Source organism: Cibotium barometz, chromosome 32 (genome assembly GCF_041138505.1).
Source record: "Cibotium barometz isolate CiBa-2024 chromosome 32, ASM4113850v1, whole genome shotgun sequence".
In the NCBI taxonomy this organism is placed as follows: domain Eukaryota; kingdom Viridiplantae; phylum Streptophyta; class Polypodiopsida; order Cyatheales; family Cibotiaceae; genus Cibotium; species Cibotium barometz.
The window spans coordinates 48,465,779-48,609,957 of record NC_141077.1 but is presented as its reverse complement, the minus strand read 5'-3'; the positions used below and the strand labels follow the sequence as shown (position 1 = coordinate 48,609,957).

The window sequence follows — 144,179 nt, the reverse complement described above, 5'->3', positions numbered from 1 at the left end:
AGGCAAATATCGGTTGAGAAATTGAAATAGTTTCACTTAGAATTGAACCAAATGATTTTGGACAATGAATCAATAGCAAGTGAGGAAGAGACTAAACCAGTATTAAGCTTATTAATAATTGGATTAAGTGGCTTATCAAAATTTACCCAAATGATAACGTGAAGAGTTAAATTGAAAGTTTGGTTGGATCATTTGCAAATCTGACTTCACAGCTACATTCGTACGCATTGAAAACCCCTAGGGCTTAATGGAATTGCGTCGTCTTCAAGCAAACTTGTTGATATGCTGATTTCTCCCAAAAATATGGCATCACTTTGCAGATGCAATTGCGCTTAGCTTTGATGATGAGTCCTTATAATTGGTTTTAGCTACACCTTCACCCCAGAGTCCTCCATGTGCCCCTTGAAGCATTTTGCAAATGGTTGAGCACATTGTTGCTGTGGGAGCTCCTCCACTAGAGATTATTTTTCTACTATAGCCTTTTGTGGATAAAATGATGAGTGGGTAATTAAAAAAGTAATTAATGCTAATTTATCTACTAAAATTAGATGCTGATTGAGATGGTTAGATGGTGTATTAGCTCTGATACCATGTTGAAATATGAGCATTATGCAATTAGAATGAGCAAGAAAGAAAAGCTATGGTGGATAAAAATTGGGAAGACACATGATTAGAGCATATGATGAACACTACTTAAAATACTAATGATGCCAATTAGTGCTAATTATAAATCCAAAAATTTCATTAGTGAAATGAGATTGTTACATCAATTTTATAACTCATCAAGAGAGCATCCAGATCCATAAATCTCTCCTTGATTCTCTCCATCAGCCTACCATGAATTTCTCTACCCTTTTCCTAGAATATCTCCATTGTCCTTGATTCTCTCAATCATTCCATGTGCTATATGCTTTACATCATTACATACATCATTTGGGTATCTACCCTTTCACCCTTTTCACTGCATCAGTTACACTAATTTTCTAAAATTTTGTGAAATAAGTTTCATCTTTTATTATTCTAAAAGAATAATCCCTATCGTTTGTGTATTCTAAAAGTGTCATTTTCATTCTATCCATAGAAAAATGCATAGTAGAAAATGTTTTTATTATAAAAGAGTGATTTTCATTAGATATAAATTCTATGCATAGAAAGATGCATATTGGTTATTTTTTTATTATAAAAGAGTGATTTTCATTAGATATAAATTCTATGCATAAAAAGATGCATATTGGTTATTTTTTTATTATAAAAGAGTGATTTTCATTAGATATCAATTCTATGCATAGAAAAATGCATATTGGTTATTTTTTATTATAAAAGAGTGATTTTCATTAGATATAAACTCTATGCATAAAAAGATGCATATTGGTTATTTTTTTATTATAAAAGAGTGATTTTCATTAGATATAAACTCTATGCATAGAAAGATGCATATTGGTTATTTTTTATTATTATAAAGGAGTGATTTTCATTAGATATAAATTCTATGCATAGAAAGATGCATATTGGTTATTTTCTTATTATAAAAGAGTGATTTTCATTAGATATAAATTCTATGCATAGAAAGATGCATATTGGTTATTTTTTTAATCTAAAAGAGTGATTTTCATTAGATATAAAGTCTATGCATAGAAAGATGCATATTGGTTATTTTTTTATCATAAAAGAGTGATTTTTATTAGATATAAATTCTATGCATAGAAAGATGCATATTGGTTATTTTTTTATCATAAAAGAGTGATTTTCATTAGATATAAATTCTATGCATAGAAAGATGCATATTGGTTATTTTTATTATTATAAAAGAGTGATTTTTATTAGATATAAATTCTATGCATAGAAAGATGCATATTGGTTATTTTTTTTATTATAAAAGAGTGATTTTCATTAGATATAAATTCTATGCATAGAAAGATGCATATTGGTTATTTTTTAATTATAAAAGAGTGATTTTAAATAGATATAAATTCTATGAATAGAAAGATGCCATGCATCCACCATAGCCCCATTCTCCAAAAGCAACCAAAGCACATTAGGTTGGCCATGGGAAGCTGCATGGTGGAGAGGAGAGAGGGGGGTGGCATGAGTGAGAGAGCGGGTGGCGAGGGGTGCACAGGGGAGAGAGAGAAGGAGAGGGGGGTTGGTGTTAACCACTCCGGTTAACATGATTTTCCAAGCGTGGCTACACTCATTATAACTTATCTTCTTGTAACCGCACAAAGCACTTAATGATAAAAGAGACATGGGATGACCGAGCTTATGGCTTATGTAATACTGGTCATAGGAAAGAGTTGTACATAGACCTAGGAAGACTAGTTTTGGGCCCCCAATTGTAAATGGGCGGCCAGCCATTGTAAACTAAGAGCTCTTGTATATAAGACATTTTATGAAACATGAAAAGGGACAATCCCATTAGTCTCATTTGAGTTTTTCCTCTCTCTCTCTCTCTCTCTCTCTCACTCTCATAAACTTGTGGATGCATGCTTGCTTTGTTGTTGCTTGCATGCTTAATTGTTGTTGTGTATTCTTGTAGGGATGGTGATGATCTACCTTCTCCTCTCCTCTCCCCTCTCTTTTCTCTCTACCAATGTCTCTCTTATATGCATGTGGCATGGAGTGAAGGTTGAGCTTTCCATAGCTCCCTCCTTTCTCTCTACCTAGCTCTTAAATTTCCACTTGGGTGACATAGGTGGAGGTGGAGTGATCCCCTAGCAGCCTTACAAAGGGGAGTTAACCCTCATTAGGGTTGGCTAAGTGCACGACCCTTGCATGGTCGTTCTTCTCTTCTTCTTTCCCTCTCTTGTGTGTGCAAGGTAGTATGTTAGGATTAACATCTTTAGCACTTAGCTTAGGGTTCTCCACTTATTTTATTTGCTAGAGTCCTCATTTGGCCCAGTTTGAGTGCAAATCCATCGGTTGTTTACTTGTGTTTAAGTTTGTTTTTTGATGGTATTCAATGGAGCAATGGAGGTCAACCAGAGCATTGGAGCATTGAGGTCTTGACCAAGTGTTCAATCTTTTTCCTTGACATTCATGCAAATTTTGATTTTTTGGTCTTCTTTCATTAAGTTTGCACCATAGCTTAATTATAAAATTAACCTTAACTTATTAGGCTTCTTTAAGCATTCTAGGCATCAATAGGTAGCTTGAGATTATCTCTAGCTCCTTTTCAAATCAAAAATCCCAAAAAAACACTAGGAAGATCCCTGAAATTGCAAAAATTAGAGGAGGAAACAAGGCAAAAATCCCATTCTAGATGCTTTTTTGAGAAGTGAATGGACATTTGATTCACAAGACATGCTCGCGGAAAATGTGCCATGCCCGTACCATTCCCTCTGGGTAAACCTTGGGAAATCTTCAGCCTTCAATGTGGCAATTTACATTAAAAATAGAATATTTGCATAAATTTCATTTAATTTCATTTAACCAAGGGGGTACAATTGCACTGTCAGAAAATATTTTAGGTGGTAGTCAAAACTGCAGCCTTAAATTATGTTAAAAATATCTAAAATATGATAGTACCATGGTCGTTCCAATTATGCCACGACCGTTCCATCATCAGCGTACAGCCGTACACCAAGTGTTCCTCTTACTTGCCACATCCGTGTTAGTTTCGCCATGCCTGTGTCATTCTCTTTTGTCCCGGATCCAACAAGCATACGTCTATGCCATTTGTGCCATGCCCATACCAATTGTCTTGTCTAAAGCATGCACCCGTGGGCAAACTCGCCATGCCCATACCATTTGCTTGCCACGCCTGTAACTTCTCCATCCAAAAGCCACTCTCGTACCATCTACTTGCCACACCCATTCCTTCTTGAAGCCACACCTGTGTCTTTCAGGAAGTGTATGCCCATGCCATCTTCTTCCTGAGAAGTGTACACTCGTTCCCTTCTTAAGCGTATGCCTGTACCATATCTCAAAGCATACGGCCATACCATTTCCAAAAAAAAAGATTGTTCACAGAGGGGTTTTGCACACAATATTTCCTCACATTCATGCATCTACGTTCAGGTAAATTGGTGTGAAACAACCCCCTCTTTGATGACATAAAGTCTCCCCAAGATCTCTCGCTCATAAGGTGTTAGACCCCTCGATCAATACCATGTGGAGCCAAACAGTGCTCGTCTTTGACAGCACCAGTGCGAGAGGAGACCATCCCAGCATGGGACGACAGACTCCTAACCTGAAAAAAAGAGAATTGGAAGCTCAGTGTATGGACAGACCACCTGTCCTGGTGGAGAAAGACCCTACCTCTCCCACACATTCACAGAGAAGCCTTGCTTCGAGGCTTTGCAACTTTATCCTGGGAAACACACAGTCAAAAGAGCCATAGCTCAAGGTGAGAGGTATGGAACATCAACAAAAGAAAGGGAGCCCACATTGTCTCTAGATCCCAGAGTGGAAATAGGCCAGAGAGCAAGAGCCATCAGATCCAGACTCAACCCACCAGTTTGGAGAGCCATGCCTATCTCAGTGGTGGCCGATTTATTTAGGGCCCAAAGACCCATATTAAACCCAAGGCTAGATCCATCTTCCCAAGGGCCGGAAACCTTGTACCAAAGAGAAAGGGCCTACCCAAACCTTGTACCAAAGAGAAAGGGCCTACCCAACCCCATCACATCACAGCCCAGTCCACCTGTTTATCAACAATACCCCCACCAAAGGGAGCATACCCAAGATACCATATGGGGCCACATGGGGCACAACCCAACCCACCCATGAGACAAGGGCCTCCAATGGTCTGGCCCCACTCCTCCACCAACCAGCACCCACTCTATCCATGGTAGCAATAACACCAAAAATGTTAAGATTAGCCATGGAAATAGGGAGGGGGTGGTTGTGGGCATCACGCCCCCAGCTTAACCAGCACTAGCACCCAGATTAGAGTGGAACAAACCCACAAACATCTCCAAGCTAATCATTGAATTCAATGGGACTGGAGACCCCATCTCACACTTATAGATGTTCAACCAATTATGTGAAGCCTTTGGCCACGTGGAAGAAGGTGAGTGCCTTTGGCCATGTGGAAGAAGGTGAGTGCCTCGGCCTCACCCTAGACGGTAAAGCTGGCCAATGGTTTAGGTCCTTGAAAAACGAGGACAAGACCACCTTAGAAGCCTTGAAAGAGGCCTTCAAGGTAGGATATTCTCATCAAGGGACCAGATGGAGTCCTGTAGAGCAGTTGTACAATGTTAGACAAAAGGATGGTGAAACCATCCGAGATTATATCAATAGAGTCAGATATTGCCACTCCCATTGCTATGCTAGAGGAAAGGGATTTCTGGAAGACTAGAATCAACAAAGGCAAGAGCAGCGCAGCCCCACCGACACCCTCTGTCCCGTCCTCCCAGTGCCACAGATAGGAAGGTGGATGCCCTCATGGACACTACAACGGAGCTCCCCGACCTCACCATCCCTCCCCAAAACTCGTTCCAGATGCTCAACCTCCACTACCGCACAGTCCAACCCAACCTGCTATAGCATAATATCTTTCTTGAGGAGCCCATCTCCCATACCACCTATGCCTACATTCTCACCAAACTCCCCCTCCATAGCATCACCCTCCTCACACCCAATTCTATTTCCATGGCCTCATCTTCTTTACCCAGCCCCAAATTTTCTTTGACCATCCTCCACCCCCTTCAGGATAACCTTATGAGCTGGTCACATCTACTCTGGTTTGGGTTGCACAGGGACCCCAATGACATCATTGATCTCTACATCCTAGAAGGCTTGTGTATGTGCCCTACCCCTCCCAAAAGACCGCGCAGCCCTTTGCTACCTCAACGTAAGGGTTGGGAGATCATGTATCGTGCCTACTGCTCCCTCCGCAGAGACGACCTCCATGCTAACTCTAGAGCTGGCCTACTCATCCCTTACAAAAGATGCCATATGTAGATGGAGGTGATGGAAGCCATGAGCATCATGCAGTTTGATGACTCGTACATGGTGTTCCTAATGGATTTTACCCCAAGGGAAGCTATGAAGGCAAAGGCCTTTTTCAGATCGCATGGCCCTAGAAACTCTGATGACAAAGACAATGCTAGCAACCACCACGACGGAGGAGATGACGCCCAAGGAGGGGCACAACCCCATCAACCACCACCATCTTCGTCTCCCCCCCATCAACCCCCACCCCCCAACCCCTCTCACCCAAGCACTAGCACAAAACATCATCCCCACCCCCACCTGGCACCTCAACCCTTCCCCTCTTCGCCTCCTAATCATCTACACCAATCTGTTTTCCCACCCCCCTCCATCACCAACCCACCTCCATCCTTGACTTTGAATTTAGGCAAGAACACTACCCTAAAATATTTACCTTCAACATCATCCAAGCCTCCCCCCGTGCTTCATGCTAGCCTTAAAGAGAATGAGGGGGAGAGGGAGAGCTTCAAACCCTAGCAAGCAAACATGCACACAAAAGAGAGAGCAAGACACAAGAGAGAGATGGATAGTTGAATTTTCTTCTATCTTCTTCTTCTCTACTCAACCAACATAACATAAAGATGAGAGTACACTATATGGGTTAGTACTCAGCTACTACAGCATACAAGGGTCGGTCCATAATGTGAACCTGACTAAAATGAGCTGGCGCTATAACTATGCTAGCCCCTCGTAATCCAAAATGGCTATCACCACACAGCCTGTCATCCCACTAGCTACATATCACCACCCATAATCTCACTAGCCATGCCAGTGGTGTAGATGCAGAAGCTATCACACCCAGGCGGGTCATCAATGTCTGCCGTAGCATTAATTGAGCTCGATATCTCAACAAGCCTTGCCCCACGGGTACCTCTTCATCACCTACCCCTCCAACCTCGTCACCGTTACCACCCAAACACCCCTCCCCCCGTAGAAGGCAAAATTCTACCGCCGCCACCACTTGAGTGTGAGGAAGTTGACCCTCCCCTTAACCTTCTCAACTGGCAGGACCCTCCCCTTAACCTTCTCAACTGGCAGGACCCCCTTGATAAAATGAAGTTCGAGCATGCAATACAAATCCTACTCTGTCAACAACTCCAGGAAACACTAATCACATGCATCACGGATCTCATGGACATCCATGTCTCACATCCATACATCGATGCAAAGCATCGCAACTTGCAGGCGAGAGAACCCCCCTGACAACGAGGAGGCTGCCATCAGCCACCCCCACTGCCGCTCGACCCATAACGTTCAATCTCATGGGTGAGCAGCCAGCCCTTTTTAACTAAATATCATACCTTTTTTTTTAATAAACTTGAAATCCCTCTTTTTCTCATTTTAATGAGTGCAATCCAATTATCATGGGAATTTCTCTTTTACCATAAATTAAATCTATTTAAAATTCTTCTTAAAAATTACATAAAAATCTCCATTAATTTCATTAAATTCCACTTTTCTCATTTAAATATTTGAATTCCAATATGGTGGAAATTCCTCTTTCATCATTTAAACTTATCTATGCAAAAAGATAAATTTAACTAAATTTTCTCTTAAAATTTAAATAAAAATCTCCATTAATTCCTTTACACTAGGAATTACACCTTCCTCATTTAAATATTTGAATTCCAATATGGTGGGAATTCCTTTTTCATCATTTAAACTTATCTATGCAAAAAGATAAATTTAACTAAATTTTCTCTTAAAATTTATATTGTTCCTAGGTTCAGCTCTTTCACCTCCTCGTGGTGTGGTAAGTGGTGGGTAGAAGAGGAGCGGTGCCTAGTGTTGCTTGATGGAGAGACAAGGGGTCATGGGCTGGGGTGATGTCTAAAAGGAAGTCGTCAATGTGTTCTTCCAGCCACTCAGCGAGTATCTCTTCTATTGGTAAGGCTTCCTCCCTAGTCTTGATGTGCTCTGCCTGCCTCTCCTTGCGAGTGCAGCTTATCAGTGCCTTAATGAATCCTTTGGAGAGACCTTCTTTCTAGGTTGTCTAGAAAACTCTGGTTCCCCTAGACCTATGACCTCTATTGCTTCCTGTTGAGACACTGGTTCCCCTAGACCTATGACCTCTATTGCTTCCTATTGAGACACTGGTTCAGAGGAGGAGGCCAGAGTGAGCAAGAATTCTGTCCAATCCCGTACTACTATTTCTTCTGAGACCTCTTCTTCTTTGGACACCTCTTGAATGGGGTCTGAGTCCAACTCCACTATGTCCACCATATTGCACTTGAACCCCTTATAGGAATGTAACCAATTCCATATAGGATCTGCCACATCTCCTGTTGAGCCGAATGGATCCCAGGCCTCATCCAATGGTAATCCTTGCCATTCCTCCTACTCTTCCTCATCATTGGTTCCTCCCTCCCAAATGGGAATCATGTCATGTAGGGCAGTGCCCCTTGCACTCTCATTAGGGTCTTTTTCCAAGGGCAAGGTCACTGTCCCATCCAAGTTAGGGATATGCAAATTGTCCAGGTCCCAATCATGGATCACCTAAGCTACCCTCAACCAAGGTCTTCCAATGAGCAAGCTATAGGCCCCTCTAGCTGGTGGGAGGTCTAACACCACAAAATTCATTTCAAATAATAATCCCTGAACATTGATTGGAACTTTCCTGACTAGTCCCAAGGGCATCACTTTCCTCTCGTCGTCTGCCACTCTAATGGTGAAGGCAAATGGCTCAATAATTCGGAGACCCAAGCCTTTCCTAGTAGCTTCCGATAGCATAATGTTAACAAGAGAACCACCATCCAAAATGGCCCCTGTAATTTGAGTTCCTCCCACGGAGACTCTCACCCTTGGGCTTTGGTGATGATTAGACACTCCTGGGGGGGGGGGCGATGAGGCATACCCTTGCCTACTGCATTGGTCGTCGCCCACTACTACTAGATGTGGCTTCACCCCTGATTGCCTTCAAATCCACCTAATGTGGGACCAAGCCTAGCAGTTGCTCTCCTATTTCTTGGCTCAAACCACATAATTGAGGAAGGGTGATTTCCACCTTTGCCCTTGCCAACACTACCTCCCAACGTAAATTACTAACCTTGGTGGGTTGACTCCTCACTTGCCTTTGTAGGTGTGGTGGTTGGAGGAATGACCAAGGTAGGCGACGCTTCTTCTCCATGGGTGGTGTTTGAGTGAATTCCTCCATGGCCTCCTTATAATCTTGTTCCACATTGGATGGGTAGACTACACCATCAAGTGGAGGAGTTGGTGTCTTTGGGGAGCCTTGGGACCGGGTGACAACCACCACTATTGGAGTGTCAACCTTGGGATATGGCACCACTGCTTCCACCATGTTAACCAGTGGGGTTTTAGGACAATCCCGCATGGAGTGGTCTTGGCTCTCCGGAAAATGTAGGCATGGGGGCAAGCCCTCTGGTATAGTGCTTTGAGCTTGGATGTGGCTGCTCCCCCCACAACCGTAACATATAAGAGGCCGAGTGGGGTTGTTGGGAGGACGTTGATTGGGGAGCCTTTGGTTAGGCTGAGCCCCATACGTGTTGTTAGTAGTGGTCAGAGGTACTGGAGGAGCTACCGTATAGAAAATTGGAGATGGGTTTTAATAGGTTGGGGGTGTTTGTGGGACTGGCACAAGTGGGAGGTATGGCTGATAGGTTGGGAGAGTGCCTGCTTGATATGGGATTTGCATAGGCAGGGGGTTGTGTGTGAGGGTTGCTCCCCAGGATGAGGTGTATTGGTGTATGCTACCGTGGCTACTTGAGCTCCCTCCTGAGATGAAGTGGCCTGGGACGGTTGAGGGGTTGGTCCATAAGTAACCATGTGGGAGGGAAGGGTATGTGGGGAAGCTAAGTAGGAGGAGGCAGTGGTGACAAGGTTAATATAAGCTTGGGATTGGGGGGGTAGCTACTCCTAATGATTGATGGTTCAAGAAGGATATTGGGTTTGGTTGGTGGTTAGGGACCTGGGTGGAAGTTGAAGCACTACTGGTTTGGGGTTACCATGTAGTCTTTGACAAAGGGATTAAGCGGGGTGGCACCTTGCTTAATTTATTATTGCATAAGTCAAAGTCCGTTAAGGTAGTAACACTCCTTGTTCTCATGGCCTGCCTTTGAGCAAAATGAGAAATATTTTTTTGGTGGGACAATCACTTGGAAGATGGCCTTGGGAACTACATACTAGGCACCATGGACTTGTCTTGGAATCTTTGGCCTTGAGCTGCTCAATTTCCTTCCTCAGCGTTGCCATGACCGCACCCTCTGCGACTTTTTGAAATCTTCAAGCTACTCCTTCTTGAGATTGGCGAGCTTGTCCATTGAAGTGGATGTAGAAGCTACAGTCGGGGGCTATAGGAACTATTGGAGGAGCCGAATACATGCCAGGGATAAGTGGGGACCAAGAGGTACTAAGCTCTGCCATGAGGCAAGCATTCTCTAGTTGTGTTGCTCTATCTTGGAAGTCTTGGAGGGTGCCTTGGGGTGGGGTCTCGCTCATCTTCATCGCCATTTGAGTAGGGAGTGATCGAAGCACCCAGTGTTGTAGCATGTAGTTTCGAGGATCTTGGGGTAGCCAAACAACCAAAACTTTAGCTCTTGAACAGCAATTCGAGCCACTGGCTCCCCCACCTTCATGGAAAATTGGTTGAGTTCTTGAGTAATAAAGTCGAAGTAGTTCCGAGGCCAAAAGGTAGCCAAGAATTGTATCCTGTTGAGTGACCCAATCTGGGAAGTGGTTGGCAGGGAGAATTGATTGTACCACCGGTTTGCACTTTCTTCCAGTGTTGTCAGGAACAAGACTAAGCATGCATCATCTCGATTGAACCCTCTTGTGTCACACATAGTGAGGAATCATTACACATGGTCTTCTGCATCATCAGTGATGGTACCTTTGAAGGTTGGTAGTTTAACTTGCACAAGGTTAAGGACAGTAGCCAATGGCTCCGGTCCTGGTGGAGCTACCATAGAGTTAGAAGAGGAAGATGCTAAGGGAAGAGTAAGGGAACGAGGAAGAACCCCACGACAACTAGTTCAAAGAGGAGAACGAAGGGGTGAATTACCTCGAGAAGCTTTAGTCTTCGGGCTTGTGTGCATTCTCTCTCCATATTCCTCTCACTCTCACTAGTTAGATATCTCTTATCCTCACCCTCTTGTAAGGCATTTGTAGTCAGGGGATTGTGCTCTTCCACAGCTTTCTCCTTTGCTCTCTACTCATTTTAATGTAAAGGCACCATTGGTCTCCACAAGACATGGTGGTTGTCTAATGTAGGTGTCTAGAAGCCCATCTTGGTATTGACCCTTACATTATCACTTCTTCCCCTCATGCAAGGTGAGCTTGTTTAGATTTAGATGGCTAAAACCACATCCTTGTCTTACATTATGATTTCTTCCCCTCATGCAAAGCCATATTGTTTGGATTTGGTGAATAATGGTGCAAACCCAATGAAAAGGGTGTTGTTGAAATTAAAGAGGTGTTGTAGATCTTAGAGAGGCCTTAGATGAGGGTCGGACGTATAGCTAAGAGAGGCTTCTCTACACACCTCAAAAAGGTGGTGCAGAGGGGTGGTGTTGAGATTAAAGAGATGCAAGGGTGGGATGAAAAAGCTTAGAAGGTTGTTGTAGATCTCAAGAGATGGTTGTGGGATGTAGAGCTTAAAAGGGTGTTAATAGAGGCCAAAGATTTGTTAGAGAGTAGGAATTAGAACTTAAAGGGGTGTTATAGAGATCAAAGATGTGTTAGAGAGGAGACGTTAGATCTTAGAGAGGTGTTGCAAACCTCATATAGGTGCTGCAAACCAAGGAGAGGAGTTGCAAATATCAGTGGTACTGAAGATCTCTCAAAGAAGTTCTACAAACCACAGAACAGTGTAGCAAGAGTTTAGAAGTGTACAGCATAAGCATGGAGGGAAGAAGGGGGAATCGGGAGGGAGGAAGAGGGGTCGATGAGAAGGAAGGAGTAGGAGCAGGGTTAGGTAAAAAATGTGCAGCATAAGCGTGGAGGGAAGGCGGGGGAAGTGGGAGGAAATAAGAGGGGTGGAGGAGAAGGAAGGAGTACGAGGAGGGCTAGGTAAAAAAAATTAAAATTTTAAATATTTGCATTCACTTTTTACTAGATCTTGTCGCTCTTAGTATGAATAAAATATGCTTAAGAGAATGAATAGTCAAAGTAAATTTATCTCTTAAATATATACATATATATCTCTCTCTATATGTATCTATTGGTTAACTTTACTAATGTATTCCCTTAAAGGGCCCCCTAGGATTTTGCATCCTCTTGTTGCTGATGATAAAATAGGATTACAAATTGTATTGTAATTAAAGTGTTATAAGTAAAATCATAGCAAAGAGCTAAATTTTAGAGAACAACTATCCTTAAAGTTTAGATATGCCTCAATTAAAGTTTAGGGTAAAGAGCTTCCTAGATAGTGAGGAGCTATGGATATTATTAGTCACATAATAGGAGCCATATTCAAAGGAGACAAATATAAATATAAAGTCTTGGAATAAAAATGCGAGCCAAGTGATAAGGATATTATTAGTCACATAATAGGAGCCATATTCAAAGGAGACAAATGTAAATATAAATATAAAGTCTTGGAATAAAAATGCAAGCCAAGTGATAAGGATTTCTAGGTCTTGCTCAACGATAGGACACATACATGACTACAAGAACCCAAGGAGGCTAGGGACACTCTAAAATATGTCTCAAAGGCTAAGACAGTTCAACTTGATACATGGAGTTTATAAGAAGAACCCAAGGAGCCTAGGGACACAATTTCAAATATGTCTCAAATATCCACCACAAAGGCCAAGACAATTCAGCTTGATACATGGGGTTTATAAGAAGACCACTAGCATTAGTGATTACATTTTGAAGATCATAGGTGTTATGGAAGAACTTGGATGGGGTTTATAAGAAGACCACTAGCATTAGTGATTACATTTTGAAGACAAGTATTATGGAAGAACTTGTATAGGGTTTATAAAAATACCACTAGCATTAGTGATTATATTTTTAAGATAAGACTTATTATGGAAGAACTTGGATCCAATAGATTGAAGGATGAAAATTATGACCTCATTTAAGTAACCTCCAAAGTGTAGGCAAATACTACAAGCCATTTAAGACCTCATTTAAGTAACCTCCAAAGTGTAGGCAAATACTACAAGCCATTTAAGACCTTCTAAAGAAGAGATAATTATCTCACATTCTAGGAGCTCAAAATACTAATCATCAATGTTGCAATTAGATAAAAATATGATTCCTTTCCATTAAGACTCTTAAAGCATCCTTTAGAGTAAGAAAGGGGAAAGGCAATGCGAGAGGTGGAAGAGGATAGAGAGGTAGCTTTAGGAAACAAAATGCTTGAGGCATCCATGGTCCATCTAACAAGGGAATGGTTATCAAAGTTAAAACTAAAGTCAATAATATTGCAAACAAAAATCCAAGAGAAATCAAGGGGACTATGGTAGAAGAAGATGTGAATTTTTTCAAGTTAACAAAGACATGAAGTTGTAACTTTTGTAGTGTTGTAATTAGGTGCATTGGGTAAACAAGTCTAGAAAGAAGCAAGAATACGTCAAATCTAGGTAGCTATGTCATTTTTATGAGGCATGTGCATCTCAAAACAATTCTAGGAAGGATGAACACTTGATTGACATGACACATGTAGCTATGGGTAGCATGTTCAACACATGGCAAGATGAATGGTACATTGATTAAAAATCCTCTAGCCATCTGATCAATCATGGGAATGGTTCTTGATATTGAAAGTGATTAAGAGTCCATGCGTGATCATCACTAGTCATGGTACTCATCTTATTAAATTTTAAATCTTGGAAGAGTGCACTTTAGATTGCATAATGGGTAGACCAAGGGCTTGTATGATGTGTTGTATGTGCCAAGAATTACCAAGAATTCTCATTTTTGTGGGACAAATGGTTAAGCAAGCTTTTGATATAAGGTTCAATTAAGAATACAAGGCTGTCATCATAGGCATAAGGGTGGAAGGACATTCTAACTAGACACAAGCATTCCTAAGACCAACGAAGGTATGCACGCTTAAGAGGAAAGAAAGTTTTTAATTTGGAAATTTGGCTTAAGAGGACTAATAATTAAAGCATTAAAAGGCTATAACATAGGGATGAGAATGGCCTATAGTTACTAGGTTGCCAAGTTCAAGGTTGGATGTATGTGAGGCATGCTAGCTAGGCAAGCAAGAAAGGTAGTGTTTTCGAAAGGATGTCAAGAGATCTAAGCCTATTGGGACTACTACTTAGAAATGTATGTGCCTTATGTGTGTCATTACTAATGTATTGTTTAGAAATGACTTCTCCAAAAAGATATGGATTTACTTACTAAAGGCAAAGTTACAGGTATTTGAAAAGTTCACCAATATCAAATCCAATGTTGAGAAGAAAAGGGATATACATATTCAAACTTATAGGGTTGAAAAGGGGGGTTTAATATATTTCAAAGGGGTTTGATGCCTAGTTGAGAAAGAAAAGCATCTATAGGGACACTACATATAGGTATACTACTCAATAAAATTGAGTTGATAAGAGAAAGAATAGGTCATTGGACAAGTGTTAAAGAGAAAAATATGCTTCATTAAAGTGTTAATTAAGTCTTAAAGAATAGGTCATTGAACAAGTGTTAAAGACAAAAAATATGCTTCATTAGGTAAAGGTAAGTGAAGCAAAGCATCTAGAGGCACACTACTATACTCAATAAGATGGAGTTAATAAGAGAAAGAATAGGGTCATTGGACAAGTGTTAATGCATAGGTGTTAAAGAGAAAATTATGCTTAATTAGGTAAGAATATGCATCTAAAGGCACACTCCATGTAGGTACACTTCTCAATGAAATGGAGTTGATAAGAGAATTAAGAATAGGTTCATTGATAAGTATTGAAGAGAAAAATATGCTTCATAAGGTAAAGGTAGTTACATACTTCATAATTGGTGGATCCTCACTACACCTCTGTATGGGATGACCCATGACCAAGCATACAATATGGGCATAAGAAAATGTTTTATTTTTTGAAGATATTTAAATGTATATGCTATGTGCACGTTCCAAGAAGTGAGATAAGGTTTGAATTGACGTCCAAATCTAAGAAAATGTTTTATATTTGAAGATATTTAAATGTATATGCTATGTGCACATTCCAAATGAGATAAGGATTGAATTGATGTCCAATTCCAAGAACTGTATCTTGGGTATACTCTCAAGAAAATGTCAAAAATTGAAGTAATATTATTAATAGCTTACATTTCCATGGACCTAAAACCACCACACACAAATCCACCATGCCCATCTAGATCCTATGCCAAATCTTGGTACACTACTAGTTCCTTGTAGCTTTCCACATTGAGATGTTTTCCATCATATATGTCACTGCTTAGACTTGCTCTTCTTAGCTTCCTCAAATCTTGTCAATATAGTCAATTTCAAAATAATTAGCCTCCATGCAAGAGAGCTGCTAGATCTCCAAGTCATCCTCACACAAAAATGATGCTAGGTTGGCATTTGCCACCTATAGCTACATTCTAATCTTGCAATTTCTTATTTTCCCATTGGGACTCATACTTACAAAGTCTTATTTCAAATTCTGGATCCTTACACTTACTCAAGCTGGTTTCTCAATGTACCCTCTATTGTGGTCTACTATAGTCTCGCACAACTCCTTATAGAACTATTAGACTCCCACCATCCAAGCTTTCCTTACACTCAATGCCAGGATCTAAAGAAAGAGGGTTGTCCCTTAGCTCAAGGAGAAGCTCTCTCTATGCTTCTCACACATAGCATAGACTTTACTCCCAAACTACTACAGAGAGCTCTCTATCATCGAATTCAAATAGCAAAAGACTCCTAGGAGAGGTTAAAGACTCCTAGAAAATGAATCCTAGGAGAGGTTGAAGACTCGCAACTCCATAGCACTTACAAATCAGTAAATCAGTGAGAGAGCTACCATGAGCAACAAGAATCAACAATAAAAGGAAAAGAGGGAGGTGAGATCTCAAAAATAGTAAATTTTTGATTGAACGTAGAGAGATTGCTGTAACATCATAACCCTTCTGCTAGCATCGGTCCTCCCAAAAATACCGCAGCTCACCCAAATCCTTCATCTCAAACTTTTGCTTCAAAAACTTCCTGACATCATGTATGTCAACATCACTATCACCCGTGAGATAATCAAGTCATTCACATAGATGACTAATAGCATGATCCCTATATCTGTCTTTTTCACATAAAGTGAAAAATATGCATTGGATATCTAAAATCCAATGGTAACAAGATACTCCTTGATCTTGTTTAACCATGCTCTAGGTGCCTGCTTCAAGTCATACAAGGCTTTGCATAACCTGCACAAAAAATCTAGGTGTGCATCACTCTGCATCATGTAAACTTCTTCTTGCAAATCACCATGCAAGAAGGCATCCTTTACATCCATCTGATGTAAAGACCAACCCTTTGCTATAGCCATAGTAATGACAGCTCTCACAGTTGCCATTCTTGCAACCGTGCTGAATGTCTCTTCATAGTCAATGACATAAGTTTGCGCATAGCCTTTGGCCACCAATCTTCCCTTAGGGCCTACTCATTAGGGCCTACTCATTAGGGCCTACTCATTGAACCATCAGCATTATGCTTAACTTTATACACCCACTTACATCCAATTGCCTTCTTTTACTTAGGCAAAGGCACTAACTTCCACGTTGCATTTGTATCCGATGATGCCATCTCCTCATTCATGGCATCTTCCCATTTCTTATTTCTAAGTGCCTGCTCAAAACAAGTGGGCTCTAACTCCTGTATTGCTTTAACCATGTAAGCATAATGATGGGCTATATATCTATCATATCTCAACCCATCAATAAGGTACCTAACCCTCGTAGACCTGCGTACACGTGGATCACTGCCAAGTGTACTCAAAATAGTCATCGTTCTCCTTACACCAAAAGTAACCATAGATAGAATGCCAAGCTCCTTAGCAAGGCTATGCTTAGAGTTGCTAGAGTCACCACCCCACATATGAGTGACCAACTGACAGATCACGCACAAAAGGTTAATCTACCTTTTTCTTCCCTTTGCGTGATACATATGTACCTACATTTGTTCTTAACCTACCTGTTGACCTTGGGCTAACATTGGATCCACTTTTAGAGGACTCTCAAAATCCACTAAGCACTTATGATTGCTGCTCTACATGTGTGCAACATCAGCACTTCTTACATTTGCATCTTCTATTATCTTCACTGGTTGTACATACCAACTACTCATCTCATCAAAGATAACATCTCCGCTTACTCGCATCTCACGAGTGGTAGGGTTATAACATCTATAACCTTTTTGCTCCATAGCATAACCAATAAAGATGCATTTCTCTGTCTTTGGATCCAACTTTGTTCTCACTTCATCAAGAACATGCACATATGCAATACACCCAAACACTTTCAAGTGAGACGGATCCGGTCTTATTCTTGTAAACTTCTATTTAGGTGTCATACCATGAACAGCTGCAGTGGGCGCCCTATTCATAATATACATAGCAGTTGCTATTGCTTCTGTCCAAAAATAATGTGGCATATTCTTTTCAGCCATCACTTCTACAATGTGCTTGTTTTTTCTTTCTGCAACACCATTCTGTTGCGAAGTGTACCTACATATAAATTGCCTCTTAATTCCCTGCTTCCTCAAGAAATCATTGAACTCATTGGAGAAATATTCTCCCTCGTCATCGGATCTCAGGCATTTTATTTACATGCATTTTTTCTTCTCGATCGAGGCTTTAAATCTTTGAAAGTGAGCAAACACCTCACTTTTCTCCTTCATGAAGTAAACCCACACTTTCGTATAGTGTGGTCATATCAATGAATGCAACATAGTACTTGCAACCTCCAATTGTTTGCAGTCTTGGTCAGTCCCCATACATCTGAATGTATGACATCTAATGGCCTTGCATTGATATGCTTTTCATATGGGAAAGCATGTTTGGCCTGCTTACCAAGCTGCATGCTTCACATACTTTGTTCATACCATCAACCTTAAACTTTGGCAAACCTGCAACAATAAGTTGGGCCTACATAGCTTCAGTTATTGTACACTCATATAACCAATGCGCTTGTGCCATATGTCAATATCTGCAATGACACATGTTCCATACGCAAACATGGTTGCCTTTACTTCAAGCATGTTCACATCCAAAGTAATATCTTGCCATTTCTATTACCCTTTGCAACCAAGCGACACTGATTTTTAAAGTCTTCCATAAAACATCCTTGAGGATTAAACCTCACTTACAGACCCTACTTAACCATCTATCCAACAGAAACTAGGTTCTTTGTAATATTTAGAACATGAAGTACGTAATTCATTTTTCCATCTTACATAGACAATGACATTTTACCAACATGCGCAATAAAATGGGATGTGTAGTATCATCACATGTTTCCACATAACCTAGTTTTTTCATTTTTTGCATATCTCTAAACCACTCAGCATGACTGGTCATGTGGTTAGAGGCACTAGAATCCACATATGATGCATGTGTCTTGAGACTTTGACACATCTCCTATTATGGAATTGAGTATGTGCTACATAACACACAGTTGCTCAATTCTGTCATCGCCTCCTTGTTTACTAAATGATGTATAGTTACCTTGCGACAACTTTCTACTTTTAATGTCATTCTGCTTTTTATAACAGTCCTTTGCCATGTGCCCTACAATAATAGCACTCTATACTATTTGGATTTTGATTTCTTTGCCAACCGCCTCAACCTTTTTGGCTCCCCCTGCCTCTAGACTGGCCTCTTCTACCTGTATATGATTGTTGTTGTGAATCATTGGACTATTGTCTAGAATTCTGATTTCCTTGTTGGCCACCACCTTGGCCTCGACCACGGCCTCTACCTCTGCCTCTACTTGAATTGGAGTAAAAGGCATGTTCTAATGTGTTCTTACTTGTGTTCTTGCTTTGTGAATAAGAGTCCTCACCTAAAGCCTTTTCTTCTATGATCAACATAGACACCAAGTCCCAAAAGTTGGGAATATTCTCCCTGACTACAATGGAGGTCTTGAATGGCTTGTATTCTTTGCTAAGCCCATTCAAATAGACACTTACCAATCTTTAAAGCATACTCATTGCATAACATGCTTTTCTTTTCCACAGTATGTAGCTCTTGCTTTAGCTACAATTTCCTTGCCTTTGTGTTGGTTTAGAACATCTGCACTAGATTTTGCCATGCAACTGCTGAAGTGTTGGCATCCTGTATGTGTCCTATCATCATGTCTGTGACATTAATGGAAAGCCAATACATGACTTTCCTTGCGCCCTGGTTCCAATCCTTGAATGCCTTTATGTCTTCTGGAACAGTATTCTCTTCAGATAACTCTGGAGGCTCCTCATTGTCTCCTTTGACATAGTCCTAAAATCCTTTACCCACCTAAGAAAATTGGACATTCTGAACTCCCAAGTATGGAAGTTTTTCTTGTCCAGCTTCTCACTGACAATCCAATTGATTCCGTCACACCAGACATGTTTTCCTGCAACAATAAAAAAATTACAATAGACAATTTCTGTATGTAACCTGTAACACAGCAATATCTTATGTGACTACTGTAGCGGTACTTCAACATAACCTGTAGGTGTGAAGGGGTAAATTAAAACCCCCATTAGCTACGAGTTTTTGTAATATAGTCACACCCAATTTGCAAATTTTTGAGATGATCAAAGTACCTTTTTGTATGGAATTTAAATTTAATCTTGTATGTATGCAAGGTCTTTATGACCTCACAAAAAAAGGGGGGAGGAACCCTTGTGTTGAATGCACGTGCATGTTTTTCAATAACGTCCCCAACTTTGAAAGCAAGAAGCACTATATATATTTAGACAAATTATTTGATATATATATATATATATATATATATTTTAAACAAATTATTTGATGTGTATTAATTACTCCATATTGAGGAGGGTTGGGTGTGAGGAGAATGCAAGATGTGCTTGCTCTTGAAGGAGGCAAAAAATGCATGGAAGAGAATAAAAGTGTGCTCCTCTCTCTCTCTCTCTCTCTCTCTCTCTCTCTGTGTGTGTGTGTGCTGGGGTGGTCCTTCAAATGAGGACTCATTTACACCACAAAATCTTCGAATTCGGAAGGAAACAACGTATTCGAGCACCTTCGACCATCACGTCTTCTGTCTTTCGCCATTAGCCACCCCAAAGGTTAAGCTTCTTGCCGTCCTCCTTTCCACATGTTTCTGCCCATTTCTTCTTGATCGCCTACCCCTCCCACCTTCCATCTTCCTCAGAAAATTTGCAACCAGAAAGAGGCGCTCCAGTACACCTGCTGTTGGACACCGTTCCTGCGAAATCATTCCACCTTCGACAAGACGAGAACGATCTTTTATCGACAGACAGGTGCCGTTTAGGGTTTCCTCATCTCCATCGCCTTTCTTTTTTCTTTTCAAGGTCTTGCCTTCATTTGTCGTGGGGCGAGGAGTTCCCCCTTTCTGTTGAGCAAGGCCTAGGGTCGGGGTTTCTGTAGTAGGGTTTGGGCTTTTTTGGCAAGAAACTCTGCGAGAAGACGTTTTCTTTCGGTCATCCCAGCTATGGCGGGCCTTGAAGGTCTGAATTAGGAACGTTCATGCAGCTTCTCTCTACACAGAAACAAGCGTGCATGTTGCTTTTACCTATCTCTGAGCCTCTTGATAGTCTCAACGGGAAATCTGCATGTGGTTCTTGACCTACTTTTGATGCTCTTTGATGCAACAGGAAAATTGAATGTTGGGAAATGTGGATGGTTCTGTTCTTACTTTAATTCTGATTCTTTCCATTGCTGCTGTGCAAACAAGCTCATTTTTTGCGTCTCAGAACTGCACTGGCATATAAGCCTAGTGTTTTTGTTGAGGCTCAGCCATGGCCGAGGAGCAGCAGACCGTCGAGCAAGGTGGTGGAGGCAGCAAGTTTTTAGAGTCAGTTAGGTCGAACGAAGAGCAGCAAAGCTCAGATCGACACTCAACCTCAAAAGAAGATTCTCCGCGGGAGCCTCAAGAGCTTCCACGCAATGAATGCCCACCTGCACTGGATTCCTCCAAGGCCTTAATTAGCCTCATCAGTAAGTTAGTGCCATGCTTTGCATAAGAGATTTTCAATTCCAGATCAACTTTTGGGCATCATGTAAGAACAAAGGCATTTTCACGAAAGTACACGTGTTTTAGTGACATTGGAAGAACATATGGAGTTTTTGCATTTATCGAAAGGGCATGTGCTTTTGAACATATGTTTTTTTGGGCACCATTGAAGAGCCCATGTTGCTTGGGCGTCAAGGAAAAACATAATGCTTTTAAGTGTCCACCCCAAAAAAAAAAACTGTTTTTAGGCATTATATGTTTTTGGGGCAGCATCCCACTGCTGATGTTGCTTGATTTGAGCAATTTTGGTGCTCGTTTCATTAGTGTGGGAAACCAATGGCACATGGATTCAATTAATGGAAGTATCATGTTAACCTTTGCAGAGGATGCGGAGGGCGAGAATGATGCTTCTCCACGCAGCGTAGGATCTATGGGGGGAGGCTCACTGAACCGAGGTCTGCATCTCATCTTCCCACCCACCTATTATCATGTGGAGAAGGGATGAAGACTCCTTGACTGTGCATGTAGCAATAATGTGTTTCACTGGTACAATCATGTTATTTTGACTCCCACAATTCTTTTGGTGGCAGACGTGGTTTTGGCAAAACTGAATCAGGAAAGGACACTTTCATTGATAAAAGCTTGGGAGGAGAACATGAAAGCAAAGTCTCTCCACAGGTAAGCATCAGCTTTCACTTTCTGCTTCTTTATTTAGCCCTTTCAGGCTTGTCCTGATAGGAGCAACTGCCACCATTGCTTGAAAACAGGCAGCCTGACAAGTTTCACAATAGATTGATTCCTCTTCCAAGGGAGAGTGTTGGGCCATGACAAATCGGCTTCCTAAGGAATTGCATCTCCAGAAGACTGGCGGGCTGATGTCCTCCTAAATGGGCCTTGTCCTGAGAGATCCTTTCTTGAAAGACACCCCAGCTCCCCCACTCCTCCTAAATTGGCCTTCTCTTGACAGGGCCTTAGTTTAAACACAACTTATGGGCTGCACCTCTCTTGAATGTTGTCTCAATCCCTCCTGCAATAATCAAAGCACACATTTTCCAGCTGCTGTTACATGCTTATGGGACTCTGGGATGGGCGAATTCTACTGATCAGAAAATCTTCTCTTTAATCAGGAAGTTTGGAAATCCCAAAAGAAGAGTTTTTTTAATTGATGATGCCTAAGGAGGAGATCTCATTTGTTTCACAGGTACAACAAGAAAGTTTCAAAGATTTCAGCATGGGAGAGAGCCAAGAAGGCAAAAGCTGAATCAGATTTGAGAGCACTAGAGGCAAGTTCTCCCTTACTGTTAGTGTAAAAGTGGATTTAGAAGATAGCTACCCATCAGCACCCATCGCAGCGGCCCTCAATAGTTTTCTGACTGGTACAGAAGGTAGGTCACAGCTTGAATACTTGGACTAACTGGAAGGGTGATCCTTGATTACAGGAGAAGTTGGAGAAGAAAAAGGCGGAATATGTCGAGAAAATGAAGAATGAGATAGCTGCGGTTCACATGAGAGCGGAAGAAGAAAGAGCGCTTGCCGATGCACATCATGGAGAGGAGCTGCTCAAAGCAGAAGAGCTGGCTGCCAAGTACAGGGCTTCTGGAAGGATACCCAAAAGATACCCTTTTTGTTTTGCATGCTGACCTGCACATGGATGGAACACGTGGGTCTCTTTGATCCTATGTTTAGTCCCACTACTCAACCAAGCCCTCTGAAGAAGCAGAAAGGAATCGTCAGTCAGCTTTTGTACATAAGGGTTTGGCTTTCTTTTCCCAGACCTTATGGATTTGCTCACTACATACAGATTTTTTAGGCTAGAAAGCTAGAAATAAATGGAGGTCATGAATGTGAGATGAGGGGCTGGCCTATCTTAGGCTTCTTTTCACCATACATAAGAGTGAGTCTGGATGCTGGGATATCCACAATGATGTGGAGTTTCACTCAGGCTGTTACTACAACCAGAAGCTTGGAAATGCTCATTCTCTCATCCATGAACGAAATGATGTCAGTATATACAATAAGGGTGTCCAGTTAGTTTTATGCTTATTGAATTTCAGTTTGATACCAATGATACCAATGATAAAGCTTTCCATCTAAGGTTTCAATCCTTACAATACCATGGAGAGTTATTTCAGTTACTCCAAAAAGGGACCTAGGCCTCAATACTTCAGTTTTATTTTGTTGTTTTTTATTGTACATGAGTAACATGTCTCCTTTATGTACGTCTTTTATCTTTAAGCTCATTATCAAACCTTTTTATATCTTAGTTTTTTTCAACATTTATTCTATAGACTACATGGGAGTCTTTTCTCATCTAGCTTTTCAAGGGCAATCAATCTTTCACTAAGGGGAATTCTCATAAGGGACAAATTAGTTTACACTGGAATGCCACAAAGCAGTGTCAATGGTGAGCCACATGCTATCTATGATGGCCTCGCCAAGGTAAGCCTTTGTGGTCTAGAAAAAAATCCAAAGCTAGTTTAAATAGCCAAGGACCTAAGTCATGACTAAGAAAGTGACTTGATCATCTTGCTAGTTCAAAGACATCTTTGCATGGAAGTACATGGACATGAAGGGAATCCCACAAAGTCATAAAGCAATCCTTATCATGGATAGTGGCAGATCATACAAGCAAAGATCTTGCAATCTGAAACCCAAGTATGAACAAATAGTCGAAAATGAGTGGATGCAGTATTCATCTACGAGATTGAACATATATATATATATATATTGTGTCTCGTCCATTGTGATCATTTCAAAAAAGGATGGAAAACAAACGGTATGTGCTACCTAAAAAAGGTTAGTGTCTCTCGTGTTCACAATTAGTTGACTTACACGATTATAGAGTATAAGAAGCTTACAACTTCTTGGATAAATTCTTTGAATATAACCATACTATAGACCAATACAAGGCATCATTTGTTACTGAGAGGAGATTGTCTATGCTTATAGAGTTATGCTATTCAACCTAACCAATGCCCTTGGCACTTTTGAAACAATTTTGTGCACAATGTACATGAATTATTTTTGAGATTTTCTTGAAGTGTGTATGGATAAGCTGTGTATTGATTCCAATTGGAAAGAGGTTTTAGCTTGTCTAAGGAAAGTCTTCGAAAGATGGGACACACTATATTGTATCTCATTGAACCCTCTTAAATGTCAGTTTTGAGTCGAACATTGTGTGATCTTGCAGCATATTGTCTCCAATCAATCTTAGCAAAATCCGATTTATTAGGAAATTATCACCACCAAAAAGAACCTAGGTACGCTATACCATAACTGTCACAAACCATTGTACTAAATGGGTCAAGGCCAAAGCTACAAGAAAGGTAGACACACGTTCAATTGCAAGTTTCTATATGAGAATGTGCTCTCATTTCCATTAGAAATACTAAGCAACCAAGGTTCACATTTCATAAATGGGATGAAGCCATATCCTACTGAGCGACCAAGGTTCATATTTCATAAATACGAGATTGTGAATTCCTTGTGGTTCATCCAATGGCCAAGGTGAAAATACTAATAAAATCTTGTGTTCAATACTAACCAACATGGTTGACGCTAGTAGAAAGATTCGGAGGAAAAGTTGCTGTCAACATTGTGGTCTTCAAGGTGGCTTTTAACAGCACACCTTTTAAGCTTACATTTGAGCTCAACACAATGATGCATGCCAATGGAACATCTGCTCCCAAGACTTTGACTTATAGCTTGAGACATCCCTTATGTTGTTGAACTCCAAACATTTATGCACTTACCTAAGATCTTTTTTTTTTTTTTTTGCATCTACAAGCTCCTCTAGCTTTTCTTCCCTCGGCATTTGCTTTTGTTTTATTAAGCTTCTCCCTTGCTAAACAAGTGTTGGTTTGTCCAAAGAAGGACCCTCTCTCTCTCTCTTTTAATAACCACTAAAAAATTAGACAAAATTAAAGTCAACCCCCTAGTGTTAGATGTAGGTTTCATGCAAATCCACAACCTCAATGTATCGTACCCAATGGAGTTTGGATTCCATCAAAATACTAGCTCTTTCTTTGGCTTACATTTGAGGCGCAAAGCGCGTCTATGTAAAGTGGAATTAATGGTCAAAAGATCCTCGAAAGAAGAATCAAGTAAAGAGATTAGGTGTATCTTTGGGTTGCACCCTACATGTACTCCATTCATCGTAAATTTCAAGTGTTTTACTTTTCTAAACACAACCATTGCAACTCACAACTACATTAGACTTACAATAATACTAGTTATTTTGAACATTTTTTGTCCCAAAAACAAGATCCTTCTATTAGTTAACAAAAAACAACCTCGAAGGACTAAATACAGACTCGTCTCCATGTATAGAACCAGGACCAAACAACAAAAAGGGAGAGAAGATGCAATTCTCTTTTGACTGGCCACTCTATGAGAAGAAGGCTATCTCGTACAAGGGGTGGGGGAGGGGATAACCACACAGGTAGTATGTAGTGCCAATTGGGCTCACCACCTCTATCTGTGAGAAAAGGGCCAGTAGCCAAAAGCCTTAAGAAGGCTTCCCGACGCTTCGGCATATGTTAAGAACCGCCCTGCATCTTCCCCCATTGGCCGCGGATGGTATGAATGATGTCAAGCCAAATGCTCCTAATGGACTCCACAAACGGAGTGTGGGTGTCTTCGATGACTTCGCCGCATCAAGCTCTCCAGATGTGCCATGTTGCAATGCTACTACAAACCTCTCATCGCTGGCACGAACCAAGAGTCCAATGACCAATGGATGGGACTAGGACTCGCACTGTCGAAATGCGAAGGTGAGACTAGCCCCCCACCTTCCTCCTCATAAGCCATGACAACCTCAATCTCAATGGCCCAAGCGACAATGCCCGATATAATAGTACGGGTGGAGGTCTTGTCCATCATGAAGATGTGGAGAATCTGCTGCTAAACCTGTTGAGCCTTCAAGCAATCCCAAGGTGTTGGTCTATCGCCAATGGCCAACCACGTGCCAACCACCAAACCCCTATGTGCCAGCAACCACAAAAAGAGGGTGATCTTTCGAGATCGAAAACTATCCTAGAGCCTCTTCCAAAAATCTGAGAGAGAATGCAGTGAGAGGCCCTGAGAGTGCGAGTGTCTTGCTATTGCCGAGGTGTCCTCTACCTCGGACATCTAGATCGTGCAGCCTAGCCATGCAATGTATGAAAAAAACGGGATACCCAGTCTCCTCCCTGTCTACAATTCCACTACTGAAGGCGTATGATGGGCCGGCTCTCCCAGATGTGTAAGCGCCAAAGTCTCTCCAATGCCACCTTGGCCAGAGGGGGTCAATGTGCCACTAGTGCATGAAATCCAATCACCCTCACCCTCTATAAGGTGCATCCATTGAAGTCATCCAATGGAGTCTCTCTAATCTACCATGAGGTCCAATCGAAAAAGTAAGGCGCAGCTCTCGTCCGCACCATGGACTACCAAGAGAATATCATGCCTGATAAACACTCCCAACCACTGGGGTGTAGGGTCAAGCACTCCAGAGGAATAGCAAAGTCGATGTCAAAGTTGAGCTTGTCTCTGCCCCAGATCCCAGTCAAGCCTCTCCCCTAAGCCTCTGGGGGAAGCTGTTTGAATGCGAGCACTTTATCTCTAAGCCCAAGTGCCTAGGCCCCATTCCCCATGTGCATGTGCACCCAAACCTACTTCATTACAAACCATCCCCAAAGGGTGGTCATGCCCAAAGAAAAGACATATACAAGTGGCTATGTACAAAAGCCAAAAATCACATCCATGACTCAATATAGCGAAAGACCCGTGCATGAATCATATGACCCCCTGGGTCAAATGGAAAGGATAGAGGGCTCCCTCAATGATGAGGCTATCTATGCAACCTCCTGGATCAAAAGGAAATCTGAGGCATGAAAAATCCAAGGCAATGGTCCCATGATAATCTGGTGCAAGTGGAGAGGAGAAGGAACCGCTGTCGATGATGAAGCTAAATGAGTATCCTCCAGGATCAAATGGAAAAGACACTAGTATCATGGTGATCGTAGGCGGGCTAGAGGTAGTAATGGATATGCATGTTGTTCCGCCAAAGCCCAAAAGTGTGGAAACACCCCTAAATGTGCTCAATAAAAATACTTCTAGTTTATTTCGGACATTACAACAACTATAAGCATATTAGAAACCATCTCAAGTGCTCTCACACATTTGCACATACTAACACCTTGAGGCATCAACGCTATAGCATAAATAGCCGTGTTCACAATCTACATTTGAATCTAACTACCCTGGAAGCAGCCAGATAATCCACTTGGGGTTTAATTTCTATTTTCACTTGGGGTTTAATCTCTATTTTCTCCAACATAGCATATCCACGAGCTTAAATATTGATGCGGTAACACAATTATGAGCACTGCTTACAGCAAGTTTGCAGGCACTTAGCCATGTAGCCTCCTTAACTTTGATTTGGATTATATTGCTGCATTTCTTGGCATATTCAAGTATTTGAATCAAGAAATAAAATTCTACAACCCAAAGAAATTGAAGTTGGAGATTGAAGTTGCTCCATGTTTGCTTGTTGAATGACTTCCTTTTGTTAGGCCTTAACTTTCTCAATTGTTATGGAGCGTTGAAGCATTACCCCATGTTTTGACAACATTTAAAACTGCATCATTATGTGAGCTAAGAGAAAATTGGCACCAGCTCCTAGTAGAAGCCAAAATTGCTGGAGTTGTCTTTTAAGGCAAAGATGATCTCAGCCATTTTCAGGTCTATCATAGGCATTGGACTTGTGACGAGGTGCGAAAACAAAACTTGCTGGAGCAGGCCCCAAAAGCATCTCAGCAATACGAACCTGAAAGGAAATTGTAAGCATGTTTATGTTTCCTATCTTGATGCACATATTCAAGAGAATTCTCAAGAAAGACTACAGCAACAAGAGGAGATCTACCCAATCAGCAGCGCTATCAGATGCCATGAGCGACTCCAGATCATTCCGGCCATAGTAGAGTGGAGGCCGCCAGTTCAGCTTTTGAGGTATTACTTCCAACAAACCCACGGGTATATATCGATGCATGTAGCTCAGCCATTCCAGCAAGAAATGCCTTGTTGTCTCCACACCTGCATAGAGAAGAGCAAAGCACAATCTACTCAATCTAGGGCCAAAGAACACATAAATCAATGCAACTCTCCAAATATGAAAAGATAATCAGAGTGCGAAAGAGAGCTTGTCAACCTTTGCCATCTGAGCCCCAGTGCTCAAGTCCGAATCGCACATAATCCTTAAGTATGTCAAACCTCTGATTTGCTGTTATGTCCCAATGACGCTGCTCCTTTATCTCTGTGAGCAACCAGGGCTTTTAAAAAAAGTTTCCATGTTAGAGTTTTGTTTCGCTAAGCATAAGTTTCCATGTTGGTGTTTTGTTTAACTAAGCATAATTTGCCTTAATTAAATAAGTATAGATTACCTTAATCAGCACACCCCTGGCAAGCATGCATGTCGAGAGCTTTGCGGCACTCAAGTGCTTGTTCCAATCCGTGTAGGAAAAGATGTCTCCGTTTCCAATAACTTGCATGCGGTCCGATGCAAGATTGCTGTTTCTGTAAATATAATCCCAATCAGCAAGCTTGCTATACCGCTGCTGGCGTGTCCTTCCATGGATGGTCAAGGCACAAGCTCCCCATTTGTGAACATCTACAATGAAAGACTGAACACAGTTCCGCCCTTCAAAGTAACCTGTGCGTACCTGGCAAGCCATTCACAAGCTTCTTTAAATAGGCCAAGCCACACCAATGATATCAACCTCTATGTGACTCTTTTGAGAGCCCCTTGTACAGGAAGATGGTACCTTCAGAGTAAGGGGACTGTCAATGGAAGCAGAGGTTACTTTCACAATTTGCTGAAGTCTTGCCGGTTTTGTAAGAAGGCACGATCCAGCTCCCTTATTAACAACTAGGTCTATGGGACAGCCAACGTTTATATCTATGAAGTCGATCTGAGATTCTTCGTCAATCATCTCTGCAGTGCGTGCTACGGTATCTGGATGGGCTCCACATATTTGAACTCCAAACACGTCTTCACTACGGTGCCGCCTCAAGAGAGCCCACTCTGAAGCCTGGCCCTGCAATCATCAAGCAATGAATTCTTTCTTTATAAAAACTTCATTAGTGCATTGAAATAAAGGTGTGGATTAACTTAACCTGCAGTAGATTGGTACACATCGCCATTTCACCACATGTGATGTCAGCTCCTAGCTGCTTGCACACTCTTCGAAACGGCAAGTTTCCTACTGTTGTCAAAGGCGCAACGTAAAGCTTTTCCCTGAAATCAACAAGTTTCTTCTCTCGCCTTGTGAGCCTGCATTCAGTATCGCTCCTCAACATTGGAGTTTCCAGGCTTTTCTCAAAAGGGGGATCCGTGCCATCTGTAGCAGCATCAAGTACAGCAGTTTCACCAAGCGTTTCTGATGATATGATGTTGCCTGCAGAGTCAGCTTTGGACTTCTTTGAAGCTCGCAGATGCTCTTCTTCCCCATCTTCCTCATCTAAACCTTCAGAAGTGAGATGCATGTCTGCAGACTGCTCCAAGTCTGTTGATGCCGTGTTCTCAACTTGTCCAGCAACACCATCCTCTTCTATGCTTTCCATCATCACTTCTGTCCCCCCTGAAGCTGATTTGTCCGATGCCTTTTTCTTTGCTTTTCCCTTTTTTTTAAACGAATCTTAGTTTCCTCTCCTCTCCTCTCTCTCTCTCTCTCTCTCTCTCCCCCCCCCTACTCCCCCCCGAAATGGGAATGCTCAATAACACGAGGGGATACTGGCAGAGCACAGCACGTGCATGTGACACCCTTGCACCTCTGTTGGCACACATGTTCTAGAACCCTTTCACACAGCTTCTCACCCTCCAAGTCAACTAACACGATCACACCCAACCTCAAAGCCGGGGACCCATGATCACCCATCCGACCCAAGTAACTACAGGACTTGTGAGAAATCTGTGCTACTGCTGTAAATCTGAAAACAGAATAAAACAGGATATATGAGAATGCAAATGATCAAGAGCTTGAATATGAATGAAGGTCCAGACGAGGGAGACCCGTGAGTGTTGGTATGTACAAGTCAGGGCTCAAATCAGAGATAAAATGATGTGGGAATGAGGCCCCTATTTATGTAAGTCCTCATGAGCTGGTCAGCTAGGTCCTACAGGCCGACCTGCACAAAAATCCATAAAATGCTGAAAAATGGTTAAAAAGAAGGGCACCTAAAAATGGTGCAAAAATAGCAGATAAAATATGTAGTGCAAGGCCTCATAAATGGGCCAGATACAAGCATGCAGGGAGTCCATCTGGGGATGAACAATATTTCCAACGCCTCCTCTTCAGCACCAGATGGGCGGACCAACGCTGGCACGCTGAAGTAAGACATCCAAAGAAGTATGAGGGAACGGTTTGGTGAAGAGGTCTGCAAGGTTGTCCTTGGTAGAACAATACACCAAGCGAAGAAGACCAAATTCAATCCAGTCTCGAACAAAATGATAATGCACTTCGATATGTTTGGATCGACCACGGAAAACCGGGTTCTGTGCCAAAGCAATAGCACTCTAGGAGTTAGAGAAAATTGTGACAGCAGAATCCTATGCACAACATAAATGTTCCAGAATCTGATGAATCCACAAAGCTTCAGTAGATGATGTAGCAATAGTCCTCTGTTTTTGAGACCCCCAAGAAACCATTCCAGGTCCAAGCAGAAAACCATATCCAAAAGTAGATCGTCGAGAATCAACAATATCCAAAAGTAGATCGTCGAGAATCAACACAACCAACCCAATCAGCATCCATGAATCCCACCAAATCAGAACCACTACAATAAGTGATACCAGAACTGGATGTGCCGCGAAGATACCAAAGAGCCCACAAAGCAGCTTGCTAGTGAGACCGTCGAGCCACAGGGGAGAACTAACTGAGAATACTCAATGCATAAGAGATATCCGGATGAGTGTTGTTGAGGTAGAGCAATGAACCAACCAACTGCTGATACTCAGTGAAATCAACCAAAGGAGAATCATCATCCTTTGAAAGCTTGAAACTAGGATCCATGGGACAAGAGAGCGGAGTACAATCTGTCAAACCATAAAGAGAAAGCAATTTGTGCACATACTTCTCTTGAGAAACAAAAATGCAATCGTCGCACTGCCATACTTCAAGACCAAGAAAGTAATGAAGTAATCCAAGATCATTCATCTCAAACTACCGTGAAAGCTGAGACTAAACATAAGTGACCAATTGAGAAGCACATCCCGTAAGGATGAGATCATCCACATATAGCACAATGATACAGATATCACCATCAGAGAGAAAGACATAAAGGTTTGAATCTGGATAAACTCTCTCAAAGCCAAGTGAAATCAAGAAGGCATCAATCTTCTAATACCAAGCACGGGATGCCTCTTTGAGACCATATAGAGCCTTCCGCAATAAATAAACATGATTTGTGTGTCCCTGAATCTCAAATCTTGGAGGTTGCTCGACATATACCTCCTCCTCTACATCTCCATTCAGAAAAGCAGATTTAACATCCATCTGAAAAATAGGCCATCCAAAATGAGCAACCAAGGCTAAAACGATCTGAATGGTGGTATACCTAGTTGTAGGTGCAAATGTCTCATCAAAGTCCTCGCCAGCTTTTTGAGCATAACCACAAGCAACAAGACAAGTACTTATCCAAAGTACCATCAGAATGAAACTTGACTTTGAAAATCTATTTGACACCGATGACCTTCGGATGTAATGGGCGTGGAACTAACTCCCAAGTTTTGTTACGCTCGATAAAAGACATCTCGGATTCCATAGCCTGTCGCCATTGTGGCAAAGCAAGGGCCTTTTCTGGAGACTCGGGCTCATCAATATCTTGTAGGGTACTCATAAGAGTATAATTCACGATATGACCGGAAGAAGCAAGCTGAGAAGGTCTCCAGGGACCGGAAGACGAAGCAGATGTCTGAGAACACAACTGCCTATTAGAAAGACCAGAGTCATGTGATAATTTCTGGATCCACAGGAGTGGACCAGACCTCCTCTCAAATTTGAAAGGAGGAGGAGTACTGCTGCAGAAATGGATGCATCCAAGACAACAGTGGATGGAGAAGAAGCAAATGTGGGAGAAGAAAATGGAGAGGCTGCAAATACTGATGGAGAAGATGCAGGAGGCAATCCAGCTCTATGTAAGGGGGTGGACACAGCAAATACAGGCGCTGAAACAGAGGGTACAGCGGGCTGAATTGGTGCTAAAGACACCGGAGTTACTGCGGGTGAAAAGGCTCGCTGTGGTAGATGAGAAAACTCTCCAATATGCTGGAAACGGATCCAAAATCTGCTCAAAAGAAGACATGGAAGAAGAATCAAGTCCAAATTGTAAGCCCAACAGGGCGTGCCATGACAAACTCAACCATAGATAAAGATATAGAGAGAGAGGGGGAGAGAAGGAATTAGGGAACTTTGCACAGTACACCACACTGAGTGGGGAACAAGCCCTACCCCCTTTCAGGAATTTATTTAGGAACAATCCACAGGCACGCTGGCCACGATCAATACAACAATGAATACAAAAGCAAACAAATATGCCGACGTAGAATCCCAAGTCGAAGTCAATGTTGAGGCACGAGGTCTCTGATGATGCTGAGCACACCACGGGGATGACCCACAAGAATCTCTCTAGTACCAAATCCAAAATCCAATATCGAAGTCCAGATCCAAGTCCAAGTCCAAGTTACATCAACCTTCTTTCCATGACAAATCTCTCTCAATTAACCTGTATGTTTGAAAAGCAACTCAGGACCATAAAAGCAGTCCTACTTTTGGGGATAGAACTCTCTAAAATAGCTTGAATGGTTGAAAAGCAACCTTGAGCCATAAAAGCAATCTACTTTTCACGATGAACTCTCAGAAGTAACATGTGGATATGGAAAACACCCTTGGTCCACAAAAGCAACCTGCTTTCCACGTCCAAACTGTCCAAAACATCTCTGAATCCACTTGTCCAATAGCGTGCAACCCCTATATAAGTTTTGGGATGGAAAGCACCAGAAAAGCATGCGATAAACCTCGTTGCTTTTCCTTATATACCAGCTGTCCAGCCTTGTATTCCCTGTTTTCAGCACCTGGGCAGCCCATAGAATCAACGATGATGTTTGGAAACTTGTACAAACATGCGACCAACCTATGTAGGCATGCACGCTACCATAGGCGGCTGTTTACAACTCTGTCTAGCCCTGTGGGTCAGTGCTTCAGTCAAAAACAGCATGAAAGAAGGCTGCTTTTCAGCCCGAGAGCCTCAAATAACAATGATAAGCACGTGTGCGCTTTCCGTGCAAGCGATCAGCCTTGAAGACCCGCTAGGAGAAGGTGAAGGTTCTGGCGGAGGCAGGCAGTGCGCACAAGTGCAGAGGCTCAAGGCTGCAAAGAAAGAGGGCGCTTTTCAAAAGCTTGATGATGGTGATGATAACGATGAAGATGGTATTCACACACTCCATGATCTCCTTCATGATGCCACAAGAGAGGTTCAAGCCTTTTTATACTTGAAGAGGGCTCTACGTTTTGCCAAAAGCTTAACCAAGCTTTTGCTTTTGCCTTTTTCCCTTTGCTTTCCACTTTATAATAAAATATTACTCACAACCCTGCTGAACCAAGCGAGAAATGGGGAACCTGTCACCACGGGCTCCTTGAATGAGGCAAGGCTGAGTAAAGTCTTGATACCCCACAAATCCACTCCACGGGGAATCCCATCGGGCTCATCATGCCCTTCAAAAAGCTCCAATCCACCCTATCATAGGCTTTCTCAAAGTCGAGGAGAAGCACTACAAGGTCCTGTTATCGCATCCTGGCTCGCCTCCCAAAAGGTGAAGTTGTTGTCCAGAATGCTCCAATCCTAAACAAAGCCCGTATGAGTGTCATAAATCAAGTCAGGGAGGAAAGCCTCAAGTCACATGCTGATGGCCTTGGCCAAGATCTTATAGGCGGTCCCTAGAAGAGTGATGGGTCTTCACTGTCAGATCTCCAATCTGTCACCACCCGTATGAGTGTCATAAATCAAGTCAGGGAGGAAAGCCTCAAGTCACATGCTGATGGCCTTGGCCAAGATCTTATAGGCGGTCCCTAGAAGAGTGATGGGTCTTCACTGTCAGATCTCCAATCTGTCACCACCCTCCTTGGGAATCAATTGTATCAACCCCTTTGAGAGCCTCTCTGGCATGGCACATGTGAGCATAATCTCATTGAAGGCAGCTCAAAGACCGCCTTCCATGAGGTCCCAATGACGAAGAAAGAAAGAGACTGGAAGCCCGTCCACCCCTCCTGCCTCCAAGGATCCTCCAAGGAGAGAATAACCGGGGCGTGATCTGAAAAAGTAGTGCCTGCCATGATACCGATCATGCCCCCCCGCCCCCCCTCCTCTTCCCCCTTTGAGAAATAGATCCCAAATGCTCAACAAAAATAGAATCACATTACCCATGTGTTGGGTGTTGGACTCACACACTCACACACACAAACCTGCACATTAGGGTTAGGTGCAGGGTAGAATAGCTCACACACAGAAATGAGAGAGAGAGAGAGAGAGAGAGCCAAAAGTGTGGTATCCACAAAATGCAAGTCAACCCTTGCATGTGTGCCACATCCATATAATATAGAAGTACAAAATATTATATGTTAGAGTGTCCTTTCACACTTGATGTCCAAGGGAAAAAACCACATGGGAAAAAGTGCCCTTGGTTAAGCCCTGTTCACACATAGCACTACCATAAGTGAGCATATGCCTACAAATCTCCCCTATACAGTGGAAGTGTGAACATGTACAAGGTAGCAGATCACTCTCTGTATGAGAGTAAGCCGAAAGCTTTGCGGAAAGCTTCAAACTTTTCTCGAGGTAAAGCCTTTGTGAATAGATCTGCAACATTATCCTGTGTAGGACAATAAGATAAACTGATCTCCCCTACATGTAGCCTCTCTCTGACATAGTGATAATGAATCTCAATGTGCTTGGTACGTGCATGAAATACTGGATTTCATGCCACGGCCATAGCACTATGGCTATCAGTGAGAATGGTGGTGGGTGTCTGCTGACATTCACGAAGATCAACCAATAGTCTCCTCAACCATACACAATCTACTGTAGCTGTAAAGACTGCCCTGTACTTAGCCTCACAAGTAGATGTAGCAACAGTGGGTTGCTTTTTACTCAACCAAGATATGCATGAACTGCCAAGAAAAAAACAATTCCCACTGGTGGATTACTTGGTATCATAATCACCAGCCCAATCTGAATCACTGTATGCATAAAGTTGCAAGCCGCCCCCCCTGGGATAGAACAAACCAAGATCCAGGGTACCCTTAAGATAACGAAAAATGTGTTTGACTGCTTGCCAATGCTTTGTGCCTGGGCTGTGTGTGAATTTGCTCAACAAAGACACCCCAAAAGATATGTCTGGCCTTTTGTTACACAAGTAAATGAGGCATCCCACTGCCTGGCTGTAAATGCCGGCCTCAAAAGGCTATCCAATATCATGCATAGTAAGCCATACGCCTGGTTCTACCGGAGTAGAAATGGGCTTACATTCATCCATGTGAAACTTTTTAGCAAACTTTTTATGTACTTAGTTTGCTGAATAACAATGCCATCATCAGTTTGTTGAATAACAATGCCATCATCTGTATGCATAAACTGTATGCCTAGATAGTAGTGTAAAGGCCCCAATTGAAAATTCCACAAGATCCCATGTATTGTTCTTCATAATAGAAGAAATTTCTGCTTGCATAGCTTGCAACCAATGCTCATTCTCATGTGCTTCTTCATAAGAAGAAGGCTCTTCTGAATCAAAGAGACCACCCATTGCTAATGCAGACTCCCCACGATGTATATTCAAAGCATGGCTGGAACTAGCCCTTGTTCTACCTATGAGTGGAGCTGCAAGTTTGCTTTCTTGCAAAGTTTTCAGCAACCATCTTGGCACTGACTTGGCTGTGCCTATGGCTGTTTGCTCTTCCCTGACAAGATCTTCCACTTCTTCCACAGAAGGGGGCTGAATGGCTGGCTGTTCCACATGTTGTACATGAGGATTTTCTTGTGTAGGGGCTGGCTGATCTGAATCCCCCCTAATTGCAATGGGTAAAAGTCCATCAAACATGTCTTGTATGCTTGTATCATTGCTTTTATACAAGCTGTACATGGGCTGTTCTGAATTTTTAGCAAATACCACATCTCGTGTAGTTGGATTATAAAGACGGTATCCTTTGCTCTCATTGCTGTAGCCCACAAAAATGCATTTAATTGCTTTGTCATCTAGCTTTGTTCGGAGTTGTTCTGGCACATGTGCATATGCCAAACACCCAAATGTACGCATATAATCCACTGTTGGCTTTCTGCTATACCAAGCCTCAAATGGTGTTATGGTTTTCAAAGCTTTTGTTGGACACCTGTTCAACACATGAGTTGCACACATTATAGCTTCCATCCAAAATTTGTGAGGCAACTTTTGTGCTTTCACCATGCATCGTGCCATTTCCATGAGAGAGATCTATTTTTCCTTTCAGCTACACCATTCTGTTGTGGTGTATAAGGCACAGTACATTGGTGTTTGATGCCCTTTTGAAGCATATAATCCATGAATGCATTTGACATGTATTCTCCACCTCTATCTGAGCGGAGTGTTTGGACTTTACATCCACACATATTTTCAGCCATTGCTACAAAGTGTCGAAAGCATGTAAACACATCTGCTTTTGCTTTCAAAGGGTAAGCCCAAGCAAACCTGGAGTAGTCATCAATGAATGTGACAAAGTAAAGATGCCCCCCTATGGATGGTGTCTGCATTGGACCACATACATCACTATGTATGAGCTGTAATTTACTTTCAGCTCTAACAGCTCCATCTTTGGGGAATGGTTTTCGTTGCATCTTTCCCGACCCCTCACATACATGTCTTGGTGGAGACTCAAGAGGCGGCATATTATCAACCATATGATGCTTCTGCAAAAGCATCAAATTCTGAAAATTTACATGCCCAAAACGAGCATGCCATAGCTCTGCATCATGCATAGCAGGAGTGTGGGCAGCCACTGTATTTGCATCATAAGTGCGCTTGTCATAGCTGTCCAGCTTATACAAGCCTTTGTATCGTGTTCCATAAGTGACTATTTCATAACCCTATGATGGGTCTTTTACCAAACACTTCCCGTCTTCAAATTCAACCTTTAAACCTTGGTCGTTTATGGCTGATACGGAGAGCAGATTTTTCTTCATCCCTGGAACATACAATACATTTTTCATACATATATTGGCACCATTGGCTGCAATAAGTATGACATTACCAATTCCCTTTACTGGATATGTGGTATGATCTGCACATGATACAGTGCGGCCATTTGAAGCATAAACCAAGTGCTGAAATACATCTTTGCATGAAGTGATGTGGCTCGAAGCACCACTATCAAAATACCATGATGCATTCTCTCTGTCAGATGCAATGCAAGACATATTAGTGTCTGAAGCACTTGGTGTGTCACTAGTGCATGTGACCAAAAAAGTGTACTCTTCCAAGATTACATTAGCTGATTGCTGTGCTTTGTCATCAGAAGAGTCTGCTACTGCATTGCCTGCTTCTTTCCTTTTCTCTTTTGCAATCCGCTTCCTACATTCACTGATGTAGTGTCCAGGCTTATGGCAGTAGTGACATTTGCCCTTCTTTTTGGGCTTGTTTGCATCCCCTTTGTCAGACTTTTCACCACCAGAAGAGGGCTGTCCATGACCAGCCTTGCTAGACTGCTGTCCCCCATGCCTAAAGCTCTTTGCTTTACCCTTATCCTTGGCTGTAAATGCCTTGTCTCCACCACGGTTTCTCGATAAGTTTGCTCTTGTTTGCTCTTCCTGCAAGAGTAAACCCACGAGCTCTTCAAAAGTGACGGGATCAGGACCTCCTCTCATTGAGAGGTTGAGAGAGGTGTGAGAGCCCAAGTAGGAAGGCGGTAAAGAATGAAGACCATCTGTCTGTCTGGGATAACCTCATCAATGTTGAGCAATTGTTCCTGCAAATCTTTCACTTTGGTGAGATGATCTGCCATGGAGTCACCCTCATCCATAGAAAGAAGATTCAATTGCCTCTTCAAGTAGGCAACTCTTGCCTTGTTGCGTACCTGATACATTGCTTCCAATGTGTCCCATGCAAGCTTCGATGTCTTGCAAGAACGGATGTGCGGAATAATAGTCCTTTTCACTGAATGGGTTTTCAATGACATGGCCTGTGCATCTCTAGAGTCCCATCTCTTCTGCTCTTGTGTGGGAGCAGGTTCTACATCAGGAGCTCTTTGAGCACCTCCCTTTGAGGCGTGGCTGGCTGTATGGTAAGTGGGCGTGTGTCATCACCACACACGATGCCCCAAAGCCCTTTGGCTACCAGCAAATTACGGATCATGAAACTCCAGAGGGAGTAGTTAGATCCATCCAGCTTGTCCTCCTGGGTGAGCACACCAAATACATCTAAAGCATTCTGTGCCATGTCAACAAAATATGTGTGCAAGCAAACCAAGCACCAATGTGCACTGCCAGGCAACCAAATGTCCTGTGCAAATGTATGCCTGCAAACCAAAGCAAGTGTAAACCTACACCAAATTGTCCAATTACACACAATGTGTATACATACGCGACAAATCGCAGCTATAATGCCCAATTACATGCTCCAATTTGAAAATCCCCAATTTTTATGCACTCCAATCGCTTCAATGTGCATCTAATTGGCCAATTTTCACAAAAGCCCTAAATTTCTGCAAATGAAAGAGGTTCAATTTGCTGATTTTGACCTCAATTTTGAAAACCCCCAAATTGCAATTTTTCAATTTTTCCTCAAATTGAGAAATCCCCCAAATTGCACCTATAATTTTCCTTTGAATCTGACTTGCACAGATGTGTCTGCAAAATCTGCATATGACCTGCACTAGAATGGCTGCAAAATCAGTATTTGTATTTGGAAGAAAATGGAAAGAATACCTTTTGGGGGCAGCACGTGTGAAGCAGGTGCTAGGCGAGGAACACACAGTCAAGAGCCCTGCAGCCAGCGTGCAGATGCTGTCGAGGAGGAGCACAGTGCACGGCGGGCCGTGGAGCTAGAGCGCACAGAGCTGCTTACGTGGCCCAGGTACGAGGCAGAGTGGAGGCGAGCGCTGGGCAGGTGTCGGGCCAGTCATAGGCGGGCCCGGGTGCAGGTGTCGGGCCCCGGTCAGAGGCGCAAACAGGCGTAGAGAAGCGGTACGAGCAGGGCGCACGACGCTGGAGTCAAGCACGACCCACCGGCGGCCTTGGAGTAGCACGGAGGGCACAGGGCGAGCGCGCAGGTGTACACGGAGCAGGTTAGCGGGGGCCAAGAATCGTCGGCGCAGGACGGACGGCGGCCGCGCGCGGAGCAGGACGGACGGCGGGACGGCTACCTGCAGGCCGGAACGAAGCCTCGGACGGATGAACAGAGCAAGCAGCAGCTGGAACGGAACAAAAAGCCAGAGCAGAACGGCGAGCGGGGTCGATGCTGGGCGACGGCGATGGCGACGAAGGCCGGAACGAAACCGTGCTTTCGTCGGCCGGAACAGAACGTCGAGCATGGCTCTGGGCGGCCGGATGGGAGTGTTGACGGGCGGAGGCGCTCCAGGCAGCGATGTTGCCGCCGGCTGTTGCAGAGGGAGGTGCCGCCCGTTTCTGGTGGCCGGACGGTGAAGCAACGACGGAACCGACGGACAGAAACAGGCAGTCTGACGACGGAAATTCGCAGGCTTTCTTCCAGCAGCAAAATTTCAGGGCCAACTCCCAGCTCCCAGCTCTGATACCAAATGTTGGGTGTTGGACTCACACACACAAACCTGCACATTAGGGTTAGGTGCAGGGTAGAATAGCTCACACACAGAAATGAGAGAGAGAGAGAGAGAGAGAGAGAGAGCCAAAAGTGTGGTATCCACAAAATGCAAGTCAACCCTTGCATGTGTGCCACATCCATATAATATAGAAGTACAAAATATTATATGTAGAGTGTCCTTTCACACTTGATGTCCAAGGGGAAAAACCACATGGGAAAAAGTGCCCTTGGTTAAGCCTTGTTCACACATAGCACTACCATAAGTGAGCATATGCCTACACCATGCAGACTCTTTTTTGGAGACAATCAAGAGATCCAACTGGGAGAGACACATCTCCATGTTCTGGTTTCTCAAGCATTGTGGACTCCTCCCCCCCAAACCTTCCCTCACATTCAAGCTTGAAGCTCCATAGTTTGTAAGTGTTTTTATAAAAAAACGTATTTTATCATACGGTATCCCAAAATTTCATATCGTACCAAAAATTCCTGTGAGGTATCGTACCATACAGTATCGTATTTTCGTACCGTGATGACTATACCTAAGACAATGGCTGTACCTCCTCCAAGTCTGTCCTCTGCTACCTTTATCATGTTAAAATCTCCACCCATGCACCAAAAGTATGCCAGGGGAAGGGCTTGCCGTACTATGCTCCAAAAGAGGGCTATAATTGCAGAGACGTTCGGGGCGTAAACATTGAGGAAGCCAACGCAGTCCTCATCAATCAAAATGGTAACCCACTGTGCTCACCCCGGAACTATGACTCCTGAGCCTGTCACTGCCAGCAAAAGCTGCTCGCTCACAGAAATACAAACTCCTCCCTGCTTCCCTGATGGGCCGAAGGATGGAGACCAGAAAGTGTGACTCCTGCCTGGTAAAGTCTTTTCGCAAAGTCACGAAACTTCTGGAGGTAGACCTCATAAGTGAGATGCTGCCAGGTCATGGTCAAAGCTGAAAACCGGGCAACAACATCATAATCATCCTCTTTCTTGAGGAATTCTTTCTTGAAGATATCTTCAAATTGTGCCCAAGTCGTTGACTTAGGATTCAGTTCCTTCCACCAAAGCAAAGCTTTGCCGGACAGGAAACCTGCTGCTAACTGTATCTTCTTTCCATCATCATATGGATGAAACTGAAAGTGAACTTGCCACTTGTGTAGCCACGTGTCCACGATCTCCTTGGTTCGCTGCTTTTGCTCGCCCCCGAACGGTTCCGGAGTAATGTTCGGGCCTAAAGCTGAAGCCAGGTATCCATTCCCGAGAAAGTAGAGAGAGTAGTGGTCAATAGAGCTATGGAGTTCTGCAAAGCCTGCATCTGGGCTGCGATTTGTGCCTGACGTTCCGTCGAAGAAGCTTCAAGAGCTACTTTGAACTCTTGGAAATTTGTTTTTGACACAAAATCGTCAAAAAGATCGGCATCGGTTCCTTCCGTAGCCGGCAAGCCTTCGCGTTCCACGAGGGGCTCCAACTCTGATTCTTGGGTCGACATCGTGAAGAGGGTACGTGGAGAGAAAATTCGATCTTTGCACAATGAAAGTGCGAGCGAACTCGAGAGCTTGAGAGCTTGAAAACTTGAGAACTTGAGAATTCGAGAGATGTGTGGCAAGAAGCCCACTAGAGGGGTTTATAAAGGTTTTCCAAAAGCCAAAAAAAACTCGAAAAGCTAGGCTTAGCTTTTGCTTTAGCTTTCGTGTTTTTTTTTTGGAATAATATATATATATATATATATATATATATATATATATATATATATATATATATATATATATATATATATATATATACATGGATATATATATTCGCTTTTCTAAAAAAAATAAACACCTTTGGAAACCTTGGAGAGGGGAGGACTTTTAAACCTTTTTTTAAAAAAAATTTAAACTCCCCTAAAAAAAACAAAAAACGAAAGCACTAAAAATGAATGCTTTCCTTACGTGTTTTTTTTTTCTCAACCTCCTGGATTAGCCGGCGCTTGCTGCTGACGTGGAGTGCTGGCCGTCGCTGCTGTCGTCATTGCTGCCGGCGCCAGGACCTTCGCACCAACCTGCGTGTGCGCCTACGCCAGCCGGATGTGATTCCAGCGCTGGGCCGCCTACAGGGCCTGGCTGGGCGCCTGCGTAGGCCTGGGCGCAGCCCGCCTGGCGTGGGTACCAGCCCGCCTGGCGTAGCCTAGGCGCCTATGTGGCTTGGCTGCCTGGCCGCCTAGCGTAGGCCTGGGCAGGCCTGGGCGCTGCCCGCTTGGCCTAGGCGCCTTCACATGCTTGGCCGGCTGCAAGTCTAGCCGGCTGCAACACGTCAACAAGACTCCCGCCTGCCAACCCACTCATCAGCGATTAATTGATCCAGCACTTCTCTTGCTCTCTCTCTCTCTCGTCCAATCAACGAAAAGCAAACTTGCTTTTTCGTTTTTCTGTTTCTCTCCCTGCAGTTTATGCGACTGCACACACAAACATGCTTCTTCTTTGCAAAAGCAATCAACCCTTCTAAACCTACCATCTCCCATCAACATGGGGTTCTTTGACGAAGAAAAACACATACTAAACTGAAAACTGCAGTATGCACAGAAAAAACAGCAAGTTTTTTAACACATACCGTTCTTCGACCTCTTCTTCTCTACCTACCGACTTGCTCGTTCACGAGGTATGCTCTGATACCACTGTCAAATCCCCACGGATCCCCTCGTGATCGATCTTGGTTCGAAACTCGAATCCTGCAAACAAACGAACAACAAACAACAAAGGGGGTGCAGGCCTGACTCACCTCCCAACCATGACAGCCATGGGCAAGCCCACAGTCTTGGCTGTCCCCACCGAGCCACGAGCTGAGCTAACTAGGATGACGTACCGACCAATCTTCTCCTCGCGACGTCCCATACCGCCGCGAAGCTGCCCTCGCGGGCCTCGAGATTGCTGCCGGCCTCGGCTGCGTAAAGCAGGTGCACGTCTGCACTAGATACAGGCTCCAAGACCATAGAGCTCCCACAAACTCGCGAGACTCTTTATAATCAATAACTAACCTTGGCCACCCTTTTATAGGCTCTTGGCCGGTCATCGGGCGTCCACACTTGGCCGCCCGCCCGTCCATACTTGGGTGCCCGCCCATTAGTATTTCCCTAACTCAACTTGTCAATCAACCTGCCTAGTTCCAAGCTTCCCCAAGCCTCGAAACTAGTCTTGCATGCATATAGCACACGGTAGATACCCACTGTGCACATGACAACAGGAGCCACCAATTGGTGATATGCAAGCTGGACAGCAACCTGCAAATGATGGTCATTGGGTACGGAGGTCCACAAGACCCTCCAGAATCCCTGACAGGTTTGTTCCAGGGGTTGACTACTTGATGCTCACTGACTGTGGGGAGCCCTCATGTTATAAGGAGGCTTTACAGAGGGCAGACAAGGCTCTTTGGGAGCGTGCTATGAAGTCAGAGATGGATTCTCTGCACAAAAATGGAACATGGAAGTTGGTGCATTTGCCTACAGGCAAGAAGGTTTTGCCATGCAAGTGGGTTTACAGGCTCAAAGTTGCACCTGATGCAAAGCCAAGATACAAAGCCCGGTTAGTGGCTAAGGGCTTCAAGCAGTAATATGGTGTGGACTTTGATGAGATCTTCTCTCCAGTGGTCAAAATGACCACACTTAGAGCTGTATTAGCTTTGGTTGCTCATGATGATCTGGATTTGATTCAGATGGATGTGAAGACTGCTTTTCTTCACGGTGATCTCCATGAGGAGATATATATGCAACAGCCAGAGGGTTATGCAGTGAATGGAAAGGAGAAGCTTGTATGCAAGCTGAAAAAGAGTCTTTATGGACTCAAACAGGCACCAAGGGAATGGTATCATAAATTTGATACATTCATGAAATCCCAAGATTTCAGGAGGAGTGACATAGATCACTGCTTATACACCAAGAAAGCTTTGGATGGCAATCTATTGATCCTCATCTTGTATGTTGATTGCCGGGAAATCTCGTAAAGAGATGGATGCCTTGAAGAAGAGGCTGCATCAGACCTTTGATATGAAGGATTTGGGTGATGCAAATCACATTTTGGGTATGCGGATACTTCGGGACAGAAATCAACATGTGTTGTATTTGTCTCAGAAGGAATACATTGGCAAAGTTTTGCAGAGGTTCAATATGGATGGGGGGAAGAAGACTAGTACTCCTTTGCCTCCATATGTGAAACTCAGTGCTATGGACAGCCCACAGTCGGATAGTGACAGGGCTGATATGGCCAAGATTCCGTATGCTTCAGCTTGTGGCAGTCTCATGTATGCCATGGTTGCTACCAAGCCGGACATTGCATTTGCAGTGGGAGTGGTTTCTAGATACTTGGCCAAACCTGGCAAGAAGCATTGGGAAGCAGTGAAAGGTGTCATGAGATACCTGAAGGGCACACAGGATATGTGCATATGCTTTGGCAAACAGGATGCATTAGTGCATGGTTACATGGATTCGGATTATGCCGGTCATCCAGATAACCGGAAGTCTACTACCGGTTATGTGTTTACATTCACAGGAGGTGCTGTGTCATGGATATCCAGGATGCAGAAGTGCACTGCCTTATCTACTACAGAGGCCGAGTATATTGCAGCCACAGAGGCTTGCAATGAGGCATTACGGCTATCTCGGTTAGTGGTTGATTTGGGTTACGCATGGGATATTCCATTGTTGCATTGTGACAGTCAGAGTGCCATCCAGTTGGCAAAGAACCCTGTCTTTCATGCAAAGACGAAGCATGTGGATGTGAAGCATCACTTCATCAGAGAGGTGATAGAGAACAAGCAAATTCAGCTTGTTAAGATTCATACGGATGACAACCCGGCTGATCTGTTGACAAAGAGTTTGCCTCCAGAGCGGTTTGCTCATTGCAGACACTTGATGGGCATTGGATGAGGCCAGTTTCAGCCTTGATATGGCCTTGTATATTATCATGTACATGCTAATTTTTTTTCTTTTCCTTTACTTAAGGGCACTTTGCCTTTAAGTGGGAGGTTGTTGGGGTAAAGGCATTATGCCCACCCTTATAGTGTGTACTAGCCCATAAGTTTTATAGTACATAGTACACTTAGTACTTTTAATGTACTAAGTGCACTATGTGTACTAGAGCAAATATACATGTGTGATAGGGGAGTCACACACTCATACATTGAGTTGACTTATCCCCATATGTCTCTCTCTCTCTCTCCCTTCTTCTGTGTGTGTCTCCCACATGAAAACATATTTCTCTCCCATTCAGAGTTCAAAGGTAACAGCCTATCGCTGGACACAGCCCAAAGGTTTAATTGTGTTCCATTTATCTCCTGGCATGTTTGTGAGCTTTCTCTGAAATTTCTGCAAGCAGGCCGCTATTTTTCCATCTCTTATTTGCTTCCACCAACACACTCATTTATTTGTTAGGTATAGAAATGGTGACCATGGCTGCTTAGGCTCCTTTCTGTCAACATCTTGGTTATGTGCCTGCCTAGTGAAGATTCGACTTGATAGCGCTAGTAAGAAGGCAAGACATGTCTGAAGTGCATGAGCAAAATCTTCTCTTACTTCCTCTTTCTCAAGTCATAAGGACACAAGGTGACCTCACAAGATCTGCATTGTTGCATCCACAAAAGAACAGTCAAGCAACATCTTCTCTTACTTCCTCTTTCCCAAGTCATCAGGACACAAGGTGACCTCACAAGATCTGCATTGTGGGAGCCACAAAAGAAAGGTCAAGTGTTGCAACGATCTGTTGATAACTAAGTCCACACCCAAGAATCTAAAGAACTTCCAACAAGAAATGTATGTGGTTAAGAGATTGAACACAAATTAGCCATTGCTTTAAGAAAAACATTTTTTGACGAAGATCAAAATACCTAGCAGAGAGATTCAATGCATACCAAAGCATATCAAGAAAGCTGCACAGGGTAACAAGTTGTTCTAAATAAAGCACCTTGTTTCTTTAAAAAATGCTTCGCTTAAAGACCCAAGTGCAAAGAAAAGAGACTTAAAAGCATACCAAAATACCCAAAGATTGAAGTTGCGCATCAGCTCTAGGAAAAGAGGCTAAATTTTTCCACAATAATTTCTGAAAATCCTTTCTGAGATTATTCAGCTCATCTGACTTCTCCACTTCCAAAGGCTCGATCTTCCTGTCAGGTATCTCTTGGTGCGTCCCAGAAAACCGACATGCTGCACCATATGAACAAGGTTTGCTGATGGCCAAAAAAGGACAATCACCAGGCAGGTCTGGTGGTTTCTGCATTGAATGGTCAAATCACAAGATGGTTAAACACTGCTTGGTACAACTTAGAAAATCACATGTTTGTGAATCTGTCCAGCATGCCTTTTTGTGAGGTGGTTTGATTAGAGAGAGCAAGTTAAAAAATTTCTCAAGCCTCGCACTCAATTCTCCCTGCATGATGCATAAAATGGGGAAAAAAAAGAAAATATAAAGCTCTAACAGTGTCCTTGCCCCACCCTCAAACCTTCAGGACAGTTTCCATAACCCAAACGTACACAGCAAAGCTAACAGTACATGTGTCAACATACAGTGCATCAACAGGTCCACGTACCTTTGCATTATGTTTTGGGCTCCCCGTGAGTAAAGGCATTTACACACATTAAAGTGTGGGCGCCCAGGAGATTCTGAACGATGCACATTCATTATGGATTGAACCTTAGTTTGGGCAAAATAAAAGGATGCAAATAAAAGCATGAAGGGAAAAACAAACAAGGAAAGCACACGGGAAAAACGCAAAAACTTTGTGTATATTTATATATTTTCCGGCTGTCTTCCATGGTATCAGCAATGCGCAAGGAGGCTCACATCATCTTCATTGCCGGCAGCTTCCTTCACAGCTTTCTGTACCTCTGGCATATTGTTGGCTGTACAGCTGTGCATAGTCGTACTAGGGCTGACGTCTTCACCACCTGCTGCTGCTGATCACTTCTGTCCGTACAGCACCTTGCTGTCCGCACTGTTTGCCCGATTGTGTACAGGCCTGCCCGTCATCTGTATATCCGGACATACCTGTACACACATACACGGTGCTGCTGATCATGGTTGCTGTTGTGCTGACCATACCTATTTGCTGACGAACCTGTTGTACCATACTTGACATGGTGATAGTACCATAGGGTTCAACGGGTATATGAAGAAAAGGTACATCATGGAGCAGGTACGGAATAATACAGCTACATCAGTAGCAAGTACACATGGTACAGTATGTACTTCAGCAGATCTGTACCTGCTGTTGGAGATGTGGCTGTACCTGCTGCATATTTGCTACATGATGTATTCTATGTTATCCAGCTGCATCTGGATATTTGGCGGAATTCTAGAGATTGTACATGATTGTACCTACATGTAGGCATATGCTCACTTATATTAGTGCTACGTGTGACCAGGGCTTAACCAAGGGCACTTTTTCCCATGTAGTTTTTCCCCTTGGATATATCAAGTGTGAGAGGACACTCTATCCATATAACTTTTGTACTTCTATATTATATGGATGTGACTCACATGCAAGGGTTGACTTGCATTTGTGATCACCACACATTTTGTATCTAGCTCTCTCTCTCTCTCTCTCTCTCTCTCTCTCTCTCTTCTGTGTGGACTTCTTCCTCCTGCATCTAACCCTAATCTGCAAGAACCCTAGCTGTGTGTGAGTATGTGAGTCCCCCAATAATTGGTATCAAAGCCACATTCCTGCTCCGGAAATTCCTGCAGTTCTGTCACCAGTAGTTGTGCCGTCTGTCGACTGGTTCTGTCACCAGCAGCCGTGCCATCCGTCGCCTGCTTTCTCTCCGTTGGATCCCCTACCGCCTCTACTCTACCCCCTTAGCGTCCCTCAGCCCTTCACAGCCACCAACCCCGGTGGAGCTAATGGGGAGGGCTCCACCACCGCCCCGCCCACAAGTGGCGCTCGCACCAGGAGAGGCGGCCCAGGGTGGAGCTCAGCCCTCTTTAAGGCTTACGTGGCAAAGGCCACTTTGGGTGCACTGCTGGAGTTGTCTTCCCGTCGCCGTCATAGATCCGGCCGTTGCCGTGAGAGATCTGCCAGTCGCCGTCATCTTCGACCCGCCGTCATCCCGTCACTGCTGGCCCCGTCACTTGCACCTTCTACGTCCCGCCGCCTGCAACTCAGCTTTCGACATCTCCAGCAGCAGCAGCACATCGCCCGCCTGCAGCCCCGCTTTCTGCTGCAACAGCAACCAGCCTGTGCCCTGCTGCGCCGACTGTAGCAGCCTGTAGCAGCTCGACCAGCAAGCCATCTAACTTCTGTACTTGGTCGCCCTTCTTCCCCTCTGCTCCTAGCAGCAGTATACCACCTCAAGGTCACGAGAAGCACTCCAGGTCACTTGCAAGTAAAAACAAATAAAAATAAGAATCTTTTGATTTTACACATAAAATTCAGACACTTGTAGGTGCAAGCATTTGGGGATTTCTGTCAACTGCCCTATGGAATTTGGGGGATTCCTCAATTTGATGCAAAACTGAAAAAAATGAACAGATTGCCTTGCCTAGAATTTGGGGGTTTTTCAAATTGAGGCCAAAATCAGCAAATTAAGCCTCTTCTAGTTGCAAAAATTTGGGGCTTTTGTAAAAATTGGGAAATTGACGGCACATTGAAGCAATTGCAGTGCATAAAAATTGGGGCTTTTCAGTTTGGAGCATGTAATCGGGGATTACAACAGTGATTTGTCACATATATATACACATTGTGTGTAATTGGACAATTTGGTGCAGGTTTACACTTGCTTCAGATTGTAGGCAAAAATTTGCACAGGACATTTGGGTGCCTGGCAGTGCACATTGGTGCTTGGTTTGCTTGCAGGTTTATTTTGTCAACATGGCTCAAAATGTTACAGATGTATTTGGTGTGCTCACCCAGGAGGACAAGTTGGATGGATCAAACAATTCCCTCTGGAGTTTCATGATCCGTAATTTGCTCATAGCCAAAGGGCTTTGAGGCATCGTGTGGTGACGACACACGCCCACTTACCATACAGCCAGCAACGCCTCAAAGGGGAGGTGCTCAAAGAGCTGCTGAGGTAGAACCTGCTCCCACACAATAGCAAAAAAGATGGGACTCCAAGGATGCACAGGCCATGTCCTTGATAGCCCTTTCAGTGAAAAGTTCTATTATTCCACACATTCGGTCTTGCAAGACATTGAAACTTGCATGGGACACATTGGAAGCAATGTATCAAGTACGCAACGACGCAAGAGTTGCCTACTTGAAGAGCAAATTGGATCTTCTTTCTATGGATGAGGGTGACTCCATGTCAGATCATCTCACCAAAGTGAAAGATGAACAATTGCTCAACATTGATGAGGTTATCCCAGATAGACAGATGGTCACCGACACTCTTCATTCTTTACCACCTTCCTACTTGGGCTTTCACACCTCTCTCAACCTCTCTATGGAGGTGGTGATCCCGTCACTTTTGAAGAGCTGGTGGGTTTAGTCTTGCAGGAAGAGCAAACAAGAGCAAACCTATCTAGCAACCATGGTGGAGACAAGGCATTTACAGCCAAGGATAAGGGTAAAGCAAAGAGCTTTAAGCATGGAGAACAACAATCTAGTAAGGCTGGTCGTGAACAGCCCTCTTCTGGTGGTGAAAAGTCTGACAAAGGGGATGCAAACAAGCTTAAAAAGAAGGGTAAATGTCACTCTTCAATAAGCCTGGCCACTACATCAATGAATGTAGAAAGCGGATTGCAAAAGAGAAAAAGAAAGAAATGCAATAGCAGACTCTTCTGTTGACGTAGCAGAGCAATCGGCTAATGTAATTCAGGAAGAGTACACTTTTTTGGTCACATGCACTAGTGACACACCAAGTGCTTCAGACAATGATATGTCTTGCATTGCATCTGACAGACAGGATGTATCATGGTATTTTGATAGTCGTGCTTCGAGCCACATCACTTCATGCAAAGATGTATTTCAGCACTTAGTTTATGCTTCAAATGGCCGCTCTGTATCATGTGCAGATCATACCACATATCCAGTAAAGGGAATTGGCAATGTCATACTTGTTGCAGCCAATGATGCCAATATATGTATGACAAATGTGTTGTATGTTCAAGGGATAAAGAAAAATCTGATCTCCGTCTCAGCCATAAACGACGAAGGTTTAAAGGTTGAATTTGAAGATGGGAAGTGTTTGGTAAAAGACCCATTAAAGGGTTATGAAATAGTCACTTTTGAAACATGATACAAAGGCTTGTATAAGCTGGACAGCTATGACAAGCGTACTTATGATGCACATACAGTGGCTACCCACACTCCTGCTATGCATGATGCAGAGCTTTGGCATGCTCGTTTTGGGCATGTAAATTTTTGGAGTTTGATGCTTTTGCAGAAGCATCATATGGTTAATAATATGCCGCCTCTTGAGTCTCCAACAAGATATGTATGTGAGGGGTGTATTTTGGGAAAGATGCATCGAAAACCATTCCCCAAGAATGGAGTTGTTAGAGCTGAAAGTAAATTACAACTCATACACAGTGATGTATATGTCCAATGCGGACACCATCCATAGGGAGGCATCTTTATTTCGTCACATTCATTGATGACTACTCCAGGTTTGCTTGGGTTTACCCCTTGAAAGCAAAAGCAGAGGTGTTTACATGCTTTCGACACTTTGTAGCAATGGCTGAAAATATGTATGGATGTAAAGTCCAAACACTCCGCTCAGATAGAGATGGAGAATACATGTCAAATGCATTCAAGGATTATATGCTTCAAAAGGGCATCAAACACCAATGTACTGTGCCTTATACACAAGGCAAAATGGTGTAGCTAGGAAGAATAGATCTCTCATGGAGATGGCAAGATGCATGGTGAAAGCACAAAAGTTACCTCACAATTTTTGAATGGAAGCTATAATGTGTGCAACTCACGTGTTGAACAGGTGTCCAACAAAAGCTTTGAAAACCATAATACCATTTGAGGCTTGGTATAGCCGAAAGCCAAAAGTGGATTATATGCGTACATTTGGGTGTTTGGCATATACACATGTGCCAGAACAAAGCTAGATGATAAAATGCATTTTTGTGCGCTACAGCAATGAGAGCAAAGGATATCGTCTTTAAAATCTAGCAACACGCCGGATTTTTGTCAGTAGAGATGTGGTATTTGCTAAAAATTCAGTACAGCCCATGTACAGCTTGTATAAAAGTCATGATACAAGCATACAGGACATGTTTGATGGGCTATTACCCATTGCAATTAGGGGGGATTCAGATCAGCCAGCCCCTACACAAGAAAATCCTCATGTAGAACATGTGGAACACCCAGCAATTCAGTCCCCCTTCTATAAGAGAAGTTGAAGATCTTGTCAAGGAAGAGCAAACAACCATAGACACAGCCAAGTTGGTGCCAAGATGGTTGCTGAAAACTTTGCAAGATAGCAAACTTGCAGCTCCACTGACAGGTAGAACAAGGACTAGTTCCAACCATGCATTGAATATACATCATGGGGAGTCTGCATTAGCCATGGGTGGTCTCTTTGGCTGCACATAAAGGATGGAAAGTGCATCAATTGGACATCAAAACTGTATTCTTAAATGGGGATTTACAAGAGGAAGTATATGTAAATCAGTCCATTGGTTTTGTAGTTCCTGGTGAGGAACATAAAGTTTGCAGGTTGCACAGAGCATTGTATGGGTTAAAGCAAGCTCCAAGAGCTTGGTATGAAAAAATACATGCTCATCTAACCAGCCAAGGTTATGTGAATAGTCCAACTAAAAGCACATTGTATGTGAAGAAAACCGGTGCCGATACTCATAGTCATCATGTATGTAGATGACATGCTCGTAACAGGGACTAGCCAAGCACAAATTTCAGATTTTCAAGGCTGCTTTGAAAGCTGAATTTGATATGTCAGATTTGGGGCCTTTACACTACTATCTCGGCATACAGTTTATGCATAGAGATAATGGCATTGTTATGCAGCAAACTAGGTACATAAAAAGTTTGCTAAAAAGGTTTCACATGGATGAATGTCAGCCAATTTCTACTCCAGTAGAACCAGGTGTACAGCTTACTACGCATGATATTGGAGAGCCTTTTGAGGCCGGCATTTCCAGCCAAGCAGTAGGATGCCTCATTTACTTGTGTAGCACGAGGCCTAACATATCTTTTGGGGTGTCTTTGTTGAGCAAATTCATGCACAACCCAGGCACCAAGCATTGGCAAGTAGTCAAACGCATTTTCAGTTATCTTCAAGGTACCCTGGATCTTGGTTTGTCCTATCCCAGGGGGGTCAACTTGCGGCTTTATGCATACAGTGATTTAGATTGGGCTGGTGATTATGATACTAGGCAATTCACCAATGGGAATTGTTTTTTTCTTGGCAGTTCGTGCATATCTTGGTCGAGCAAAAAGCAACCCAGTGTTACTACATCTACTTGTGAGGTCTAAGTACAGGGCAGTCTTCACAGCTACAGTAGATTGTGTATGGTTGAGGAGATTATTGGTTGATCTTCGTGAGTGTCAGCAAACACCCACCACCAGTCTCACTGATAGCCAGAGTGCTATGGCCATGGCACAAAATCCCGTATTTCATGCATGTACCAAGCACATTGAGATTCATTATCACTAATCAGAGAGAGGCTACATGCAAGGGAGATCAGTTTATCTTACTACCCTACGCAAGATAATGTTGCAGATCTGTTCACAAAGGCTTTACCTCGAGAGAAGTTTGAAGCTTTCTGCAAAGCTGTGGGCTTACTCTCATACAAAGAGTGATCTGCTACCTTGTACAGGTTCACACTTCCACTACAAGGGAGATTTGTAGGCATATGCTCACTTATAGTAGTGCTACATGTGAAAGCTTAACCAAGGGCACTTTTCCCCATGTGGTTTTTCCACTTGGATATCAAGTGTGAAAGGACACTCCATTTTGTACTTCTATATCATATGGATGTGACTCACATGCAAGGGTTGACTTGCATTGTGATCACCACACATTTTCTGTCTAGCTCTCTCTCTCTCTTCTTTGTGAGCTTCTTCTTCCTGCATCAAAACCTAATCTGCAGGAACCCTAGCTATGTGTAGTCCCCCAACACTACAGGTACTGTTGTAGCTCCTATGCAGGTATCACCTTGGCTGTTTCCTTGGGCAAGTTTATGTGCCTCTTGAGTGGAACACCATGGCACCTTGGGTCAAGGCCGGGTGACCTTATTTGCGCTACAAGCTAGGTGGAGTTTACTGGAGATCTTCTTGGCTGACTTGGGTTGTCTCTGTGCCCCCACCTGAACATCAACGAGGTCTCATGAGAGATTTATAGACTAAAGACACAATTGTATGTTTCAGGGATTTCATGTGTTCACAAGTGTCCGATATGTGGATATCTTTTGGGACTTTGTACTTGGTATTCTGGATAACCTGGCATGTTCCTTTCGTAGATACAAGAGAGGTCCCCAAAGCTTGTATCCGATAAATAATAATTGGTAAAATGACAATGGTGGTGTCTCGTATTTCAGTGTGCATGTGTCTTTAAGTGGCTTAAGTGTTTAATCGCATTAATAGTCATATGTGAACCCCCAGATTTGTTACATGTAAAAAATTGACAGGAATCTTCTAGGGAAGATTGTGTAAATAAGGAGTCTAGGGATATTAACAAATGCTTAAGGAGGCCAATGTCGTAGAGAAAGTACGCATGTAAGCAATAATTGAATGAAGGTGTAAGGACCAAATGGGGGTTCTAGCCTGTAATTTTTGGCCAACGTGGCAAGCATTGGGAAAAAGGAGCGATTTATCAAACACGTGATTAAAAGCCCTTAATGAGTAAACATTACAATCAATAAGGTGGCATGACCCGAGACCATTAGGTTGAGTCTAGGTGGAGGTCATGCAAGAAGGTCAAAGAGTACCGGTTTGATGTTGCACACCTTTTCTCATGTTTTTGAGTGTGGATCTAAAATGAACTCCCCGTAACCCTAAAATTAATGAGTCTCCGTTTGGCAAGAAAATGCTAGTCCTAAAAAGTATATGAGGAATTTAAGGGATGCACGCCCACATGTACTTACTATTTATGGCTTATGTGCATTCACACCACAAGATGGATGTAGCAACTTCTAGAGAAATGGCAAGTGTCAAATGTTTTTAGACTTAACAACTCTAGTCCTACCACTTGTCAAATCAACACACACCTACCCGTTACACTTGTACTTTCAGCCTCCCATTTTCCTTTTTCTCACTTCCCTTTCAAAATGTTTAAGTATCAACCTTTCTTTCTCAATACGCAAATGTTCTTTCAGCCTCTTTCATGTTAAAAATCTCTTTGATAGATCTTAAGCCTATGGATAGCTTCCACACTCATGTAGTTGTCACTACATTTTCCATTACTTTGAATGGATTATATGATGGTTTTGTACCATGGGATTTGTATTGGTTATACGATGATTTTGTATTATGGGACCAATAGGCTTGTTTTATGAGTTATATGATAGTCAGTGTACCATTGGACTCCTGGATATGATGTGTTAGATTATGTTTTGACATTTGGGACCCAATCTTGGATTATTTTGGGCCATATGATGGTACTTTAAGCTCATCCTCCTCTTGGCATTTTCGATCAAAGCTCTCAAGCAAGGAAGTGTTGTCACATGAACAATCTTCCGAGGTGTAACGTGGATATGCTTCTACCCATCCGCCAACTCAAGGGTCGAGTGTGTGGTCGGCTTCATGTATTTGTAAGAACTATTGTGCTGATTCATTGTGATATTGTTCAGGGGCCCAATGAGCTACCAAGTGTGGACAGAGTTACTAGGTTATTGTGTGAAAACACTTAGTTGGACATTATGTTGGTAGCCAACTTTTTAACTTGAGACACTATAAATAGGAGTCTAGGTCCTTAGTCATTTCATTCATTGATCATTCAAGTATCATTGAGTCATTGAGAGCTCAGGCAGCAACACAAGGGGGAAAACGCAGCTTTTGCAGAATGAAAAAGTGCCAATTTTTTTGGTAATAATCAGGTCGTGGGACTGCATAAACAGGCCAACAGCCTTTTAAGCCCATCGATCAGCATCTATTCGCCCTATATAAACATAGGTTGGCAAATAGTCTGAACATCTCATCATTCACAAGTGCTGAAGTACTTCAAGGGCCAAGACAGCCAAGGGAAGTCTGAAGCAAAAGGTGAACTTGAAGGTCAGAATTAGGCCCATCTTCAAGCTGCAAGTTTATAGCCAAAGAAGATCTCCAGGAAGTTAGTCTTTTTCGTCATTCAATAAAGAAAATACACCAATCCTTGGTGGGGGCCCTTCAGAGGGTATTTGGGACCCAATCGGGTACTTGTCTTTGTTCTTCTTCACTCTTACCATTGCGTATCTCTAGTCCATCATTGTACATATTTCATGATAAGTAATACAAGGTATATTAGGTCATCTTTTCTACTGTGTATTAAGCATGAAGAAGCAGCAGTTTGTTGCATTCAAGGAGAATTCTGCCCATGTTGTTCAGCTAAGGCATTACGAGTGCACACAAATGAAGAAGCTATCAAGAAATTTGCTTCTCACTACATACTCAAACAACTCTCCTTCCACCTATGGCTGCTCGTCATGGGTGTGTATAGCCCACAAAAAACCCTGACGAGGGAAAACAGCACACAAGTATCTGGAAGGAATCACGAAGGAAACTATAACTATTGCGCTCCAAAAATGAAAATCTACTCTAATCAAGTCACTCCCCAAACGACCACCCCATAGAGTATGACAGCAAAGGATAAATGCCTTGCGCGATGAGGTAAGGGTTTGATGGAGCAAGGAAGCACAATATAAGCAAATCAAGCTTCCCCATTGGCCTATGCTATAAAAACATAATGTCTGCCAATGACTGCCTTCCCCCTATGTCTACACCTTCTCACCCATAGATGCCTGAGAGGTGAAAGAAGGTGCCGCAGTAAACAAGTGCTCCCGTCGTGACCACAACTGCCGAACCCAAGTGCCTATCTTATTCTCGAATGGTCATCCAATGGTCATGTTACTCACTCCCTTGTCATCTTGGCCAAAGTTCCATAGCAGTGATCTACTCTTTCTCACGATCAAAAAGATCATCTGAGAAAGTAAGGGAGGTAATCTTTGCCATTAAGGAGACAAGGGATCCTTCTACTGCTACCACGTCATAATAAAGTACATGCTGATTCTGGAAATTGCAAAAAAGCAGGAGGAACAAACACATTTTACGTGTGAAAATCTAAGAATAATGGCGAGGAAAAACTTACCCCTGCTCCATGTACAAGAGGAGCCAGCTTGAATAAAGGAGTCAACATCTAGCTTTTTTTTTCCAAAAAAAAAACGCCCATCCTGTTTTTTTCTTTAAAAAACAGGCGCCTCCCTTCTAGAACCACATAAGTAGCTATAGTCAGCCTGTTTTAGCAGGTTTCTCTTTTAAAAAACAACACACATGCGTTTTTTTTAGAAAGAACATCAATAATAGCAACTTGTGCTTTTCTCTCCGTGGCAGCCAGTGCAGGCAGCACCCAGCAGATTCCATATACCCGAGCACCTGCTCACATCACATGGATAATTTGACTACTCGCCCCTCTCCTGGCCACCCTGGTTCACTCTCTCCCACTGCTCTGCTGCACATCTCGGCCGTTATGCTTTTCTTCACACATCACCAGTCTGCTGCCCACACAAGCCACTGTGTGCAGGCTGCAATCAGCCCTCTACCCACAGTCACAGCCCATCAATTGCTCTCTCACCTCTTCAGCTTGCCTACACACAACCTGTAAATGCAGCCCATCTGGGAGCAAACACGAGAGGAATCAGGGCTGTGCCCCAAAAAAAATGCACATTTGCTCAGGGAAAACGCAAATCAGCCTTGCCTGAAGCAAAATTCAAATCTTCCTTCTTCCTGCTTGAGGAAAAATGCATATCCTTTATCTGCCACTCTCTCCTGTGTAGGAAATATATATATATATATATAAACTTTCACAGATTCTCCCTTGCTTGACAAAAACTGAGATATGCTCCCTCAAAGAAACATGCAGATTTTCTCCCCAAAAAGAAAAAACAAATCTGTAGATTAAACCCCAGCACCTATGCTGAGATCTATTGAATGCTTCCAAGATTGCTATGCAAGAAACCTAATGCAAGGACCTACACGCAAAATTGCTATGCAAGAAACCTAACACAAGGACCTACACGCAGAAAAGACCTAGACTGTACTTGCATGCAAACCCTAAACACAAAATTGCTGTAAGACTCCCTAGGTCACAACCTAGACACAAGACTGCCTAAGCTTTGATACCATTGTAGCATGCGTGCATAAGCGTGACTAGATTAATGCTAATTAACTGCTGAATTTACTTGCTGATTCATGCTAATCACTTATACTGCCAATACACGAGAAGACAAGATGACATAATCTATTGTGTATTGCCTAAACCTGAATATATCCGATGATAATCTTGGAACTAGACTCAAATCCGGATTCCTCCCTCTGTATGTTAATGCCACATCTTGAAAAGGTGACTACTCCAGTTGTTCCCAAGCTGAATCTTGCTCTTGGAGAACACCATTCTACTGATCCACAACTTGTTTCTTTCTGCTCCTGACTTGGGCTCTGCAAACCTAGCAAATCTGGATTCCTCCCTCTGTATGTTAATGCCACATCTTGAAAAGGTGACTACTCCAGTTGTTCCCAAGCTGAATCTTGCTCTTGGAGAACGCCGTTCTACTGATCCACAACTCGTTTCTTTCTGCTCCTGACTTGGGCTCTGCAAACCTAGCATGGTATTCTTGGGTATCTTCATCTGCACCCCAACCTCCTATATATATAATCCAATACGGCTGATCGGCTGGTGTAGGGTTGGCTAGAGTTGGTGGGCAGCACGCATCCCCGTAGCCGTCACGTGCACACCCATCAGGTGTACAAGTGGCATGGCATCATCAGGCATATAATCAGGATATTCATTCAGGCATATATCAGTATGAGCATCATATGGGGGTGTTTTATCACCAGCATCAGCACTCTAGTCATCATGTGCATCAGCCGACAGCAATGTTACTCAGCCGACAGCATTTATAAACCAGCCGACTGGCATTTATGGCATTCATATGCAGTCGTGAGCATTCAGGGCTGGCCGACCTGCATCAGTACCCACATATAAATAGAAGCGCATCCCCCCATTCAGTCAATCATCACATCTCAGCTCATTAGCGTTTTCAGCCCATCATCATCTCATCCAGATCAGTTCAGCGCATCAGTCCATCAGATCAGCAAACGCATAGAGCATCATCTCCTCAGCGTTCCCTTCCCAAGCAACAGGACAGCATCTGCGTTTTCATCATCAGATCAGCATAGCATCAGTTCCAAAGCTATCCCTTCAGCGTTTCCTTCCAGGAGACAAGGGAAAGACAGTGGGACAGCAGTCCATTCAGCATATTCAGCATATAGGCAGCATATTCAGCATATAGTTCATCATTCCTATCTCCTACATAGAGGGAAGCCGGCATCGAAGGGTGGACCTCAGCATTGGAGCAAGGAACAGTCCTCAGCATCAGCATTCAGCCTATCCATCTCATCCCGAGAAGGATATCCATCTAGGACAACATCATAGATCTATTCAGATCTCATTGTAACCCATTCATCTAATATAGCTGCACTGCATTGCATTGACACTATCTGTCTTTCTTAAGCATCATTAAGTGCAGCTTAGTCAGCCTAAGGTTGTGTTTACGACGATCATATCCTTCACATGTCACAGTAGCTGGCACTTCCAACCGGCCGACTGCCAACACTTGGTTGTGCTCTCTGAGCAAATTCACTAGGTACCCTTTGCTTAACTTGCAAGCCCTGAATTGATGCTCCACTTAGCTGCTGAACAATGCAAGTCTGCAATTTCTTGATCTCACCCTAAAACAGCTATCTCACTCTAGCAAGGTTGTCTAGCAAGCATAAAAAAAGTTAACTAGACCCATTAGCTCTGAAACCACATGTAAAACCATTTGCACTCTTAGCTTGAGAAAGAACAGATGAAACAGCAGAAGACACACAACCTCACTAAAAGGCATGACTTAGTAGCATATATACTGCTGAAATAAATGAACATGAGTAACGTTGTGCAATAATTAATTGCTGCAGCTAATGCTTGTAGCGCAAAGCAGGAGTTCAAAAACGGCAACAGGCTAATGGCTAGAGGGAAAGACTAATATTTTCACCCATGGGTGTTTCCAGCTATGATCACATCATGGCTTTGCCTAGAAGAAAGGTGGGTGCTAATTTCTTGTGGCTGAAACCAAACCATATGCAGCATGATGGGGACCAAACCATATGCAACACGATGGGGAAGAGGCAAGTCTCACGTGACTTTGACAAAATAAATACCTTTCGACCAAGGCAACGGAAAGCAATGAAACAAACATACCACAAAATAGTGATTTGCCACGACAGAAACTATTGCCATCAACAAAAAACCGTAATTTTGTATCCCCCATAAACAAAAGACAGGTTTATGTGCAATTAGAGCTAGCACCCAATTTAAAAGAAAAGCCACAAATCAAAACCTTGGAGACACGAAATACCTGTGCTAAAAAGGCTTCCAGGTCATGATTGAAACGGCAATCTTTGCCATATGGGCAGGCATTTACATCGTTCGCCTTCGCAACAGCATTGCATATGTTCTCCGCTGACTTTTTTGCCTGGACACCCCACAAAGCAGCTTTTCACATGTTACGGAGGAAAAACTTCTGTAATCAAGAAGGAAAAAACACAGTGATCTTTAAATTCCACACATTATGTTGCTCATTGTGTTGTTATGCCACTGCCATGTGGCATTGGATTGGAACCCCTCTCCTGTACTTGTTACTGTTAAGTATGAAAGACGGTACAAGGAAAAAAGGACCAATGCCTAGATCAGTGGAATAGGCTGCCCATTAGCTGCTTGCTTGCATCTTTTTGTAGCAGAGGCAAGTTATGATTGATATTTTCCTTGCATGGTGAGCCATGCCTTTGATAACATCTGCAAGGGATTTCAACTAGATACCACTGATTCTCAACACCCCTTTTTGCAACGAAACTTATGGCTATACCATCATACATCCACTCTTGAGCACCATATGACTCATGACTCGACCAGGTGGTGCACTGAAGTCTTCCTCCTCCTTGTTTCTCAGCTTACAAAAGAAACAAAAGAGGCAGTCCCAATGTGTCCTATTAAGTTAGAGTATAAAAACAAACTTCCACAAAATGTCTCTCTTTGGATAACTTCCTTTCTGGTGGACTGATGCCATGATGTCTTATCGATTCCAATGTGAACTTTGTTCTTCCTTTTCTTGCTGCTCAAAAATCGGGAGATTTATGGACTACAGTGGTGTGTTGATTTGTGTTCACACTGTATTATGTTATGGCCAATCACGCTAGGTTATTGTATGGCAGCTCACTACTTCCCAACCTGCATGGGCCCCATTTTTGGTAGCATGCCTGAAATATGTTGGAACTGGGCATGATTTCGTTCCATTACTTCGTGGATGGCTCATGTCACGTGCATCCCGCACTTGGATGCCACGTACACATTTCTGTACAGAAGGTGCAGGACCTAGGATGGTGAACTGGTCCCATGTGAGCCCAGTCCGGGGACGAGTCAGCCAGGGATCCATCTCAGTCGTCCGAGGTCAGGTGTGCATTGTCCTGCACATGAGTCCGAGGTCAGGTGTGCACTGTCCTGCACATGAAACAGTGCCAGTCTGCGCTGTGAGTCTCCCTCTAGAATGATGTCAGTGGTTCTGTGTATCTAGTATGGTACCGAATGCCAGATCACTGAATAGACTATGTTTAGGACAAGGGGCCAGCCCATAGGGCTACCCCGGAGCTTAGTATGGGCATGGGAATGGTGTGAAACCATCCCCATGTGGGCCAGGAAGGCCCAGGCTGAACCCACCAGCCATGGAGGGGCTGTAGGATAGCCCTAGGGCACAGATAAGGTAATCTCCAAGAGATTACAGCCTTTATATGGCTGTAGGGCATGTATGGGGCAGCCCATACAAGCTGCCCAGCCCTGGGATTGTGGACAAAAGCTGTGTCCAGCCAATCAGAAGCAGGCGCAGCACTTTCAGCCCGTTAGGAAAAAAAAGGCAGGATTTTTTGGGATTTAATTCAGCATTTATTGCTGAATTTTCACCAGTCGTGGGACATTGCCTGTTTTTCAGCTGGCCGACTGCTCCTGAGGAGTATAAATAGTGGAAGCCATAATCCCATCATTCATTTCATTTTTCACCAAGTGCTCAAGCAAACCAAGGGGCCAAGACAGCCAAGGGCTTGCTAACGCAAAGGGGTGAAGGATTCAGGTCAAGGGCAGGATTTTCTAGCCAAGAAAAGGTCAAGTTTTCTGTATTTGTTTTTAGATTTACATCATTCTAATAAAGCAAATACACCATCCGTGGTGGGGGCCCTACAGAGGGTAATTGGGACCCAATACTGTGTCCTCTCCATCTCCCCCTTCTCTCTCTATTTTCTGCACATCTCCTTTCAGTTTGTGCGTTAGTTCCGTCGCGAAAAGAGTGCTGATTTCTGAGTTTTGAAGTACCGATCCTTCTCTGAAGCTTCCGCATATCACAGTGGTATCAGAGCCTACTTCAAGGACAAAGATTCAACAAAGAAAACCAGAAAAATTTTTCTCGCTCGTGTGGTTGGTTTTTAGACACCGGTGGACTACCCCTTTCGGAGTGACTCCTGTCCCTCGAAGGACGGTTGGTTTTTAGCCTCCGGAAGCCTCCGGAAGTCTCCCACACAAATAGTGGATGGTCAGATTGCGTTCCGGAAAGGAATTGCATTTTCCCGCTATGGCGACATACTCATATTTTCAGCTACAGTTGAGCAGCATGACATTGATGTGGAGAAAGTCCTGAAGTTGCTGGAAAGCAACGAGCTCTACGTCAATGAAAAGAAGTCATAATTTTATCTGTTCCAGGTACATTACTTGGGATATATAATTAGTGCTGAAGGCATTCGATTGGATCCGGCTAAAGTGGTCGAGATTGTTAACTGGGAAGTACCACAGACAGCTTATGACATTAGATCATTTGTGGGTATATGCCAGGCATATTCCACCCACATTGACAAGTTTCCCAACCTCTCGGTAGACCTCACCGATCTGCTAAAGGGAGTGAAAACAAGAAGGCAAAAGATTCGAATGACTCCACGAGCGTTGGAGGCATTCCAGAACGGTGGCTTTGTCAGAAGCGCCTTGTTTAGCCCTTGCCTCGTGGGACGAACCATTTCAAGTGATCACCGATGCGAGTAACATCGCAATTGGAGGTGTATTGCAACAGAATGGTCATCCGGTAGCTTACATGTCTCGTAAGTTACTGCCCGCCGAAAAGAACTACTCAGTCTATGATCGTGAACTCCTAGCAGTTATACAGGCCTTGAAACATTGGAAACATTTCCTGTATGGCCGTGACTTCGAGATTCGTACTGACCATCAGGCATTGCGCTGGATTCAAACGATGCCAAGTGCACAGTGGAGTGATCGACAACACCGTTGGAGTCAGATATTCCAGCAGTTCGGTGGTATGATTGAGTACCTTCCAGAAAAGGCCAATCCAATGGCCGATGCTTTAAGCAGGAAGGGACAAGTATCTATGATTCAGACCACTAGACTTGACCTTGTTGGTTCAGGACTAGAGGACATGAAGCACACGTACGCGGATTCCGAGGAATTCGGTACTCAATGGGAACAGGCATTGGATGCCACAGGACCATGCCATTTTTTGATACGCGATGGTTGGCTTTTCTACAAAGGCCGACTGTGTGTCATGAAGTCATTCAGGGCAGCTCTTCTCCATGATGTCCATGACGCCATTACAGGTGGTCATAGGGGCATGAATTCGACTCTAGAGAAATTGGAACGACAATACTATTGGCCAAAGATGAGGCGTGATGTGTTTACATATGTACAACGCTGTGACATTTGTCAAAAGGTGAAAGCTCCTCGTGGAAAGAAGATCGGGTTGTTACAGCCCTTGCCAATTCCTGAGGGTCCTTTCCAGGACATTTCGATGGACTTTGTCACAAATCTGCCTCCCAGTCCGAGTAAGCGTAATACGCAGTGTTTAACTATTGTTGATAGGTTCAACAAATTTGTTATGCTTATTCCGTGCAGGGCCAATGTGACCGCCGAGGATGTTGCCCAGCTATTCATTCGGCATTGGTACCCGATTGGTGGGATTCCTAGAACCATAGTGTCAGACCGAGATGCCAAGTTTACCAGTCATTTTTGGAGGGCATTGTTTGATAATTTTGGTACTAAGCTTAATTTTTCCAGTGCATTCCACCCACAGACAGATGGCCAGACAAAATATACAACCAGTTGGCCTTTGATGCGCTGAAGTGTTATGTCCACGATCAGCAAGGTAAGTGGGAAGTGTTTTTGCCTTTAGTTCAAGCTGTTTTGAATGACTCTTTTTCTTCAGCTATTGGCAGGACTCCATATGAGGCAGTGTTTGGAAGACCTTTCCAGTCGTTGTTAACGAGGACTTTGTCTTCAGTACCAGAGGCGAACAAAGTGACGGAGTCTTACCAGGAGATCCTAGAGTCAGTTAAAGACAGATTGGCTAAAGCGCAAGAGGCCTACACTCGACAAGCCAATAAAGACCGAAGGGATATGAAGTTTTCGGAAGGAGATTGGGTTTATCTTTGGATAATGAAGCAAAGATTGAAACAAGTGGGCAAGCGATGCCCAAAGTTGTCTTTCAGGAGCTTCGGACCATTTCCCATCCAGAAAAAGATTAATGAGGTGTCTATGCAGTTAAAGCTACCTCTGACTTGGACTATGCACGATGTATTTCATGTAAGTTGGTTAAAGCCATATGCAGGTCCACCCCCTTCAGAGGTCAAAGACAGAGTGGAACCAGACATTGTGGATGAAGCAAAAGTAATGGTTCCAGAATAGATCCTTCTGCACCGTTTCTGAAGGCTTTCAGCTGTTAGGGTTAGGGTTTGGAGGTACTGCAAACACAAACGTGGGGAAGCAGAGAGAGAACACGACTCTTGTTGTGTATTCAGTTGATAATGTGAAGTACAATAGCCACATAATAAAGTGACCTAAAAGATGTGTTCACATGTCCGGCCATAAAATGTGCCGGGTGGACCAAAACACTTATAAACTGTTTATAAGTGAAACTAAGCTAAACTATTTATAAGTTTCAATTATAAACTGTTTATAAGTTTCACTTATAAACTGTTTATAAGTGAAACTAAGCTAAACTGGGGAAAAAACCTCCACTAGCTCAAGTAACAAGTGCCCCAGTAATCTACTGATGATCACTAGCACTCCTCTGGGTGCATACACAGCATAAAACCCAACAAACCCCCCTGGAGTGATATGTGATCACTGTACATCATCCACCAAAAGGAAACAAATTCAAAGCAGTGCGGAATGCTTCGAATTTCGGACGTGGTAATGCCTTGGTGAAGATGTCTGCCACATTCTGATCTGTAGGACAGTAGATCAGATTGATATCACCTGCCTGGAGTCTCTCCGAACAAAATGATAGTGAATCTCAATGTGTTTCGGGCGAGCATGAAACACAGGATTCCTGGCCACAGCAATGGCACTCTGAGTATCAGTATAGATAGGTGTAGGCTCCTCCACTGAAATATCCATATCAGTCATGAGACAACGCAGCCAAACACACTCAACAGTAGTAGTGTAGGCTGCTCTGTACTCTGCCTCACAAGACGAAGTGGCCACTGTGGTCTGTTTCTTGCTTAGCCAAGAAATGCATGAAGAGCCAAGAAAGAAACAATTTCCACTAGTGGAATGTCTGGTATCAAAATCACCAACCCAATCTGAATCACTCTAAGCGTATAACTGCATGTCACCCCCCTCAGGATAAAGCAATCCAAGAGACAAGGTACCCTGCAAATACCGGAATACACGCTTCACAGCTTGCCAATGTGACAATCGCGGGCTGTGCATGAATCTGCTCAACTGAGATACGGCATACTGAATATCTGGCCGTGTAGTACACAAGTAGATAAGGCACCCAACAGCCTGAGCATATGTAGTGACATCAAAGGAAATACTGTCGTCTTGTAGTGACAGTTTCATCCCAGGCTCCATAGGAGTGCTAATAGGCTTGCAATCCTGAAATTTAAACTTCACCAGAAGTTTAGCAACATACCGAGATTGCAAAACAACCCAATGCCTCTGTTATCCTACACAAACTGTATGCCCAAATAGTAGTGTACGAGCCCCAAATCAGACATGTCAAATGTCTGTTGCAGTATCTCTTTAAAAGCTGCAATTTTGTCATCATTTGATCCCATGAGCAAGAGATCATCTACATAAAGACTGATGACCAGCAGATCTTTCTCTTCTTTCTTTACATACAAAGTGGCTTCTGATGGACTGTTCACAAATCCTTGAGTGAGTAGAAAAGCATCTATCTTTGCATACCAAGCTCGTGGAGCTTGTTTCAAACCATACAAGGCCTTTTTCAGCCTGCATACTTTCCCTTCATGACCGTGTTCTGCAAAGCCTATGGGCTGATATACATAAACTTCCTCCTCGAGGTCCCCATGTAGGAAAGCAGTCTTTATGTCCAACTGGTGAACAACCCAACCACGATGTGCAGCCAATGCAATGACACACCTAAGTGTTGACATACGGGATGTAGGAGCAAATGTCTCCTCATAATCAATGCCCTTCTTCTGTGCATAGAACTTTGCAACTAGACGGGCTTTGTACCTGTCAATGGATCCATCTGCATGTCTTTTCAACTTATAGACCCACTTAGTACCAATTGCTTTCTTGCCTTTGGGCAGATCAACCAAATCCCATGTTTGATTCCTTTTAATAGAATCAAGCTCATCCTCCATGGCTTTGTTCCAATGCACATTGTCTCGTGCATCCACAAATGAATCAGGCTCATCATCATCCTGTAAACTGGCTGCCATAACCATATTCAAATCCATGATGTGTGCATGCTCATTGGTCCGTGTCTCCCTACGAGTACGACCAACAAGAGGACCCTCTAGATGGCTGTCCTGTAATGTCCTCAAATACCATCTAGGTATGTGTCTGACCTGTGGTGCCTGCTGCCCCATATTTGGTTCAGCTTCTGGCTCAATTTGCTGCTGAATTTCTGCACCACCTTCATGATTTGCTAGCTGTCCTGTACCCTCATGAGTTGGATCACCAACTGTGGAATGAAACTCCATAGGTAGTAGACCTTCAAACACATCATTTTCAGCCTGATTTGCATCATAACCAGCCATGGATATTCCTGATTTTTCATCAAAAATCACATCCCGACTAGTGAATATCTTCCTGGATAGTGGGTCATATAACCGGTAGCCCTTGCTCTCACGGCTATACCCAACAAAAATGCATTTTGTGGCTTTATCATCCAACTTCCTCCTCAACTCTTTGGGTATGTGTGCATATGCAAGACACCCAAAAATACAAAAATGTGATACCGAAGGCTTGCGACCATGCCAAGCCTCAAAAGGAGTAACGGAAACCAATGCCTTTGTGGGACATCGATTCAAAATATGACGAGCACACATGACAGCTTCCACCCAAAAGATATGTGGTAGCCTCTTTGCCTTTAGCATACATCTGGCCATCTCCATGAGTGACCGATTCTTCCTTTCTGCAACCCCATTCTGCTGTGGAGTATAAGGAGTAGTATACTGATGTTTTATACCTCTACTCTCAAGAAAGGAATTCAACGTGTGTGACATATATTCCCCCCCTCGGTCAGAACCGAGAGTCTTAACCTTGCATCCTGACTCTGTTTCAGCAAGTGCTACAAAGGCCAAAAATGCATCATATACTTGTGATTTCTGTGTCAAAGGATAGACCCAGCATATACGAGAGAAGTCATCAATAAATGTAGCAAAATAGAAGCAACCTCCTAATGACTTCGTCTGCATGGGACCACAAAGATCACTGTGTATAAGCTGCAACTTTGCAGTTGCTCGTAGAGCCTGATCATGTGGGAAGGAAAACCGATGCATTTTTCCCAAAATACATCCTTCACAAATGTGATCTGGAGGCCTCTCCATGAGAGGTAGGTCTGTAAACATGTTATGTCGAGGTAGGTCTGTAAACATGTTAATGTCGCTGCATAAGCATAAGACTACCAAAATTTACATGCCCCATGCGAGCATGCCATAACTCCGCATCAACCATAGCTGGAGCAAGGTTGATTCCGTACGTACGTACGGATCCGTACAGTACGGTACAGCCGTACGGTACGGTACGATACCGTACTGTACGGATCCGTACGGTTTTTTAAAAAAAAAATAATAAGTGGCGTGGCGTGGCGAAACGTGTGTGGCGACCATGCGCTTGCATATAAGCGACCAGATTTTGGGCATTAAGCGAAAAAATTTTGGGTCCATGTGAATACTTGCACAATCGTGTGTACCTGCAAAACTCTGCAGAGTAGCTTCTTCGCTCTTCTTCGCTCTCTCTCACGCCCAGGCTTCATCATGCCGCGCAAGACCAACCCGAACTGGGCAATCCACACCAATGTCCTGAGGGTTGTTAACACCCCTTCTCAGCAAGGGTCAGGTACTCGGCTATGGGCATGCAAGTATTGCGGGGAGCAGTACACTAGCACCATAACTCGCGTCATCAAGCACATGACAGGTATCGGGTGCACCAATCAATGTGGTCCATGTGATAAAATACCACAAGCTGTGAGGGACCAATTGATTGCGGAGAATTGTCCTGCAATGGGTGGTGCAAGCAATGTTAGAGGTGGTGAAAGTACGCAAGATGCTCTCCATGATGCTTTTATTGGAGATGTTACAGGTTCAGGTACAGTAGATGAGGGTGAAAGTCTTTCGGCTTCAGCCCAATCCACCACAGGCAGGAAGAGGGCACGTATTGCTGATGATGAGGACCTCCTGCCACAAGATGCGAGAGGTACAGGGGAGGCATCAAAGCAATCCACTCTGCGTTCTTGTATCTCATCACAAGCTTGGGTAAAAGAGCGGCAAAGGGTGGCAGAAATGGAGATTTGTCGCACTCTTATTGAGTGTAATATATCCTTCAATGTGTTAAGGACAGACCAATGGAAAAGAATGGTGAAAGCAATTGCGCAGGTAGGGCCTACTGAGACATGGACAGGTCTTCAGTATACGAAGATGCGTACATCCATGTTGGATGAGCAGAAGGCCTTGATAGACAAGGCGCTCACACCTGTGAAAGCAGGTTGGCAGGAGTTTGGATGCACTATTATTTCAGATGGGTGGGCAGACATTCGCAAGAGGCACATAATCAATATCCTTGTGTCATCTTGCTTGGGCACCTATTTCTTGCGTGTCGTGGATGCAGGGAGAGCAGGCGATAAGATCACAGGGGAGTTCATTTATGGCCACATTCGACAGGCTATCCTTGAGGTTGGGGAGGACAATGTTGTGCAGGTGGTGACCGACAACGCCTCTAACTGCAAGGCAATGGGTCAAATGGTCGAGGCAGAGTTTCCACATATAGTGTGGACTCCATGTGCTGCCCATTGTCTTGATTTACTTATGGAAGACATTGGGAAGCTTGTTTGGGTGCAGCCCATTGTTGCAGATGCTGTAAAGATCACCACCTTCTTCCGCAAGAAGCATCAGGCTCTTGCCATCTTTCGGAGCCATAGCCCTTTGGATATGGTGAGACCATCCAAGACCAGGTTTGCCTACATGTTCTTGGTCTTGGATAGGCTCTACAAGATAAGAGATTCACTATCATCAACAGTTGTGGATCCAAGGTGGCGACAGATGCATAATTCAGAGGATGAGCGTACAAAATACTTGCAGAGGCGGATCCTGGATGATGATTTTTGACAGCAAGTTCATAGCCTTTCAGTTGCACTTAAGCCCGTGTATGTCCTTCTCCGACTTACAGATATGGAGGGCTCAACTTTGGGGCTGGTCTTTCATTTGTTTATGCAAATGAAAGACCATGTTGCTCCATGATGACTGCTCAACGGTAAGCAATAGTTCTAATTTCTTCCTCTTTCTTTGATTTTTATGACTTCTCGATTCTCGATTCTCTTAGCACTATAACCTAAGACATGTATGTTCAATCTCTCATTTTCAGCCGAGGTGAGATCCTGGACATTGTAGACAAACGGTGGACATTCATGAGCCGTCCCATCCATGCGATGGCTGCCATGCTCCATCCTCTCTACAGGTCGCCAGAGCTATGGAATAATACTGCTTTGAGCATGAAGCAGTCACAGTATGTCGGAAGGATGTTCTCAGAGGAGGAGCAACTTCAGATTGATAGAGAGTTCACCACTTACATGAGTGGTATTGGTGCTTCATTTGCGAGACCTGTGTCATTGAGGAAGGAAGCCATGAAATTCCCTTTGACATGGTGGCACTCTTATGGAAGGGTTGGTCTTCCAAACCTTTCACGAGTTGCTCTTCGTGTTCTATCTCAGGTAACTTGTAATTAATCTCTAAAGTATAATCTTCGGAAATGAAGATTGATGTTTTAGCATTGAAAGATTTACAAATTTGCTCACATTGCACTCATTTTTGCACAGGATTGCTCGGCTGGAGCATGTGAGCAGAACTGGAGCTCATACTCCTTATACACACTAAGATTCGGAATCGCCTTAGTACTTCTCAATTAGAGAAGTTGGTGTATTGCAGAGCTAACATGAGGCTCGTGCGAAGCTACCATGCTTTGGGGTCACCGAAGCAGGTATAGTATATACATTGAAATTTGGACTCAATAAGAACTTAGAAGTAGAAATTTTTTTGTAGTTCAATGGATGTTCATTGTCCAATATGCAATTTGTGGCATGTTTAAACAGGTTGATCCAACACTACTCAAAATGGTAGATGAACCCAACCCGGAGCTTGTGGATCGGCAGATTAGAGATGAGCAAGAGGAGATTTTGAGAGCTTTACATAGAGAGCTTGAGAGCGTGGATCGTTGTGTGACCCGCTCACGTGCACGATCTCTCAGCATTCCTCTACGCCTGGCAGCTCCAGATCCAGGCTCTGCGAGACGAGAGAGCATTCGCAGGAGAAAGCTTCCAGTTCGTCGCACCCAGCAGAGGCGTGCAAATGAGGCTGTCGAACTCATTCACACTCAGATTCCCGAGGCACATGATGAGGATGCACTGGAGCTTGTTGCTACTGAGCCAGAGTTCGATGAAGAGGGCAATGGTATCAATGATGGAGGCATGCTCTCTTCAGAAGACTCATCATCTTCATCTGATGATGAGATTTGAGACTCTTGCGTCTAGACTCTAGAGTCTAGACAACTGTGTAGTGTTTCATTGTTTTGCTTTTTGCACTTGTGGACCAGGACATGTGCTGGCAGCTGTAGACATGATATTTGTACTCTCTTTTATTATCTATGACTTTCATGGTTCTTGCTTATATCACTATGACTGTTTAATGTTAACATGAGGTATTGTGTAATGGGCTTGGTAACTGATAATTGATTTAAACTTTAAGTAATGAGGTTCAGTCTCTTTATTTTAAGTATTTTGGTTGCTATGTCTAGACTCTACAAAATATTCAGGTTTCTAGGACTGTTTACAAATGGTACGTACTGTTTACGTACCTTAAAATTTGTTCCGTACAGAAGTACGTTCTGTACGTACTGATAGCGTACCGTACACTACGTACCTTACCACCTTGAGCTGGAGTAAGAGTGAATGCATTATAAGCAGACTGATCCACTGGCTGAAATGCATCCAACTGATAAAGTCCATGACATAATGTACCAGTAAGCATCAAGGTCAAAGCATTAGCTTTGTCTCTGACCATGCATTTGTCATCATCAAAGTGGACTTGCATACCACAATGAGCTAAAGAAGAAATGGACAACAAATTCTTCTTTATCCCTGGTACATATAAGGCATCTCTAAGGCGAAGAATAGAGCCATCAATGGCTGTGAGCTGAATCTCCCCAATGCCACGAACTAGATATGAAGCATTGTTGGCACACTGAACAGTTGCCAACAGGGGCAGGGCCTACATGACAAAACAAATCCCTGCGAGATGTGATATGCTTTGAAGCACCACTATCAAAATACCAAGTACATGCATGCTCTGTCATACTGAGTGCCTGTGAAGACCAAGAGGCATCATAGCTGCATGTATAGAAACAGTAATCCCTGTCCTCAACAAAAGAAGCAGTCTCTGGAGGAGCTTTAGAGGCATCATTTACAGACATCCCAGATTCCTTTGCCTTCTCTTTGGCAATCCTCTTTCTACACTTTGTGATGTAGTGACCTGGCTTCTTACAATAATGACATTTGCCCTTCTTCTTGGGCTGTCCATCACTTTTCTTGGTATCCTGAGATGAACCACCATCACCTGAATTCTGATTTGAACTCTTTGGCTGAGATTTGCCTTTCCCCTTTTGACCTGTAGTAAATGCTTGTTCAGCACTTGTGTTCATATTCATATTCTTCCTCATTTGCTCTTCTTGTAGCAAGAGAGCAACAAGTTCTTGATACTTGAGGGGTTCAACAGCATTCCTCATACTGAGGTTCAAAGAGGTATGAAAAGCCAAGTAAGATCTTGGCAAAGAGTGCAAGATGGTGGACACAAGCTGTGTCTCAGGAATAATCTCATCCACATTGATGAGTTGCTCTCTCAAATCCTGCAACTTGTTTAAGTGGCTAGACATATCATCTCCTTCATGCATTTTCTGATTTTCCAGCTCTCTTTTCAAAAACGAGATCCAAGCCTCATTACGAGCAGCATACATCTGCTCCAAAGTCACCCATGCATTCTGTGAAGAGCCAGCTGAACGAATATGAGGTATAATAGACGTCTGTACTGACAATGCAATGAGTGACAAGGCTTGTGCATCTCTGGCATCCCATGTCTTCTGAGCATTTGTTCTTTGAACAGGCAATGGCTGACCTGGAGCCTGTACCTGTTGTCCTCGTCCACGAGCACCCCCTTGGGGAGGAGTCTCTGGAGCCAATGGACCTGGACGTGGTTCATCACCACTAACAAAATCCCAAAGACCTTTTGCCACGAGCACATTTTTTAGCATAAAACTCCACAAGGAGTAGTTCGTGCCGTCCAATTTGTCTTCCTTAGACAAATACGTGAATACATCACTCTGCTGTTGATTTGCCATTATGCCAATGCACAATGTTGTACCTGTGTATCAAAAAACCCAATAGCAAGAACCCTGAAAGCAACTGTACTCCACTGAATACAGTTTACCCAAATATGCCTGCACTCTCAATCCTCTCAATGTGCAACACAATGCACCACTGACTGAGTAGAGCAGCAAAAATGGCTTACACAGTGCCAAAATGCCCAAAAATTGCCCAAAGTTACTACACCCAAAACCTTGCAAGAAACCTGTAGAGTTTTCTTTGCAAGAAAGTCTGCATGTATCTGCCAGAAGATTTTCACAGAGAAAATAAAAATGCCCAAAATTCAAAATATGTAATGCTTACCACTACTGTGCTGGGCAGTAGTACAATCGACTATACTGTGCAGGTACACAGCAGCTACAGTCGGGGAAGCAGTACGGAAGCAGGACGAGCAGGTACAGTACGGAAGCAAAAGGCGAAACTGCACTCGACTGTTGGCTTCAGATGTGCGTAGCAGATTCTGGTCAGCTGTACTGTGCAGGTACGTTGACTGTACGGCTGCAATCATGGTCTGTACGGAGCAGGGCGACCAGGTACACAGCAGGTCGCCTGTACGGCTGTCTGCGCAGGTGTGTACAGAGGCGCTGTCTGCGTAGGTGTGGAACTGTACGGGCAGGCACAGGTGTACGGAGCAGAACAGAAGCTGTCGGCGAACTCGTACGGACAGCTGCAATGTACGGACTGTTGCAGGCGAAGCTGTATCTCTACGGTCAGTTGCACGCAGTACGAATGGTGGTGAGGAACAGTACGGGCAGGGCAAGAGCATGCCAACCTGGAAGCTCTGATACCAAATGAAGGCTTTCAGCTGTTAGGGTTAGGGTTTGGAGGTACTGCAAACACAAACGTGGGGAAGCAGAGAGAGAACACGACTCTTGTTGTGTATTCAATTGATAATGTGAAGTACAATAGCCACATAATAAAGTGACCTAAAAGATGTGTTCACATGTCCGGCCATAAAATGTGCCGGGTGGACCAAAACACTTATAAACTGTTTATAAGTGAAACTAAGCTAAACTGGGGGAAAAAACCTCCACTAGCTGAAGTAAAAAGTGCCCCAGTAATCTACTGATGATCACTAGCACTCCTCTGGGTGCATACACAGCACAAAACCCAACAGTTTCAAGCATGGCTTAGGCCGAAGACTACGACAGTTCCTCACAAAGTTTCAGGACCGAGGAACTCATGAAGCGGTATGGCTCGACAAAGAATTTTTCGAAGACTATCTGGCATTATTGACGGATTATTTGAAGGCTATGCAGCTTCCGTCAAGTTAAGCAGAAGGGGATGTCACGTGCATCCCGCACTTGGATGCCACGTAGACATTTCTGTACAAAAGGTGCAGGACCTGGGATCATGAACTGGTCCCATGTGAGCCCAGTCCGGGACGAGTCAGCCAGGGATCCATCTTAGTAGTCCGAGGTCAGGTGTGCATTGTCCTAGGAGCACATGAGTCCGAGGTCAGGTGTGCACTGTCCTGCACATGAAACATTGCCAGTCCGCGCTGTGAGTCTCCCTCTAGAATGATGTCAGTGGTTCTGTGTATCTGGTATGGTACCGGATGCCAGATCACTGAATAGACTATGTTTAGGACAAGGGGCCAGCCCATAGGGCTACCCCGGAGCTTAGTATGGACATGGGAATGGTGTGAAACCATCCCCATGTGGGCCAGGAAGGCCCAAGCTGAACCCACCAGCCATGGAGGGGCTGTAGGACAGCCCTAGGGCACAGATAAGGTAATCTCCCAGAGATTACAACCTTTATATGGCTGTAGGGCATGTATGGGGCAGCCCATACAGGCTGCCCAGCCCTGGGATTGTGGACAAAAGCTGTGTCCAGCCAATCAGAAGCAAGCGCATCACTTTCAGCCCATTAGGAAAAAAAGGCAGGATTTTTTGGGATTTGGAGGAGTATAAATAGTGGAAGCCATAATCCCATCATTCATCTCATTTTCACCAAGTGCTCAAGCAAACCAAGCGGCCAAGACAGCCAAGGGCTTACTAACGCAAATGGGTGAAGGATTCAGGTCAAGGGCAGGATTTTCCAGCCAAGAAAAGGTCAAGTTTTCTGTATTTGTTTTTAGATTTACATCATTCTAATAAAGCAAATACAGCATCCGTGGTGGGGGCCCTACAGAGGGTAATTGGGACCCAATACTGTGTCCTCTCCATCTCCCCCTTCTCTCTCTATTTTCTGCACATCTCCTTTCAGTTTGTGCGTTAGTTCCGTCGCAAAAAGAGTGCTGATTTCTGAGTTTTGAAGTACCGATCCTTCTCCGAAGCTTCCGCATATCACAGCTCACTACTTTCCAACCTGCAGGTCGTAATCTGCCCGCTTGCGCCATCTATTCCAAGCCTTGCATGTAGGGAAGGTCTGTGATATTTACCTTGATGGTATATCCTACAATCAATCCTTGTGCACCCCCTTCTCTCACGTAGCCTCTTTCCCCTTCGGCATCAGGGCACACAAACTCAACCTTTCAACTCACCCATTGCTAGCCTCACAACGAAACGTTTCAGCCCCAAAATGTTTCACCCCGAAACACGGCATTTCAACCCAAAATGTTTCATTCCGACACAAGTACAGACCAAAACACCCGACCGAAACGCCTATACATACATACATACATACATACATACATACATATATATATATATATAATCAAGAGATATGAGTATAAGAAAAAAAACCCAAAAAATAGCCATTTCAACTGCACGTTTCAGGCAAGCGTTTCGGTGAAACTTCAAAACATTTCAGGCGTTTCACAGTGACCATGCCCATTGCCCATAGTTGATTCCACATGCATCTATTGCATCATTAGCAAAAATGATGTGTGAGACATCCCCTCTGCTTAATCGAGACACAATATCTGAATCTAGATCTAAAGATTTACCATTGAAACTGCCACAAGTGGAGGACCTTGTTTAGCCACTTGAAAACATACTTGAAAAAAGGTGCTGGTTTTGATCCCACTTTGATGTTGGTATTCAACCTATTTTGGAGTCTCATTCTAGCTCTTTATTTAGAAAATTGGTTATTGTTCTTTTCTTTCATACGCCTTGCAAGTCTCCATTGTCAGCGGCCATCAAAGTAACACTTAGCACTTGTAGGCTGCATGATTAGTTGCTTGAGTATCATCAAAAATGATAGACAGTGATGTATTTCAGATATTATCCGTTGAGGATAAGCTTGACGGGACCAACTATGTAACATGCAACAGAATTATGCGTAGATGAAGGTTCCTGTTACAAAAAGTCTCACACCTCCTGTTGTATCTTGAGTTTCGTGAGTCTTTAGCAATCCACTATATCACTTCAAACTTTAAGAGATGAGAGAGAGAGATAGAGATCTGTACACCTTATTGAGTCCCAAACTACCCACTGAAGGGCCCCCTCCTATTGCTAGGAGTATTTGCTTTATTTCTTTGAAGAGAATGACTGCAGGACTTACTTTAAGACTGTAGACGAGAACGACTGCGGCACTTACTTTGAGACTGTAGATGAGCCAAACGCAAGACCTTCAGAAGACCAAGAGTAGGGCTGACTGCACACTACTGTAGAAGCACCAGTGATGACCAATCTCGACGCCAATGCACTCTTCCAAGGGGCTATAGGAGGACTACAATATGTGGCTGAGAGAAGGGCTAAATTGGGGACTGTTCTATGACAGTGAGATGCTGAATATGCAAGCGATGGCTGGCTGAACATGCAGGCTGAAATGTGCTGTGTTTTCTGCAAGTAAGGAGCAGAGGGATGATGCGCTTCAGCCTGGATGTGAAAGAGTGCACAGAGCATAAGCAAGATGAGCACTAGAGTATGCTGAACTGAGAGTGTGAGAGAGAGAGAGAGAGAGAGAGAGAGAGAGAGAGAGATGAAGCTAATAAGCTGAATATACTGCAATGAAAGCAATCCCAAGCAAGAGACAAACTAGTCTCATAAGTGAAGGATACAAAAGGTGAGAGTGTCTCAACATATGAACCACACATCCCTATTTATAGGTAAGATGGGGCTGGCCGACTAGAACATAGGAGCTAGCCGACTGGACCAGGCTCACCCAACCTAAGAAAAACTCTAGGAAAAAATGAGAGAAAATTACGGGTGGCCAACCCACAACCAAGGGCCATAAAAGGGATCAAGTATGGGCAAATACATGGGCAAAATATGGGGATGAACATGCTAACAACCCCTCTTAGCACCAGATGCTGAACAAACTCCGAGAAGCCGAAGATGAGGAGCCAAGGAAACCTGAGACACCGGCTTGGTGAACAAATCTGTTGCATTCTCTGGTGAAAGACAATACTCCAAATGAAAACTCCAGCAAGAACCCGTTCACGAACATAGTGATACTGAATCTCAATGTGTTTCGTACGAGTATGAAACACAGGGTTCTTGGCGATGGCAATGCAACTCTGATTGTTACACCAAAGAAGAGTAGATCTGGTAGGAGGAAAGCCAAGTTCTCCCAATAATCTCCGCAACCAAATCGCCTCACAAGCAGCATAACAAACTACACGATACTCCATCTTTGTCCAGGAAAGTGCCACAGTAGGATGGTTTTTACTGCTCCATGAAATGGCTCCCGACCCAAGTGAAAAAACAAAACCAGTGGTCGAACGCTGAGTATCCGGACCTCCAACCCAATCTGAATCCGACCATTCAAGAAGAGTGCACCCAATCTGAATCCGACCATTCAAGAAGAGTGCACCCTTGGCCATAGAAGATGCAAAAGTCAAAAGTACCACGCAAGTACTAAAGCACCCTAAGAGCACACCGCCAATGCTGTTGACGGAGCTTGGATGTGAAAGAACTCAATAAGCTGACTACGAAACAAATGTCCAATCGAGAGTAGGTAAACCATACCAAACAACCGATGCGAACCCGATACTGCCCCAAATATATCCCTGGAGAAGCATCAAGAAGAGAAAGCTTCTCACTAGTATCCATAGGAGAAGAAACTGGTCTCTCTCATGTGTACTTCTGCTGAGAAAAGAAAATACCCTAAGGGGTCTGCCAAATCTCCAGCCAAGAAAATAATGCAAAAGGCCAAGATCTGTCATGTCAAATTCCTTCTCCAAAGCATCCATGACTGAACGGATCCTCACAGAATAAGAACCGGTAAAGATGAGGTCATCCACATAGACCACAATGATAACAACTAACCCCCTCTCAAGGAGGATATAAAGGTTCGAATCTACATGAGAATGACGCACGCCAAGCTTCTGAAAGAACTCATCAATCCGCTAGTACCAAGCCCACGAAGCCTACTTCAGACCATACAAAGCTTTCTTTAGCCGATACACCTAGTCTTGTCTACCTGGAATCTCAAATCCTGACGGCTAATCAACATACACTTCCTGTGTAAGCCCTTCATTCAGAAAAGCCGACTTGACATCCATCTAGAATACGAGCCATCTATGATGTCCTACGAGCAAGAACGGTGTGAATAGTAGTCATTCGGGCTATCGGAGCGAAGGTTTCATTGAAGTCGACTCCACGGCACTAATCATAGCACTTGGCAACCAACCTCACCTTGTGCTAGTCCAAGTTGCCATCAGCTCAGTAAATACGAGACTTCTTCTAAATATAGACAGTGATAGAAGCCGCATCAACCCAGAAACATCCAGGTAAAAAGGAGTGCTCAAGTGAAACCGGCCTTCAAAAATCTGACGGGCGGTGAAACAAACACTCGCACACAAAACACTTCATCACCCAAGGAAACCTAGAAAAAGAAAACAAACAGGGGATTCTAGAGTGCTCCTGCAAATAATACAAGGACACCGATTGGCCCCAAAACGCAGTGGCGCCCCTTGCGGTATTTCTTTACTTGATCAAATATGAGTACAAAGTACAACTTGTCGAATCCTCTACCAATAGGATCCCACGAAGCTTTTCACCTAGCACTTCCAAATAAAAACTCTCGTTATCACAGCAAAGCATTCCATAGAGAAGACACACCTGTACGACACCTCCCTGCTTGAAAAGGTCTTCTCCATCGCTATCATGGATACCATAACCCTTTCTCAGACAGCAGTAGGGCTATACCAAACCACATGTCCTTCCTATAGTCACAGCTTGCATGTAACCTCGGGAAAACTAGAACCTGTTCACATGAATCCAAAGACATGCTTTCCACATGAAACCAAAGACCTGTATCTGATAAACCATAGACCTGTATCCATAAACCATAGGCCTGTTTCCTCGTTACCAAAGTCTTGTTTCTTCTCGAAGACCAATGTCCTGTTTCCATGCGCCCATGTGCACAGCAGCCCACTTGGCGCCCACAGCCATACACAGCCCGATGCAGCCCTGCCTGGCACTGTAGCCCTTGTGTGCAGCAGTTGCCAACTCCACACGTGCAGCCTCCACCTGGCAACCTGCTCCATGATGACCACCACTCGGCGATCTGCCCAAGGAATGCGCCCTGAAGCCATGCGCCACCCTCCACCTTTATAAAGAGGCGATCGCTTTTCAAAAATGCCAAAAACAATCAGCAAAACGCATGCTTAAAAATATAATAATATTTTAAGCCTTCAAACTTCAAAGGTTTAAAAACCTTATAAACTTAAAAATCCCTTTTGTCCCCTTTCACACTTGGGCTGGCCACACATATATGGGTTTCCTTTTCATATCCAAACCGATGCCTGTTCACACTGTCCAGCCTGTGCCCACCTGCTTCTTGTCTAGAGGGAAAAACACAAGGTCATAACATACCCCCCTCTTGAAAAATAGCAAGCGTCCTCGATTGCACTCAATAACACAGTAAGCATCCAATGAAGAAAAAGTCCCCATATGACAAAAGCAATGGCCCTCAAGTGCATCTGGGTGATGAAACAATCATCCTGAACAATAAGGCCATACCATCACGTCAAAGTGACAAAGAACTCTTGCTTGTTCCTTCAGAACCTGCAACAAAAGTCTAAAACCAAGTGGAAACACGTAACCTGTGTTAGCCAAAAACAAAATCATGCATCATTCTACATATGACAAACATATGCATGACACATATGCATTCGCAAACAATATGCTCCTCAAGATGCTCTACCTACTCCAAAATAACAGTCTCAGGGTTGCTCGCAAGCCTTACACCCATGGATATCCACGACTGGAGGTACAACATGAGCATATGAATATAGTGCTCCATCCATCACACCCCCCCACTAGCTCAGTACTTTCATAGTTTATTTCATGTTCATTTTGTCCTTTTTTTTTGGACATCCAGAAGACATTGACAGTTGTACATTGATTTGTCTCATAGGTCGAGTTCGGCCTCTAGTAGACGTTAATACAGCTTTCTTTCTTTCTTTCTTTCTCTCTCCTTGTCTACTATTCCATAGCCATGGCTGCCTATCTCTTCAAACCTCCATAGCTAGTTCTTCTATTTCGTGCAACACTAATCCTCTCAAATGGTATCAGAGCCAGCTATCCCATCATCAGCACCTTTACGCTTAGTTCTGCATAGCTAGCCCACATCCAAGCTGCCATCACCCCCGCTATCATCAACGCTTCATCACTGTAGCAACAATCCATGTTTCCTGGCTGGCCACCATCAACTCTCTCTACAGTGTGCCTGCTGCTACTTCCACCTATAGCTACCTGTAACGCGCGGAAGCTCTGGGTAGTCTTCTTTCAGCCCTAAACACTCTTGAAAACCTTCTGATGCAAAAAACGCACCATCTGATGCAAAAACGCAGGTAGAGAGAGAGTAGAGAGAGAGAGTGAGAAGTGCTGGAATTTCAGTATATACTATGGTACAAAAAGGTACATATCTTTGCAGCCCTTGGTTGCCTCCTTAAAAAGGTTGTTAACCCTAAAATCTGTCCCCTATGGGACCTCTAATGATCCAATCCCCTAGTGGGGGAGAATCATTAATTCTATGAGCACTTGGTGCCTTTTATAGGATACCTGGACAAGGTAGGAGCTGGCCGACTGCTGGTCGGCCAGTTTTGAATCCCTAAATTGACCTTTAACTCAGCCGACTGGGTTATCTTGCCTTGTCATCATGCGCCTTCAGCCACCTTGCTTCCTGGTACAGCCGACAGCTTCTGTACTCAGCCGACTGCCCCCTGGTGCTTCTCCAAGTCCAACCTGGCCACTTCTGCACCTTGTGCTCCAAATCTGACTCTATCTGATTCATACTATGTATCTGTTTGCCTCTTCTGGATCTAGCCTTGAGAAGGTCCATGGCATTGCTGATGCACATGACATCCCCCTCTGCTAAACTTGATGACGGGAATCCAACCTGCTCTTGGATGATTGTCATCATCCCAATCCTGTTCCGAAGTCCCTCTGTCATCATCCATCCCTGGCAAACCCTTTTCTCTGAAAATCCGTTCTGTTCTCCAAACCACTCTGTCTCTGATGAAGATCTATGCATCTGGTCTTCCTCTAGTCCACAATCCATTCCTGCCCTGACTCTGAACACTGTCTTGGTCTTCTTTCCTGGAACTGAGTCTGGCACTCTCACATCACCCCTTGGAGGATCAACCTCCCTTGGGACCGTTCCCTTAGAACCTATCTGGCTCACGGAACTGCCATCCCCATCTGGCACTGTGGAACACCACCAACAAACCTCCTGGGAGTTCTTTCCCGATCTGTGTTCCCGCCTTGGGCTTCGAATCCGTGTACTTTCCTGTACCTTGGACCTGTACACCATCATATGTGACTGAATCAGTGTTTAGCTTGGCTGAGCCTGATGCTCTGATACCAATGTAACGCGCGGAAGCTCTGGGTAGTCTTCTTTCAGCCCTAAACACTCTTGAAAACCTTCTGATACAAAAAACGCACCATCTGATGCAAAAACGCAGGTAGAGAGAGAGTAGAGAGAGAGAGTGAGAAGTGCTGGAATTTCAGTATATACTATGGTACAAAAAGGTACATATCTTTGCAACCCTTGGCTGCCTCCTTAAAAAGGTTGTTAACCGTAAAATCTGTCCCCTATGGGACCTCTAATGATCCAATCCCCTAGTGGGAGAGAATCATTAATTCTATGAGCACTTGGTTCCTTTTATAGGATACTTGGACAAGGTAGGAGCTGGCCGACTGCTGGTCGGCCAGTTTTGAATACCTTAATTGACCTTTAACTCAGCCGACTGGGTAATCTTGCCTTGTCATCATGCGCCTTCAGCCACCTTGCTTCCTGGTACAGCCGACAGCTTCTGTACTCAACCGACTGCCCCCTGGTGCTTCTCCAAGTCCAACCTGGCCACTTCTGCACCTTGTGCTCCAAATCTGACTCTATCTGGTTCATACTATGTATCTGTTTGCCTCTTCTGGATCTAGCCTTGAGAAGGTCCATGGCATTGCTGATGCACATGACATCCCCCTCTGCTAAACTTGATGACGGGAATCCAACCTGCTCTTGGATGACTGTCATCATCCCAATCCTGTTCCGAAGTCCCTCTGTCATCATCCATCCCTGGCAAACCTTTTTCTCTGAAAATCCGTTCTGTTCTCCAAACCACTCTGTCTCTGATGAAGATCTATGCATCTGGTCTTCCTCTAGTCCACAATCCATTCTTGCCCTGACTCTGAACACTGTCTTGGTCTTCTTTCCTGGAACTGAGTCTGGCACTCTCACATCACCCCTTGGAGGATCAACCTCCCTTGGGACCGTTCCCTTAGAACCTATCTGGCTCACGGAACTGCCATCCCCATCTGGCACTGTGGAACACCACCAACAAACCTCCTGGGAGTTCTTTCCCGATCTGTGTTCCCGCCTTGGGCTTCGAATCCGTGTACTTTCCTGTACCTTGGACCTGTACACCATCATGTGAGACTGAATCAGTGTTTAGCTTGGCTGAGCCTGATGCTCTGATACCAATGTAACGCGCGGAAGCTCTGGGTAGTCTTCTTTCAGCCCTAAACACTCTTGAAAACCTTCTGATGCAAAAAACGCACCATCTGATGCAAAAACGCAGGTAGAGAGAGAGTAGAGAGAGAGAGTGAGAAGTGCTGGAATTTCAGTATATACTATGGTACAAAAAGGTACATATCTTTGCAACCCTTGGCTGCCTCCTTAAAAAGGTTTTTAACCGTAAAATCTGTCCCCTATGGGACCTCTAATGATCCAATCCCCTAGTGGGAGAGAATCATTAATTCTATGAGCACTTGGTGCCTTTTATAGGATACTTGGACAAGGTAGGAGCTGGCCGACGGAGCTGGCCGACTGCTGGTCGGCCAGTTTTGAATACCTTAATTGACCTTTAACTCAGCCAACTGGGTTATCTTGCCTTGTCATCATGCGCCTTCAGCCACCTTGCTTCCTGGTACAGCCGACAGCTTCTGTACTCAGCCGACTGCCCCCTGGTGCTTCTCCAAGTCCAACCTGGCCACTTCTGCACCTTGTGCTCCAAATCTGACTCTATCTGGTTCATACTATGTATCTGTTTGCCTCTTCTGGATCTAGCCTTGAGAAGGTCCATGGCATTGCTGATGCACATGACACTACCATATAGCACGCTATCAATAGCTACTTCACCTTATGTTGTGCATAGCTGGCCACAAAAGCCGCCTAGCCGTGTCCTTGCTACCTCACATTGCAGCCACCATAGACTGACTCAACACCAACACAGCAAAGACACCACAACTGAAAAACGGGGGTGCAGAGGAGAAAGCAGAGCAGAAGAGAAGCCACCGCCAAGAAAGCCCATGAAAACACATGCAAAAAAATGAAAATAGTAAACCATCAAAGTGCTTTAGCAAACACTCATGAAAATGCTCAAAAAAACTCAATTTGGGGCTTTTTCATTTTTTCTAGAGGTCTTGCTTAATCAAAGCATTAAACCCTAATCTTTCATCATTTTTCAAGATTGAGGGCAAAAATCAAGCGTTGAAGTGTTGCTACAACCTCCTATAGCATCAATTTCACAAAACCCTAATTTTCTGAAAACCTGAATTTTCTGGAGGGAGGAGATGAAAAATCAGCTTTATGTAATGATTCAAGATCTGAGCCACCAAATGAGTAGGCCAAGTTGGTATCAATGGGGGGTAATGATAAATTGTTACTACTACAAAGCACAAATGTGTGTTTCCCTGTGTATATCAAAGATCTTTGTGTCTTTTCTATGTCAAGATAATCTGGTTCTAATCTTGTTCTTTATGTTGCCCGTCAAGGATTAGTCATGGGATTAGCATGTACATGTGCATGCACATGCATAGTCAAGGCTACCTATCTCTTCAAGCCTCCATAGCTAGTCCTTCCATCACTGAACCTTTCAAGCAGCACGACCTTGACATCAAAAAAGTGATGAAGTTACTGGAAAACAACAAGCTTTATGTCAATGAAAAAAAATCAGAGTTTTATTTGTTCGAAATTCATTACCTTGGATACATAATTAGTGCCGAAGGCATCCGATAGATTCCGCTAAAGTGGCAGAAATTCTAAATTGGGAGATTTCATAAACAACGTACAATGTATAGTTATTTGTGGGGATTTGCTAAGCATATCCCATCCATATCGACAAATTCTTCGACCTCTTGGTAGCTCTCACAGATTTGCTCAAGGGTATCACGACTCGTAGGCACCGCATCCACATGACTCAACGTGGACTACGGGCTTTCAAGGACCTCAAGGTTGCTTCCCTTGTTTAGCGCTTGCCTCGTGGAATGATCCATTCCAAGTAATCATCGATGCAAGTAATAGAGCTGTGTTACAACAGAATGGTCATCTAGTAGCACATGTCTCTTAAGCTCTTTCCTACAGAGAGGAATTTCTTGGTCTATGATCGAGAACTCCTAGTAATAATTCAAGCCCTAACGCATTGGAAACATTTTTTATATGGGCGTGATTTTGAGGTTCCCACTGATCATCAGGCTTAGTGTTGGCTTCAAACGATGCTAACTGCGCAATGGAGTGGCCGCAGCAGCACCATGGTACCAGATGTTCCAACAATAGAGTGGCATGATTGACTATCTTGCAAGAAAGGCCATGCAGAAATGGAACTATTATCCAATCCACACGGATAGAGCTCGTTGGTGCAAGACTAGCACAAGTACGCAGATTCTGATGAATTCGATACTCCATGAAAACAAGCATTGGACATCGCAAGACCATGTCATTTCTTGATATGGGAAGGTTGGCTTTTTTATAAAAGTTGACTCCGTGTCTTGAAATAGTTTGGAGCGACTTCTCCATGACGCCCATGTCGCCATCACTAATGGACATAGAGACATGAACTTAACATTGGAGAAAGTCGAGAGACAATTCTACTGGCCTAAAATGAGACGGGACGTATTCACATATGTCCAATTTGTCAAAAGGTGAAAGCATTGCATGGAAAAAAAGTGGGGTTGTTATAACCATTGCTAATTCTCAATGGCCCTTTCCGAGATATTTCTATGGATTTTGTGATGAATTTGTCTTCTAGTCTGAGTAACCATAACACACAATGTTTGACTGTTGTGATCGTTATAGAAAGTTCGTTATGCTTATTCCCTGCAAAACTATTTATCTAGTATTGGTACCTGATTGGTGACATTCTTAGGACCATTGTTTTAGATCGTGATGCCAAGTTTACCAATCATTTTGGAGGACATTGTTTGATAATTTTGATACTAAGTTGAATTTTTTAGTGCATTCCACCCACAAACGAACGGCCAAACAGAGATTTACAATCAATTGGCGCTTGACGTGCTGAAGTGTTATGTCCATCATCAACAAGATAAGTGGAAACAATTTTTATCTTTGGTTCAAACTGTTTTGAATGACTATTTTTCTTCAACTATTAGCAAGACTCCATATGAGACAGCATTGGGAATATGGTTCCAATCTTTATTAACCAAGACATCGCCTTCAATATCCGACGCTAATCACATGACAGAGACATATCAGGAGATATTGGAGCTTGTGAAAGACAAGTTAGCCAAAGTACAGGAGACCTATTCTCGACAAGCCAACAAGGACAAAAGGGATATGAAATTCTCGAAAGGAAATTGGGTATATCTATAGATTATGAGACAAAGGTTGATACAGGTGAGCACGCGAGGCCCAAATTTGTCATTTCAGAGTGTTGGATCTTTTCCCGTTCTCAAGAAGAATAACAAGGTGTCCATGAAGTTAAAGTTACCTTCTAGTTCGACCATGCTCGATATGTTTCATGTTGCTTGGTTGAAGCACTATGCTGAACCTCCTTCCAAAGATGTCCAAGATGAATCAAAACTTGATATCATCGACGAAGCCGAAGTGATGGTTCTAAAATAGATCCTTTCGCACCGCTTTAAGCATGACTTGGCCGTAAAGAGCGTCAATTCCTCACAAAGTTTGACGACTGAGGGACGCTCAAAGCCGTTCTGGCTTGACGAGAACTTCTTTGAAGATTTTCAAACATTATTGATGAACTATTTGGAGACTATGCAGCTCCATCAAGTTAAGCAAAAGGGAATGTTCACATGGCCATATCTATACAAAAGGTACAAGTCTTAAGAGTGGTAACTAGCCCTTTGTGCGCCCTTGTCCGAGACAAGTCCGCTGCATTTACTAGGTAGGCTTCCTACCAGATGCGTAGGTACAAGTCTAGGTTAGGAGATACTCTGTAGGAGTCTCTCTCATGGACAGCCATGGAAGGCTTGTCCAAGGCCAGACCAAGGCCTTAGGCTCAGCCACTTGGGACAGCCTTAGGACAAGCCCAAGACCTTGTCAGCCAACATAGGAGGTAAGTCAGGCAGTTCCAAAGCTCACACATGTGATAAGCGCTGCTTTAATTGCTGATTTGACCAGACGTGAGCAGACCGACAGCTATATGGACAGATCAACCAGCATATGGAGATACTATATAAGCAATGGGCGCATAATCGATCTCATATCTCTGTAAGTGTTGAAGTCCAAGGGCTAAAGACAAGCCAAGAAGGGGCCACGCAAGGTGGAAAGTGTAGATCAAGGGACAAACTCCAAGCTATAGGTTATCTCAGTCAAGGGAAGCTGCCTAAGTCAATTCACTGTTTACAGCCAGCAATCTGTCATTCTACTCATTCAATAAAGCAAATACACCATACGGGGGGCCATCAGAGGGTAGTTGGAACCCAATATTGCGCATTTGTCTCTCCTCTCTCTCTTTGCACTCCTATCTTCTCTACATTGTGCTATTCATTGTCAAGAACTAAGGGCTGAAAGCATCTATCAAAGTATAATCCTTGTCTGTAAGCTCCCGCATGTTACACTGCACATCCAATGTTAATCTCAACTTCTCCTGCTGATGTTGCTCTTAGTGAGCAACTACTAATTTTTTGTACCCTCTTTCGTGTCTGCTCCTGTCGCACTGCTTGGTACAGCTGCCCTTGCTAAGTGAATAGCATCTAGCTTACACCTTGCTTATGTAGCAAGTGGCAATTGGCACACCCATTTCACAGGCTCCTCACACTCAGCACATGCATGTGTCAGTGCCCAAGTGCATCTGCAACGTGTCCCTGCCCAAGCTGGAGCTCCTCATGCTGAGTAAATGCATGTAGCAATTGCCTTTCCCCTCACTCCGTTTTCTCTGATCCTTCCTGAAGATCAAGGTCGTCAAAGTCATAACTGTTGGATGGCCTCATTATTCCCTGAATCATGTATGTACGTATATTGGTCATAGAGTTGTCCTTTGACCTGATAGCTACAGATGTGGCTTTGATGTTGTCAAGGTCCTTATAGCTGGCCCTAAATGTGTGAGGTTGGCTTTGTGCGCTTCCCATTGCTGACCTTAAATTCTGTGCACAATCTCTAGCTTTCTTGTACATCAAAAGTATTGCCAAGGAACACCCGTCTGCAAGGGAGTAGGTTGTCCTCCAAAATGTTCAACGCATGTACAAAACATCCTCCTATAGAAGTCCCTGAAAGAGCTTTCAGACTATACAATTCACATGACTAGCATTGTAGATAGGCATAATCTACACTAACTGCTTGAAGCATGTAGAAGCAGAGTGAAGTGTTGCAGGTTGCTTGAGTGCATGGAAGATTGGCCATACCACTTGTCTGTCTCTTTTCTGCTGGCGTTTAGACTTTTTGACAGTGGATATTTTCAGAGCACTTGTCTCTGCTGCTACCGGGGCTGCGTCGATGGTTGGGGCACCATTGCTGGGATCGGGGCCCACAAAGAGGCGCTCTCCAGGAGCACGGAGGAACTCTTTCTTGACGGGGGCTCGAGCTTTGGCGACCAGCTCTTCGGGCGATAGGTCTTGGGGTGGGAGAGGGGAAGCATCCACGGGGGCTGCTGCCAAATCCTGCGATGATGATAGGTCCTGGCCATCCTTCTGAATGCTTTCCACTGTCTCTTTTGCTTCTGCCGCCTCCTCATTCCCCCTCGTCTCGGTCGCTCGGGTGCAAGAGGGTTGAGGCTCCACAGCAGCCATCACTAGCACCTCACCTCTAAACCTGCCCAAAACCTAAAGCGCGTTTCAGACTTTTGGTCTTGCTACGACTTACACGATACAAGAAAATTACTAAAAGCTTCCATATCCCTCTCATGGAGAGCCCTCCTCCATCTATTTCTGTTACATATTAACCATGGACAACCGATGCACAAGGAGGAGAAAAGAGAAATCCTGGATTTAGAGGAAAAAATACCTTCGATTGACCCTTTGTATTCCGGCTTCCATTTTTGCGTTTACATTCCGGCTTTCATTCCTTCTTAATGTCTTTTACATATTGCAGCAATGCGCGGGTTGAGTACTAGTAGCCCCTAAAATCTCCTCTATCCCTCGACATCCCTTGCACATATCCACCCCTCCATGCCTCCCTCCCTCCCAGGCATCTCCACCTTCCATCATCTACACATCTAATGCCCCACTCCTCCTCCAACAGTGTTGATCCCTCTTCGTTCTCCACATACCTGTTTTGAGCTCTCTCTCTCTCTCTCTCTCTCTCTCTCTCTCAATCAATCAATCAATCAATCAAAACCTTATGATAATTGTTAGAGTTTGCATCCCTTCACACCAAAAACCTACAAACAAACACCCCCTCTTTCTAGCAAGACCTTGAAGTGTTTCAAATGATAGAATGCATTTTATTGGAAAAAATGCATATATGCATTATCAACTCCTCACTCGTGCACAAGTAACAATACCATCTCTAATAAGATATGAATTGTGGATTCATACCAAATGCGGTTATCATGGGACACATTAATTTGTAATGCCACTACCTTACCTAAGTTATGTGCATTGTGTCTCTTTAAGGTTTATGGAGAGATCGTATATTGAGTGATCAAAGTCTAGTCATTAGATTCATCTAAGAGAGTTATTGGAGGATGATCCAGCATGGCTACCACATCTTGCACTCTCTGTGGTGAGCCTTTAGAGGCTAGCAATGTCTTATGATGGTGGTATATTCAATTCTTTTGTTTAGAGAGGTTGTCTAATCCAAAAAGTAGACTTTTAAGTCTCTCTTGAGAAATAAAACATTAAATTCTTAAGCATAAGAGACATTATTAACTTGAAAACTCGTAGTGATAATTTCAATCATTAGAGAAAAGGACATGTTCACTTGTTCATAACTTTGATAATTTGGATAGATATAGTAGTACATTTTTTTAAATGAATGAGAACGGATACTATCTATAAAAAACTTCAAATGATGAGAATTTATATCTATAGAAAACTTCACACAATGAGAATTTCCACAAAACTTCCCTTGTTATAACAAAAGTATACATTAAAAGTTACACTACCACCAGGTTAGATAAATGAAACTTATTACATGACATAGATTCTCAAAGTGATGAATACTACAAAATGTTTGCTAGTGAGAAAAAACAAGGGCTTTTAACCTCATTGTAATTGATGGTAAGACCCATCGAGCTTATCTATGAGAGCGAGAGAGAGAGAGAGAGAGAGAGAGAGAGAGAGAGAGAGAGAGAGAGAGAGAGATTACCTCTAGCTACCCTTATGCGTGGCCCAATTATTCTTCACAAAAGAAAGGAGATCCCTTTCCATTCACCACACATTTAAAAGTAAAATGCTCAGTCTTATTTATAATCTAACAAATTATAACATTTCACAAATGCGTCTTGTTTCAACATAAAACAAAATCACTTACATCAATTTGATAAGGAACAATTCTTTGATGACACACATAACATTTTAATGATGCATATACGAACATGAGACTATACCACCCACTTAGCTCATGAATACTTTATTGAAGTTTTCCCACACAAACCATGCTTTTTTCCTTGAACACCTAATTAGGTTTCAACCCTATCTTTGACTACTATGGCAACAGTAGGACCAAAAAAGTAGGAGACAAGAAGATGCAAAGAAATAAAAATAAAAAATAGATGGAACTGGATGATTTAAAAAAATATCTAATATGGTATGTGAACCCAGGACCAGGGTTTAAGGAAATAAAAAATGTTTCTTGCAAGAAGCCTCTAGGGATTACCTTCCTTCACCAAAAAGCGTGCCAAGAGTATAATGGCATGACAGTAGCAAATTTCCTCTAGGGTTTAAGGAAATAAGAAATCTCTCTTGCAAGAAGCCTCTCGGGATTATGCAATCACCTTCCTTTGCCAAAAGTAAGCCAAGAGTACAATGGCATGACAGTAGCAAAATTCCTAGACCTTCATTGTTGGCATGACTTAAAGTGAGTTACTAGCTAAATATTAACAAGTAGCTTACCAAGGGCTTGCATGATGAATTTAGAATGGAATTATAGAATGACCATCAAGTGGGCCATTTTTTGTAAGTGAAGGTGATAAATGGTAGTTGAGAGATTTGCTTACAAAAACATGAAAACAATAGAGTTTTACTTTCCTTTGAGTAAATCGAGATCCTAGCTTATAACTATCCAAACTTTGAATTCAAAATAGTGAGCGTCAATAAAGCAATCCAACTAATATGATAAATTAGGGTTTCTACATTTACCACATGACATAGAGAATTATCATGCAAATAGAGAAGGGGTTACTATTCTTCTTCTTCTTCTTCATTCCATGCACTTCTTGCAGTGGAGAATGTATAATATTGTCCTATATGCGCACTTGTGCTTCTAAGCTAGTGTGAAACATATTACTCATAAGAAGAAGCAAATAACTTGGGCATCTGATGTTGAGACATTATGCACTAATGTACATGTGATCTACAAGAGAAATTCTACTACCCCATATGTCAAGATCATCCACCTATGCATGTATGTCCATGCCCATTGCCACTCTTAAAATAAGTAATCTAGTATAGTCAATGCATGTCCTAGAATAGTGACCAACTTACAGTGAGCCAGAACATGCCCAACCATGTGAAGTAATATTTTCACACATACTAGAGATGTTACAACCTTCTAAGTGTGAACATTATTCATGTATGTAAAAATGACTCGACAAATTGCTATAATAGATGCTTTAGGTTGATGATCATCCATGTTTATTCACATCAATAGATGATCATCCATGTGTATTTACATAATCCACATGTGCACAAAATAGTGTTGGAGACATCTTTAGGTTAATCTCATCATCCATGTGTGTTCACATCAATCCACATGTGCACAAAATAGCTTTGGGGATAACTTTTGGACTTTATGAGTATTTGATTTGACCAATTTGGTTAATATGGAGTGCTCTAACAACTTAAGTCTACACTCACCAATTTGACATCTACACTTGCCAATCTTACATTCACAATGTTTCGCCTAAATCCGCTAAAGATGTCATCATTAAATTGTAAAAACATTTTGCCAAAGTTGTAAGCATCTTAAAGATGTTCACCCATCTTGGGCATTGAGTTTGTATCATGAGAGAATCAGCAAATAAGGTCATTCATATGTAAAAGATCTAAAACTAGTAGATGGGTGCCCTTGTGTTAAAAGCGATCTACTAAAAAATGACTTTTAAAAAGTATGTGTCATGCAGTAGGATTGAGTATTCTCTCTACTCTCTCTCTCTTCCTTACAACCCTATGTGAGTGTGTGTTGGCATGTGAATCACACATCCTTCTTCCTTTTTTCTTCCTCTTTTTATCTCTTTGTGGGTCTATGCATTACAAGTGAGCGGATTGGAGTTATCAGTGACCATATGAGCATTGCATTCATTGGATCGCAACACCTATGACACACAAAGCCACCTTATTGTGATAACAAGTTGGGAGGACTCTTAGAAGCTTTCCATATCAGGTGAAATTCTTAATCTCGGTGGTTTGGTAAGTCTCTTAGCAACCTTATGAGACATAGGTAAACATTTTTTAGCATCGTTGCTTGTGTATAGAGTCTATCATTGCTTAGCATAGTAGTAATACATCATGAACCACATTCAAATTTGCATTGAATGATGTTGGTTATGTTATGAGTTAGTGGAAATTCGATTTGATTGCACTAAATCCCAAGTCTCATTTCCATATAGTGCATCCATCTCCTCATCCATAGCTTTCTCCCAACACACAATTCCAATAGCCTCATCAATGCATGTGGGCTCTACAACCTGTATAACTTTTGCCATCATGTATGCATAGTGATGTGCCACATAACCATCATAGGTAAACCTCTGCACAGGATTCTTCACTCTCCCAGATCTTCGCAGCTTTGCATTTATGGCTTCCATAGCCTTCTTTACACCAGGTGTTCTCATAGCTGGTATCCCAAGATCCTCATCAAGGCTCATCTCTGAGCCACTAGTCTCTCCATCAACATAAGAATGTCCTGCAAAAATGTCAGGCATACTACGGGGCTCAACCACTTTCTCTTTGCCTTTATGTGATGTACTAATCATGTTTGCAGGACTGGTATTATGACGCAACTATGATTGCTGACTTGCATTCTGTGCAACCACATTTCCACTCACATTAGCCCCAACAGCTTCTTTTTCAACAGCATACCAGCTGCTCATCTCATCAAAAACAACATCCTGCTTACCCTCAACTCACGTGTAGCAGGGTTATAACACCTGTATCCCTTTTGCTCAAGGCAATATCCAATAAACACACATTTTTCAGCTTTTGGATCCAACTTAGTTCTCAACTCATCTGGCACATGCACATATGCAATGTATCCAAAGACTTTCAGATGAGACAAATCAAGTTTTCTGCCAGTAAACCTCTCCTCTGGAGTTACATCATGTATGGCTGCAGTTGGAGTCCTGTTCATGATGTAAACTGCTGTAAAAATAACCTCAGCCCAATAGCTATGTGGCATATTCTTCTCTCCCATAAATGCTCGCGCAATCTCAGTAATGTGCCTGTTTTTCCGCTCAGCAACTCCATTTTGCTGCTGCGGAGTGTATCTGCATGTAAACTGTCTTTGAATACCATTCTTCTTCAAAAATTCAAAGAACTCATTGGAGAAGTACCCTCCCCCTCCATCTGACCTTAGGCACTTTACATGTTTCCCTGTTTGCTTTTCAACCATAACTTTGAAATTCTGAAAATGAGTGAACACCTCACTCTTCTCCTTCATGAAGTATACCCACACTTTCCTTGTGTGGTCATCAATAAATGTCACATAATACCTGCAGCTTCCCATAGACATGGTCTTCGTAGGACCCCATACATCTGAATGCACAACATCTAGTGCATTTTTGCTCACATTTCTGCCATGTGGAAATACATGCTTTGTTTGCTTTCCAAATTGGCATGCTTCACATATTTTCTGCATACCTTCAACTTTAAACTTTGGCAGCCCTGTCACAATTCCTTTAGTCTGCATAGACTTCATTCTTTGCACATTCACATGTCTAACTCTTTTATGCCAAATGTCTGTGTCTGTAACAATTCCTGAACCATTTGCAAACATCGCAGCACTCACTTCAGGCATGTTTACATTCAATGTAAACATTCTGCCCACTCTGTTGCCTTTTGCAACCAACTTGCACTTGTCTTTAAAGTCTTAAACATAACAACCATCAGGGTTAAGCCAAGCCTGCAAACCCTGCTCAATCATCTGGTCAACTGAAACCAGATTCTTTGTTATGTTCGAAACATGAAGTACATCTGCAAGATACTTCACTTTGCCATCCTGCATGGACAATGGCACATCTCCAACATGGCAATTGGATGAGCAGTATCATCCCTTGTTTCCACAAAACCTGGTCTTTCAAGGTTTTTCATCTTCTTGAACCACTCCCCATGACTTGTCATGTGGTTTGAAGCACCTGAAAATCAATGTATCATACATCATCTTTATGTGCTGCTTCAACATTTTCAGACATGGCATTAATGACATGCTGCATAACAAACAACCTTTCATTATCCTCATTGTTTCTGCTCGAGGATGCATAGTTATTTTGCTGCAATTTTCCATTTTGCATGTCAGCCTGCTTCTTATAACAATCTGCCTGCACATGTCCAGGCTTATCAATCACAATAAAAGTATCCACATGTTTTATTATACTTCCTTTTCCAATTTCCACGACCTCTTTGACTCCCCCTACCTCTGAATTGGCCTCTTCCACTTGCGTGTTGTTGTTGTTTTAAATTCTGGGACTGTTGTTGTTGCTCCTGCTGGCCATAATTCTGATTACCTGTTTGGCCACCTCCTTGGCCGCGTCCATGCCCTCCTCTACCTCATCCTCTTCCTGAACTTGTGTAGAAAGCTTGTTACTCTGAACTGTTTTTGTTTTGTGAAGACTATTGGTCTTCACCCAAGCTCTTCTCTTCTATAATCAACATAGACACCAAATCTGTGAAATTGGGAATCTTTTCCCGAGTCTGAATAGACGTCTTGAACGCCTTGTATTGTGGCCCGAGACCACGTAGACAAACTTCCACCTAATCATCATCATCTACTGAAACGCCAATAGATGCAAGGGATTCCACAATACCCTTGATCTTCAATGCATAGTCATTCACAGACATACTCTTTTTCTCCACAGTATGAAGTTCATTCTTTAACTGTATCTTTTGTGCCTTGGTATTCATTTCATAGAGTTTTACCAAGGTGTCCTCCTTGGGGGACTTGGCATCCTGTATGTGCCCAATCATGGTGTCTTGTATACTGACAAAGAGCCAATACATAACTTTTCTGGCTCCTTGGTTCCAATCCTTGAAGTCTTTCACATCTGCAACAGTCGAATTGATCTCCGGTATCTCTGGTGCCTCTTCATGCTCACCTTCTATGTAGTCCCAGTAACCCTTTCCCATAAGGAAATTTGTCAACCTGAACCTCCAAGCATGGAAGTTGTTCTTATCAAGCTTCTCAGCAACAATCTGGTTCATGCCATCATTTGACATCTTGCCAAACACACAAATTTACCAGAAACAGCATTCTAGTTTGTCTTGCCCACAAACTGCTATATTTTCTATAGCGATACCTATACTACGCTCAAATGTCACAATAGTGACCTCAATGTGTATACATACACCCAATGGCAACTGTTGACCTCCTCCTTGCAGCACACACAATGTCTACACAACCAATCTATCTTCCTGTAGTTCTTAAAATAGAGTTTTGCATAGAATCGATGACTTACCCGCAGTGCTCGAAATCGCCAGCTGTTTGAAAAACGGAGGTCCTAATGCGCCCGAAATACGTTTTCGGCCCGAAAAATTGAGTCCGATATAGGACTACAAAATAGTTGCTCTATAGCTTTACTCCTGCGAAGAAAGCTCCTCAAAAAATCAGAGATCGTTTGCCGGTGCCTCCCATAGAGCTCCCGCGACAAGGGTGTAGTCGCCAACACAAATAGGGAAGAGTAGATGAAGCTCTTACCCTCGCACCGCTTCCTGTGCTTCTCTTGCTTGGCAGCTCAGCCCTTAGCATGAACCGGGCTTTGATACCATGAAAAGATGCAGGGGAGAAGAGAGCTTGAGCTCTTGCAAGCACACACACACACTCACAAAACCCTAAAAGAGAACACACAAGGTGGGAGGCTGAAAATCTTCTTCTTCTTCTTCACTCAATACACCATATACAAAGATAAGAGTACACTGCATATGAAAAGGTACTCAACCAAATACATACTAGGGTTCTCTATAGTGTGAACCCAACTAAATGAGCCGGTGCTATAACTATGCTAGTCTCTAGAATGGCTGTCACATAGCCTGTCATCCCACTGGCCGCATATCACCCATGATCTCACCAACCATGCCAGTGGTGTAAGTGTGGGGCCTATCCCACAGGCGGGTCATCAGTGTCCAACCGCCTCACTAGATGAGCTCGATATCTTAACAAAGCTATCATAACTCTATTGAATGCTACTACTATTATCATAAATATGGACATTATGAGCATGCTTATAGAAAAAAGCAAGCTGATATGAAGGGAAAATCAGCTAGCTATGTTGATGAAGAAGGAAGCTCTCAAAGCTTTCCTCTCGATAACACTCTTCTCACCATTGTGAATACATTGAAGAAGCCAACAATGCAAAGCATGGAAGAAAGGTGGCCATGCAAGAGCCATGGTGGATTGTTAGTTGGACCTCACACAAAGAGTATTTCTCCAATTTAAAGCCTAATGATGGTATGATATACACTATGATATACAGTAGAGATAGTACTCCTAAGGCAAAGGAGATATGCCCCTTGAGATAAACATGGGGATGAAGAAGACGCTTGGAGATGTTTTGTTGGTACCCTCTCTTTTAAAGAATCTACTCTTAGTGGGAGCAATGGTAGAAAAATGCATGAAGGTGGAATTTGAAGGCACAAGTTGCATCTTTAAAGATTCATAGTAGCCAAAGATGTGAAGCAAGGAAAGCTCTTCAAACTAAGCTGGGAGGACTCATGTTATGCATCTTATGTGTACCATGTCTTGTGGGGTAATTCTTTCAACATGAAATGCTTATTGGTTATAGGATCAAATCCTTTTGGGGCATAAGAATAGGGTTTTTATTTCTTGTTTTGAATGATAATGAGATATGTGGTTTTTATTTCTTGATATGCAAGGTATTTTGAATCTTTAGTGCCTTGTTTTATTTAACATATATTCTTTCATATCACGATATGTATAGTGGTCCATATGATTAAATGTCAATTAAGAAGGGTATCCATCCCGAAACCAACCTCCCAATAATTAAATGTCAAAGAAAGCTACATAAAGTAGAAGAAAGCAGGAATGACGATAGAGAACTGTGAAGAAGGAGAGTCCCCATGGAAGATATTAATCACATAAGTGATTTTCCAATCATTAGATACATCTCAGGATGGGGGGCCATGGTGGGTGAAAACCAGGTCCATGGTATGGCTCATCACCCAAATCACTAAATATCAGAAGACCACTTATTGAACACACTTCCACAGGCACGAGCCAACACTTGCACATTCAATTAGGGTCTTTTTGCATGAAAAGCACAAGCAAACACCCCTGACCGAAACCCAAATTAGCATGTCAAAACTCAAGAAGTTACCTGCTTAAGTTGTGCACACACTTACGTTCTCATGTTTACTAGAAGCTGTGCATATACATTCTCATGTTTATCTAAAGCTATGCATGCATGCTCTAGCTGAGCACACACGTTCCTAGCTATGCACGCATGTTCGTAGCTATGCATGCACATTCCTAGCTACACACACATTTTCTCATGTATGCATGCACGTTCCTAGCTACGTATATATGTTCCTAGCTATGCATGCATGTTCCTGGCTATGCATGTTCCCATGTTAATATGAAGCTACACATGCACGTTTTCATATGTGCACATACCCACATGCACACGCATGTTCCTAGCTATGCATGCATGTTCTCATGTTAATATGAAGCTACACATGCATGTATCTAGATGTGCACATACCCACATGCCTGTTTAGGGTTATGCACACACAACACTGCCTTATATGCACATTCCCAAGAATGGTTGCATACATTCTAATCTATGTACATATGTTTCCACTTAAAAACTATATAAGATGGGCCCCTCCTCTCATTTTTTCACTATTCACTCTCCTACTAAAGCTAAACTCTTATCAATTTTTGCTAGAAATCACCCACACCTTCATAGCCTCCTTCAATACTTTGTCAATTTCTCTCACTAATTGCCACCATGGAAATAGAAGTAGGTGCCTGAGACCCATTATCTGACACTATTCTGCTCACACCCACCAAGAAGAGGAAGGCCACCAAGGTCCACAAGCTCATGGAGTACCAAGTGGCTCTACCACTTGGTACTCTAACTTGGAATGGAGTTGTTCAAAGAAGTCGACGAGCATACGATACTACACAACCGACTTCTCCGCAGTTGGAATGGAGCTCCTCAGAGAAGTTGGTGGGCATATGATACATAACCAAATTTAATCAGAGAAAAAGGTGGAGCATAAGCTCATCTACCACACACAAGAGTGCTACTAGGGTGCTACTAGGTAGCAAAGAGGCTCGAGGTTATTATGCGCATGGAGAGATTAAGTCTCAGGCAGGCTCCTTGCTCTTTGTTATGCCTAGCAGTGCAGTGTGGCAGCGAAAGGATCAGTGGCAAGCGGAGCGGTCAACCCACAACATATGATGTGAGCACCACCTCGGTATCACACGTGTGAAGGCGATAGACTTAAACCACCGTAGAACCGTTGCCAAGATCAAGAAGGCACACTTTAAAAGGAAGACCAATTACTGCAGAGGATATAGAGTGTGTGTGCCAACTCATTGTTTGAGTGATGTGTGATCTAGTGTAGTCTTGTAAACTCTCAATATTGACAGTTATGTCATGAAGCTTGATAGCATGTTAGAATCTTGCAAGTGGTGATCTGTGCTGGGCATCTATTATGTGTTACTTTGTAATTCTTCCGGAATGAAACTAAGAGCACACTTGCCATTACTTTTCTCTTCTATGTCACATGTTACTCTGTGATGTTTGAACCTGTTGTGTTTTTGCTTAAGTATACATGCCGTGTATGAGAGAGTGCGAGTGTGACAAGAAAAGGAGTGATGCAGATTGAGAATCAGGAAACATTGTGCTTAAGCCTACCTAGCTAAGCGGAGACTGGAATGTCCCCATGACCACATAAGGGTTGGTGTTTGAGTCCAGAACCTCTGGCGCGGGAGTCCACACATCTCCCACAGCATTGTCTGACTAGTCTGATACAACAGACTGCTGTCTTGCCATTCCGTTGATAGGGAAATCAACGCAAACACTTGGCGATCCTGTTGGGAAAAAACCTCTGCTGGGTAGCATTCCACACTAATGGGCAAGGGAAAGTGTGAATCCATTTGGAACAAATCTAGGGTGAAACCACAGTATGAAAGGACTTTTCTAAAAAAGTCAATATGAAGAGCCTTTCATCACACAAGCCAACCAAATTTATGCATGCTTCTTGTATGTTCAAAAATCTAGAGAAGGTGGAGTAATGCCTTCCAAGAGACCCTTTAGGAAGATCGCCAGCTGTGGGAGTACTTCACACCATCATAATCAAGAAGATAGTGTGGAAACATCTGCTAACCCGCATGATCAAGAGGAACTTAGGTACAATGTGGACCAAGAAAAGGAGTGCTAAGAGCGAGAAGCAGTGCACAATCCAGGTTTGGAAGACCCAAAAAGGGTGGAGCAACCAAACCAAGAAGAATAACCACAACAAGAAAATCCTCGGAAAAGGTTCAAGGGAGCCATGGCATCATTAGCCAAAAATTTATCGGTGTTCTCAGGTAATAAAGAGGAAGATGCAGATCTGAATGTGGGGAGGTTTGAGCACTACTGGAAAGTGACTGGACCTTGGGATTTAGAAGAACTAGAGATGAGTGAAATCCACAGAGATGTCTTCATGATACCTTTAAAGGCAAACTTTAAAGGCAAAGCCACGGAGTGGGTGTCAAGATATGAAGACAACCATTTTCAGACCTATGAAGAAGTCATGACTGCATTTCTGAGAAGATTTTGCAAGATCAAGTTTGCAACTCAACTCTGTGATCAAATGAGAGAGCTCCAAGAAGAGGACATGGATGTGGAAGCTTATGCAACAAAGCTATTGAGCTTGAGATAGAGAGTGTGGAACAAACCTAACCCTTGATGCAAATTGTTGCTAATTGGTTTGTCCAAGGGCTTAAGCCGGACATCCACGCAGCAGTCAGCACAAAGCAAGTGGAAATTGAAGAAGAGTTTGAGGAATTGGTGGAGCTAACCAAAAGGGCAAAAAAAAGAAGTCGAGAAAGGAGACAAAAGAGGAAGCCCAAGAAGAGCGTCACCACTAAAGAGGACAATTCAAGAGCAACTCTTTACAGGACACTCCAGTTTGGCAGTAACAAAAAAGAAAGACAAAAAGAAAAAATCTGGAAAGGTACAAGCAAGCTTCGGAGAGTTGATGCAGCAAGCAAAGCATCTAGTGCAGGAAATGAAAAAGGACAAAGGTGTAGGTTTATGGAAGAACGTGTTCTGTTCACACAATGCAAACAAGAAGGCCACCTCAAAGAGGAATGCACCCTGCCTCCAACTTGTTCCATTTGTAACATGTACAATAGTACATGGAACTATAGATACAACATGAAAAATAGAGCTCCTATGTGAACAAAATAGAGGGAGCGGAAAGAAGACCCAACCATTGGAATTCCGAATTTTTTTGACCGTTCGTATTCTAAATGCGTTCGGGGTAAATTAAAATTTTTAAAAATTTTCTAAAAATTAGTGGAAAAATAGACAAAGGTTATTTTAAATTTCGAGAATCACCCCAGTCTTCTATGGGCAAGGATGCTGATAAGGGGGGTGATAAGCCTAAGAAGAAATGCAAATATAACTATTGTTGAAATCCATGCCATTATAGCAAGGATGTTGAGAAGGGGGGTGATAAGCCTAAGAAGAAAGGCAAATACAACTATTGTTGGAACCAAGCCATTATATCAATGATGCAAAAAAAGGCTAGAGAAGAAGAAAGAGTCAAGCATGGCATTCGTTGATGCATTAGGACACATAGATTGAGGTTCATGACATCCTGGCATGACATCCTAGCAGTAACAAGGGCTAAGGCGAGTGAATCTAGTGTAGTGATAACTCCACTTGGTATTCAAGACTCACCCAAAGCCCGCAAAAAGGCAGCTATGGACTGGGAACAATAGGAAAAGGTGAGAATTCAAAATGCTAAGGAAATAGAAAGAAGGCAAGGCAAGCAAAAGGAGGATGACTAAAGAGAAATCACTGCAGATTTTTCAAAAGCAAGTGGAAGTAAGCAAATGGAGAACTTTGACAAGGAATGCCTGGAAGAAAACCAGAAAAATGCTGTTTGGATGCAAACAAATGCCCTTTATCATGAGTAGCCAAAGATCCATCAGAACTACCAGAGGTGCCAATCCGCTCCTCAAAGTGAGATAGGTTTGGCTAAAATAAGTATTAGATTTATGTCTAAGGTTCAAGGCCAAAATTTTGATGGGGCAGGCATTGAAGGACTTGGCAAAAAACTGAAGCACACGGTAGAGAAGGAAGCCTCGGAATGTGGCAATATGCAAACAGAAGAACCACCAGTATCCAGAGATGATGAAGTGGCCAAAGTCACAATTCAACTCAACAATGTTCTCATTAATGATGCAGTACTGGATGGAGGGTCTAGAGTGAATGTTGCCACTGAAGAAACCACATTGGGATTGGGCCTCAAGTGGGAGCCCATTCAGTTCAACATAAGAATGGCTGACAACAGGATAGTGGTACCTAAGGGAATCATAAAAAATGTCTCAATGAGGATCAAACATGATAACTTCAAGGTTAATTTAGTAGTTATCAGCATAGAATACCACACCGGATCTTACCAGGTATTATTAGGAAGGCTCTGGTTGAGACATGGTAAGGTAAAGCAAGACTGGGGCAAGAACAAAATCACCAGCATAAGGGGAAAGTGGAAGGTGCATGTGGATCTCAATAATGCAAAGAAGCCAGTCAAACTTGCTCTCAGAGGCCAGTCCATGCCGAAACTTTCAACATGTCAGAAGGCTTTGATGATGATGAAGAGATCAAAATACTCCACGAACATCCAAACTTGGTGCCCTTGTACATGATAAATGTGGATGAAGCAATAAGGAAACATACACAAACAAAGGGCAGAAACACGGAAGTAGCAAATGATCAAATAAAGAATGCAGAAGTATATTTTGGGAAAGCAGAAGGCTCAAGTCTAAGCAAAACCTTGCAGGAGAAAGCCATGGAAGAAATTAAGTGGGCCCAAAAATCTAGAGCAAGAAGGAGAGATTCACAAGATCTGGGACTGGGTGCAAAAGCAAAAGGAGAACCAGGAGAACAATGCAGCTAAGGTGAGCCTGGACAAATTATAGGAAGTGAATCAAGGGGAGGGAAAAGAAGAAAAGCATGTAAAGATCAGCCTAGAAATGGTAGATGAATTCAAACAGGAGTTAGTATCCTTGCTGAAGGAATACCAATGTATCTTCACTTGGTCATATAAAGTCATGGAGGGCATTGACCCTAAGTTCTTCCAGCAGATCATCAACTTGAAAGAAGGAGTTATACTTGTCAGGCAACAAAGGTACATAATGAACCTGAATTATGCAAAACAAGTGAAGGAAGAAATTGATAGATTATTGAGGGTAGGTTTCATTATACTAATAGAAAAAGTTGCCTGGATATCTTCTATTGTAGTAGTCCCCAAAAAGAACATGAAGATCAGAATATGTGTGGATTACCGTAAGCTAAATGCAGCAACCAACTTAGATCTTTTTTCGCTCCTTGTCATGGACTCCCTGTTGGATGAGGTAGCTGGAAAAGAGATGTACTCCTTCCTAGATGGCTTCATCGGATACAACCAAGTGAAGATGGCTTCGGAAGACCGAGAAAAGATTGCTTTTGTCACCGAATGGGGTGTCTTTGTGGCAACTGTCATGATGTTTGGCTTGAAGAATGCACCAGCTACCTTCCAAAGAATGGAGCAAAAAATCTTCTATGACTATCTGATAGATTTCATGAAAGCTTTTGTGGATGATTTCAGTGTGCCTGGGGATAAAGCTAAACATATCTATCATTTGAGGTTATGTTTGCAGAGATGAAGAGATACAAGGCTGAAGTTGAAACCGACCAAATGTGCATTTGCAGTAAAATCCGGAACATTGTCAAGACATATCGTGTCGGTGGATTGGCCATAGATCGAGCTAAGGGCAGAGGCCATATCCAAAATGTCTGCTCCCCAGAACATAAAGCAGCTTAAAAGATTTCTTGGCAAGGTGAAGTGGAATACAAGGTTTTTGAAATACCTAGCACATATAGCATATCCATTATATGCATTGACAAAAAAAGGATGACAAATATGAATGGAGCCTAAAATGTCAAAAGGCATTCCATTGGCTAAAGACCATGGTATCATCTGCACCGGTAATGATCAATCCGGAATGGAATATAATATTCCATGTTTATGTAGATGCTCAGATAGAGCATTAGGCAGTGCACTCATGCAGGAGAAATAAAAAGGGTACATGCAGCCTATATATTATGCCAGCAAAGCCCTCACAAGAGCGGAAAGAAACTACAGCACAACAGAGCGAGAAGATCTCTCCATGATCTTCGCTCCATGAACAAGTTCCGGGACTATCTTTTAGGAAACAAATTTGTTTACTATGTGGATCATCAAGCTCTCATCTATCTGGTGAACAAAGCATTCCTACTGGGGAAAATGGCAAGATGGATGCTCCTACTTCAAGAATTTGAGTTCACTATTTAGCACACACTTAGAAAAGAAAATGCAGTGGTGAGTTTTCTGTCTAGAATTTCCAGAGAACCTGTTGTGGGGAGGGTGTGGAAGTTCAGCTCCCAGATGCCAACTTGTTCACAGTTGCATCAATCGGAGTAGAAGAAGACTGTTATGATGACATGATGCAGTTTCTGGAAGATGGGTCTTTTCTAGAAGGATATACTGTAGACAAGAAGAAGAGAATCGCCCTAAGAAGCAAAAATTTCACCATGATTGTCAGGCAGCTCTACAAAAGAAGCATAAATCAGATTCTACACAGATGTGTTCTGGACCACGAGTAGCAAGCAATGTTAAGAGAAGCACACCACGACATCACTGAAGGACACATGGGTGGTAAAATAACATCCTGTAAAGTTTTGTAAGTAGGCTTGTAGTGGTCGGCTGTCATGAGAGATGCCAACATAGAAGCAAAGAATTGTGATGTTTGTCAATGGATGGGTCAACCCGGAGATTCTGATAGGTTGTCCATCACACTTCATAAAGTGGGGATTGGATTTTGTGGGACTAATCAAGCCACCCACAAAAGGCAGTAGATGTGAGTACATCATTGAAGCAAACATATTACTTCCCCACGTGGTCACAACTCCACAGAAGAGGTGGTGAAGTTTCTCTTCAAAGACATCATTACCAGGCATGGGTTGTCGGTGGAAATAGTCAGTGATTAGGGGACACATTTCATAAACAAAGTAATGAAGGGATTAATGAAAAGATACCTAATCAATCACAAGAAGTCCTCACCTTACCGCCCACAGTACAATGGCCAGGCGGAATCTACCAACAAGGTGCTGACCAAAATTCTAAAGAAAATCATAAATGCCAACAAAAATGATTGGGACCAGAAGTTAGATGCTTCCCTATGGGCATTCCAGACATCATTCAAGGTCGTAACTGTTTTTAAAATATTGTGGAGATTCCATGTTTGCCTTCAACAATTCAGAAAACATCACATGTGAGGCTTCAAAAATGAGGTTGTCCAAACTAGCCCATGGAACAGAAGAGCTGTTGACAAATCGGTCTTTTAGGTGTTCATTTTCCTTGAGCAAAGCTTGGTTGGCATCCTACAGCTTCTGGACCTCAACCAGCAGTTCTCCTCATTCCTTTTTGGGTACTCCGGGGCGACAACATCTATGTGTTTTCTATGACTAGCTCCGCATCTGCTTTTACTTTTGGGAGCTCTGCTTGGAGTCTAGCAATTTCCTCATTTGCTTCCCTCAGCCCTAACTTCCATTGTAGCCTTGTTTTCTAGGTTTGTTGCACCCTTTCAGCCACTTTCCATGCTTCTTCTATTTGTATTTGTAGGACAGCTTTGTAATTTTCATAGTCTCCGAGCCCTTCTTTTCTGAGCTGGTTCTCATTCTCCATATAATGTTGCATTTCTAGTTCCAGAGCATTCAGCTCATTGATGGTGTACATTTTGAACTTTGTGCTTCTTTCAAGCTTTTTCTTGTACTCCTCTGCCTAGTCTTTTGTCCTTTCTCTTTCAGGGAGTGCATCTCTTAATATGTCTGCATATTCTTGGGTGGGTGTGGTGCAACTGCTGCTGCAATACTTTTTTCTTTTCAGCCAACTTCTTTGCTTCCTTTTCTTAATGCTCTGCTTTCCAAGTAGCCTTTAGTGCTTGCATCAGACTTTAGTCTTCACTTTATGTTTGTTTTTCTTTTTTGGAAGTGCCTGTTTTGGGAGATTCCTTGCCCATTGGTTGTTGCTATTGCTTGTTGATGTTGCTGCTGTTGCTGTTGTGGTTGTTGTTGCTCCCCATCTCCATCATCATTGTCATCCAAGTCATGGATGACCTCTTGGGGTTTGCAAGACATCTGTTCATGGATTTCAACCAAATCTTGCAGCGCTTGATCCCATACTTTGTTGAGTCTGGCCTTTGCTATGTTAATTACCACTGCTTTGGCATCTAGTGGAAGGCACATAACTTTCTCCTCTTCCTCGTTTTTGAGGGCTTGCGTTTCAGACTACTGGGCTACTGCCAAAGCTGTTGTGTTGTCCAGCACTTCATCCTTTAAACCTTGAATTGTGTTGGCCTATGCTTTCTTACCTCTTCTAACTCCGCTTGCAGCCTTTCTATTTGTGCTTGGAGCATTTGCTTCTCACTAATGAGAGTTTTGATCTTGCCCTCACTTATCTCTTTTTGGTCTACTAGGGACCTTTCAACCATGGCCAACTGCTTCTGCAGCTCCTCATTTTGTTGTGCCATCGATTATGATTTGTACTCACTCATTATCATACCATATTGTTTCTGATTTAGTGCACTCAACTGATTAATTATACTTCGGGCCTTTGTTTCATACTCCTCTATTGAAGAGAGAGTGTGTGAGAGAATTTTCTAGGCCATAGACATTAGCCCTTTGTCCATGTGCAGCTGCTAGCTGGGAAGTTCCGCCTCCAAGTTTCTGGGCAATTTGTCCCTGTGACTTGGGCCTTCTTGTGCCTTTTGCGCCAGTGATGTTACCCAAGGTTGCAATTCCGCTGGTATGATCAGCTCCATTCTTACAGGCGTCTTCCCCTTTTGGGCCGCTTCTTCCCTCTTTTTCTATTGTTCCCCTTCTCTCCTCTTCTTCTCTTCTTCCTCCTTCCTCTTCTTTTCTTCTTCCTCCTTTTTCTTTTCCTCTTCTTCAGATTTCTTCTTCATTTCCTATTTCTTTCTTTCTTCTAGTTCCCTTTTCCTTTCTTCTTCCCTTTGTTTCTTAACGTTCCCTTTTCCTTTCTTCTTCCCTTTGTTTCTTCCGGGGGTAGGGTAGCGTTTCTTCGTCTACACTGTGCTTTCTCTTTTTGTTGGCTCTCTAGGTGATATTTTGCCACTCCTCTTCATCATCCATGTCATCCTCAAACAAACTGAAGGTCAGTTTGGGAGATTTTGAGGATCCTATGGCTTCTTTGTGTTGTTGCTTGTTGGAGACGTCTCTTGTCCGATGGTCCACCGATCTTGCCGCTTGGGAAATTTCCCTTATGTGTGCATATACCACAGTGGGCTATTTTTCCTAAGCCTAGGTGGCTACTCTCTTGGCCAGATTCTCCTTATAAATTGCCACCCAATTTATCTTCTATTCTGCTTTCGTTGCTTTGAGCAGTCTATAATTTTTGTTAGACATGTCCTCTGGCTTCCCCATGAACATGATGTTCTGTAAGAAGAAGATAAACTATTCACGCTGGGTTTCGTTTGCCACATCTTTCACCTAGTGCATGCTACCTATTTTAGGGATCTCTTCATCCACCCTTGGCTTCAAGCTAGTGTCGATAGCTCATCCCTAGGAAATCCCAACGCATGCACTGCGTTTTTTGAAATTTTTATCAGCTCCTTCTCCTCCACATGCACAATGTTGGTTTCTAAAAATTGACTAATCAATTTTCCTCCATCTTTTGGGTCCTGCAGCTCTTCCCACTAACGGTTGAGAAGTTTTTTGAACCCGCACCTTCTTGCCCATTCCTGATGCTTCTTCTTCCTCATGTCCAGGATTAACATGGGCATGCAGAGGCTTTTCTCTAGTTTTTTATTGGGCCTAAGCATCTTGTTGATCTTTGGCATGGTGCTGTTTTTTGAAAGAGTGATGCATATGGGTAAGAGTGTTTCGAGCAAGAGAGCAGAATGAGAATGTGAGTGTTTGTGTTCTTTTTTTTATGTTTTCTCTTTTTGGCTTCCTTTTTTGGGGTGTTGTTGTTTTCGGCTTCCCCATTTTCAATGTGATGTGACCTTTGATTTACATCATGCCCACCACCTTGGTTTAATGGTATTAAGGCATTTTCACTATCTTCCCGCCTTACCGTTGCGAGTGGAGTTTTAATGATGTTATGACACTTTTCCTTCATGCAGTTTCTTATGTGGCCTTTTGCATATTGTTGGCGTGGCTTGAGCTGGCACACACTTGGTCACTTGCTTTTTTTATCATCCGAGCTTTGATTTGTTCAACAAATCAAGGCTTTTGCGGTCTGGCCATCCGTGCGGACTGGCCACCCTTCCACATTTTTGTGATTTTTTGAATCTTCTGCCATCGATTTCTACTAGTGAGATCATGCCACAACATATGCTCCGAACCGGCTCCTAATCTTCGGCTCCTAGTCTTCCGGTTCTTCTTTTTCCGATGGGATTTCCACTAGTTGGCCTTTTCTAAGGTAAAAGCATTTTGGTTGACCAAGTCTTTCAGTGTGAATGGTCCTATCCACCGGATCTTGAATTTTCTAGGATGAGGTCCCAACTAAACTAATACAAGGTCCCCTTTTTCAAAAATTATTGCTTGAGATGCCTATCAGTCCAAGCCTTTCTTATTCATTGCACTATCTCTACTTTTAAAGAGCTAATTTGCCTTTCCTCCTCTAAGGTTAGGAGTTCTCGTATTCTATGCTCCCGGGACTCTTCCATTGGAAGCTTCTCCTAAATGGCCACTCTCAAACTGGGTACCACATGCTCCAAAAGGATGATAAAGTCCATGCTAGCCTAGAAACCTCTTCCCCTAGAAACCTCTTCCCCTAGAGCACCCATGCTCTCAATTTTTATTTTCATAGACACCAGAGGGAAGGAGGATGCTTCCACCCAAAATGCAAGTACCAGTATATGGAAATGGGGCACCAGAGAACCAATAGCAGAAAAGGTAAAAATTTTGAGGAAGCTGCCCAGGTCGAATGGAGACCCATTCCAATGGCAGAGAAAAAGATTCTGGGGCAACTCTGTATACATATGTATGTATATACATACATACATACATATGTATGTATGTATATAAGACTTTTTGATCAAAAGACACCACAAGCAACCAATAGGGATCTGGGCTGTTCAGAAGAGCATGCGAAAAAGTTGAGGAGGATCCAAAAGCGAGCCACCTACTTTGATGAGGTGTACATCCCGGATCATACACCCCCAGAGATGTTCTTCAAATTCAAGAAAAAATTTGTCAAGGGCACCAGTTCAGAAGCAGAAGCTCAAACACCGGGTGTGCCAGTTGTTGCGCCTAGCAGTGTAGTGGTAGTGGCAGTGGCAGTGGAAGGATTAGTGGCAGCAGTGGAGCGATCAACCCACAATGCATGATGTGAGCAGCACCACCTCGGTATCGAAGGTGGCGGACTGTAACCACCGTAGAGCCATTACCAAGATCAAGAAGGCACAGTTTAAAAGGGTGACCAACTACTACAGAGGATATAGGGTGTGTGTGCCGACTCATTGTCTGAGTGATGTATGATGAATTGTAGGCTTGTAAGCTCTCAATATTATGTAATGAAGCTTGATAGCATGTTAGAATCTTGAAAGTTGTGATCTGTACTGGGCATCTATTCTGTGTTACTCTGTAATTCTTTCAGAATGAAACTAAGAGCACACTTGCCATTACTTTTCTCTTCTGTGATGTCTGAACCTATTGTGTTTCTACTTAAGTATACATGCTGTGTATGAGAGAGTGTGAGTGTGACAAGAAAAGGAGTGATGCAGACTGAGAAGAACTGGGAAACACTGTGCTTAAGCCTACCTAGCTAAGCGAAGACTGGAATGTTCCCCATGACCACGTAAGGGTTGGTTTTTGAGTCCGAAATCTCTGGTGGGAGTCCACACATCTCCCACGACATTGCCTAACTAGTCTGATGATGCACTAGATTGTTGCCTTGCCATTTCGCTGATAGTGAAATCAATGAGAAACACTCTTTTAGCATTAGGGATGGACCTAAGTACACTTGCTTTAGATTCATATTCTTGTACAACACCCATCTTTGCATAGGCTCCATCCGAGATGCCATAGTTGTTGATTTCACCCCCCCTCACTTTGGACAATGTATGAGAACCCCTGCGCCTACATCATAGAGCCATATCAAAAGTTACAATAAAGGAGGATTTTCCTCCTGAGCCAAAGTGCGATGCTCCTCGCTTCCATAGTCTTGAAGCACTTACCACCGCTGGTTGTTAAAAAGCACCTGGATGCATCCTCGCAAAGCTCCATACATGCCTCCACTCCTCTTGTGAGCAAATGCTTGGCTTCTCCATGTTCTTGGCCGTTCTCTGAATGTTTGCTCTCCTATTAGAGAGCAAAAGCTTTATCCTCTTCTTCATCCAGTCGTCCAAGAAGGTGAGGCCCGGATGTGGAATAACAAACTCAGTCTTGAGTACATCAATAACATATTATTTTGATAGCTCATGTTGTGCCTTCCACTTGTTAAAGGAGTTTGTGAACTCCAAGTTTTCAAGTACATGCATCCAGTTGACAACTTGCTTCCCTCTACCATCCATTCATGAGAACCCCATCAACATCTATGTTATATGGTAGGGTTCGTAGATCAAATTGTGGGATGGCTCTCCTCAGGGGGTGGCTCAAAATGGGTGGATGATGAACCTCCCCCCTATTCTTGTGTTCTAAATAATTTTCTCTATTTTGAAAAATAGGTAGTAGAATTTTGCCATGGCTCCTTGCTCACAAAGTCACAACCATAGAGACAGTTTAAGTTTTTCTCGAAAATGCCACTCTATTTCAAATTTCCCTCCATTTGAAATCTTAATATTCTCATCGTTTGATTGTCTCTGAATAACTTGAAGAATATCAAAGAGAGAGAGAGAGAGAGAGAGAGAGAGAGAGAGAGAGAGAACCCAAGATAAACCATCATGGTTCTTATTTTAAACTTAAAATATAGCTACCCTCAGATATCATTCATTTAGATAAGGCATACTTGCTCATGTCTTTTACCTTTTGGTGGAAGCAAAAAATTATAATATCCCTTAGAACGTAATGTATCTCTTATGATGGAATAAATAGCATCATACCCTTTTATACTTATCCTGACCCAGACATAAATAAAATCTTCATTTTACATTGACTATACAATATCTTGGAGTATGTCATTCACCATAAGCTTTCTTACTCTTTTTCTCTTGATTGAGCCTCTAAGAATTATGAGAACTTATGGAGCACTAAACAATTGTGATGGAAGATTTATCTTCACAATCTTATTCTCTATCTTTTATAGAACAATAGAGATATCATAATGTAAAAATAACATAATACTAAGAAAAATCTAGAAATATTCAAATATTAGTTTTACTTGCTTTATTGCTCAAAACCTTTTCTTCCAATGCTCCTCCATGTATTGATAATTGATCAATAGTTAGAAAGTCCTTATATTTGCTTCAAATTCCTAATGGTGTTTGCTTACATTTTGAGAGTTTCTTTTGGAGGTTCTAGTTCTCTCTTTGAAAAATATATATTTTTTGGTTTTGTAATCCTAAGAAAATTTAGGTTTTCAAATCTCCTATTTTCTTTTTGAAGTTCTAAAATATATCTACGAATGTTTTATAAAATGATTAAACATGAATTATAATATTATCTTGTCTTTCAACAATATATAGCTTCTTATCTTAATCCCTTGTAATATCCAAGAAATATTGATCCTCGATTGACTACATATTGTAGCAATGATGTTGGATTATTAAGTCTTGGATAAGATTTTGAAAGTTGGTCATGGGAATAGAGACAACCATCACACGTAATAGATGAGAATTTAGATCCTTCATATCTATGTTATTTGCCATCTTTTGGTTCTAACCAAACAATATTCTGGCACTCATTAAACATTAATGTTATATTTTAAGGACAAATCAACTGTTCATTGGGTTGTTTTCAATGATTGTATTTATTGAGATAATATGAGTTTTATGTTTGTGATGCTTGTATGTTTTCCTTCGTGATAAGGGAAAGGCAAAATAGGCAAGAGGGATCATTTTTTTATTTCTCAAATTTAAAGTTTTGAGTTTTAAGAGAAATCAATTCATTATTGAAACATTGCATTTATGGGTACAAATTTCTATTAATAAGAATATCAACAATTTCAATGAAGTGTCATTAATTCAAAATTTCAACCACAATAAGATATGGCAAGCCTACTATTGGGGTCAAAATAGCCTACTTGAAATTTCCACGTTGGCATACAAAGATAAATACATGAATTTTCTTAGGAGGCCCTTTTGACGACCTCCCATGTAAGATTCCTCCCCAGCCTCTCAAGATGTCCAGCATCTTCCCTTGTAATCAAATCCCTCTTCAGAAATATAAAAGATCTTGTTTCTACCTGTTTTGGCCTAGAGAGAGAAAATATTCTAGAGAGAGGTTATTCAGATTTTGAATATTTTTGGATGGAAAAATATCTCTTCTTATTAAAATAAGTTCCCTCGAAACAGAAGTTCAAAAAGATTTTCAAAAGGTGCATTAGAAATCAAGTATAATCTGTTCAAGAGGCCTTACCCTAGGGGTCCAGATTTTCAAAAGGTGCATTAGAAATCAAGTATCTGTTCAAGAGGCCTTACCCTAGGGGTCCAGATTTTCAAAAGGTGCATTAGAAATCAAGTATAATCTGTTCAAGAGGCCTTACCAGGGCTCGGGAAAACCTACAAAGTGAACCAGCAAAATATCCCCCTTGACCAAAGATGAACCGGCTTTGCCAAATATGGACAAGCTTGATCCTTTTCAAACTGAATTGAACCGGAAATTTTCCTTTTCGACAAATCTATCGCTATTTCATTCAAAAATAGAATCTTGTTCTTTCTCATATTTAAACAAGCTAAGCTTTTAGCCTTTCACTCTTTCCTACTATTCGAATACATTCTTAATCTTTTGTATGAACTATGGAGATCTCAGCTTGTTTGATACTATTATCATGCTTTCAATTGATCAAATCCATGAATCAAGACTGGTTATTGAGCATTGAATCTGATCAAATTTTGCATAAATAAAAAGACGACATACATGGTAAATCGTTGCAAGCTTTGAGTAGGTTGACAAAGTTTGCATTTGTCATCGAGCACGATGTAGCTGCACATAAATGATATCATCATTACACATATTCAAAACATTATAGTCTCACTCAAAGCTCAAAACACCAAAACCTCAACCATACCTTCAATGTGCCATGAAATATGACAACACACATGGTCATTGTAGACAAAAAAGCATCATCCATGATCTGTAAAACATCCTTCTCACATCACGATCTATGCTCAAAATGATAAAAAAATATATATTATTGAACACGTGAGGACATACAAGGAGAGAGTTGGGGAATTGAACCCCATCACCATTTTGAATGGCTACACCAAGCCCTCTTGGGGGAGTGGATAAAGTGAATGCACTTCATCCACTCCCATAACAAGTTAGTAGGTGAATATGAAAAAAAAAGCGATCAAAAGAAATGATTAAGCTACAAAAAGCGTACCTTCATCATTGGATGATTAAGCTACAAATACCTTGCACCGTGTAAAGATGTCTATGAGCCTTTGCTCCCCATAAAACCATACTCTCCTCTAACTCTGAGTCACATAGCTTGGAGGGTCCTTCAATATTGATCTTCATAATAGCATCCAAGGTCCGTAACTCCATGCTATTATGCAACTGCGTGTGCTAAAACCTCTTTCACAAATAGCATTACTTGAACATTGAACTAAAGCAATTTGACACAGAGTTAAAACATTAGGATAAGAGTCTCGCCACATTGGATTACATGCTATTGCAGCTGTAACATCAGGAAGACTGTAGCGTGCCCAACTAATTGAAGCTTGATGTTTAAAAGACCGAAACTCACTAATAAAATCATCTTCATCAATGATAGAAGAAAAATTCATTACCTCCAGAGATTTTCCTTACCATAGAACGAGGCTATTTCTTGAGCCTCAAACTTACCATAGTCCTTGAGCATCTTCTTTAGAAGAGGATGTTGTGCAGGCACTATTACTCATAATCTGCTTAATATTGTATTGTCTACAAAACGTGCTTCAAGGTTAGCAATAATTTCTTTCGAAAAAGATACCTGAAAGGCAAGGGCTGATGCTAGATCTACTCCAAGTATGTCCCTATCTATCTTGATGTCAAAAAACATGCTGCCATGAAGAGCTCCTCGCAATGTAAACAAGTGACCCTTCTCAGGTCCATGATCCGGTAAAATGCAAAACCATCAATGTCACAAGTAAGAGCATTACAATCAACATCAGGAGGATCAATATAATATTGCCGAATTAAATTGATCTCCTTTTGGATAACATCATGGATTGTAGTCACATCTACAAACTCTTTTTGAAATATCTTACTCACAATAGCCATACCTTTTAAAATATCCGCTAAAAAATGAAGACAATAGATAATTTCAAACCTGGAAATTTCTGCAAATATACTCAGAGCATTTTCCTTGGTTTCCACAAGAATAGCATCAAGAGAAGGACACACCTTGCTCATAGCCGACGATCGGCTCAACCACCTAACATCAAATGTGTGTTCCATCTTCAAGATAGGACAAGCAAGCTCCTCTTGTATGATCCTTAGCTCTTCCAATCTTTTGCCACTTGCATTGAAATAATGGGCAATGGAATTCACCAATTTTTCTATATTCTTGGAAATCTCCAAATTCTTCGCTACAGAAGACACAGCCAAAGCTGTCCTATGAGCAACACAATGAATGGATGTCAAGTATGGATTAACATGTTTTTTAAAAAGTGTGGCGACACCATTCTCCTTTCCTGTCATTGTACTACAGCCATCAGACCCAAAAGCAATTAGCTTCGTTAGATCAAACTTACTTCTTTTTAGCTCTGAAAGAATGGTGTTAAAAATGGTCTTTGCACTCCCATCACTCACACGAATAATACCATAAAAAGAATAGGCAGGAATACAATCATCAATAAGATAAGACAAATAAATAATCAAGTGTCCATGCTTGGAAATATCAGTTGATTCATCTACAAGAACACCAAAAAACGGACTTCGAAACACTTTCTTCAATGTGGTGTTCATCAAACACTTACCAATACAAAATACCATCTCTGCGCAAGCCTTGTCATCATTATACAAGGATGTTGAGAATGGCACATGACAATCCTGTAAAAGACTAATCATATCTGGAAAACCAACAAAAGCATATCTCTTTTTTGCCATATGATAGGCAACTTTAAAGAGAGTTGTCAATGCCTCATCTTTAAAATTTTCAACCTTTTTCATGCTAGTTTGAATAGTTTCCTTCCCTTCAAGTAGAACTGCTTCCATAGAATGTGCATGACAAAGTGTTCTACAATGTGCTTTTAAATTACTAAACTTAAAATTAATGGAACCATCCTTTGAATATGCACTATGGTGATGGGGATACTTTAAACAAAACTTACAGTACATCTTAGCTTTCTCCTCGTCGTCGTAGACAAGCCAGTCAAATGTTTGAAGCCAACTCTCTTGGAAAGCTGCTCTTGCTTCTATTCTCCTTTGAAGCTCTAATCTCTCTGGCAAAGACAAACTAGACAACACCTCATTAGTAGTACTTGCTTTAGATGAATTAGTATTCTGACTTTGTACATCACCTTTCTTTCTTTTGCCATTAACCTTTGAAGCCATCCGACCAGCCCACTGGAGAAGCGTACCTTGCCTTTTTTTTGTTATCTTTGATACCTTGTCTTTTACCGGTTTCAACATTGTTGGGCTCCATTGACACAAAGCCACTATAATAAACAAATCAGCTTATGTGTTTAAACTTCCCATGCTATAAACTCAATCGCAAAAAACTATCAAATATTATACCAAGAACTTTAGAATTAAAGGGGCCCTTTGCCCTCTTTGAAATCTTTGCCATTTTTGCAGCTTCTGCTATTCCCCCTCTTCATAGTGGTGCTGAAAAACACCTGGATGAACTGTGCTGCTAACTTCTGCAGTCCATGCAGAGAACTCTGATGAGGATCCATAACCAAAAAGGAGGGGTGAGGGCGGGGCCTGTAGAGCAGCTCCACCACTCACATTGCTTAGCGTCAATGAGGTGGCTGCGGGTGTGCCACACAGAAACTATGTAGCCCCAAAAGTGCATGTGAGAGTAGGTAGGCTTGCAGCCACCCTCCACTTCATGAATCATTGCTGCCAGCCTGCCAAAGCCGCCATCCTTTCTCAGGCCCTCTTGCAAATCCTTCACTTCAGACTCGTAGGGCACATCACCTATGCGTAAGTCTTAAGAGCTGAAGAGATGCTGTGTGGACAAACCGACAAGGCAAGGCACTAGGAACTTGCATGGAGGAGGAAGGGGTTTGGCTAACCCTTCAGAAGAAAGACTAGAGCGTTGTTTCAACATCCAATCCATCGCTTGGACCAGGCTGGGAGCGCTTGAGTCTTAGAGCGCTCCAGCAAATTTAGCTCGGCTGCTGGCAATCACAATCTATACACAATGTCCTACGTATCCACCATCACATAATATTTACTTATTTTTTTATTTATTCATCCTAGCATGCACTTTTAGACGGCAGAGAGTCGGTGAGAATCCACTTGCTCCCTCCAAAATCTCTGTTCAGTCTGTAACCTAAACAAGTGTTAACTTTGAGAACACCTTGATGCCAGATGGATGAGATTCAGGCTTTTGGTGGAGGCGGGCGAGTAATAGATCTTGTTGAACCGTCTGACTCAGTTGTTAAAGCAGGAAACTTGCTTCCATAATACAGGATCAAGGAAAGTAATTTTACCTTGAAAGTTAATAGGCTCTGTTCAGTGTTGAGTCTGTTCGCGTAGGTTTTTCGAAGGGACAATGACTCGGGAGTCGGGAAGTGAAGGCCAGCCGCCACGCTTCTTCTGTGCAACGAGAAGAAATTCCTAGCTTTTCACCAGCAAACAACAAGCAGAGCCTCCCGCTGCATGTCGTCGCATTGAAACTTGAAGGTGGAAACCGTCGAAACTTGAAAGGCCGCCTGCTGACTGCAGGGCAACGAGTGCACAGAGTCCAGACAGCGTATGTAGGGAGTAACTTAGGAGTCAGTATTTAGTAAGGGTTTGAACTTTGGCGATTATGGAACTCGAAGTCGAAAGAGGTCCTGGAGGCTAGCATAAACATGCAGGCCGCAGGGTTAGGGGAGCGCTCAGCGGAGGGAGCAGAGGGCGACCGTGGGATGCAGATAAGGCTGTGCATGGGTGTCTGCCATGTGGGATGGAGATAACGCTGGCAGGGCCAGGCTGGCGGCTGGAGTTTGAGAATCGAGATAGTTATTAGTAAGTGTATCACTCATAAATTATGAGTGATACACTTACTATAATCACTGTATATACTATAGTTACTAGTATATACTATATAGCATATAGCATATACTATAATATATATAGTATATAGCATATACTATATATATTATATAGTATATAGCATATACTATATATATTATATAGTATATATTGTATTTTTAAAACCTCCTCTAATTATATGAGTAGTGCTTTTTTCCTTCTCCCACGCGTGCGAACCGGCCTAAAGCCTTTCGAGGAAAAAAATCAACAAACGGCATAAGCCTCCTCCGTCGGGAATTGAACCAGTCCTTGTCGATGGCGAGCAGGTTTTGGATAAAGTGAACCTACCTTTTCCCGAGCCTTGGGTCTTACCCTAGGGGTCCAGATTTTTGAAAAATTTTAAATTAAGGTTTTGAGGGACCAATCAGATTCATCCAAATGTGTGGAGAAGATAAATAGAAGAAATAAAGAAAATCCTCCCAAAAATGAGTAAATACTCACATAAGATGAAGAGTGGACTAAGGACCAAAGGAATTACTAAAAAAATAGATTTTTGACACCTCACAATAGGGATTACCCCCTCATGAATGAGGTGCCCACTTCACATGTGTGGTGGAGTTTTAAATCATCAAAAATTGAGATATTTCATCTCTCCTCTCTCCTAATTCAAGTCTAGTTCCAAAAAGTAAGCTAAACTGACCTAAAAATGGTCAAAAATTGACCAAACTGATCTGGAAAATTCTAGATTTTGTTTGCTTGGTTAGGAGCTCACTTTTTCCTACAAATACAAGCAGCCCCCTTTGTTGAAGCTTAATAGTGTTTTATGCACTATTACTTTACTCCTCCCAAGAGCCAAGAACTGTGAATTTATTAATAATTCACTAGTTTTTGACCATTCCCTCTTCTAAAGAATTGGTGGCCACTCTTGTTGCAAACAAGAGTAGAACCCTCAAACCATCAAGCCAAAGGAAAGATCCTAGAATTCATGTAAGTTAGAAATCTTATATATATTTTTTATTCTTTTAATGGTTTTCTAAATTTTTATTATCTTAAAATGATAAACAGATGCTATGCCTTCTTGGAAAGGCTTTTCCCCTCTCTCATTCTTAAAATCAGCCCTTCTTTATCCTAGTTAAGTGATCTAATTGTTGGAATTAAACTTTTCATATTGTTTCTCTATTAAAAGTGAAAATTGATTAGTTTAGAATGCTTCAAACCAATTGGGGATAATTTCTAAGTAGATTAAGGTTAAAAAAATTGAAAAATGGTCAGCCATACAAAGGAGGTTATGGCGAAATATTCTAAAAATTTGTGAAATAAATTTCATCTTTTATTAATCAAAAAGAGTAATCTCCATCGTTTGTGTATTCTAAAAGTGTCATTTTCATTTATGCATAGAAAGATACATATTGATTATTTTTTATTATAAAAGAGTGAAAGATGCATATTGATTATTTTTTTATTATAAAAGAGTGATTTTTAATAGAATTGAATTCTATGCATAGAAAGATGCATATTGATTATTTTTATTATTATAAAAGAGTGATGTTTATTAGAATTAAATTCTATGCATAGAAAAATGCATATTGATTATTTTTATTATTATAAAAGAGTGATTTTTAATACAATTGAATTCTATACATAGAAAGATGCATATTGATTATTTTTATTATTAAAAGAGTGATTTTTAATAGAATTAAATTCTATGCATAGAAAGATGCATATTGATTATTTTTTTATTATAAAAGAATATTTTTTAATCATAAAAGTGTTAATTTCATTAAAATAGATTTTTATGCATAAATAGATGCATAAAAGAATTTTTTTAAATTATAAAAGAGTTACTTTCATCATTATGGATTTTTATGCATAAATAGTAGCATAAAAGAATATTTTTTTATTGTAAAAGTGTTACTTTCATCATTATGGATTTTTATGCATAAATAGTTGCATAAAAAGAATATTTTTTTATTATAAAAGTGTTACGTTCATCAATATTGATTTTTATGCATAAATAGATGCATAAAAGAATATTTTTTTATTATAAAAGTGTTACTTTCATCATTATGGATTTTTATGCATGAATAGATGCATAAAAGAATATATTTCTATTATAAAAGTGTTACTTTTATCATTATGGATTTTTATGCATAAAATGATGCATAAAAGAATTTTTTTTAAATTACAAAAGTGCTGCTTTCACCAATATTGATTTTTATGCATAAAATGATGCATAAAAGAATTTTTTTAATCAAAATAAGAGTCACTTTAATCCTATGTTTAAATCCCATGAATATTGGAAAAATGAATAAGTAAATACTCAGTGAAGGAAAATTATACCGTTTTATAATCTCTAGGATGGTAATGAGAAAATTCAGAAAAACTATCGAAGTCGAAATTTAGATAAATGACTAATTTATTCCTCATAGGAATTCGTGTTTAGTTTTGAATTCAGTAAAGTAGTAATTGAAATATTACCTTCGAGAAAGATAATTTAGGGAGAACCTTTCCAGACTCAAACCTTGAATCAAACTATGACCAAGACGTAACTCCTTTGTCAGTTTCAAGAAATGACGATGTGACCAGTTCAGTAATCTACACTTAAATCACCCACCGAAATTGAAACTAAGTTGAGACCTTTGATTTTGATCTGAGGATCAAGAATTCAGAATTCAAGGAATTCTGCTTGGGAATCTAGACCTGTGATCTAGAAGTCTTGGGATACGGAATTAAGATATACTCATTGTATTCAAATGAAAATCAAAACTGAAAACTTGCATAGAAACCTTGTTTTCTTAAAGGACTGTCTTACGCCAGAATGCTGGAGGGAGCATTTGGTATATGTGTGTTCTAAGGGAAGTTCGGTTGTAAACAAATGGCGGGGAGTGTTCAAAGGACGGCTCACGCGGCAAAGCCTGCCCTCTTGTTGACCAGTCTCGGTATGGTTAAAATGGTACGCTTTCGGTACGATGGACGAGGGCCGACGAAGCGGTTCCTGAGTGAAGTGCCACGACACCTAAGGAGGATCCTGGAGGGTTCTGACCAGGCAATGCATGGGCTCCCTGTGCCGAGGACACCCATGCGTATGTGAAGGAAGATATATATGTATGATGATGAGAAACTTATTTTGTAATCTGTTATTACTGGATCTCGTTGTTGACCTGCTGGTGGTCTCAATGGAGAGTCCAGAGTGATATTGTTTTGTGAGAAACAAGGATTGAATGGAAATTTTGAGTTGTGACATCTGTACCCAGTAATTGTGACATCTGTCAATGGATGTGACAAGGATTGAATGGAAATTTTGAGTTGTGACATCTGTCAATGGATTGTTTTATAAATTAAAGATTAAAGAGGAGTGTGTGAGTATATATATTCTAAAGAAAAAGCTAAGAAAGGCTTTCAATTATGGGTGGGTGAGTACTTGTTTGGTTCTACCAATTCCAGTGGTTGGGCGGTGGCTAACCCATGGGCCGGATGGGGTTAGGCTGGAATCAGTAGAGTTTTAATAATAAAATTGATTAATAGGATTACGCTTAGAACTCGAGTAGTTAATTAAAAGCCTGAAGACTTCTCAAATGAATAGATCAACGGCTATATCTAATTCAATTAGGAAAAAAGCGTTGATTCCTTCAAGTTAAGTCTGTTATAGTTTCCCTTCTATCTGGTTTATTCAGATGAAGGTTAGATTAGTCTTGACTTCATTAGAAAAATTTGTTAAGAAATTCAAAATGGCGGAATTGTCCCCGCTTTCCGGGCATGGGAAATTTTCCCGGTTTCTGTTTTCGGAATGACCACCAGCTTAGTCTCGTGCCCGAACATTCGAGGGCGAGGCCCCGAGTGTGAAATCCTACCCCCCGCAAGAGGGAGCTACTTCCATTGCTGCTACCATCCAGGAATTCGGTGCGCAGAGGGGGCAATGCGATCTCACAGTTGGTATCAGAGCGCTGTTATAATCTACGTAACAGCAACAGAAATTGCTTACGAATTTTAAAGTAAATCTAGGAAATAATGTTTTCACTTGTTTATATTATGTTGAATGAACTTCAAAAATGGAAAACTCATAAATTGAATTGGAAATTTATAGATGGATACCCCGAATCTATTTGGCATTCTTGAACTCTCCCAGAGTCAGGATATGATAGCCTTTGCATTCGACCACCTCATCAACTCTTCTACGACCCGAGTAAGCAGAGTGAGACTCGCATGTCATTTTGAGAGTCTTTACTTTCCTGATCCTCGTGAGCGACGTCGGTATATTTGGTTCTATGGAGGGCGATGTATTAATGTCAGTATCAGTCAGCGTCAGAGGCTCACGTAGAATATTTCCTTAGCCATGATTTTGATAAGGCTAGGGCTTGTTCAGCATGTGCAACTCTTTGATCATTCACCTGGGAACTTCAGAACTTCATGCCGAGTTTTTAGGCTTCTTAGCTGCTTTATCCCTAGAGATAGAATTACAGCACCTCTTTCTGTAATGAATCGTGTGTACCATGGTATGTCTCCTTCGCAGTTTTGCTTCTTTATGCGAATACGATTGAGGCAGTGATTTTTGGGAGCCGTGATGCTCTATGTATATCTCGAAAACTTTTGATAATAAATGATGTTTTGCAAAAAAAAATCCAAATTGTTTTCATGATTGTGAATATGGTTAATCTTGTTTCATGAAGTATGATGAAATTTATCTGTTTAAAGAATAAATCATAAAAATTAAATAATCATAAATCTGTTGTCAAAGTTAAGTTGACGAAAATCTCGTTTTGTCAGAGTCATGAGGTGCGCGGCCTGTGCAAGGCAACCGGATGCTCTAACCGATGATGAAGAGTTCCGGATGTTCGAAAAGCCCTGCACAGATCCCAACCTGGTCCCTTCAAGGGTGAAGGGGAACAATCAGGTGAAGTAGTGGAAAAAAGGATTGAAGCAATGGAGGAATACTTTGATGTAACTGGTTACAATGAGAGAAGCAAGATGGCTCTTGCCAGGTTAAAGATTGTGGAAACAGCTAGGGTCGCTTGGAGGAATCACTGCGAGACTAACCGTCTCGACCGGAATACCCAGACCTGGATCGATCTTAAAGCTTACCTCAGAAAGAGGTTTTGTCCTTCGAGCTTCCTTGAAACTAAAATGAATGAATTCTTGGAATTAAAGCAGGATAGCCGGACAATTGAAGAGTACCATCAAGCTTTTGCCCTTCTCCTCAACAAATATTCCCCTCAGTTGGATGAAGAGCAGTTGATGGCCAGGTTCATTCGAGGAATGAACGAGCCATTGGACACCTTAGTGAAGAATGCCAAACCTGTCTCAATGGCCGAAGCAGTAAGAATGGCGAAGGACTTTGCCAAAGCCTTTGTTGTTAAGGTCCCGCCAAAGCCTGCACCCTCTAACTTTAAAAGATTCCAAACCCCGAGAACTACTTCAAACTTTCTTCCCCCAAAGAGGCAGCAAGGCCCAAATCAGAATCAGGATGCCGCGAAGATTCAGAAGTGAAGGAAGACCCTTCCCCCAGAACACTTTCTCAGGAGCCCCACCTATTTCAAGGATTCAGAGGGATGAGCTCAAAAGTGAGAACCGGTGTTTTGGATGTCAGGGTTTTGGTCACCAGCTGAAAGAATGCCCAACTCTTGCCATGTCAAGGGGACAGGGAAGTCAAGGACCAAGAGTGCAAAGACCAACCCCTTCCTATTAGTCAAATCAGGGTCCATCTCGCCCAAATCAGAGCAATCCCAGGAGAATTCCAGCTCAGTCGTCTGCCTTTGTCCAAAGTAGGCTCAGAACTCCTTCCCAGAACTGGGGAAACCAAAGAGAAAGAGTTCAGCCTCAGACTGCAGTAGCCAGAGCAGTCACAATTACAGAAGTAGTGGATGAGGAAAGAGGATAGATTTATGCTGCAATTGAAAACCAAGGGCCAAATCGTCATTCATACTCCAGCTGAGTATCAGGGTAAGTCTTTTAAGCTTTTGATTGATCAGGCAGTACTCATTCTTTCATTTCCCCCCTGGATGCTTGCGTAAGCTAGTCTTAGATCAGAAATCAGGGAAACCTATGCAAGTTGAATTGGCAAGTGGGAAGATTCTTTTCACTCACCTTGAGACAGATCGTATTCAGTTCAATCTAGATGGGAATTTAACTGACTGTTAGTTTAGAGTTATACCTTTAGGAGTTTTCGACGGGATCCTTGGAATGGATTGGGTCCACAAAAATCAAACTGACATTCACTGTCATAATGGAACCATCTCCTTCCGTGACCTTCACGAAAACAAAGTTCAAGGAATCTAAATTTCAAGATCCCCTAGTTTGCAGTTAGTAAAAGCTTTTAAGTTACTAAAAGGACTTAGAAAGAAGCAGCGCATTTATCTTGTCAAAATGAATCTGGTAGACTCAAAGTTAAAAGCTAAAGAACTTGAATGGTTAAGTGATTATGATGATTTATTCCCAGCAGAGCTAACAGAGATGCCTCCAATTCGAGAAGTAGATCATGTCATAGAATTGACCCCCACAACTTAGCCAGTAGCCTTGCGCACGTACAAAATGCCAGTTCCTAAAGTCATCGAACTCAAGGAACAGCTCAGACAACTGTTGGAACAAGGGTTTGTAAGACCCAGTGTTTCACCTTGGGGTGTGCCAGTTCTCTTTCAGAAAAAGAAAGATGGAACGCTAAGACTCTGTGTGGACTACAGAGGTCTCAATCAGCTGATAGTTAAGAATAAGTATCATATTCCCAGAATTTATGAGCTATAGATCTCAAATCAGGGTATTATCAGATCAGGATTAATGAGTAAGATATCCCGAAGACAGCCATCAATACTCGGTATGGGCATTATGAATTCACTGTCGTGCCATTTGGATTGACAAATGCCCGAGCTACATTCAATCGCTTAATGCAGGACATTCTTAGAGAATACTTGACTGATTTCGTTCTTGTTTTCTTTGATGATATTTTGATTTGCTCAAAGAATGCAGCTGACCATGAAGCTCATGTCAGAAAAGTTTTTGAGATTTTAAGGAAGCACCAACTCTTTGCAAAAAAGAGAAAATGCACTTTCTCTACTGACCATGTTGAATACTTGGGCTTTCTGGTATCCAAAGATGGAATTTCTTCAGACTCCACGAAGTCCAAGCAGTCATAGATTGGCCTGAACCAAAGACAGTGAAAGAAGTCAGAGGATTCTTGGGATTGACTGGTTGGTATAGAATTTTTATACCAAAGTATGCTCTCATAGCTTCCCCCCTGACTAATCTTCTCAAGAAGAATATCCCGTTTCAATGGTCTGCCAGGTGCCAGAGTGCTTTTGATAAGTTGAAGACTGCCTTGGTAACCAATCCCGTTCTGAAGCTGCTAGATTTCTCTCTACCCTTTGAGGTAGTAAAACTGATGCCAGTGGTTTTGCCCTGGGAGATGCACTCATGCAAGAAGGTCATGCAGTGGCCTATGAATTCCGAAAACTCAGAACGCATGAGAGGAATTATGCTATCCACGACCTGGAACTACTTTCAGTAGTATATGCCCTAAAGTTGTGGAGACATTACCTACTGGGTCAAAGATTCACTTTGATGACAGATCATCAGAGCTTAAAGTGGATCTTCACTCAGAAGGATCTCAACATGCGCCAGAGAAGGCTGCAGACCCTGCAGGAATTTGATTTTGAAATCAAGTACCGCCCAGGCAAAGAAAATGTGGTAGCAGAGCAGAAAAGCCTCCTTGCTTGCAATTACTGTAGTGTCAAATCCTTTGATTATTGAAGCAAGAGAGAAGATCATGCAGGATAGATTTTTTGGCCCTATTGCTACCCTACTTATGCAGGAAAGCAAAACTCCACAGGAGTTGAACCGAGTTTAAGGGTACAGCTTGGATGATGGAATTATGTATTATAATCGCAGGCTATGCATTCCCAATGATGAGGGAACAAATTCTGAATGAAGCCCATGACAGCCTTATTGCAGGACATCCAGGTTTTATCAAAACCCACATGTCTGTGAAAAAAAGCTTCTTTTGGCCTGGTCTAAAAAAGGATGTGCTTAATCATGTACGTCAATGTTTGACCTGTCAGAAAGTCAAGGCCGAGAGAGTAAAAATGCTTGGGAAATTACATCCATTAGAAATCCCCCAGATGAAGTGGGAATGCATCAGTATGGATTTCATTACTGGATTACCTTCAGTGCAATCAGGTTACAACTCCATCTTCGTGGTAGTTTGATAGACTAACCAAAGTTGCCTATCTGATTCCAGTAAAAGAAACCTACACTGCAGGCAGATGTGGCCAGAGTGTTCCTCAAGGAAATCTTCCGATTGCATGGCCTACCTAGAAGAATAGTAAGTGATCGAGATTCCAAATTCACATCAAGATTCTGGACTGCATTTTTTGAAGCAGTAGGAACTTTCTTGGATCTCAGTACAGCTTACCACCCTGAGACTGATGGACAAACAGAAAGGGTAAACCAAGTAATCAAAGATATACTTCGGTCATGCTGTGGTAGGGAACCAAAGAAGTGGCTAAGCTATCTGCACCTAGTCGAGTTCGCCTACAATGCTTCTTATCACAGAAGTATTGGGATGAGCCCTTTCAAAGCTTTGTATGGAAAAGATTGCTTAACTCCATTAACTTGGTCCGACCCATTGATTAGGGTCGAGATGTCTAGACAGATTCTTGATGACATGAAGCAACAGACGCAGTTAATTCGCAAAGATATAAAAGCTATCCAGGATAGACAGAAGCAGTATGCAGATAAGAAGAGGACAGAGAGAGAATTTGAAGAAGCAAATATGGTCTTCATTCAAGTACAAGAAGTTATTCCCCAGATATTGTGGGCCATATCTGATTACAAAGAAAATAGCTGACTTAGCCTACGAGCTTCTTCTGCCTCCTCATCTCAAAGTACATAATGTATTTCATGTCAACCTTCTTAAAAAGTATGTACCAAGCCTGGATCATGTGCTTGATGATGAAATCTTAACTTCTTCAACCCAAGGGCAGACGGAACTCCAACCTGAAAAAATCCTTGATGTTCGAGAAAAGGTTCTCAGGAACAGAATTCTGAGAGAATTATTGGTCAAATGGAAGTTCTATCCTTTTGAAGATGCCACCTGGGAGAAAGAAGCTGAACTGTTGCGGGATTACCCCCAGTTTGCGAGATGAGGACATCTCACGTTTTTCAAGTGGGAGAGAATGTAAGATTCCTCCCCAGCCTCTCAAGATGTCTAGTATCTTCCCTTGTAATCAAATCCCTCTTCAGAAATATGAAAGATCTTGTTTCTACCTGTTTTGGCCTAGAGAGAGAATGTTCTAGAGAGAGATTATTCAGATTTTGAATATTTTTGGATGGAAAAATATCTCTTCTTATTAAAATAAGTTCCCTCGAAACAGAAGTTCAAAAAGATTTTCAGAAGGTGCATTAGAAATCAAGTATAATCTGTTCAAGAGGCCTTACCCTAGGGGTCCAGATTTTTGAAAAATTTTAAATTAAGGTTTTGAGGGGCCAATCAGATTCATCCAAATGTGTGGAGAAGATAAATAGAAGAAATAAAGAAAATCCCCCCAAAAATGAGCAAATACTTACATAAGATGAAGAGTGGACTAAGGACCAAAGGAATTACTAAAAAAATGGATTTTTGACACCTCACAATAGGGATTCCCCCCTCATGAATGAGGCGCCTACTTCACATGTGTGGTGGAGTTTTAAATCATCAAAAATTGAGATATTTCATCTCTCCTCTCTCCTAATTTAAGTCTAGTTCCAAAAAGTAAGCTAAACTGACCTAAAAATGGTCAAAAATTGACCAAACTGATCTGGAAAATTCTAGAATCAGTTTGCTTAGTTAGGAGCTCACTTTTTCCTACAAATATAAGCCTCCCCCTTTGTTGAAGCTTAATAGTGTTTTATGCACTGTTACTTTACTCCTCCCAAGAGCCAAGAACTGTGAATTTATTAATAATTCACGAGTTTTTGACCATTCCCTCTTCTAAAGAATTGGTGGCCACTCTTGTTGCAAACAAGAGTAGAACCCTCAAACCATCAAGCCAAAGGAAAGATCCTAGAATTCATGTAAGTTAGAAATCTTATATTTTTCTTTATTCTTTTAATGGTTTTCTAAATTGTTTGTTATCTTAAAATGATAAACAGATGCTATGCCTTCTTGGAAAGGCTTTCCCCCTCTCTCATTCTTAAAATAGCCCTTCTTTATCCTAGTTAAGTGATCTAATTGTTGGAATTAAACTTTTCATATTGTTTCTCTCTTAAAAGTGCAAATTGATTAGTTTAGAATGCTTCAAACCAATTGGGGATAATTCCTAAGTAGATTAAGGTTAGAAAAATTAAAAAATGGTCAGCCATATACAAAGGAGGTTATGGCAAATTTTTTTAAAAATTTATGAAATAAATTTTATCTTTTATTAATAAAAAAGAGTAATCCCCATCGTTTGTGTATTCTAGAAGTGTCATTTTCATTTATGCATAGAAAGATACATATTGATTATTTTTTATTATAAAAGAGTGATTTTTAATAGAATTAAATTCTATGCATAGAAAGATGCATATTGATTATTTTTTTATTATTATAAAAGAGTGATTTTTAATAGAATTAAAATATATGCATAGAAAGATGCATATTGATTATTTTTTTATTATAAAAGAGTGATTTTTAATAGAATTGAATTCTATGCATAGAAAGATGCATATTGATTATTTATTATTATAAAAGAGTGATTTTTAATAGAATTAAATTCTATGCATAGAAAGATGCATATTGATTATTTTTATTATTATAAAAGAGTGATTTTTAATAGAATTAAAATCTATGTATAGAAAGATACATATTGATGCATATTGATTATTTTTTATTATTATAAAAGAGTGATTTTTAATAGAATTAAATTCTATGCATAGAAAGATGCATATTGATTATTATTTTTATTATAAAAGAGTGATTTTTAATACAATTGAATTCTATGCATAGAAAGATGCATATTGATTATTTTTTATTATTATAAAAGAGTATTTTTTAATAGAATTAAATTCTATGCATAGAAAGATGCATATTGATTATTTTTTAATTATAAAAGAATATTTTTTATATAAAAGTGTTAATTTTATTAAAATGGATTTTAATGCATAAATAGATGCATAAAAGATTTTTTTTAAATTATAAAAGTGTTACTTTCATCATTTTGGATTTTTATGCATAAATAGTAGCATAAAAGAATATTTTTTTAATTATAAAAGTGTTACTTTCATCATTATGGATTTTTATGCATAAATAGTTGCATAAAAGAATATTTTTTTATTATAAAAGTGTTACTTTCATCAATATTGATTTTTATGCATAAATAGATGCATAAAAGAATATTTTTTTTGTTATAAAAGTGTTACTTTCATCATTATGGATTTTTATGCATGAATAGATGCATAAAAGAATATATTTTTATTATAAAAGTGTTACTTTTACCATTATGGATTTTTATGCATAAAATGATGCATAAAAGATTTTTTTTTAATTACAAAAGTGCTGCTTTCACCAATATTGATTTTTATGCATAAAATGACGCATAAAAGATTTTTTTTAAATCAAAATAAGAGTTCACTTTAATCCTATATTTAAAGCCCATGAATATTGGAAAATTGAATAAGTAAATACTCAGTGAAGAAAAATTATACCGTTTTATATTCTCTAGGATGGTAATGAGAAAATTAAGAAAAACTATCGAAGCCGAAATTTAGATAAATGACTAATTTATTCCTCATAGGAATTCGTGTTTAGTTTTGAATTCAGTAAAGTAGTAATTGAAATATTACCTTCGAGAAAGATAATTCAGGGAGAACCTTTCCAGACTCAAACCCTGAATCAGACTATGACCAAGACGTAACTCCTTCGTCAGTTTCAAGAAATGACGATGTGACCAGTTCAGTAATCTACACTTAAATCACCCACCGAAATTGAAACTAAGTTGAGACCTTTGATTTTGATCTGAGGATCAAGAATTCAGAATTCAAGGAATTCTGCTTGGGAATCCAGACCTGTGATCTAGAAGTCTTGGGATACGGAATTAAATATACTCATTATATTCAAATGAAAATCAAAACTGAAAACTTGCATAGAAACCCTGTTTTCTTAAAGGACTGTCTTACGCCAGAATGCTGGAGGGAGCATTTGGTATATGTGTGTTCTAAGGGAAGTTCGGTTGCAACAGTTGGCGGGGAGTGTTCAAAGGATGGCTCACGCGGCAAAGCCTACCCAGGTCTTGACCAGCCTCGGTATGGTTAAAATGGTGCACTTCCGGTACGACGGACGAGGGACGACGAAACAGTCCTTGAGTGAAGTGCTAGGACACCTAAGGAGGATCCTTAGGGTTCTGACTAGGCGATGCATGGGCTCGCGGTGCTGAGGACACCCATGCGTATGTCGAGGAAGATATATATGTATGATGATGAGAAACTTATTGTAATCTATTACTGGATCTTGTTGTTGACCTACTGGTCTCAATGGAGAGTCTAGAGTGATACTGTTTTGAGAGAAACAAGGATTGAATGGAAATTTTGAGTTGTGACATCTGTACCCATTGTTTGTCAATGGATTGTTTTATAAATTAAAGTTTAAAGAGGAGTGTGTGAGTATCTGTATTCTAAAGCAGAAGTTAAGAAAGGCTTTCAATTATGGGTGGGTGAGTACTTGTCTGGTTTTACCAATTCTAGTGGTTGGGCGGTGGCTAACCCATGGGCCGGATGGGGTTAGACTGGAATCAGTAGAGTTTTAATAATAAAATTGATTAATAGGATTACGCTTAGAACTCGAGTAGTTAATTAAAAGCCTGAAGACTTCTCAAATGAATAGATCAACGGCTGTGCCTAATTCAATTAGGAAAAAAGCGTTGATTCCTTCAAGTTAAGTATGTTATAGTTTCCCTTCTATCTAGTTTATTCAAATGAAGGTTAGATCAGTCTTGACTTCGTTAGAAAAATTCGTTAAGAAATTCAAAATGGTGGAATCGTCCCCGCTTTCCGGGCATGGAAAATTTTCCCGGTTTCTGTTTTCGGAATGACCGCCAGCATAGTCTCGTGCCCGGACATTCGAGGACGAGGCCCCGAGTGTGAAATCCTACCCCCCGCAAGAGGGAGCTGCTTCCGTTGCTACCATCCGAGAATCCGGTGCGCAGAGGGTGCAGTGGGATCTCACATCCCATGCCCCCTTACGTATCCATCTATATTATTTCTTGTCCTCATCAAGACCAACTATGGGTTGTGCAATATCACTATTCTCAAAAGAGTTATATCTTGCTCACTACTCAAACCGAATCCTTTACTCTAGTAAGTAGGTTAAACATACTCGACTAGTCCATGATTGGCACTTCTAAAAGGCAACCAAGCTACCTGGTGATTATGAACCCAAGTCCCTATCTCATTAGAGAGTAGGAAGATGTATGAGTCTAAATTCATTTCACCCTACACAAGGAGCAATAGTTGATGATCACTCACCCAAGACGAGTTAAGCACAACATTGAGGTGTTAACTATTGGCATACTCAGTGTTAACACCAAGTGATCAAAACTCGGCTATCCACATTTGGAAAACTTGCTAGGGAATTGCATTTACAAAATTTCCAAGAAGACTATGCAAGGTCCATTTTGTACCCTTAATGAAGTAAGTAATCTTAGGATTTTTAGCATACTATTGTTGTTTTGGAAAATCATTTGCTCAATGCTCCACCCTCGTGTTATTTATGCGGTGACAGACGTGCTCGATTATGTAAGGCCCTCTTTATGAGGAGTAGCCACTTCACCCAAGCACCCAGTAGTTCCCAATATTTTAGACACCAAATGGTGGGCCAAGTGTAGCTCGAAGGTTAGGTGACAACTTATGTAGACTTGGCACTTTGTCAAGTAGGATGCATGGTTGTGTGGGCTAAATAATGACCGCATTAGTGAGCGATGGTGGACAACAAATTCAAGACATAGTTCTTGGGTTATGGGGCCAGTTTAAGGGTCTTGAAAATCTCAAATGGCTATGGGAGCTGTGCAAAGTCCTTATGGGATGTTGTTGTAGTCTAATATGGTCCCAGTCAGATGATATGGTCGGTTGGTCATTTTTGACCAAAAGTCGTGGGTTGGCCAACGTGACCGACTCATGTCCATTCCAACCCTTGGTACTATATATAGACTAGTTTGGTCCTATTTATAGACTACTTTGGCAACCTTGGTACTATAGATAGTATTATAGGCTACTTTGGCAACCTTAGTTGATCATCAAGTTCATTATGTTAAAGCACTCTTATAAGCAAGACATCCCCCATATAGAGTCTATCTAGATCGCCGTCAAGGCTCCTTAACCCGAGCACATAGGTGGGCAGATGCTATCAATTTGTATTCAAAAGCAGTAATATTGCTTACTCTCCACTTCTAGCAGTTTGGATCCAGCTTAGTTCTCAGCTCATCTGGCACATGCACATATGCAATGTATCCAAAGACTTTCAGATGAGACAAATCAAGTTTTCTGCCAGTAAACCTCTCCTCTGGGGAGTTACATCATGTATGGCTGCAGTTGGAGTCCTGTTCATGATGTAAACTGTTGTAAAAATAACCTTAGCCCAATAGCTATGTGGCATATTCTTCTCTCCCATAAATGCTCGCGCAATCTCAATAATGTGCCTGTTTTTTCGCTCAGCAACTCCATTTTGCTGCTGCGGAGTGTATCTGCATGTAAACTGTCTTTGAATACCATTCTTCTTCAAAAATTCAGAGAACTCATTGGAGAAGTACCCTCCCCCTCCATCTGACCTTAGGCACTTTACATGTTTCCCTGTTTGCTTTTCAACCATAACTTTGAAATTCTGAAAATGAGTGAACACCTCACTCTTCTCCTTCATGAAGTATACCCACACTTTCCTTGTATGGTCATCAATAAATGTCACATAATACCTGCAGCTTCCCATAGACATGGTCTTCGTAGGACCCCATACATCTGAATGCACAACATCTAGTGCATTTTTGCTCACATTTCTGTCATGTGGAAATACATGCTTTGTTTGCTTTCCAAATTAGCATGCTTCACATATTTTCTGCATACCTTCAACTTTAAACTTTGGCAGCCCTGTCACAATTCCTTTAGTCTGCATATACTTCATTCTTTGCACATTCATATGTCTAATTCTTTTATGCCAAATGTCTATGTCTGCAACAATTCCTGAACCATTTGCAAACATGGCAGCACTCACTTCAGGCATGTTTACATTCAATGTAAACATTCTGCCCACTCTGTTGCCTTTTGCAACCAACTTGCACTTGTCTTTAAAGTCTTAAACATAACAACCATCAGGGTTAAGCCAAGCCTGCAAACCCTGCTCAATCATCTGGCCAACTGAAACCAGATTCTTTGTTATGTTCGAAACACGAAGTACATCTGCAAGGTACTTCACTTTGCCATCCTGCATGGACAATGGCACATCTCCAACATGGCAATTGGATGAGCAGTATCATCCCTTGTTTCCACAAAACCTGGTCTTTCAAGGTTTTTCATCTTCTTGAACCACTCCCCATGACTTGTCATGTGGTTTGAAGCACCTGAAAATCAACGTACCATACATCATCTTTATGTGCTGCTTCAACATTTTCAGACATGGCATTAATGACATACTGCATAACAAACAACCTTTCATTATCCTCATTGTTTTTGCTCGAGGATGCATAGTTATTTTGCTGCAATTTTCCATTTTGCATGTCAGCCTGCTTCTTATAACAATCTGCCTGCACATGTCCAGGCTTATCAATCACAATAAAAGTACCCGCATGTTTTATTATACTTCCTTTGCCAATTTCCACGACCTCTTTGACTCCCCCTACCTCTGAATTGGCCTCTTCCACTTGCGTGTTGTTGTTGTTTTAAATTTTGGGACTGTTGTTGTTGCTCCTGCTGGCCATAATTCTGATTACCTGTTTGGCCACCTCCTTGGCCGCGTCCACGCCCTCCTCTACCTCATCCTCTTCCTGAACTTGTGTAGAAAGCTTGTTACTCTGAACTGTTTTTGTTTTGTGAAGACTATTGGTCTTCACCCAAGCTCTTCTCTTCTATAATCAACATAGACACCAAATCTGTGAAATTGGGAATGTTTTCCCGAGTCTGAATAGACGTCTTGAACGCCTTGTATTGTGGCCCGAGACCACGTAGATAGACTTCCACCTAATCATCATCATCTACTGAAATGCCAATAGATGCAAGGGATTCCACAATACCCTTGATCTTCAATGCATAATCATTCACAGACATACTCTTTTTCTCCACAGTATGAAGTTCATTCTTTAACTGTATCTTTTGTGCCTTGGTATTCATTTCATAGAGTTTTACCAAGGTGTCCCATGCCTCCTTGGGGGACTTGGCATCCTGTATGTACCCAATCATGGTGTCTTGTATACTGATAGAGAGCCAATACATAACTTTTCTGGCTCCTTGGTTCCAATCCTTGAAGTCTTTCACATCTGCAACAGTCGAATTGATCTCCGGTATCTCTGGTGCCTCTTCATGCTCACCTTCTATGTAGTCCCAGTAACCCTTTCCCATAAGGAAATTTGTCAACCTGAACCTCCAAGCATGGAAGTTGTTCTTATCAAGCTTCTCAGCAACAATCTAGTTTATGCCATCATTTGACATCTTGCCAAACACACAAATTTACCAGAAACAGCACTCTAGTTTGTCTTGCCCACAAACTGCTATATTTTCTATAGTGATACTATACTACGCTCAAATGTCACAACAGTGACCTCAATGTGTATACATACACCCAATGGCAACTGTTGACCTCCTCCTTGCAGCACACACAATGTCTGCACAACCAATCTATCTTCCTGTAGTTCTTAAAATAGAGTTTTGCATAGAATCGATGACTTACCCGCAGTGCTCGAAATCGCCAGCTTTTTGAAAAACAGAGGTCCTAACGCGCCCGAAATACGTTTTCGGCCCGAAAAATTGAGTCCGATATAGGACTACAAAATAGATGCCCTATAGCTTTACTCCTGCGAAGAAAGCTCCTCAATCAGAGATCGTTTGCCGGTGCCTCCCATAGAGCTCCCGCGACAAGGGTGTAGTCGCCAACACAAATAGGGAAGAGTAGATGAAGCTCTTACCCTCGCACTGCTTCCTGTGCTTCTCTTGCTTGGCAGCTCAGCCCTTAGCATGAACCGGGCTTTGATACCATGAAAAGATGCAGGGGACAAGAGAGCTTGAGCTCTTGCAAGCACACACACAGACTCACAAAACCCTAAAAGAGAACACACAAGGTGGGAGGCTGAAAATCTTCTTCTTCTTCTTCACTCAACACTCAATACACCATATACAAAGATAAGAGTACACTGCATATGAAAAGGTACTCAACCAAATACATACTAGGGTTCTCTATAGTGTGAACCCAACTAAATGAGCCGGTGCTATAACTATGCTAGTCTCTAGAATGGCTGTCACATAGCCTGTCATCCCACTGGCCGCATATCACCCATGATCTCACCAACCATGCCAGTGGTGTAAGTGTGGGGCCTATCCCACAGGCGGGTCATCAGTGTCCAACCGCCTCACTAGATGAGCTCGATATCTTAACAAAGCTCTCATAACTCTATTGAATGCTACTACTATTATCATAAATATGGACATTATGAGCATGCTTATAGAAAAAAGCAAGCTGATATGAAGGGAAAATCAGCTAGCTATGTTGATGAAGAAGGAAGCTCTCAAAGCTTTCCTCTCGATAACACTCTTCTCACCATTGAATATATTGAAGAAGCCAACAATGCAAAGCATGGAAGAAAGGTGGCCATGCAAGAGCCATGGTGGATTGTTAGTTGGACCTCACACAAAGAGTATTTCTCCAATTTAAAGCCTAATGATGGTATGATATACACTATGATATACACTAGAGATAGTACTCCTAAGGCAAAGGAGATATGCCCCTTGAGATAAACATGGGGATGAAGAAGACGCTTGGAGATGTTTTGTTGGTACCCTCTCTTTTAAAGAATCTACTCTTAGTGGGAGCAATGGTAGAAAAATGCATGAAGGTGGAATTTGAAGGCACAAGTTGCATCTTTAAAGATTCATAGTAGCCAAAGGTGTGAAGCAAGGAAAGCTCTTCAAACTAAGCTGATCAGTTGTGCAACACTTGCAGCCATACAAGGGGAAACTTCAGTCCCCTTATCGCCTTCAAAATTATGGCACAAGAGGTATGCACGTCTCAATTTCAATAGCTTATGCTTATTGAGATCTAAAGGCATGGTGAATGGATTTCCATCCTTACAAAGATGTGGGAAAGTTTGTGAAGCTTCTTGCTTTGGCAGGCAAGCAAGAAAAAGGTTCCACAATAGCTTAAGTAGAGCTAAAGGTCTACTGACATCATACACACAGATGTGTGTGAATTAGCCCCACACCTGTTGTCTAGGAGGAACTACATATTATGTAAGCTTCATTGATGATTATTCCTAGTATACTTGGGTTTATTTCATGAAATCTAAACTAATGCCTTATTGCCCGTAAGGGCAAGTTCCTTCAAAAGCCTCATCCAAGCCAGATCAACCCTCGTTGTTGCGTAACCTAATTAACACCCTTGCTATCGAAACTCCCACCTTGCAAAATTTGACCCACATGTACTCAAGTCCACCAGTCCCCACCAATAGTGAAGTTTCCATAGTGAAGGTAAAGATGGTGAGTGCCAAAGAAAATAGTCTAGGCACAAGGATACTATGAGGGGAAAAAGAAAATTTGGATACCCAAGAGAAAGGAACAAAACAAGCGAGATGACAACCACACGACCGTACTACAGACCGTAATGGAAGGCAACAAAAACCAACCCACCCAAAATTGAAGACATGGTTTGTCAAGAAGGAAATGTTGGAAGCCTAAGGATATTATGCAGGTTAAACATAACTTTAGCTACCTAAAGTAGTGGTGAGTCAAAACCATCCCATCAAAGAAGGCAACCCTAATGGAGGCGTGCTACCCAAAGACAGTGGGTGTCTACTGCTCTTCTAGTGGCACAAGGATATTAGAAAGGTAATACAAGCATTTTGGTAGTACCTAAGATTATAAAATCGTTAACCCCAACTTCTTTAGCCACAAAGGAAAGTACCGAGGAAAAAACTACCCCAAAGTGGAAATGGCAACCAAAGGCTACCAACAAAGTTGCTACTAGAACCTCATGCTCAACCTTAAAAAGTATAAGCAAAAAATGAAGGAACCAATGGAACCTCAAGACGATAGCTAAACCCACTCTGAACAAGAGATTCCTTCCACATCGACCTCAAAATCTTATGTTGCAACTATAGCACCCCACCGCCGATAATTGGCCATACTAGTTGCTTTGTCATAGAAAAAGTAACCAATTGCCCTACTATAATTGGCATTGCTCTCAAGCCTAGCTAGATGGGACAAACACAAGTACCACACCGTTGTCAGATAAGAAGGGTATCCATCCCAAAACCAACCTCCCAATAATTAAATGTCAAAGAAAGCTGCATAAAGTAGAAGAAAGCAGGAATGACGATAGAGAACTATGAAGAAGGAGAGTCCCCATGGAAGATATTAATCACATAAGTGATTTTCCAATCATTAGATACATCTCAGGATGGGGGGCCATGGTGGGTGAAAACCAGGTCCATGGTATGGCTCATCACCCAAATCACTAAATATCAGAAGACCACTTATTGAACACACTTCCACAGGCACGAGCCAACACTTGCACATTCAATTAGGGTCTTTTGCATGAAAAGCACAAGCAAACACCCTTGACCGAAACCCAAATTAGCATGTCAAAACTCAAGAAGTTACCTGCTTAAGTTGTGCACACACTTACGTTCTCATGTTTACTAGAAGCTGTGCATATACATTCTCATGTTTATCTAAAGCTATGCATGCATGCTCTAGCTGAGCACACACGTTCCTAGCTATGCACGCATGTTCCTAGCTATGCACGCATGTTCCTAGCTATGCATGCACATTCCTAGCTACACACACATTTTCTCATGTATGCATGCACGTTCCTAGCTACGTATATATGTTCCTAGCTATGCATGCATGTTCCTGGCTATGCATGTTCCCATGTTAATATGAAGCTACACATGCACGTTTTCATATGTGCACATACCCACATGCACACGCATGTTCCTAGCTATGCATGCATGTTCTCATGTTAATATGAAGCTACACATGCATGTATCTAGATGTGCACATACCCACATGCCTGTTTAGGGTTATGCACACACAACACTGCCTTATATGCACATTCCCAAGAATGGTTGCATACATTCTAATCTATGTACATATGTTTCCACTTAAAAACTATATAAGATGGGCCCCTCCTCTCATTTTTTCACTATTCACTCTCCTACTAAAGCTAAACTCTTATCAATTTTTGCTAGAAATCACCCACACCTTCATAGCCTCCTTCAATACTTTGTCAATTTCTCTCACTAATTGCCACCATGGAAATAGAAGTAGGTGCCTGAGACCCATTATCTGACACTATTCTGCTCACACCCACCAAGAAGAGGAAGGCCACCAAGGTCCACAAGCTCATGGAGTACCAAGTGGCTCTACCTTTTGGTACTCTAACTTGGAATGGAGTTGTTCAAAGAAGTCGACGAGCATACGATACTACACAACCGACTTCTCCGCAGTTGGAATGGAGCTCCTCAGAGAAGTTGGTGGGCATATGATACATAACCAAATTTAATCAGAGAAAAAGGTGGAGCATAAGCTCATCTACCACACATAAGAGTGCTACTCGGGTGCTACTAGGTAGCAAAGAGGCTCGAGGTTATTATGCGCATGGAGAGATTAAGTCTCAAGCAGGCTCCTTGCTCTTTGTTGTGCCTAGCAGTGCAGTGGCAGCGAAAGGATCAGTGGCAAGCGGAGCAGTCAACCCACAACATACGATGTGAGCACCACCTCGGTATCACACGTGTGAAGGCGATAGACTTAAACCACCATAGAACCGTTGCCAAGATCAAGAAGGCACACTTTAAAAGGAAGACCAATTACTGCAGAGGATATAGAGTGTGTGTGCCAACTCATTGTTTGAGTGATGTGTGATCTAGTGTAGTCTTGTAAACTCTCAATATTGACAGTTATGTCATGAAGCTTGATAGCATGTTAGAATCTTGCAAGTGGTGATCTGTACTGGGCATCTATTATGTGTTACTTTGTAATTCTTCCGGAATGAAACTAAGAGCACACTTGCCATTCATTAGGAAGTGAATGGGGTCTTCTTGGGCCCTTCAATTTGCCCAAGCCTAATCAAGGTGATTAAGGAATAGCCAAATGGGGGGTTGCCATGTGGACTGAAATGTTGGGTTTGTAAGAGAGGTGTAAGAGTGGTCAAAGGGTGCACTTTTTCCCCCAAAAAGGGGGGGAGGCAATTTTACAATTTTCGGACCTCCATAACTTCTACATACAAGCTCCAATTTGAGCGGAGATTATAGATCTGTGATCTACGCATCAAGAGCTTTCCATAGATATGTTACATGATATGGTTTTGTTCGCTAGATTTTAAATTTCATTTTTCCTCCAAAATTCAAATTCGAATAAAGTAGCCATTTTGAAGCTTCTAGTTAGAAAACGTTTCTTCTTAAGAGAAAAGGTTTGACTCCTTAAACTGCCAAATAAAAGGGCCCAAGAAGCCTTCCATTGAGGTCCTAATGACTTTTCTCTTCTATGTCACATGTTACTCTGTGATGTTTGAACCTGTTGTGTTTTTGCTTAAGTATACATGCCGTGTATGAGAGAGTGCGAGTGTGACAAGAAAAGGAGTGATGCAGATTGAGAACCAGGAAACATTGTGCTTAAGCCTACCTAGCTGAGCGGAGACTGGAATGTCCCCATGACCACATAAGGGTTGGTGTTTGAGTCCAGAACCTCTGGCGCGGGAGTCCACACATCTCCCACAGCATTGCCTGACTAGTCTGATACAACAGACTGCTGTCTTGCCATTCCGTTGATAGGGAAATCAACGCAAACACTTGGCGATCCTATTGGGAAAAAACCTCTGCTGGGTAGCATTCCACACTAATGGGCAAGGGAAAGTGTGAATCCATTTGGAACAAATCTAGGGTGAAACCACAGTATGAAAGGAATTTTCTAAAGAAGTCAATATGAAGAGCCTTTCATCACACAAGCCAACCAAATTTATGCATGCTTCTTGTATGTTCAAAAATCTAGAGAAGGTGGAGTAATGCCTTCCAAGAGACCCTTTAGGAAGATCGCCAGCTGTGGGAGTACTTCACACCATCATAATCAAGAAGATAGTGTGGAAACATCTGCTAACCCGCATGATCAAGAGGAACTTAGGTACAATTTGGACCAAGGAAAGGAGTGCTAAGAGCGAGAAGCAGTGCACAATCCAGGTTTGGAAGACCCAAAAAGGGTGGAGCAACCAAACCAAGAAGAATAACCACAACAAGAAAATCCTCGGAAAAGGTTCAAGGGAGCCATGGCATCATTAGCCAAAAATTTATCGGTGTTCTCAGGTAATAAAGAGGAAGATGCAGATCTGAATGTGGGGAGGTTTGAGCACTACTGGAAAGTGACTGGACCTCGGGATTTAGAAGAACTAGAGATGAGTGAAATCCACAGAGATGTCTTCATGATACCTTTAAAGGCAAACTTTAAAGGCAAAGCCACGGAGTGGGTGTCAAGATATGAAGACAACCATTTCCAGACCTATGAAGAAGTCATGACTGCATTTCTGAGAAGATTTTGCAAGATCAAGTCTGCAACTCAACTTTGTGATCAAATGAGAGAGCTCCAAGAAGAGGACATGGATGTGGAAGCTTATGCAACAAAGCTATTGAGCTTGAGATAGAGAGTGGTGGAACAAACCTAACCCTTGATGCAAATTTTTGCTAATTGGTTTGTCCAAGGGCTTAAGCCGGACATCCACGCAACAGTCAGCACAAAGCAAGTGGAAATTGAAGAAGAGTTTGAGGAATTGATGGAGCTAACCAAAAGGGCAAAAAAAAGAAGTCGAGAAAGGAGACAAAAGAGGAAGCCGAAGAAGAGCGTCACCACTAAAGAGGACAATTCAAGAGTAACTCTTTATAGGACACTCCAGTGGCAGTAACAAAAAAGAAAGACAAAAAGAAAAAATCTGGAAAGGTACAAGCAAGCTTCGGAGAGTTGATGCAGCAAGTAAAGCATCTAGTGCAAGAAATGAAAAAGGACAAAGGTGCAGGTTTATGGAAGAACGTGTTCTGTTCACACAATGCAAACAAGAAGGCCACCTCAAAGAGGAATGCACCCTGCCTCCAACTTGTTCCATTTGTAACATGTACAATAGTACATGGAACTATAGATACAACATGAAAAATAGAGCTCCTATGTGAACAAAATAGAGGGAGCGGAAAGAAGACCCAACCATTGGAATTCCAAAATTTTTTGACCGTTCGTATTCTAAATGCGTTCAGGGTAAATTAAAATTAGTGGAAAAATAGACAAAGGTTATTTTAAATTTTGAGAATCACCCCAGTCTTCTATGGGCAAGGATGCTGATAAGGGGGGTGATAAGCCTAAGAAGAAATGCAAATATAACTATTGTTGAAATCCATGCCATTATAGCAAGGATGTTGAGAAGGGGGGTGATAAGCCTAAGAAGAAATGCAAATATAACTATTGTTGAAATCCATGCCATTATAGCAAGGATGTTGAGAAGGGGGGTGATAAGCCTAAGAAGAAAGGCAAATACAACTATTGTTGGAACCAAGCCATTATATCAATGATGCAAAAAAAGGCTATTTTAAATTTCGAGAATCACCCCAGTCTTCTATGGGCAAGGATGCTGATAAGGGGGGTGATAAGCCTAAGAAGAAATGCAAATATAACTATTGTTGAAATCCATGCCATTATAGCAAGGATGTTGAGAAGGGGGGTGATAAGCCTAAGAAGAAAGGCAAATACAACTATTGTTGGAACCAAGCCATTATATCAATGATGCAAAAAAAGGCTAGAGAAGAAGAAAGAGTCAAGCATGGCATTCGTTGATGCATTAGGACACGTAGATGGAGGTTCATGACATCCTGGCATGACATCCTAGCAGTAACAAGGGCTAAGGCGAGTGAATCTAGTGTAGTGATAACTCCACTTGGTATTCAAGACTCACCCAAAGCCCGCAAAAAGGTAGCTATGGACTGGGAACAATAGGAAAAGGTGAGAATTCAAAATGCTAAGGAAATAGAAAGAAGGCAAGGCAAGCAAAAGGAGGATGACTAAAGAGAAATCACTGCAGATTTTTCAAAAGCAAATGGAGAACTTTGACAAGGAATGCCTGGAAGAAAACCAGAAAAATGCTATTTGGATGCAAACAAATGTGTTGAAATATACAAGTGAATAGGGTGTGTGTGGGAACAAGCTCTTGGATAGAGGCTGTAAAAGAGGAGATGTAATTGTGAAAGAACCTGTGAAAAGGTGAGAAGAATCTACTGGGAGAGAATAAAGGGTAGCATGAGAGAATTTAGGAAGTGTGGAGATATTGTGGGAAGTGTGGAGTTATTCTGGGAGATATTCAGGGAAAATAGAAGAGGTGGAGAGAATCGGGCAAAAGGTGGAGATATTCTGGGAGTGAATCATGGAGAAATCAATGGGATTTGATGCTTGATGTAAACTCTATAAATTGAGGCATAGCCCTAATGAGAATTTGCTGGTTTTTGAGTATCCATGCCTACATTAATCTATTTGCTAATTATTCACTAATTACATCTTAATCATTTGCTAATCACTTTGTTAATGATGTTGATTCTAGTGTTTGATCCACCATAGCTCATCATTATGCTCAAATTTCAACATGGTATCAGAGCCATGCCTAGAATCAATTAGGTTTATGAGTCCATTAGTTAATTAATTAGGATTAGTAGATAATTAGCAAAAAATCAAATTTTTAGTGAGTTTTTCACTTTTCCCTTCACCCCCAGCTAGTGGAGGACTCCATTCTCCTTGCACACATAACATTAGGCTAAGCCCTTTTAGGTACTTATAGTAGACTCATAGAGCTACACACACCTCAAATCTTGTGGGCCAATTCAGCGCAGAACTACAGATTTTCACAGATTGAAAGGCACCGTTTTTCTGAGGAATTTTTGCCATTGCTACTTCATCAAGTCAAATCCTTCTAATTCCTCCTAGCCCAAGGGGTAATCAAGCATGCTCTACAAGCTGGTGAAGACAGAATTCAATTTCATCAAGTCTACATTGAGATCCAAGCTCTTCATCAAATCTATAGGTGACTTTGGTAAAACAGAGATTAAGCTTTTAATATTTGGTCAAATCTTGTGTTTCTTGGCTTAATCCTCTACTAGACTTATTGCTATTGATGCCTTTGAAAGCATTTGAGCTCATTTGAAGTGGAAGGCACCAGATCTGGGCTCCCCGCATACTCTGTTTTCTCCACACAAAACAGAGCATTAATTTGCTAATCAGTGATTAATCAGTGCTAATCACTGTATTTTGGTGTAATTGAGGGTTCAAATTAACCATTAGGTATCTGATACAGATCCTTATAACTTCAGATTTCAAATCGGAGTTGGTTTGATACTCCAACCATCCCGTACAAATTGGTTACCCTTAATTTAATGTAATTTCTGGTAAAATTGTGCTGATAAAATTGTGAAAATCATCATTTTGCATTTAACCCTTGGTTAATGCCTGTAAATCTCACTCAAAATCAAGATTATTCATAGCCAAAGTTGCATTTGGAATGTGCATGAGAATGAATGCTATACGCATTATGTATTGAGCACATTGCATCAGTGTAAAAATGGGAACAGACACTGCCCTTGTCCAGATTAAGGCAAGAGGTAAGACCTCCCGCATAAATTTGGGTTTGCATTGCATAATGACAAAAGATGAACATCAAAAGCCCAAAGGAACTGTTAGCAAAACATTGAAACATGTTGCTCACATGGAGCAAAAAGACCTGACGGACGAGCTCATGGCCCCAGCCATGAAAGAAGAAGAATATCTCTTTCCAAGAAGAGGATCCACACCAAGAAGAAGATCTGAAGGAAGACATGGACACGAGAAGAGAAGCTGCCACAAGAAGAGAAGCTGCCCCAAGAAGATTGAAAGAAGAGACGAACGCGTGGAGAGAAGCTGCCACGACAAGAAGAGTGAAGAGAAGAGAAGATGTGAGGCTCCAAAGAGTGAGGAGCCATGTGAAAATCTCTGAGAGAGAGGGAGAGAGACCCCACAACCCAATGTAACCTGCCCCAATAAAGTAAAACCACCTCTGAGCCACCGATGATGTAGGCCACGTGGTAGATGTATGTGTGAGCACTTTAGTCAAGGTCGCGGGCACTTATAGTAGCCTTAGACACATAGAGAGAGAGAGAGTGTCAAGGACTATGGAGTTTAGGGACTTGAGGCACTGGTCGCGGACTGTCAAGTAAGAAAGAAACTTGATACAGGGTCTAGGTGTGCTGAGATAACTTGAGGGGAGGAGTAGACACTGGTCGCGGACTATCAAGTAAAGGGAGGCAAACTTGGTATAGGGTCTAGGTGTACTAGGATTATTCACTTGAGGGGAGGTGTTGAAATATACAAGTGAATAGGGTGTGTGTGGGAACAAGCTCTTGGATAGAGGCTGTAAAAGAGGAGATGTAATTGTGAAAGAACCTGTGAAAAGGTGAGAAGAATCTACTGGGAGAGAATAAAGGGTAGCATGAGAGAATTTAGGAAGTGTGGAGATATTGTGGGAAGTGTGGAGTTATTCTGGGAGATATTCAGGGAAAATAGAAGAGGTGGAGAGAATCGGGCAAAAGGTGGAGATTCATTAATGATGCAGTACTGGATGGAGGGTCTAGAGTGAATGTTGCCACTGAAGAAACCACATTGGGATTGGGCCTCAAGTGGGAGCCCATTCAGTTCAACATAAGAATGGCTGACAACAGGATAGTGGTACCTAAGGGAATCATAAAAAATGTCTCAATGAGGATCAAACATGATAACTTCAAGGTTAATTTAGTAGTTATCAGCATAGAAAACCACACCGGATCTTACCAGGTATTATTAGGAAGGCTCTGGTTGAGACATGGTAAGGTAAAGCAAGACTGGGGCAAGAACAAAATCACCATCAGAAGGGGAAAGTGGAAGGTGCATGTGGATCTCAATAATGCAAAGAAGCCAGTCAAACTTGCTCTCAGAGGCCAGTCCATGCCGAAACTTTCAACATGTCAGAAGGCTTTGATGATGATGAAGAGATCAAAATACTCCACGAACATCCAAACTTGGTGCCCTTGTACATGATAAATGTGGATGAAGCAATAAGGCAACATACACAAACAAAGGGCAGAAACACGGAAGTAGCAAATGATCAAATAAAGAATGTAGAAGTATATTTTGGGAAAGCAGAAGGCTCAAGTCTAAGCAAAACCTTGCAGGAGAAAGCCATGGAAGAAATTAAGTGGGCCCAAAAATCTGGAGCAAGAAGGAGAGATTCACAAGATCTGGGACTGGGTGCAAAAGCAAAAGGAGAACCAGGAGAACAATGCAGCTAAGGTGAGCATGGACAAATTATAGGAAGTGAATCAAGGGGAGGGAAAAGAAGAAAAGCATGTAAAGATCAGCCTAGAAATGGTAGATGAATTCAAACAGGAGTTAGTATCCTTGCTGAAGGAATACCAATGTATCTTCACTTGGTCATATAAAGTCATGGAGGGCATCGACCCTAAGTTCTTCCAGCAGATCATCAACTTGAAAGAAGGAGTTATACTTGTCAGGCAACAAAGGTACATAATGAACCTGAATTATGCAAAACAAGTGAAGGAAGAAATTGATAGATTATTGAGGGTAGGTTTCATTATACTAATAGAAAAAGTTGCCTGGATATCTTCTATTGTAGTAGTCCCCAAAAAGAACATGAAGATCAGAATATGTGTGGATTACCGTAAGCTAAATGCAGCAACCAACTTAGATCTTTTTTTGCTCCTTGTCATGGACTCCCTGTTGGATGAGGTAGCTGGAAAAGAGATATACTCCTTCCTAGATGGCTTCATCAGATACAACCAAGTGAAGATGGCTTCGGAAGACCAAGAAAAGATTGCTTTTGTCACCAAATGGGGTGTCTTTGTGGCATCTGTCATGATGTTTGGCTTGAAGAATGCACCAGCTACCTTCCAAAGAATGGAGCAAAAAATCTTCTATGACTATCTGATAGATTTCATGAAAGCTTTTGTGGATGATTTCAATGTGCCTGGGGATAAAGCTAAACATATCTATCATTTGAGGTTATGTTTGCAGAGATGAAGAGATACAAGGCTGAAGTTGAAACCGACCAAATGTGCATTTGCAGTAAAATCCGGAACATTGTCAAGACATATTGTGTCAGTCCATGGATTGGCCATAGATCGAGCTAAGGGCAGAGGCCATATCCAAAATGTCTGCTCCCCAGAACATAAAGCAACTTAAAAGATTTCTTGGCAAGGTGAAGTGGAATACAAGGTTTTTGAAATACCTAGCACATATAGCATATCCATTATATGCATTGACAAAAAAAGGATGACAAATATGAATGGAGCCTAAAATGTCAAAAGGCATTCCATTGGCTAAAGACCATGGTATCATCTGCACCGGTAATGATCGATCCGGAATGGAATATAATATTCCATGTTTATGTAGATGCTCAGATAGAGCATTAGGCAGTGCACTCATGCAGGAGAAATAAAAAGGGTACATGCAGCCTATATATTATGCCAACAAAGCCCTCACAAGAGCGGAAAGAAACTACAGCAAAACAGAGCGAGAAGCTCTCTCCCTGATCTTCGCT

General features: G+C 42.1%; 4 protein-coding genes and 1 pseudogene across 7 annotated transcripts; 3 read left to right on the top strand and 2 right to left on the bottom strand.

The window, feature by feature from the left end:
* Nucleotides 1-20,008: 20,008 nt before the first annotated feature.
* On the top strand, nucleotides 20,009-23,282 carry LOC147620286 (remorin-like). Of its 4 annotated transcripts, none has more exons than XM_086772477.1 (6): nucleotides 20,009-20,125; nucleotides 20,212-21,017; nucleotides 21,417-21,488; nucleotides 21,624-21,711; nucleotides 22,235-22,316; nucleotides 22,473-23,282. In XM_086772477.1, the coding sequence occupies exons 2-6, from the start codon at nucleotides 20,819-20,821 to the stop codon at nucleotides 22,671-22,673; spliced, it is 642 nt and encodes a 213-aa protein (XP_086628603.1). In that variant the 5' UTR covers nucleotides 20,009-20,125; nucleotides 20,212-20,818; the 3' UTR covers nucleotides 22,674-23,282. The 4 variants fall into 4 exon arrangements, with proteins under 4 accessions (XP_086628603.1, XP_086628602.1, XP_086628604.1 ...); XM_086772476.1 differs by having other exon boundaries at nucleotides 20,058-20,320; nucleotides 20,774-21,017; XM_086772478.1 differs by having other exon boundaries at nucleotides 20,058-20,320; nucleotides 20,755-21,017.
* A 3,929-nt stretch (nucleotides 23,283-27,211) lies between these two features.
* LOC147620283 (FMN-linked oxidoreductases superfamily protein) lies at nucleotides 27,212-87,488 on the bottom strand. Its single transcript, XM_086772473.1, has 9 exons — nucleotides 86,895-87,488; nucleotides 59,395-59,511; nucleotides 45,865-46,104; nucleotides 29,188-29,691; nucleotides 28,836-29,108; nucleotides 28,455-28,733; nucleotides 28,223-28,343; nucleotides 27,938-28,107; nucleotides 27,212-27,841 (listed from the first exon to the last, which is right to left on the bottom strand). The coding sequence occupies exons 1-9, from the start codon at nucleotides 87,276-87,278 to the stop codon at nucleotides 27,743-27,745; spliced, it is 2,187 nt and encodes a 728-aa protein (XP_086628599.1). The 5' UTR covers nucleotides 87,279-87,488; the 3' UTR covers nucleotides 27,212-27,742.
* LOC147620285 (uncharacterized) lies at nucleotides 67,187-69,456 on the top strand (annotated as a pseudogene).
* LOC147620284 (uncharacterized) lies at nucleotides 69,395-70,200 on the top strand. The gene is made up of 2 exons (XM_086772474.1): nucleotides 69,395-69,527; nucleotides 69,640-70,200. Exons 1-2 carry the CDS (start codon nucleotides 69,483-69,485, stop codon nucleotides 70,060-70,062), a joined length of 468 nt encoding a protein of 155 aa, XP_086628600.1. The 5' UTR covers nucleotides 69,395-69,482; the 3' UTR covers nucleotides 70,063-70,200.
* Nucleotides 87,489-112,264: 24,776 nt separating the features above from the next.
* On the bottom strand, nucleotides 112,265-113,252 carry LOC147620282 (uncharacterized). The gene has a single exon (XM_086772612.1). It carries the CDS (start codon nucleotides 113,219-113,221, stop codon nucleotides 112,265-112,267), a length of 957 nt encoding a protein of 318 aa, XP_086628738.1. The 5' UTR covers nucleotides 113,222-113,252.
* Between the last annotated feature and the right edge of the window lie 30,927 nt (nucleotides 113,253-144,179).

What these genes read in the sequence shown, in the direction of transcription:
- LOC147620286 (XM_086772477.1), top strand. Translation starts at nt 20,819, where the DNA reads ATGGCCGAGGAGCAGCAGACCGTCGAGCAAGGTGGTGGAGGCAGCAAG. An exon ending in GGCCTTAATTAGCCTCATCA is followed by an intron (nt 21,018 to 21,416) that starts GTAAGTTAGTGC and finishes TAACCTTTGCAG; the next exon opens with AGGATGCGGAGGGCGAGAAT. An exon ending in AAAGCAAAGTCTCTCCACAG is followed by an intron (nt 21,712 to 22,234) that starts GTAAGCATCAGC and finishes TTTGTTTCACAG; the next exon opens with GTACAACAAGAAAGTTTCAA.
- LOC147620284 (XM_086772474.1), top strand. Translation starts at nt 69,483, where the DNA reads ATGAGGCTCGTGCGAAGCTACCATGCTTTGGGGTCACCGAAGCAG. An exon ending in CTTTGGGGTCACCGAAGCAG is followed by an intron (nt 69,528 to 69,639) that starts GTATAGTATATA and finishes ATGTTTAAACAG; the next exon opens with GTTGATCCAACACTACTCAA.
- LOC147620283 (XM_086772473.1), bottom strand. Translation starts at nt 87,278, where the DNA reads ATGGCTGCTGTGGAGCCTCAACCCTCTTGCACCCGAGCGACCGAGACG. An exon ending in TGGAAGCCTTTTTAGCACAG is followed by an intron (nt 46,105 to 59,394) that starts GTATTTCGTGTC and finishes CATTCAATGCAG; the next exon opens with AAACCACCAGACCTGCCTGG. An exon ending in TGTGTACCAATCTACTGCAG is followed by an intron (nt 29,109 to 29,187) that starts GTTAAGTTAATC and finishes TGATGATTGCAG; the next exon opens with GGCCAGGCTTCAGAGTGGGC.
- LOC147620282 (XM_086772612.1), bottom strand. Translation starts at nt 113,221, where the DNA reads ATGGTATTTTGTATTGGTAAGTGTTTGATGAACACCACATTGAAGAAA.